We start from the raw sequence: 119,305 nt of genomic DNA on the forward strand, positions 1-119,305 counted from the left end.
ACAACTCGGCCATTTCCGTAACCGACAAATACCGTTATTTGTCGGTTACGGAAATGGCCGAGTTGTTACGATTGCTATTCGTAGGTGAGGTAATGAGACTTCAACGGGGAGTGCTCGCCTGGTTACCGAGGCCTTCTGATATGTGACGTCATATCTATGCAAATATAATATATATATGTAGCCTTAGTACGTAATCACCGCATATTGTAATGTAGTGCAGTAGGCTCTGACGTCATATCTATGCAAGTACATATATTATATGGGGTTTCACACCGGAAGGCCTCGGGAACCAGGCTATGAAACCGCAGGAGTTATATGTTGCGACTCCAAAAAAAAAAGGGGGGGTGGTGGTGTTACAACACAACCTATCAAAGGATTGTATGTAGATCTGCGATGGGGGGGGGGGGGGGATCCAACTTATCTAGGGGTAGTAATCCATTTATTTTTATTTCACTATATCATATCTGAATGTATTTGCCTTTCTATTCACAGATATTTGTCTTTGATAGGTGATATTTGAATATTAACTTTTTAGATGACCGATCAGATTTCATAATCTACAAAGTAAAATTTCATGCAATGCCTATTTTTATAGTCCATTTTGTAGGTAAAACCTTTTTTGAAAGTTCCCTGTCAGGCTCTATAATGCTTGCGTAAAATAAACTACCAAGCAGTACTAGTATCACACTGATAAAGTCGACGCTGCCAGCATAATTTCCACATGGATTTTATAATCAGTTCAATGATTCGTACCATTATAATGCATGGTAATGAGGAAAAGTAACATGCGTGTACATTTCTGGTCAGAGAAAGATATATCATTATAAGTTAGAGGATGAAAATAAGAATGGAGGGGGGGGGGGGTGAAATGTCAACTGTATTATGTAGAACGGACTCGCAAGTCCTGAGTAACTTTTAGTGCCGTGTGACGTCCGATCCACAGGCACCCGAAGTATGGATACCCCCTCCCCTTCTTGATAATTTTTTCATGGCAATAATTTCTCTGAAATGTGTGAATTCCCAGTCGATCTCATTCCTCTTTCGATTCATGTAATTTTTTCACGCTTTTTGTAAGCTTTAAAGATTGACCTTCTACCGGTATAATAAAGTACACGTGTATTTATATAAATGGGGGGGGGGGGGGGGGTAGTAATGTCCGAAGAGATTTTTGCCACCTTAGCAATTCTTGTACATGCAAATAAGCTTCGAAGACGATAGAATTATTTCTTTCACATAAAGTTGAAGCGAAATATTGTAATAAAAATAAGTATATGATGCACCGTTCTGGCGTGGTTTTGCAAAAAGTGAACATTTTAATTTGAATTTCTACAAATATTCTTGCTGCCATGCGGTTTTTGTTCACGTCTTCACATTGGATGCTAGAAATTGATGGACATTTAGTTACTAGTCTTTGTGTATACCTTATCTATCTTATCTGGCGATCGTGGTGTTTAAGACAAGCACATGTCAAATGTTTATATCGATAATGTACAGCATATACTAGTATACTATACCAGGGAGTATTCGGTTTTGGTGTGGACCAATTTTCACATGTTTTTGGCGATTTAAACCTGTATTTGTAGATCTCCTTCTTTTAGCATACTTGATTCTAACGATCCGGCGCACCTGGGTTAATCGGCAATGACCGTCGACACACTTGATTGTGAACCGGAATTGCGCACGCATCCCACCGGGTAAGCCGATTGAGCCGGAAATTTGTGATATGTAGGCGAAGGCGGCTTCAAGTTCAGGTTGGCGTCCTTGGAGACAGTAATATCGAAAGTTGTTTATTCTAAGACAAATTTAAATGTTTTGAATTTTTACTCTGGTGAAATGAATTGTAAATATTTGGTCATTTCTATGCCGAATAATGTTTATGGTGCTGTATTGTATCCGGGTCACTTAATTCTTAGCGCACCGCCGATTATACCCGGCTTTGTTTGATTCGGCCGGGTTTTTCCAGAATCAAGTATGCTATTTAAATTAAGGTTTTCAAGGTATTTATGCTTTTACCTGATCAAGACATGGGACTCACGGCCGGTATAACCGGTCAACAGGGGATGCTTACTCTTCCTGGCCACCTGATCCCACCTCTAGTATGCCCATGGGTCCGTGTATGCCCAACTCTTTATTTTCCTTGTGGGGGTTGTGAGATTGATCACTGTTTGTTATCTTCACCTTTCATGTATGTATGTGTGTGTTCTTCAAACTTGGGGTGTCATACATTTGTGGGAAAAGGGGAAACCCTAAATCAAGGAAAACTGAGTTACCATAAATATCGTTGATTTTACAGTGTATATTGATATGTATACAATACTGTATACATATCACGTGTTAATCGTCTTCACATTTATACCTAGAGTTTCAACACGAAAGAGAGGGGTACAAAGACGTAGCATTGGTTGTTGTTTTTTTAATTAGGTGACAAAATAAATTTCGACAAGCCTACCCCTCAAAGTTTGGGTCTAGTATAGAGCTGCCGTCCAAAGGTATGTGTGGGTGTGTGGGGGTATGTGTGAGTGTGTGGGGGTGGTATGTGTGGGTGTGTGGGGGTGGTATGTGTGGGGGTGGTGTGTGGGGGTGGTATGTGGGGGTGGTGGGTGTGTGGGGGTGGTATGTGTGGGGGTGGTATGTGTGGGTGGGTGGGGGTTGCTTTGTTCCTGGGGGAGCCAGAAACCCAAGATATAATATATAGAGAACTTTTAAGTTTTCAGGACTGCTGACACATTATTTAGAAATGTCATGATAACATGAGTTCGTCTGATTAAATGGCCTAAATTTTTGCAGTTACGCCCCTTACACCGGAAGTTGGGGGCGGGCTTATGATTGCGGTCCTAAGCTTCACATAAACAGTAATATGTTGGACGGTGTGACCGTTGAGACTAGCGACTTGTAGACATTTTCCCGGCTATATACTGTTATCTGCAACGCGTTACGTATACGTTTTGGGGTACTAAAATCCCGAGTACATTACGATACCAAAATATACATCGGGTTCGTATCCTCTATATAAAGGATTAAACTGACAAGAAAAATTTTCTATGAATATCAAGGAAATTGCATAAAATATAGAGAGATTTATGAACAATATCGTATGCTTCATGCGGCTTATTCCGTTATACCATTTCTCTTTGAATTCATTTGTTTCTCTTTCATATGTACATGTCTATATCAACATTTTAACAAAACATGTGCCCTAATTATTATCAATATACTAGTCAGGTGCTCTAGCCCGACACCCCTGTATTACTAGTCCGGTGCTCTAACCCGACACCCCTGTATTACTAGTCAGGTGCTCTAACCCGACACCCCTATATTACTAGTCAGGTGCTCTAACCCGACACCCCTGTATTACTAGCCAGGTGCTCTAACCCGACACCCCTATATTACTAGTCAGGTGCTCTAGCCCGACACCCCTATATAACTAGTCAGGTGCTCTAACCCGACACCCCTATATTACTAGTCAGGTGCTCTAACCCGACACCCCTATATTACTAGTCAGGTGCTCTAACCCGACACCCCTATATTACTAGTCAGGTGCTCTAACCCGACACCCCTATATTACTAGTCAGGTGCTCTAACCCGACACCCCTATATTACATGTACTAGTTAGGTGCTCTAACCCTACACCCCTGTATTACTAGTCAGGTGCTCTAACCCGACACCCCTATATTACTAGTCAGGTGCTCTAACCCGACACCCCTATATTACTAGTCAGGTGCTCTAACAACTGAGCTGCCCAGTCTGATAGTCACGGTACTACTACTACAACATTTACTATTAATTCTGTACTGATATGTTGTAGTTATATTTATAGTAAGAACACGGTACATCTAGCCAAACCACTACTACAACATTTACTATTAATTCTGTACTGATATGTTGTAGTTATATTTATAGTAGGAGAACTTTATTTCTGATTTTGGAAATGTTTATTTTTATTAGCTCAGTTAAACAAAGGCTCAAGTGATGTATTCCAATTGAAATCTGTTGTCATTGATTAACTATATTAATAAGTCATTGTTGTCATTGATTAACTATATTAATAGGCCATTATCCCCAGGAAATGTATATTGACGTTTGTTCAGATTATGGTTCCCGGTGGAAATATGGGGGCCATCATAGGAGATGCCAGTTTTATGTAGGAATTATAGATCTACATATCAATGCATTATTTTTCTAGCGACATCAGCCAATAAACCTGGAATAAGAAATTGTATGAAAGAGTTATCGTCCTTAGATTTGGGTCCTGTCCAACTTTGAAAGAACTCTGATTATCGTAAAAAAAAAATTGAGAGGCCATTTCTCTATTTCAAAATGCCATTTTTAGATTTTGATGTAGCATAGAGGTTGTGTTAGATTTATCGAACACTGAAATATTGCGTACAATTTACCATTTTCACGCTAATATATAGTTGTTTTTTTTTTCATGTTGCTTGAGGTATATATATATATGAACTAAATGAAAAGAGACAATAAACAAACGAGTATCATTGAGTGTCAAAATAATGTTTTAGATAGGCTGATTTAAAAGATGTGGTAGTTGTGCATTTTCTTATAAAATCTGGTAATGAGTTCCATAAAATTGTTGCTGAAATGATAAAAGATCTAAAATATTCTGTTTTGGCTCTTGTAACATAAATAAAATTAGTAGAGCTCTGTCTTGTATTTCTTGTGTTTACCTCATTCACAAATCTAAAAACATGCAAATACTCTGGAGTCATATGATGTAAAACTTTAAACATAAGAATGATTTTTCGATAAATAAAATAGTCAATCAAAGGCATCCATCTCAAAGAGCAAGGTACATTAAGGCCCAAATTTCGCCACAAAATTAGGATAAATTTAAAATGTGGTTTCACTTGGTTTAATCATTATGATTATACACTAGGGCATTGGCCATGATGATACATGTGGAAATTAGTGACGTAATATGTTCTGTGACGTCATTTTCCTTATCTCCGATTGACATTATTTACCGAAATAGCCGAAATTAGCCGTTTTTTATGCCTTTGAATCCATTTTTAAGATCGAGCACATGCAACAACCACAAAGATGTTTTGTGTACAAATTAATCATGTTGAAAGTCAGTAATGAGCAAAATTTCGACTTGGTTGATAAATGAGCAGACTATTAAATTTAACGTTTAACCATTTCCCGCGTTCATCTGTAATACAAATTTCAACGTTGATGGTGTTCATATATACAAATTTGATGAATAGATAACATCCATATGTACAGCATACTAAATTTTATAAGACTCTACGTAGTTTGCATTGAAGAAGATAGTGTGTAATCAGAGAATTGGAATCTTCGACACAGATATTTCCGATTCCAATTTTACTCGTTTTATGTTTGATATAGATACGCAATGATATCAACGCAATTAATGTAACACATGGCAAAGTTCAATCACATATTCTTTTTTATCATAGATAGTTTATGATATGAATTATCCCTCTAAATTGGTGTGCATATACTGTGGCGGCTACAATGCGTATCTAAATACATAGCTGCAATAATGTAGCCCTCTCTGATTCTTTTTTTTTTTTTTTTTTTTTTTTTTAGGGAGAGGGCTACAACTCCTTAGGATCTCCGTAATGGTGCAAATGCGGGAGTGATTCACTCCCGCAACATTTGCGCTCATTCTAAACATTTTCTGACTTTCATTACGTAAATAAAATGATATTCTATGTTTCTTAGTCAATATATAAATTTACAACATGCAACTTAAGATTTGTGAGGCTCTATTCTACCGTTTTCAACAATTTCGATAAATTCCAATTTCTCGATTCATATTTGTGCGCCATGTTGGATGTACTGAAGTTTCAACTTCCGATTGTCAAGTCATTTGCATATGCCATATAAGGTAGTATTTACATCAATGGACAAGTATGGAGGCGAAAGATATTTCGTCGGTATTGAAAAGGTTTGAATTTAATATCAAGTTAAAAACCGAACAGCAGAGTGTAAATTCTTTCTGCAACAATATGATTTTCCTTTCTTTGTCGAAGTAGCTCGAGTAACTACATTTTCGCGCTGATTGTCAATGTTTAGGTTTTTCATTAGATCCACCTACGAGATCTCGCGATAACAAGCATGGCGGAGCAGACGAAGAATTTTGCATGCTGTACATAATATTTAATGAAAAACACCTTTATTAGACATGCCCGAGCACAAAGTTGGTACTCCTTTTGGTGTAAACAACATTTGAGACTAATACACAGAGTTTATTATCGGTTATTCATAAAATTATTTTGCACCATTACGGAGATCCTATGGAATTGTAGCCCTATCCCGAAAAAGTCAGAATAAAAAAAATTGGATAGGGCTACATTATTGCAGGTACTAAATACATGTCTAAATACGCCTTGTCAGTCATAATATTCTAACGTACATGTAGGCTAATTATAACTTATTGGGTATGTTGCATGTGTAATTTCAAATGCTATTCTAATATTGTATTAAGCAATATGTCAGACACATCTAATGATAAATAATCATAAGGGAGGGGGGGGGGATAAATCAAAATTCGCATATAAAATTTATGGGAAAACTACATTCTCAAAACAAAAGAATGTGTGGGCCAAATTTTCCTGTTGCTACGTCGCTTTAATAATTATTTGTTTATAGAACCACCTTACATTTGTCGATAACTGACGCACGTGTTCTGTGACATAGTCTTATTTAAAAATACATGATAGCTAGTCATTGGTTACTATTTTCATCATTAAATCGTGGAACTGGTGTTGAAGTATTAGAACGCGATTTTTATACATAAGGAAAACATTCTTTTCCTGCATTTACACTCTAACCATTCCACTCACCGTCGGTCACTTAGCATTTAGTGACATGTGCACAAAACATGGCTTAATGACTAATCCGGACCTCCACTCTAGATCCGCACATGATTCGGATACCCCCTCCCCTCTGGAATTAAAGTTGCATGTAATGTGTGCGTAAAGCAATGACGACTAAACTAAATCAGATCACAATATTATCATGAAATAATTTGTATAAAACTTCAACGATTGTTTGAAATCCTTTTCCCAATCTACATAATTACCGGTGATCAATTCTTGGCTTTTTTCAATGCAAATGTAAATACAATGTTAAAATTGAATGAATATATATGGGTTGCTCTACAATTCTTAGATACAATTACACTAATCATCCTTCAAATCACAGCACCCGCTGCATCGAATCATCTACAATTGATTAAAACTTTCGGAAAAAATCAATTAGAATTTTCAAATAAAAATCATAGTGCACATATTTTTAATAAAACTTTAAGCATATGGCGACATAAATTGGATTATTTTCATATTGATTTCATGACATAGCTTTCTTGTTCATGACGTCGCATAAAATAACGTCAAAATGGCACAACGTTATCGTAAACTATACTGTATTTACATATGTATTATATATAAGTAAAACTTTTTACGAAGACATCATAAACATTTTATGGAAGTATACACCATATGAAAGAATTTTGAGGAATATCATTTAATTTGGACGCGGGGCCAAATTTGGCCCCAAACGTACCTTATCCTTTGATAGCATGCAAGAAGTTGACACTGAATGAAGTACTTTGATATGTATGCAGCCCTCTTTTGTATTTAAAAAGCCTATCAATATTTGTCTTGTTCTTTGTATCCTGCCATACTGTACAGCAATAATTAAAATGAGGAAAAACAATAGTATTGTAAATTTTGAGTAGTGCCTCCTTTGACATAACAGTACTCAATCTCCTTAAAACACCTAGTTAAAACAACAATTTTGTAATTTAAAAAGCCTATCAATATACCATAAAATAACAATAACGTTAATAATGTTAACTGTGTCTAATTTATTTTCTGGTACACTCTCACTGATTTCTAGTCAACTCGTACCCTGACCGACTCGTACCCAGGTCAACTCGTACCTCATAGGTCAACTCGTACCCAAAAGGCAAAAGTCATCTCGTACCCAAGAATCTGCCCATAATGCAATATATGTATGCGCATATAAGTGACATATCGCTTAGCTACGAGTTGTCATCAATTGAAGAGGAGGAGTCAACTCGTAACCAGATTCTTGGGACTTTTACCTTTTGGGTACGAGTTGACCTATTAGGTACGAGTTGACCTGGGTACGAGTCGGTCAGGGTACGAGTTGACTTGACTCCCTCTCACTGATACGGGCGTTTGGTAAGTTACATCTGAAATGTATGACCGAAACATAGAAAACTGAAAAAGAAAAACAACGAAATTATCCAATATTTTTTATTTGGAGCCGAAATGAGTTCCCACTGAAGCGTCGTGAAATTTTCAATTTCAATTCCAGACATATTTGCATAACACAATATGAGGCATATAACCACAATATAGTAATAGGTATCGCCAATAGCGAGATGTTTTGTACCTGCAACGCAAGGTAATTCGAGACTCACGGGGTTAAATTTAAATTTAAACGAAGTATGATAAAAAAAAAAAAATCAATGCATACGTCTTTAATTTAATTCTATATTTGTTGATGAAAGTATTTCTGATGTATACATGTTGACCTAACTACCCAACATGAACTAGGTCAAACAAACTGCAAACCATTTAAACAGACAATTACACATCAATAGTGTATACAAGCCCACACGTCGCACAGGTATTTAAAGACCCAACTTTAAGTTAACGCCCCCAAATTTTACCTGTGTTGCGATCAATGATAAGCCGCTGGTCAATCAAACTTTTAACAATAGAGCTTAGGTTGATTGACGTTTGCAGAGACCATGGTCTACAGCTACCTGAGAAAGATGTTTTGATAACAATCATGGCTAATGATGACCGGCAGTCTTCAGATCTCGAGGAAAGCCCCAGTATACCTGAGTTTTGATAGCATTGACTCGCACCTAGAATATTTTAATTTCTAACGTCCCCTATACAATGCAATTTATCATCTTATTTTCTCTCTCCATCTTTATACATGTATTATAGATTAAACAATCAGAAATCAAACAATAATAATAAAAAAAGACAAAAAAACAACCAAAACAAACATAAGTTATTGGAATATTTTCTATTAATGATTTATTGTGGCTTTATATTTATAAAAACATGAACAATTCTTTATTGGCGCAGCACATCAACATGTATAATGGTTATATTGCCCATGCGTAAAACTGTTACAGTAGTTAAAAAAAAAATCTTCTGTTTGAGATACCACATGGATTATAAATTACACAATCAGAAATGAAACAATAGTAAAAAAGCATAAATAAGTTATTGAGATATTTCTATTTATAATTTATCACGGCTTTATATTGAGAGAGAGAGTTACTGAGATATTTCTATTCATAATTTATCACGGCTTTATATTTATAGAGAGAGAGAAAGAGAGTTATTGAGATATTTCTATTTATAATTTATCCCGGTTTTCTATTTATAAAGATAAGAGAGAGAGAGAGAGAGAGAGAGTTATTGAGCTCATTTAGTCAATGATTGAGAGTAAGGGAGAGAGAGAGAGAAGGGGGGGGGGGGGTAGACTACCTTCTGTTTGGGATACCATCGTTACACAAACACTACGTCCACAGAAACCCTAAAGAGAGAGAGCGAGGAGGGGGTGTAGACTTTGTGTCAGTTTCTCTTTGGGGTGCCATCGTTACACAAACACTACGTCCACAGAAACCCTAAAGAGAGAGAGAGAGAGGAGGGGGGTAGACTTCGTGTCAGCTTCTGTTTGGGATACCACCATTACGCAAACACTACAGCTACAGAAACCCTACAGACGGCCCATATTGAGGGGTATCTTGATCATTCTTCATTTGGTTGTACATGTACACAGATCTACTTGGATTTATTCATTCTCTCGAAACATGGATATTTTACCTACTACACCCACGACACCGCGAACTCCCAGGACACCAGGAATTGCCCGGAAACGCCGGGTAATATTATATTTAGGAAATTATTTATATACGATATATAACAATTTAATTAGGAGTTTTAAAAAGCAAAGGTTTAGAAATGGGCTAAACCTGTCATTTGCAATACATGAATATGACCAAGTTTGAAGGTTTACGGGAAATAGAAATGCGGTATGCATATAGGTAGAATTTTTTTTTTTTTTTTTTTTTTTGGCACAAATCAAGACACTAAGCATAATTTGTAATAACCTGAGAAATTTCCTGTGTATATCATAAAAATATACACAAGAACCGATCTCTTGGCCAGGTAAATTCCAGGTAAATAACATTGACCATGGATAAGCTCCGCCCACATTCAGTGATCCGTGGAGCAACCGTACGGTGTTTTTTTTGGGTCTTTAATCACAGGACTAGACGGAAGGTCGAAAGAACAGGGAGGCCATGTTGGATTTTCAGGTTAGACAGAATTATATATCGACATATCTGTGATGAATGATTTATATATGATACCTCGATATTGATTTCATATAATTGGGGGGGGGGGGGGGGGGGGGGGGGGACATCGATGCTTTGTGTATATCATTTGAAATATAAAATTAATGACCGGAGTGTTTGATATGTACTATAATTCTAGCTGGTCAATTGTTTTGACAAGTTAAAATCTTTTATTATGATTTTCTTTTTCATTGACAGTAAACTGTTCGAGTGCTCTCCCAGCGCCAGAAATGCATGAAAGCAATACTAAAATCAAACGTCATCTCCTTAAACTTCACCCACTTACAAATCGAGGAATTTCGAATTCAGAGTTACATTACCAAATTTTTCTCCTCAAGAAATAAAAACAGGCCAGCTCCGGAAAATGTCTGGTTCTCTGTCGCCATTATCGATTAACACAGAACATGGCGATCCAATGAAGTCAGCAGAAGCTGTATCGTCTCCTCCAGTCAAACAACTGAGTGATGAACCGCAACTCATCGCCACCATAGACACTGGGTATGGCACACTACTCAGTGTTAGCTGTCTGAGTGAAGATGAAGTCTGGATATGCGGGCACAACACAATCATGAAGCTCCTTAACCTCCAGGGTAAACTACTGACATCAATACAAACCAAATCGGGATACGCAACTGAGGACATAGCCGTGACACGCGACGGGGATCTTGTTTATACTGACTGTGATAATAGAACTGTAAACCTAGTGAAGAATAAACAAATACAAACCATGATCACACTACAAGGGTGGAGACCTCAGAATGTCTGCAGTACCGCCTCTAATGATCTCCTGTATGTACACAAGATCTATAAAAGTTATCCACACTTCAGGTGCCAGTGATATACATTTGTTTATCAAATATACATACCTTCGTTTATTTTTACTCTAATTCACAATCAACAAGATGTGTTTGTGAAACACAAATGTCCCCGATAATGGCCAATAAGATGGCCAAGGTCAAATATCTTGGTACCAGTAGAAAGATCTTGTCACAAGAAATGCTCATGTACAATATGAAAACTCTAATATTTACCATTTAGAAGTTATGACCAATGTAATAAAAATAAAAGTAGGTCAAATGTCAAGGTCAAAGGTTAAGTACCAACGGAAAGGTCTTGTCACAAGGAATACTCATGTGAAATATCAAAGCTCTATCACTTACTGTTCAAAAGTTATTAGCAAGGTTAAAGTTTCAGACAGAATTACAGAATGACAGACAGAAAAAATGATTTTTACAAACTTGAATCCGCACTATGTCAGGAAGCTTTCCTGCAAATGTAAACTTCTTTGGCCTAATGGTTCTTGAGGGGTAAAATTTTAAAGATTTTTTTCAAATTATTAGTAATGTATAACTTTGATCCTCTATTGTGGCCCCAGGGGTCACGAGTTTAACAAACTTGAATCTGCACTATGTCATGTTAATCTCAGCTTTTATGGCTCAATGGTTATATATTTTCCTATATATTGTCACAATTTTACCCCCAGGGGGCATGATTTTAACAAATTTGAATCTGCACTATGTCAGGAAACTTTCATGTAAATTTCATCTCTTCTGGCTTAGTGGTTAATGACCTCACCCTATTTTTTGTGATTATCTCCCCTTTGAAGGGGACATGGCCCTTCATTTGAACAAACTCGAGGAGTGACGACGACAACAGGCAATCAGAAAATCTCACTTTGAAAAAATCAAATCATGCCCTTATAAAATTCATCATCAATAGGGTTAGCTCAGTGGATCAATGTTTGGCAATCCATGGATCAAGAATTCAATATATAGATTTGAATTTTTCACATAATTGGTTTTCCTAGCAAGACACAAAACTTAAGAATGTTTCCATAAAAATGGGTAAATACATCAGCAAGAGCTAACTATTACCCCCAGTACGGAAAATATTTTTAGCTATCTCATCACCCTCCCCAAAATTTCTCATCGCTGAAAATTCTGCTTTGACGATATAATGCACTAGACCTGGAATTTATCGCTGCACTTCGGATCACCTAAGTAACTTTCTTACACAATCCTCTTTTTCATTCATTATCAATTCAATCAAAAGAGGTATGCCTCCTTCAATCAAAATGTCCTGTGTGGGTCCGGATTAGAATAGGTCCTCAGTATCTCATGCTTGTCGTAAGGTGACTAAATGGGGTGGTCCTTTGGATGAGACCCGAGGTCCCGTGTCACGATAAAGATCCCTCCCTGCTCAAAGGCAGCAAGCGCTGACCATATGCCTAAATTTTGCAGCCATTCACCACCGGCAAAAGGTGATGTCTCCATATGAGTGAAATATTCTCGAGAGGGATGTTAAAACAACAAACAACCAACCAATCTTAAGGTAGTACTCTACATCGTCATAATGGCTGACTTCCTTTAAAAACATGGATGAAAAAATTTATATCGGCACATTCGAGTCCAGCAGGGGTTTCAAATTTTTTCCAGATTACCTTCTACTAAAACTGTATTTTTTGACAAAATAAAGTAAATTTGAAAATTTTCAACTTCAAAATATTGTTGTACATATCCTCCACTTTTCATCTACATCAAATTTCTCTGGTGTAACATACCTCCTTAAATCAAAGTTGCTGACAAAAATTCTAACACTTTTTCAGATAGCATATTTAATCTATACATTAACAGTCACTTCCTCAAACTGTACAACAACAAAATCTCCACAAACAACCACATACCTCGAGTCCTCACAAAGACTGAAGCTGTTGGTAAATACAATCCTCGAGTCCTCACACCGGAGACTGAGGACGTTATTTAATACAATCAAACTCAAAATAATCTATCCTACATCTATTAATAAATACACAACAAACTCGACGTGAAATTATAAGAATTATTCCACACACTCCAGCAGATGACAAATGAGTCCAACAACATCTTCACACATCCTCAAATAAAGCAAATTCATGTGGAGGAGGTTTGACAAATTCCCCCCCCCCCCCTCTCTCTCTCTCTCTAAACTTTAAGCATTCTAGATTTAAGTAGGAAAATATTAATGCACATCATCACTGATTTTATAATGATCCCCCCACCCCACCCCTTAACAGTGTTCCTTCTCTTTAGTAACATAGCAATAGAGTTTGTACTGTTCCAGTGACTTCTATCCTGCCTTAACACACTACGCCTGTACAGTACAGAGTAAATGTCAATTACAGCACAGAGGCAAAACCATCTCATAGTTTGTCTTATTGCACATGACAGCAATTTGTAATTGTTCGGCACTCCTTGTGAGTGATTATATTTGGGACTCCTCTAGGTTTAACTCTGGGATTCGGCCATGTAAGCATCCAGTTCTGCATCTAGGTTACTTCTGACTGTGTTTTTGGTTTTCGACATGTAGGCATCTAATTGATTGTCCAGCTCCTCGGCTGTCATGCCCGATTTCATCCCACCACGACCTCTGCCCCCGCGACCCCTGCCCCCACGACCTCTCTGGAACCTGTTGCCTCCTCTGTTGCCACGGTTTCCTCTGCCACCTCTCCTGAAACAGTGAAGAAACAAACATTTCAATTTGAATTTCACACAGCATTGTATTTGTGGTATTCGATTTTAAAATCACAATACCTGAAACAAAAAAACTTAATTACTTGGTTCTCAGTCCAATTTTGTTAAAAATAGATGAGGGAGGTTTTTTGTGGGGGGAGGGTTCTATTTCTCATAAAAAAAAAAATCCAGACAAGGTAATTTTTTATAAAGTTCAAAACTCACAACTTTGAAACAGTAATCATTGAAAAAACACCCACATTGTGTCAAGGCAGGATAACCATTGCAGCTTTTCGTATCAGAGATATCAATGAATTTAGTATACCCACCCCCCTCCCCCTTCGACCATTTAAAGGGACTGGTTCGCGATTTTTGATAAAAATATTTTTCATTTTTGATGTTACACATTAGAAATATAACTCATTTAATGTTCACAGCCAAACTTTTGACCTTCTGAATGCAAGAATGAAAGCAATATTTTAGCCTTAAATATGTGTTATGTAAACAAAGACTCGAGTCTTTTTATGTAAACAAATAAACAAGTGAAATATTGATTTTGTAATATAATGCATCTTAATTTTGCATAGTCTCAAATTTTAACTTTTAGATGACACATTTTACCCCAAAATGTTTGAAATGTTAAAGATATAATAAACTTAGATTGATATCCATTTCTTTTGAAAATTTCGTAAACAATAACATACCGCAATCTTTGTTTACAAAACAAAGAATAAACTCTCTACAATGAGCTTCTGTCATGATGTATAACCTTAATTTTCATGTGAAATCGTTAAAACACATTAGACAGTAGATTTTGATCATTAAAAGTGAAAAACAAAATGTTGGGTAAAATCGTGAATCAGTCCCTTTAACTGTTTATGCAAATATCGGGATGACCCGGGTTTACAGACAGGAGAATCTAAAATGCAGTCTGGGATTCCTAATTTATATATATATTTTTGCATCAGCAGATGCATGAGAAAAATTTCATTTCAGGATAAAAATGATTAATGCTCATCTCCTTATCATAACAGATGCGGACAGGCCTGAGAACCCAGTAATTAATATCTTTAGGCCAGAAATGGACATCAGATTAGGCCTATTTTGATTAGCAGTGTTTGCTCAGCTGCACTAGCACTACAAAGCTTATAGTTTTTTACTACACCAAGCTGTAGGGCTCAATCAGCGTAATAAAAAAGACAGCTCAACAACTAGATGAAATAGGCAGAATTACTGGAAAGATCAGGATTCTTCAGCAGGAGAAAGCTACATATTACATCTAGTGCCCAGCCTGTTACAATTTAAAACATATCTAGTGCCCAGCCTTTTACCATTAAAAAAAACCCCAAACATATCTAGTGCACAGCCTTTACATTAAAAACAACACATATCTTCAAATCTAAACTTCCCAAATAAGGATTACAAACAAGAAAGAGCAATGTTCACACAGGAAAATACAGAGATGTGATAGGTTCAGTAATACAGTCGTGGTCAGCGGTGTGATAGATTCAGTAATACAGTCGTGGTCAGCAGTGTGATAGATTCAGTAATACAGTCGTGGTCAGCGGTGTGATAGATTCAGTAATACAGTCGTGGTCAGCAGTGTGGTAGATTCAGTAATACAGTCGTGGTCAGCGGTGTGATAGATTCAGTAATACAGTGGTGGTCAGCGGTGTGAAAGATTCAGTAATACAGTGGTGGTCAGCGGTGTGAAAGATTCAGTAATACAGTCGTGGTCAGCGGTGTGATAGATTCAGTAATACAGTCGTGGTCAGCGGTGTGATAGATTCAGTAATACAGTCGTGGTCAGCGGTGTGATAGATTCAGTAATACAGTCGTGGTCAGCGGTGTGATAGATTCAGTAATACAGTCGTGATCAGCGGTGTGGACAGAGATTTGGTGAACAGAGTGTGACAAAACCTAACAATAGAAATGCTACATGGCCTGTGTTTTGATTTGAACATATTTCATTTTCCAGATGTTATCACAAAAGAATTGCACACAAGTTCTTAAATTTTTTTCTAAAGAATGCCCTCTCTCAATCAGTGACTGACCATACCCAACAAGAGGAAGTAAGACCAATGTTTCACTAAAACCATGACTAAGTCTGTGTTGTCTGTTGAGCCTGCCCTACATTTACTGTGGTGTAATTCTGTATCAATACAAATCCCAATACTGTGCGAGTCATTCTCCTCAAATGACAGACAGGGAACAACAATCTCTATGACACTTACCCAGTACATCTACACAAGAAAGACAGTAAAAATCAAATTCCATGACACTTGGTCGTACTAGTACATCTACGCATGCTGGTTACGATTCAAATTTTCCCAAATATATCGACAACAAAAAAATCATCCTATGCCCAACATAAAATGAATTTTCAGTCATAAAACAGAAAATAAAATTAAAAAACCATGCAAAATTATTGGGTAAACAAAAATTTCAGCTCTTGCTCAAACCAGGAAATCTTTTTCTTTTTCCAATATCAGACCAAAAAACCTTTATAGAAAATTGAATATTAACAGATGCCCAACACATTGACAATCTCCATGCACAACTTGTAGGTGATGTGGGGCGGGTGCGAAGTTGTTGGGTAAATTTTAAACTCTCGCCTGATGAAACAAAACAAGCCACAACACACAGGAGAGCTCACAAGCCACACTCACTTGTTGTCATGGTAACCCCCTCTCCCACGTCCCCTGTTTCTACAATGTTTTTCAAATACGACAAACATTTGATACTTTTTAAACCTTCCATGTTGCGTGAAATTTGTTTTATGCACAATTTGATAATATTTTTCATTTACTACAAGGCTCCACACAGAGCACCTATCCCTGCCCTCACAAAGCATCAAATCATGATTCAACTCAACAAAATCTGATCAATTGTTTCTGTGGCCCCAACTTAAAAAGTTAAAGAACTCTTAAGCCATTTTCCCCCATACTTTATATTACATTCATAAATCTTGCAAATAAAAATGTGCAGATCAATAGGGATATGTTAACTGCTTTTCAATTTTGTGGGCAGAGACGATATTTACCATTGAAAAAAAAAATACAAAAAATGTTAAAAACTTTGATCATTTTAATATCTTAGTTCATTGTTCCAAAAACTTTACATGATAATTAAAATATGCGGAATTCAAAATAGTATTTCATAAGATATACAAGCAAGTGAAATGGTCAAGTGCAACGTAAAATCTCAAGTGACAATGCACCAAAATAAAAACTCACGAGTTGTCATGGAAACCACCTCTTCCACGACCCCTACAAAATGAGCATGAAATTGACAAGTGTACTGCACAATCCTGTGCAAAGTTTGGAAAGATCAGTATTCTGACATTAAGCCTGGTGTGGTTAACTTACCCTCGATCTCCAAATCCACCTCTGCCACGCCCCCTGAAAAATAATTAATGTTCAGTGATCAGACTATCATAGGACAAATTTCACAACATTTTCATATATAAATCTTAGTAATCCAAGGCTCGCAATTCCCTTTATCAGGGCTCGAAATTAGCATATGCCTGTCAGTCTGTGACTGGTTAAAAGTCTGACGGACTGACTGATATTTGTTTTAGTCAGTCCGATGAGACTGGTTAATTTTCTAAAGCATCATTTTGGAAAATATACTTATGAAATTTTATACACACATTTGGCACGCTTCGATCTGTAGATATCAGACGCATTTGATACGTAAATATAAATCCCACATTTAAGTGTTACAATATTGTCTGAGGTATATTAGTTAAATTTCATCTTAATAACATTAACGAAATATGTTTAATTATTTCTGGAAAACTCTGTTGGACTGGTAAATTTTTCTGCGGACTGGTTGAAATTATACTCCAAGAGTCCGACTGGACTGGTGACATAAAAAGTTAGCTTCAAGCCCTGTTTATATGAGTTAACTATTTTCTTCACTTCCTCTTAAATAGAAATAAACTATCACCGGAATCTCAAGTCGATGAACAAATGGATTAGTGAAAAATTGAAAATGGGGTATGAAGTTCACTAACACAATGATTTGTTTACGGGTCAACCCTTTCTTTTTAATTTGTCAATGAATTTTTATCAGACTTAGATGCCAACTTATCAAACATCAGACAGTCATAGACTAACTGTGTAAGAAGTGAAATTCTTAAATACTGATCAAGGGATGTGTTTCAAGTTTCAATGACAATTGTTGGATCCACTCCTTACCTAAATCCACCCCTCTGATTTCCTCGGAATCCTCCCCCACCAAGTGTTTTGTTCATTTGTCCAAATCCACCACGCCCACGTCCTGAAACAAACAAAGCATCAGAGAATTCTTGTGATACATGTGAACATTCGTAAGCTTATAAATGTTATACATGTACTAAATGAAAGTTATTGATAAGTTACTCATGAATACGTTAGCAATAGCTTAAACATTCCAGGGTTCAGAATTAACATATGTCTGTCAGTCCGTGGCTGGTTAAACAGGGCTCAGAATTAACATATGTCTGTCAGTCCGTGGCTGGTTAAACAGGGCTCAGAATTAACATATGTCTGTCAATCCGTAGCTGGTTAAACAGGGCTCAGAATTAACATATGTCTGTCAGTCCGTGGCTGGTTAAACAGGGTTCAGAATTAACATATGTCTGTCAGTCCTTGACTGGTTAAACAGGGCTCAGAATTAACATATGCCCGTCAGTCTGTCAGTGGTTAAACAGGGCTCAGAATTAACATGTCTGTCAGTCCGTGGCTGGTTAAACAGGGCTCAGAATTAACATATGTCTGTCAGTCTGTGAGTGGTTAAACAGGGCTCAGAATTAACATATGTCTGTCAGTCTGTGAGTGGTTAAACAGGGCTCAGAATTTACATATGCCTGTCAGTCTGTGACTGGTTAAACAGGACTTGAAATTAACATATGTCTGTCAGTCCATGACTGGTTAAAAGTCTGAAAGACTGACTGAGATTTGTTTAAGTCAGTCTGATGGGACTGGTCAATTTTCTAAATTGCATTTTGGTAAACCTACTTATCAAATCTTAACACACGTTTGGCATTCTTCTTTAGATATCAGACAAACCTTATTAGTAAATATAAATCGCACGCAAGTGTTACAATAATGACAGAGGCATATTGAGTTAAATTCCAGTATTTTATTTTAATAACTTTAATGAAGTATGTTTAATTACATCTAGAAAACTCTGGTGGAATGGTAAATTTTTCTGCAGACTAGTTGAAAGTACATCAGTCTGGCTGGACTGGTGACATAAAAAGTCAGTTTCAAGCCCTGATGCATTATGTAAAGCTGTCAATATATATTTTAAAAGGGTCTTCCTTTGATTTAAGGGGGGTTGGGTTCTATCATTTATTTTGGTTTTCAAAAGGGGGTGTGTGTTCAGTGTATGCATGCCTATTTCATGGTTTTCATGTTTGCAATAAATTGATTAACACAATGCAGTGTGACCACTTTGATTTTTCACTTGTTTATCGAACAGAGATTTGTTTAAAGGGCCAAAATTCAGCCCCAGTCCCCTAAGTAAATTTACCTAGATATATGTCCCTACTGTAGTGGAAATTTTCCTTCAGAAAAACTTAAGGAGGGTGAGATCATCACAATCCGTTTCCTTATTGCAGATTTTACAAAGTTCAAGCAGGTCTGTTGAATTTCTTTTCCATTTAGAGAATTCATCCCGCTATCAATGGTAATGAAAAACTTCCTGAATTACTGGTCATTAGAGAATTCATCCCGCTGCCAGTCGTAATGAAAAAACTTTCTGAATTACTGGCCATTAGAGAATTTACTCCTCTATCAGTCCTAATGAAAAACTTCCTGAATTACTGGCCATTAGAGAATTCATCCCCCAATCAGTCCTAATGAAAAACTTCCTGAATTACTGGCCATTTGGGCCTCTGTGCCTTGATTGATTGTTTATAGAAACCTTATTATCTGTTTTGAACTTACATGTAGGAGAGAGAGGGAGTTCAAGATGACATTAGACACTTACAGAGTTTTCATTAGAACCCGTCTAGGTGTGATAGAAACCCTATCTTTAATATTGATTGTTATTAGAATTATTACTCCATATCAATAGATAGCAATATAATTTTAGCAGAAAGGCAGTGATATTGATGAAAAGCACAGACTTGAGGATGCCTTAATGTATGTAATCATTTTTCTAATTTCACAGATGGCCCCTGGATTCAAGGGGTAAAAACATCCCTGGTATTGTTCTTGATATAAGTTATTAGATAGCCAAAACCATCCTTATTCTTGACTTGTTACCAACAATGGTGTTTGTTAAAGTAACACAAATATACAATTATCACTGGGCTTTTCTTAAGACTTCCCAATTCACACTGACATTCCCCACTCTGGAAGCCCCTGATCCAGTCCAAAAGTACAGAAAAAAAAAAAACCACCCCCAAAATCAACAAATTTATAAACCACCCACTACCGAGTGCTAATCCTTCAAAAAAGCTACAAGTATTGTATGGATTCAACCAATTCCAGATTTAGATACCTCTTGGACTCATTGCATCTCCTCCACCCCCTCTGGATCCACCCCTCTGTCCTCGTTGTCCACCACCTCGTCCTCTGTTGAATCCACCTCCGGTTCCCCGTACCCCACGCCCCCGCACAGCATTCATGTTGAGCCTCGCCTTTACATTGGTTGTACCAAGTCGCTGCTTCAGACTAGCCTACAAGTGGTTCTCAACATTTTGGCATTTCACATCAGAACAGGGTTCATTTTTGGGTCACTTACAAAGCATGGCAATCAGACAAGGATGACTTTGTGCGTGCTCTTCTGTCACGTGACCTGGCGAGGTCACACATTTAGAACAAAGCAGTGATTTTTTTTCTACCCACTGGTACCGGTACCCATTAAATTGGGAAAAATAGCGTTAAAATCAAACAAATTGGGAATTTTCTACCAATGTAACAGCAAATGATTTTAACTAAAAGAAAAGAAAAAAGAGAATAAAAGAAGAAGTGAATTGGGAATTTTTAGTCTCAAAATTAGGAATAAAGTGCACCGCCACGGCACATGATACGCCCGTCACATATTGTTAACATGAACATATCACCATGAAGAGATAGGTATGCATGGAACCAAATGTCAACCTTCCTTTAAGAATCTTACCTACTTTATGGCCTCATGTGACATTGCTTCAAATATTGATAATGTAAGCTTAATGATTTTTAAAAGGATATAAAAACATTTTCCCAAATGGTTTCAATGAAATGATTAAAGTGCAAGATAGCCCTTTATCCAAGCAAACAACTTACAATAAATGGGAGTACTCAAAAAGGTTGATTTATTCAACATATCAAAAAATACATATATCAGTATCTGCCTTTGTCAAATCTTCAAGTATAAAAGTAAAATATGCATGGTGATGTCAATATAAATAAATATAGATTAAAAACGGTTATTTCAAATACTGGTGCATCTCCTATGGTGTAGTTATTAATTAGAAAAAAATAATACATCATATATTTCTCAACTGGTTGTGTTAGACTTGAGAAATGCACATCTGCAGCTTTGCTCATTGTATTTTAAGGAATGAAGAACAATGCACAGCGTAATAAAACATCAAACATTAGTCATTATGTTTATTCTTAGACTGTAAAACTGTCATCTTAGTGAGACATGACAATCTGCACCTTGTTGTTGAGATATAAAATAAAAATATATTTTACAATATCATATTAATTCTTAAACTTTATACCAAATTAACTTTCAAAGTAATGGCTACCACTTAGAACTGTTCTAAAATTTGACAGATCAATTAGAAGGCCAGATTCCTCTGCCCAATTCCCGATTGCAAGAGATATAGATAGCACCTCCTTGATCAGATTGCTGTAACAGAAATCTTCTAAACTCATTAATTAATCTGTAATTTGACAGAATGCAATTTTTCTGTTAGCAAAATGCCTCCTGAATTGCTTGATAATTACACCCATGGGACAAGGGAAATTTCTCTTGTTACTGACACAAAAGAAATAATTTGTTTGTTATATACTGCTGTATAGTACAGTGTATATAATGAAGAATGTGTAGTTTCTTGAATTAACATTTTTTAATATGGTTATTGCAATACTATTTCATCTGTTCAGATTTACACAAATGCCCAATCTGCAGCTTTGTTCATTGTATATCTTTTTTCTGAACAATGCCACAGCCATAACAAAACATCAAAATACTAATCATTAAAATAGGCCTTTATACATATTGCAACCATTTGTTGTCTTAGTGAGAAATGATACTCTGCATATAGGTTGCTGAGAAAAAAAATTAAAAATTATATAGTACAATGTCAAATTAATTTTGAAAATAAAGACTAACCACAACAAACAAATTCACTTTCACAAATAATTTCTGGTATATCTGCAATTAAGAGGCTAAGATCTCTCTGCCCAATTCCCTAGAGATAAAGATAACACCTGCTTGATCATGTTGATCAGAGATGCTCTACACAAAACTCATTAATTAGTCTTGTCAAAATGCCCTTTGCATGCTACTCCCATGGGACAAGTGGAATTTCTCATGTTATTGTTAGAAACAAAGGAAACATTACATAGGCTAAAAAGAAGCTGTACAGTATATCATAAAAAAAAATATGTGTTTTCTTGATGTAACATTTTTGAATGAGGTTTTCTACAAAACTCTTATATGAGTAGGGATTGTACCAATTATAACATACTTTTTTCAAAAAATCACTTCAACTAAATGTCACAGTGACCTTAAAGTACAGTGCGACACACCTTCTACCTAAGATGCATAAGATGACCAAGTTTCATGATTCTAGATCAAATAGTTTTCAAGTTATGAGCCGGACAGGGTTTTACCATATTTGGCCATATCTTCTTAATTAAAAGTCACAGCGACCTGGTTTTAATGTGCGACACACCTTCTACCCAAGATGTATCAACTGACAAAGTTTGATTATTCTAGGCCTTATAGTATTTAAGTTATGAGCCGGACACGAAAAAGCTAACAGACGGACGGACAGACGGACGGACATGAAGGCCATAACATAATACGGCCCGTCTTAAGACGGGCGTATAAAAATCAATGGTTTTTGGCATTGGGAATGGTACCGTTTATCTGTACCAGTTATATAAGGAAAAAAATCGCTGAAAGGCCTCTGCAGGCATCGTCGGATCATATCCTTCATTGAAATTCAAATCATGCTTTTAAGAACCTTTAAATTCAGAATCAGTAAAGTCAAGTTCCCTTCAAAAGAATTCCCTTAATGCCAGGACTTACCTTCTTAATTTTGAGTGCCGCTTGTACAGTTGGCCTGTTTGCCATCTGTTGTGCTAGCCTGCGATTGGCTGACGAAGCCTGCTGTGTGGCAGCCATCTTGGCCCGGATGGTCTGTGGAGAAGTGGGCATGGTGACGATGTTGGTGAATCTTCAGGATGATAAGGAGAGGATGCGTTAGTCTTACTAGGGCTGACACCCGTCACTGCAAGACCGACTAGACTTTTTCTCCAAAATTTTACCAGGTTGGCTCATTACTGCAAGGCACTTCTGACTCGCAGCACCCAGTGTCAGATCTATTTTCTCTAGTCTCAATTAAATCACTTTTTTTCCTTGCCCATGACTGCAAGGTGTCCAAATAAATTTGGATTTTTTCCTTACTAGGGCATTGTTGTGGATAACATGCACCGCTGCAGTGTTACCACAGTGACGTGTGCCTTACTAGAGCCAACCAACCTTCGGTTTCTAGAGATTCCTGTCATTACCATACATTTGTAGATCAGTTTATGTCAAGTCCATACTCGCATTTATTATTAAAGTATAGAATGTGTACATCTATTTCTAATTGTTACAGTAAAAACTAATAAATGATCACATAAGATATATGTGGGTCATCACACTTTTACGATGCGAGATAGACAGATCATGTGTCAGTGTCAAAAAAATTACAATTTTCCTTAAACTAACAGCGCTATCAAAACTTCACAAAAACTTACTAACGATATAATAGTATAAAATTTGTAACAAGGTCATGAAACTTTCTTTACAAAAATATACAAAATGTCTGTGAAAAATAAAGGCTAATCTAATGCATAATGGACTTGATAAAGAATTCGATGAAAACATGAGTTATTGCCCTTGGATTCAATATTTTGAAACATACCATTGACTATTCATTTAACTTTCGATTCTTGAAATATTTTACATTTTACAAGATTTTTAACAATGACTATTGAAAAAGTTATGTTTCTATCATGCAAGAATCTAAATAAATCATTGATTTTGAAAAATATCGTGTCACATGAGGGTGAAATTACTTTAAATATCGTGTCACATGAGGGTAAAATTACTTTAAATATCGTGTCACATGAGGGTGAAATTACTTTAAATCTTGTGACACATGAGGGTGAAATTACTTTAAATGTGCATCAACAGTTTAACCTAAGCAAGGAGATTCCCATCACTTCTAAATTTATTTCATTCTTCTACAAATTGAAATGGGAAATTGTGACTACTGAAACTGTGTACTGCACTTAAATACATTTCACTACAACATTTTCTCTTACCATGCCTCACCCATTTCATTCCCGATACTATACTTTCTTCCCATTGTGTTTAGGGGTCATTTACCACCCTCCCTTTAAAAAAATCATAATTTTCTGATCTGTTTTCAGACATTCCAAGGTTTTTTTTTTAAAGCTACACACCCACAGAATAAGGAGTGTGTCTTAATAATGGAGAAAAAGTCAGTGTGTTTTACAACCATTTGTTGAGGTCACTGACAGAGGTCATCTGTCAGTGACATTTTGCAAATCCTCTCCTACGCTACAGAGCACCATCTTAATTAGACGGTCTTTTTCCCCCTGGAAGGGCCTCCGCATGCTGAAGACACTTCTTCCACGAGCTACTCTTGCCCTCACCTGTCATTCAGGGACATCTTAGTCGTGCTTTTCAGCACAATCTTCGCTGGGACTGCCATACTGATGCCTCTTTCAAAATCTGATAAAGATAAAATGAAAATTACTGTGTAACAAGTATTTTCTGTGCATAGGAAAAATCCACAAAAAATTACAATCACAAAATATGTATTGTATACATGTGCGTACATGCAGGTATAATGTAACCGCAGAAATTGGAAACACAGAATATAATTCACCACCATTTACGGATTAAATCAAAACAACTTCCAACTGCAGAAAATACCCATTACACAGGAATACTCCAAAACACTAGACTAATTTCTCTGTGTTGTAACACTAGCAGTAGTTTACTTAGATTCTGTACTACTGCAGATACCTCTTATTTTGTGAGGCCTGTACTAAAAATTGCGAAGATACAAATTTATCTACGAGACCAGGGTTTGACATTTACTTTTTTGAGCACTAGACCAGTCGGGCTACTTCAAATGATATTTAATAGACCTGACCTTACATCCACTAGCCCTGACCAACTTTCCAGAAAAAAAACCTGGGGATTTCTTCATATATAAATACCTAATTTAAATGAAGTTTGAAATAAAAAGCATTTAATAGTCTCTAAAAAAAAAAAAAAAACAAGAGGCTCAGAGGCCTTATAGGTCACCTGAGTATCATGTAACAACCTTCCAATGTTTGAATTAGGTTTGTGTTTAAATATAAGAATTTTACTTTTGGATGGAAGAAACATTGAATAGCTATGTGGTCAGCCCCGCCTTTGCACCAGAACCCCTGACCCAGGGGCCATAAATTTCAGTTTTGAAAGAAGCATCCTTGATCATCATTATCATACTATTAGTTTGTCTACTTGATACCCAGCAGCAGAGGAGAAGATTTTCAAAGAAATAAAATGCATTTTCACTATATGATCAATAGGGCCCCACCCTAACACCAGAACCCCTGACCCAGGGGCCATGAATTTCACAATTTTGAAAGAGGTATCCTTGCTCATCATAACCATGCTATTGGTTTGTCCACTTAATACCCACGGACAGAGAAGATTTTCAAAGAAATAATGCATTTTCACTATATGACTTATAGAGCCCCACCCTAACACCAGAACCCCTGATCCAGGGACCATGAATTTCACAATTTTTAACAAGAGGTACTGTGAGCAATGCTCACTAAGAATACCCCCCGCTTACCCCAATCTCCCAAAGGGTGTTGGTAATAGGTATAAACTACCTCTTTTCTGAGTGTTGCTACTTCGATGTCCAGTGCGCTTGACCTTTGACCCCAAAATCAATAGGGAACATCTTCATTCCATGGGTAGTCCATATATATGATATGGTGACTGTAGGTGGAAAGGATAACGCTTTAGAGCCCGGAAACCATATTGCTACTTCAATGTCCAGTGCGCTTGACCTTTGACCTTTTGACCCAAAAATCAATAGGGAACATCTTCATCCTATGGGTAGTCCATATATATGATATGGTGACGGTAGGTGGAAAGGATAATGCTTTAGAGCCCGGAAACCATTGCGTCTACAGACGGACGGACAACCCAATTCCAGTATACCCCCCCACAACTTGTTGAATTCAGGTGACCTAAAAAAAAGTCTCGTAATTCAATTTGATGATTTTATTTTCAATTAAACGCATTTTCTGTTTCTTTAAATTCTATCCAGCGCAGAAATTCATTAAGTCCATTTGCTAAAATAAAATGACCTCAACCGTTTTATTTTTTTTCTATTTCATAAGCCCTGCTTTGTTTCATCCCAACCTTTTCCTTTTTTTTCTGTTCAACGTGAACCAGTCCCTTTAACATTCAAAGTATTTGAATAAATGTCCTAAAACATCAATTCCGACAGTGACTAATATAGTAGAACTGAAAATAAAGATTATGTCATCAATCGGTTCAAAATTGCTCGCAAACTCTTAACAGGTATTTGGGGGGGGGGGGGGGGGGGGGGGGGGGGGTTAAGAATAAAATATCTTATGGTTTAAAGTAAAGTTTCTTATTCATCTTTTCAACACGACCAGTCGGACTAGTTTATCGACATTTTACCCGACCGGACCTATCATTTAGTAGACTCGGTCGGTCGGACATGCCTTAGTGTCAAACCCTGGAGACCAAACTTTCATGAACTTAAATCTTCTACAGGGCATGAAATTAAAATATGCCAGTCCGTCCGTGATTGGTTATAAGTCTAGTGGACTAATTGATATTTGTTGTCACTTGTCAGTCCGATGGTACTGGTCAATTTTCTAAAACTCCATTTTGAAAACTTGCTTATTGAATCTTAAAACACACCATTGACATTCCTCTGTATCTTTTAGGCATGTTTTATTAGATATTCATATCATGCACCAAACCACAGCAAAAATTTATAATTAAATTCTTCTGTCCTGATAATATGCACATCTACAAATGGCAATGAAGTAGTGATGGGCAATCGGGAAAAAATAATCGATGATCGGATGCACCTTTTCGATTGATTAATCGAAAAATAATTGAATTTTATTCATTTCAAATTTATGGCATAAATATATATTAAATTTACTTTATTTTTTACCCTAAATATTAAGTTAATTGGAATAAAATCATAAGATATTGATTGATAGTATCTTGTTTAACGTCTCTCTTGGGAATTTTTCACTCATATGGAGACGTTTAAACTCATTAGAAATATAAAGTTAATAATTCCATACTTTCGATTTTGTTTTCCCGGGATAGGGATAGATCTATCTCTCGACTTTTTTTGTTGTTCTTATGGGATCCGGTATAGCGGTATAGAATAGAGCCTCAATACCCCTTGCTTGTTGTAAGAGGCAAAATCCGGGCCTCGGGCCGTTTCACAGCAGGTGTGGTTCGATAAAGATCCCTCCCTGCTCAAAGACTGTAAGCGCTAAGTATAGGCCTAAATTTTACAGCCCTTCACTGGCAATGGCGATGTCTCATGAGTGAAAGATTCTCAAGAGGGCCATTAAAACAATATTCAATTTTATCGGATAATTCAGCTTCGTCAGCCATTTTGGATTTTAGTTAAGTCGCGGCAGGAATATTCGTATTGTTAAAAAAAATTACCGATGTCGGCGATTTTCTATCTTCAAAATGGCAATCGATTATTCACATCGTTTCAGTTATAGTGACCGACAATCGAAAGTCGGCGATAATCAGTACATCACTACAACGAAGCACTGTACAAAGTATCCGATAAGCCATATAGGAGGAGAAGGGTTCAAAAGATTTAGTGACAGACAGAAAGTGTAAAAATATGTCCCCCCCCCCTCCAAAAGAGGGGATAGTTATATAATTTGGACTCTAGAGTATCTTATTTGCAAACAAAGTACCCTTTTAATCATTCCGGGATAAATCACAAAAAAATCATTTAAAATACATGTGGGCTTGTATCACTTTAATGTAATATATATCACTAGTAATATAATTTCATCCCTATTTACTTCTTTAGAGACAGACAGGTGTAAGCAGTGTCCAGTTGCTCCAACAGGTCGGACTGTGAAGTAGTAAAATGAGGATGAAAAACAGTTAAAAATTAGACATATATAAAGTCATCATACTTATCTATGCCTTCATACATAGAGGGTAATGGACAGTTAACAACACAAAGAAAATCCTTTATTTCTTAAATTCTTAAAATACCGCAGTGTTGACCTGACCAGTATTGTGGCTAGTTCAAGATGTTAAGGTATTATGTAGATTTAATACATTTTAAACTTTTTAGCTGTCCATTGCATTTCAATAATTCAGTATAATACAGTCTAACTAGCTTAACCAAGTCATTTCAAAAAGCTTCACAAAACTAAAATTGACAACTAAATATAGAGATTGCACTGATTTTGCAGATGACGGCAAATGTTTGTACTTGGAAATCTGAAAATACCGTGGGAAACCCGTGTGTATTGTTTTCCTGACATTAAATGGTGTCTCTGTTTACCTTATATGATCTTACTTTAGCCCGATGATCTTTGAAAACTCTAGTTATCTTGGATTGTTTCGTGCTAGTAACTAAACTATCAACAGAGTCACCGGATGAACTCTTGTTACTTCCGGTTTTACTTCGATGGAATGGGTTTGTCTGTACAAGTTACAAAACTTTTAAAATGACGCTATTATGCCCGCAAATTCTAAATACAATTAAATGAAGTTTACAGTTATATTTCTTACAAAATATCTAATTTGACTACTAGCAATAATGATTTTTAGATAATACAATGAGATATATTTTCGTTTTTATCCGCACAGACAATGGCTTCCGTTTTGAAAATAATAGAACCGTCCAAAAAGGAGAAACAGGTAACTTACTAAGGGATAATATCCCTTTTATACAGCAAATCCGAAATATTTTAAATTATGAATGTTATCATTTTGTAGAAGATAAATATTTTGATTATAATTTTAACTTCCGAATGAATTTATGCGAGAGTAGTATCACGCATCGGAAACCTATTCCAACCTAGCAACAGACGGATTCAAGTGCAAACACAAATACATTGGGAGCTACATCGACCGACCATATCCATAGAATATTCAAATATTTAGCAAAAATGGTGAGTATATTTCGGGTATATTTATCAATCCAAGTTACTGATAAGCTAGAAAATGTAATGCATTATATGAGTAGTTTTGTAAGGTACTCCTAAAACGGCAGCAGGGAATAAAGACCTTATTACAGCTGTATTAGAAAGCAAATCATGTCATTACCAAATGAATGTGTCACCGAGAAAGTAAATTTTATTTAGAGTTGATTCGGCGTTTATATTGAATAGGTGAATAGATACTTTATTTCCGAATGAGAGATATAACGATTTGCACGATTAGAGCTGAAAATACATCAGGGAATTAAACATGGTGTACAATATTATATGTGCTCAGACATTTCTTATTTAGCGTAGAATATTTCACTCAATAACAAAGCTGTCATGTAGATGGTATACTCATAAAATAGGACATGTAATTCTTTTTTTTATAAATTGTGCATCTGTATACACAAAGGTTGATGTGTCTCTGTAGGGCTATAATGGTCAAGTCTCGTAGTGGTTACCTCAGCAAATCTGAGATGCTGAGTAAGAAGTTTGTATATTGAGCTGTTTTAGCTGATGGAACAGATACTGGTGTACCATCCTTTTCTTAGTTTGTGATAGTATTTGTAGTGATGTAGTTATCAAGTTTGTTAGCAGAAATTTGTTTTAAATAGGTCTTTGAAGTTGGATAAATTTGTCAGATGCTATATATTACCAGAATCTGCTGCCCCCTCATCCACTTCATAGCAAAAAAGAAATAGTATTCTGATAAGTAGGTTTAGAATGCATACAGTAACTAGTGTAAATGCATAGATATATTGTCAGACACCCTGTATGGTATTTACTTTAGAACAGATGTTTTTATTCCCGTTCAATAATTACTCTTTAGATATGCCATACATGCATCATTGAATCACATGGTTTTAAATTCTAAATGCACAACTGAATGGTGATTATTTATAAACCTTGTACATTGCAGACAACTGTTCGTCGAGCCCTGACAGGCGGGGCCAGGGAGAGGCAGCTGGAAAATATGAGAAGACAAGAAGATTACCGCGAGGACACAATCCGTCGACTTCACGAAGAAAAACGACTTGAAGCCAATATGAGCAATGAGGAACGAATATCAGAGAAGCGTTTTATTAGACGTACAATGATGGAACAGAAAGAGCGAGAAATGGAGGAGGCCATACTAAAGGTTCATTTATATATCGCTGCGTGTATTCCCGTGTAAACTGCCCATACAATGCATTATTTATATACCACTGTGTGTAAACTGCCCGTACAATGCATTATTTTTATATCACTGCATGAATTCCCGTGTAAACTGTCCATAAAATGCATTATTTATATACCACTGCATGTAAACTGTCCATAAAATACATTATTTATATACCACTGCATGTAAACTGCCCATACAATGCATTATTTATATACCACTGCATGTAAACTGCCCATACAATGCATTATTTATATACCACTGCATGTAAACTGTCCATAAAATACATTATTTATATACCACTGCGTGTAAACTGCCTGTACAATGCATTATTAATATACCACTGCGTGTAAACTGCCTGTACAATACATTATTTATATATCACTGCATGAATTCCCGTGTAAACTGTCCATAAAATGCATTATTTATATACCACTGCATGTAAACTGTCCATAAAATGCATTATTTATATACCACTGCATGTAAACTGTCCACACATTGTATTATTTATATATCACTGTGTGTAAACTGTCCATACATTCTATTATTTATATATTACTGCGTGTAAACTGTCCATACAATGCATTATTTATATATCACTGCGTGTAAACTGTCCATACATTCTATTATTTATATATCACTGTGTGTAAACTGTCCATACATTCTATTATTTATATATTACTGCGTGTAAACTGTCCATACAATGCATTATTTATATATCACTGCGTGTAAACTGTCCATACATTCTATTATTTATATATCACTGCGTGTAAACTGTCCATACATTCTATTATTTATATATCACTGCGTGTAAACTGTCCATACATTCTATTATTTATATATCACTGCGTGTAAACTGTTCGTACATTCTATTATTTATATATCACTGTGTGTAAACTGTTCGTACATTGTATTATTTATGTATCACTGCGTGTAAACTGTCCATCAATTAAGTTGAACTGGCCTAAACTAAGTGACCTGGCTATGATACAGTAAGGCAATGTTGCCCTTCTACCACATCACCATTATTTGGCATAGAAAAGGCCAAAAAAAAATTCAATCAGTTGAGCGAAGTCAAATAAAACTTGAAACAATACATGCATTAAAATCAACATAAACATGATTTCTGTAACGCATGATTTCAAAAATTGTATGCAGTGAAACTATAAACTGCCCTCAATTCTTATCACTACTTATAATCATTGGATGCATTGTCATGCAGGCCCAGAGAGACCGTTTGATCCGAGAGGAACAAATGCTTCAAGAAGAGAGACTAGCTGCAGAATTAGAAAAACGTAAACTGGATGGCATTCGGGACGAGAAAATGCGACAACAAATAAGAGAAACAAGGTAAATTTACATTTTCTGGCACAGATAGAAAACAGTGTGATAGAATTATAGATGTCAGAATGGTTTGATACGAATAAGTTTAACTGTTTAATTAAGGGAAGTAAATATTGTGGAACAGTTTTATGGATTTATACCATTGTTAACATTGAGTTTAAAAAACCAAGGGTTGGTATGACCCTTTGAAATAAATTTGGGGACACCAAAATAATTAAGAGGTTAAAAATTGACATTTAATAACTCTGCATAGTAATATTAAATCAACTTTTGATAGAGAGCCTGACAAAAAAGTGCTGGAATGACTGTTTCATGTAGTTGACTTCTGGTTTTGTTTAGCATTGTGGAGGTTGTTCTGCAATTTTTATAGCAAGACTCAGTGTAGGATTTTTTCATAGGTCATTTTGGGCATGGATATTGGGGGGGGGGGGGGGGGATGTCGGATTATCCGATAAAAATAGTAAATGTCCGACACGAGTTACTTAATTGTCGGTCCTGATGGCCGATATAAGATCGGGATCGAAGTCCGTTTTTTACCGGGGAAAATGGCGGCCATGTGGCCCATAAATTTTCAAACCGATGCTAAATCCAGCAACACATTGAAACATAAACGTGAGGAATCAGTTGTGAGGAACTACGAGGAGAAGAGAACCCGATTGTATCTCCGCCTGGCAATCTGGGAGACAATGGCTTTTGTTTGCAGCGTTTTTACCTACTGTTTGATGACACAATCTGCTCTAAGTCGAAACTGACGAAAGACCAACTACACTCGGGCTTAAGTGAGAGAAAAAGTACTTACAACGATTGCAAAGGAAGATGAGAAAGAAGTTGAGAGGAATATACAGGATAGAGAGAAAAATGGAGGATGAGAGAGAAGTGGAGGGTGAGAGAGAAATAGAGCAAGAAAGTCACTCGGATAGTGAAAGTGAGGAAGATCCATTCAGAGTGTAAGGAAGATGAGAAAGGGTATGAAAAGATAATTTATAAAGATTGAATACAATTACACATGTAGTAAATAAAATATATGAAAACCTCAAAAGCGATGCATTTTTATCTGGACTGACAAAATTTTGTTTGGGCTGACACTATTTCTAACAATGTCAGACCAAATGTCTGACATTTCAAAAAAAATTTCAAGAACTCTGTTAAACCCAGTAATACATTAACATAAACACTAAAAGAAAGACAGCAGGGCGATCTAATAGAACATGCTAGATACACTTAGAAAGTCTCTAAACATCGCAACATCTAATTCTGGCTTATAGTCATTGCGATTTTTGTTGAATTGGAAGGGGAATGATATTACAGAAGTTCTGTGACATCAATGTTATTTTAGTGAGTTATACTATTATCAGTTACGTGTATGTGTGGTTATTTCAGTGAATTATACTATTATCAGTTACGTGTATGTGTGGTTATACTATTATCAGTTACGTGTATGTGTGGTTATTTTAGTGAATTATACTATTATCAGTTACGTGTATGTGTGGTTATTTTAGTGAATTATACTATTATCAGTTACGTGTATGTGTGGTTATTTCAGTGAATTATACTATTATCAGTTACGTGTATGTGTGGTTATACTATTATCAGTTACGTGTATGTGTGGTTATTTTAGTGAATTATACTATTATCAGTTACGTGTATGTGTGGTTATTTTAGTGAATTATACTATTATCAGTTACGTGTATGTGTGGTTATTTTAGTGAATTATACTATTATCAGTTACGTGTATGTGTGGTTATACTATTATCAATTACGTGTATGTGTGGTTATTTTAGTGAGTTATACTATTATCAGTTACGTGTATGTGTGGTTATTTCAGTGAATTATACTATTATCAGTTACGTGTATGTAATACTATGGTTATTTCAGTGAATTATACTATTATCAGTTACGTGTATGTAATACTATGGTTATTTTAGTGAATTATACTATTATCAGTTATGTGTATGTGTGGTTATTTCAGTGAATTATACTATTATCAGTTACATGTATGTATGGTTAGTGCTATTGTGCAGCTTTATCAGGAACAAGACCATGTCGTCATCACTAATTTGTTTCTACATTCTATAGTTTAGAGCTAAGGGAACTGGAAGCAAAGTTACGATCAGCTTACATGAACAAAGAAAGGACCGCACAAATAGCAGAGAAGGAAGCCCTCAAGTTTGACAAAATGGTATGATTTACAGGGTGTTCTCTCTCTCTCTCTTTATCTCTCTCCCTCTCTCTCTCTCTCTCTCTCTCTCTCTCTCTCTCTCTCATTTCAAAACGGTCAAGATGAATGTTTCGCTACTACTGCTTCAGTAATATCAGGGATTTTTTTTGGGGGGGGGGGGTCTGTTGGGGGCTGAAATAAGGCCCCATTCCCAAGGCTAAAGTATTTCTCCCAATTTTTGCTTTATAAATCCCAAACAATGAAAAAAAAATCAAACCAGGTTACACTTAATTGCTCATAAATCATCAAAAGTCCCACATATTACAATTTTTGCTTCAAAATTGTTAAATAAACCTACTTTTTTGGGCCTCTGCTTATTTAAATGAGGTAAGCTTTGACCTAAATGTATGTCCAGTTATTCCTTAATGCACAGGTTTGGTTTTCTCCCCACTTCTCTTATCCATAGAACATATTTTACCATTTCATGCAAATGTCGTTATTTCTCCCAGTTGGAAAGGCCCAGGCCCTTGAAATCAAGACCTTGAAAAAAAACAACTCTGAATGTAAAAGGTGCTTAATCTTGTGGGGAAAAAGGTGCAAAATAAGTTAAGATTGGTCTAAATTTTTCAGAAACGAGATTCAGAGATTGCACACGAGATGAAAGTGGAACACGAGCGGGCGGAGGAAGCTTCACGTCAGCGGGAGATGGAAAAGTACCGGGAACAGATCCGGTATCAACAGGAACTGGAACGTCAACTGGAGGAACAGGAACAGAAGAAACAGCAGGCTTACGAGGAGTTCCTCAAGGAGAAACTCATGATCGACGAAATCGTGCGCAAGATCTACGAGGAGGATCAAAGGTTGGTATGAGGGATGTGGGTGGAGGAACTCAGATCTTTTCAACATGTTCATTGCTCCAGGATGTGACTAAACTAAAGCGGTCATATTTACAACTTTAGAATTGATTTTATGACAAGGAAATGAATGCAAGTTGCATTTTTGAGACTGAGTACATTTTTTATGATCGGGATTAAGGTTTGGTTTATTATTGATGAGACATGTTCAATATCATGTTTGAATGGATAGTTTCCAATTTTTGTGATTAAAGCATCGCAGGGATCTAGATGCCATGATGACAGAAAACAAACATGACATGGACTTTTGCAAAAAATGTTTGGCAAAATCCTTTTAAATTATCTTCAGAATGAACAGGGCTAAGCAATGAAATGTATTTACATCTTCTTTTTTTTTCTTTCTTTTTTTTTTTTTTTTTTTAATTTTCCATAATTCCAATGTTATCTGTTGATAATAATGGTGTTTCTGTTAAAAACGGTAAAATCACTAGTAATTTTACGATACATCCAATCATTGTTTTTAAGGTACAAACATTCGCATGATTAAGAGGAGAAAATTAATTGAGCTGATGATCTAACTGTATCCACAGTCAACATCCTACAAATAAACTGATATGTCTCGCACCATGAAAGCTTGATCTCCTGAAAACAAATGATTCTAATTGTGCTATTTATAAACCAGGGAAAGGGAGCTGACTCTGTCCAAGAAGAAGGCCACACAGCGGTACATCGAAGACTTCAAGCAGGCACGCGAGGAGTGGAAGGTCCTGGAGAAGGAGAGGATGGAGGAAGAAAACCGCAAAATTCTACACTTCTCCAAACTCCAGGAGGAGAGAGAGAATGCTCGAATGGCAAACAAGAAACAAAAGGAGGAAGCCATGGCCCGAGTTCAACATGCTGTGAGTGAATTAATTCTAAGGACGGGGGGGTGGGGGGGGTGTTGAGTCCTGTGTTATGAGGGAGGAAGATGATTCCTATGTTGTAGGATATAAGGAGGAGGGTGATGAGACCTGTGTTGTCAGGGCAGGGGTGGAGGAGTCCTGTGTTGTAGGATTTAAGGGGGGGGGGGGGTAGTGTTGTAGGGTTATGAAGGAAGGGGGAAAAGTCCTTTGCTGTAGAATTCATCTGATATTTAAGTTTTATAAACTTGTGCATGTATCAAAGCTTTTAGAAAAAAATAAAAAACAACATATTTACCGAGAGTAGAACTTGGGGAAGTTGGCACAGGATTTACAACAGTTCATAATGATAAGGAGACATTCAGTTTAATGACCAAAATTTATAGCACTTTGTTTTCATTCAATATATATCTCATGAAATTGATTTGGCAGAAATTTTATATCGGAGAGAAAATCAAGAAATTTTAAGTGTGCTTTGCACTGTAACAGCAGCTATCAGTGTAACCAAAATTCAAATGTGTGCACAATCAAAACGCACGTTTCATTATTCACGAATGAAAGGGAAGCCAGAACATAGTATGTTATAATAATAATAATAAATTCTTTTATTTAGACAGGATAGCACAATTAGTACAAATGACTAGTTTACATTGTGGTCCTGTATAAAACATATTCACAGACAGATAAATGAGAGAATAGAAAAATAGATAACATAATATAAAATATATACATAAAATACACACACGATATCACTGAGGGAAAAAAAATAAACATATACATCATATCTATATATCACTTATTTGAGTAATAATGCTGCAAATATGCAGATTTAAAAGATGTAATAGAACCACAGTTTGTTGTTGGATTAATGCCCTATAGATGTACCACTAGGCAGCCAGATTACATGTTTTCTTCTTTTTCAGCTGGCAGAAGACATCGCGGCTAAAGATGCAGCCCGAGAAGAAATGGAGAGAATTCGTATGGAGCTGTACCTTGAGGAACAGGAGGAGAAAGAACGACAGAAAGAAAGGGTAGGTGGATCTAAGATTTCATAACAAATCCGTTAGAGCCTGTCATGGTGGATCCGGAGTTTGTTTTTAAGGAAGTTGGACACTATGATGATGAATCCAGAATTTGGTTTGCAAGTATGGTACTTTTTGAACAGAGTTTGTTTATTTGAATTTATCAACAACAAAAATTTCAACTTGTTTAAGAGAAAGTAAATGCCTGAAAGCAGTTGTTAATGTGGTATGTTGGTGGTTAATTTTTAACTGGAAAACAAAACCAAAGAAAAAATATATTTTGAGAAGCATGAAAAATATTCTTACAAACTTTACAGCAAGGAATTTGTAGGTGCAGTTTAAATTTGGGTGTGTGGCTGAATAAGCACAAGATGACACAGGACTGAATTTGTTTTGCAGGACGACATGGAGCGGAAGATTCGCCAGCGGCTGGAGCTGCAAAGCCAGCACGCCCAACAGATGCACTTCAAGAATCTCCGCAGGAAGGCAGAGGAAGACGAGGAGGAGGAGTTCAGGCAACAGGTAAAGGGGGATAACTCTGGGAGACGTAGTTCTCGAGAGTTAATGTACAAGGTACAATCAACACATAGTCCACCGCATCAGCTACAGTAGGAGTTACAGACTCATATACAGGAAGATGTCAATTTGGAAATAAGAAAAAAAGAGTAAAAGAATATGAAAGATTTTGTGGTTGTGGTACTTGATTTTGAATGGGGGAAGTTTTTCGGAAAGTTTCATTTCAATGTTAAGATGTGTTCTTGGTTACCTGGATCGTCACACTAAGTATCTGTAATTGTCATACCTCTATATTAGTTATATTATAGGATTAAACATTCTTTTGGAAGAATTTATCGATGTGTAAACTCCGGACATTTTACTCATAAACTGAATAAAAGTGCGAAGCACTTTTATGTTAAGTTTGTGAGTAAAATGTCCGGAGTTTACACATCGATAAATTCTTCAAAAAGAATGTTTGATTCTTATAATTCCATTCACTTTATTAACAATTGCAAAAATTTGAATAGTTTCCCCGCACTATGTTGTTTGTTTTCATGCGGGTATGAATACATCGCGTTTTCGGATTTATTGATGTGTAAACTCTTGTTCAGCTTTATTTTTGTCCAATCAAAACAATTGTAATAAATAAGATTGGAATTATCCAAACATAAAACACTGAGGATTATGATCTGTAATGCAATAGATCTTTGTATGGTTTATAATCTTGAAAGTGAAAATTGTACAAAGAGATAGTTAAGGGGGGGGGGGGGGGGGGGGGGGGTTATTCAAGGATATATAATACTCTTTACTAAATATTGGTAAATTAATTTGGTTGGACTATAATTGCAGATGATGGCCAAATTTGCGGAGGATGACCGTATAGAACAAATGAATGCCAATAAGAGGCGCATGAAGCAGTTAGAACACAAGCGAGCGGTGGAGAAGCTGATCGATGACCGCAAGGTGCAGTTTGCTGCCGACCGTGAAAGAGAGCTGGAGGAGCGCCGTGAGGAGGAGAGGATGGAGGCCTTCAGGAAACAGATCATCGAGGAAGAAAGGCAGAAACTTCTCCAGGAGCATGCCATGAGGCTCTTAGGATATTTACCAAAGGTAATGCCAGGACTCGAAATTAACATATGTCCGTCAGTCCGTGACTGGCAATGCCAGGGCTCAGAATTAACATATGTGTGTCAGTCTGTGACTGGTAAAACAGGGCTCGAAATTAACATATGTCTGTCAGTCCGTGACTGGTTAAACAGGGCTCGAAATTAAGATATGTCCGTCAGTCCATGACTGGTTAAACAGGGCTCAAAATTAACATATGCCCATCAGTCTATGAATGGTAAAACAGGGCTCGAAATTAACATATGTCCGTCAGTCCGTGACTGGTAAAACAGGGCTCGAAATCAACATATGTCTGTCAGTCCGTGACTGGTAAAACAGGACTCGAAATTAACATATGTCCGTCAGTCCGTGACTGGTAAAACAGGGCTCGAAATTAACATATGCCCGTCAGTCTGTGAATAATTAAACACAGCTTGAAATTAACATATGCCCGTCAGTCTGTGACTGGTTAAACAGGACTCAGAATTAACATATGTCTGTCAGTCCGTGACTGGTAAAACAGGGCTCGAAATTAACATGTCTGTCAGTCTGTGACTGGTTAAACAGAGCTCGAAATTAACATATGCCCGTCAGTCTGTGACTGGTTAAACAGGGTTCGAAATTAACATATGTCTGTCAGTCCGTGACTGGTTAAACAGAGCTCGAAATTAACATATGCCCGTCAGTCTGTGACTGGTTAAACAGGGCTCGAAATTAACATATGTCTGTCAGTCCGTGACTGGTTAAACAGGACTCGAAATTAACATATGTTTGTCAGTCCGTGACTGGTTAAACAGGGCTCAGAATTAACATATGTCCGTCAGTCTGTGACTGGTTAAAAGTCTGTCCGTACTGACTGACATTTGTTTTAGTCAGTCTGATGGGACTGTTCAATTTTCTAAAACATCATTTTGGAAATGATACTTAAGGAATCTTGAACACACATTTGGCATTCTTCTGTAGGTATCAGACAAACCTGATGAATAAATATAAATCTCAAATAAGTGTTACAATATTGTCAGAGGCATATCAAGTTAAATTCCATTATTTTATTTTAATAACATGGACGAAATATGTTTAATTATTTCTGAAAAACTCGGGTGGACTGGTAAATTTTTCTGCGGACTGTTTGCAGTCCAGCTGGACTGGTGACGTAGAAAGTTAAGTCCCAAGCGCTGAATACCGCCAGAGTTCATCTTTACACAGCCGCCAGAATTTGAATTATGAACACCATTTCATGTTTGTTATGGAGGACTCTTGATTGGTCTAAATCACAATTTTGTCCATTGGATCTAATGGTCTGATGTCTTTAGTACACTGTATTACAGAATTGGAAGTAGAAGGGGGGGGGGGGGGGGAGCTCATATGGCTGTAGCAAAGCAGGAGGTATAGGGTCATGAGAGTGCTGCTGACTAAGAGTCAATGCTGCTCATGGGAATATTTATTTTGAAGTTTGAAGAATATCAATGTAAATGTTCAATGAAAAATGGTATTTTCTTTTAACAGGGTGTGATTCGAGATTCTGGAGATCTAAGCATGCTAGGCCAAGATTTCAAGGAAGCGTATAGCAAACGACAAATCGATCCTTTCGATGAGGAGGCCTGGGACCAACGGCGATAGGAAATCTACCGGTCAAATTAGGCATCTGTGATAAAGAAAAAAATATCTTAACAAATTCCGTCCATTATCAAAGGGCTGCTGCCTGCATGTTCTCCACTGAAGGTAGAAAGGAAAGAATAAACGGGAATTTTACGAATTTTCAAGTGGTGTGTTTTACATGTGGCAGTAGATGGAATCCAATTTTTTAGTTTCTGTTTTTGAATAGGAATGTTGGAGAGTGATAATGGTTGTGTGTGTGTGTATGAGAGAGAGAGAGAGAGAGAGGAGAGAGAGAGAGAGAGAGAGAGAGAAGTGGTTGGATGTACATCTCAGTCATGTTTTCTGTCTTCAGCCTTTCAACAGGACAACATGATTGCTATTTGAAATAACTGCAGTATAACGATTAGATTTATGTCATCTTATAATGTCCGAGTCGTACATTTATATACATGTATTCTGCTATGCAGGGTTCTTTTTCTTTTTTCTTACTCTGAACTCTTGTGGACATTTTATCATATGTTATGAAGAATTTACCTGCATGGTGAAGTGCTATGATTTTTTTCCCCGTCCATCGATATCTTTTCCCGGAGGGATGTTTCACACTTTTAGATGACAATGTTTAAATTGGTCTGCATTTAATTGTCTGTACAAAATATTGTAGAATCTAAAAGTGTTCTTTATTTCTTGGGTTTTAAATCACAAAGTTTTATATTTTATGAATCATGCCATTTGTATGATATATTTATCTGTGAAAAATAAAAAGGAGAAAAATTGTTATCTGTGCACTTTTAAATAATATGTGGATTTGTCATCCAAACAAAATAGACTGCTTATCTTGGTGATTTCATCGTTTTGTTTAAGGATTATACAGAAATTAGAGAGGTTTCGTAAAGGTATAGGTACTTGTATGTTTGTTGGGGGGAATCCCCCTGTAAGTTTGCATGTTGCATCATTAGAGGGGGAATTCCCCTGTAAGTTTGCATGTTGCATCATTAGAGGGGGAATTCCCCTGTAAGTTTGCATGTTGCATCATTAGAGGGGGAATCCCCCTGTAAGTTTGTATGTTACATCATTAGAGGGGGAATCCCCCTGTAAGTTTGCATGTTACATCATTAGAGGGGGAATCCCCCTGTAAGTTTGTATGTTACATCATTAGAGGGGGAATTCCCCTGTAAGTTTGCATGTTGCATCATTAGAGGGGGAATCCCCCTGTAAGTTTGTATGTTACATCATTAGAGGGGGAATTCCCCTGTAAGTTTGCATGTTACATCATTAGAGGGGGAATCCCCCTGTAAGTTTGTATGTTACATCATTAGAGGGGGAATTCCCCTGTAAGTTTGCATGTTGCATCATTAGAGGGGGAATCCCCCTGTAAGTTTGTATGTTACATCATTAGAGGGGGAATTCCCCTGTAAGTTTGCATGTTGCATCATTAGAGGGGGAATCCCCCTGTAAGTTTGTATGTTACATCATTAGAGGGGGAATTCCCCTGTAAGTTTGCATGTTGCATCATTAGAGGGGGAATCCCCCTGTAAGTTTGTATGTTACATCATTAGAGGGGGAATTCCCCTGTAAGTTTGCATGTTGCATCATTAGAGGGGGAATCCCCCTGTAAGTTTGTATGTTACATCATTAGAGGGGGAATTCCCCTGTAAGTTTGCATGTTGCATCATTAGAGGGGGAATCCCCCTGTAAGTTTGTATGTTACATCATTAGAGGGGGAATTCCCCTGTAAGTTTGCATGTTGCATCATTAGAGGGGGAATCCCCCTGTAAGTTTGCATGTTGCATCATTAGAGGGGGAATCCCCCTATAAGTTTGAATGTTACATCATTAGAGGGGGAATTCCCCTGTAAGTTTGCATGTTGCATCATTAGAGGGGGAATCCCCCTGTAAGTTTGCATGTTCCATCATTAGAGGGGGAATCCCCTGTAAGTTTGTATGTTACATCATTAGAGGGGGAATCCCCCTGTAAGTTTGCATGTTGCATCATTAGAGGGGGAATCCCCCTGTAAGTTTGCATGTTGCATCATTAGAGGGGGAATCCCCCTGTAAGTTTGTATGCTATGTCATCGGTTTTGCTGATTGTGAAATATTTACATCGCAACAAACTTGTAAATCATCAATTACAAGTATCTTCGATTACTTGTAGCGTAGATCTTACAAAATCAAAATTATGAAAGTGATATTTTTGTCCCCCACCGCAACGCGGAAGGGGACATAGAAATACCGGTGTCCGTCCCACTTCACTTTGTGGACGCAACTCCTCAGAAACCGCTCAACGGATTCTGTTCATATTTTGTAGGATTGTTAGTCACCTTGTGTAGTTGATCGTAATGTGCCGGAATTTTGATTCGACAATTTTTACAGAAGTTATGGGACTTTGTTGAATGTGTACATAGTACACTATAGAAACACTTTGTGGATGCAACTCCTCCAAAACCGCTCAACGGATTTCATTCAAATTTTGTAGGATTGTTAGTCACCATATGTAGTTGTAGTTGATCATATTGTGCCGTCATTTTGATTCAAAGAATCTTACAGGAGTTATGGGACTTTTGTGCCTCAACTTTTTTTGCGGCGGTGGGGGACATGGCTACGTGTAGCAATCTTGTGGTATTTATGTTAACACAACATCGATCCATACAGATAGAGAGGATTGTGATTTTGTAGACATGAAGATGCATCGGATGTTTTTATTGGTTATTACAGATAGAGAGGATTGTGATTTTGTAGACATGAAGATGCATCGGATGTTTTTATTGGTTATTAGACATACACAAATATTATATTGTGTGAGGATAACATTGTCTCCGACCTGTACATGAAGCTTGCACGTACACGTCCCTGTGCAGGTTTACTTGTGAAACCTCTCCATTATCCCAAGCTTCCATTGTTTATACAGGGATATCCCCATACAAACCAACATTGAATTATCCCCTCACATTACCAGAAGGGATGTAGGAACGGGACTGTTCATGTGTTGGAGTGATGAATGTCTGTGGATGTAACGGGACTGTTCATGTGTTGGAGTGATGAGTGTCTGTGGATGTAACGGGACTGTTCATGTGTTGGAGTGATGAGTGTCTGTGGATGTAACGGGACTGTTCATGTGTCGGAGTGATGAATGTCTGTGGATGTAACGGGACTGTTCATGTGTCGGAGTGATGAATGTCTGTGGATGTAACGGGACTGTTCATGTGTTGGAGTGATGAATGTCTGTGGATGTAACGGGACTGTTCATGTGTTGGAGTGATGAGTGTCTGTGGATGTAACGGGACTGTTCATGTGTTGGAGTGATGAGTGTCTGTGGATGTAACGGGACTGTTCATGTGTCGGAGTGATGAATGTCTGTGGATGTAACGGGACTGTTCATGTGTTGGAGTGATGAGTGTCTGTGGATGTAACGGGACTGTTCATGTGTCGGAGTGATGAATGTCTGTGGATGTAACGGGACTGTTCATGTGTTGGAGTGATGAGTGTCTGTGGATGTAACGGGACTGTTCATGTGTTGGAGTGATGAGTGTCTGTGGATGTAACGGGACTGTTCATGTGTTGGAGTGATGAGTGTCTGTGGATGTAACGGGACTGTTCATGTGTTGGAGTGATGAGTGTCTGTGGATGTAACGGGACTGTTCATGTGTTGGAGTGGTGAATGTCTGTGGATGTAACGGGACTGTTCATGTGTCGGAGTGATGAGTGTCTGTGGATGTAACGGGACTGTTCATGTGTTGGAGTGATGAGTGTCTGTGGATGTAACGGGACTGTTCATGTGTTGGAGTGATGAGTGTCTGTGGATGTAACGGGACTGTTCATGTGTTGGAGTGGTGAGTGTCTGTGGATGTAACGGGACTGTTCATGTGTCGGAGTGATGAATGTCTGTGGATGTAACGGGACTGTTCATGTGTTGGAGTGGTGAGTGTCTGTGGATGTAACGGGACTGTTCATGTGTCGGAGTGATGAATGTCTGTGGATGTAACGGGACTGTTCATGTGTTGGAGTGGTGAGTGTCTGTGGATGTAACGGGACTGTTCATGTGTTGGAGTGATGAGTGTCTGTGGATGTAACGGGACTGTTCATGTGTTGGAGTGGTAACGCTTTAAGGTTGATCGATCCTCTTGTGATGTCATAGGTTTTTGCAAAAATCTTAATTAAACTTTGCGCATGATAGAAATATATCTTTCTGAGGAATTTCATTCACTGGATATAATAAAAAATCTGGTAAACTATAAATACTGAAAAAGTTTATATTTCCCATTGATAATCAATTAATTATGATTTTAAAAATGTCGTCAAGGGCAATAACTCCTATGCTGGAATTTTCTTTACTGGATGTCTATTATACATTGGTTTCCCTAATATCCACAATCAATCTATACATATTCATGAATTAACAGTTTTTTAAAACTGTTGATATATAGATTTTGTCATTTCAACAAGTTTTTATCAATTTATATTATTCTGTTTAACGAAAATGTGTGATTTTATTATGTTGATGTGTACTTCTGTTTTTGTACATCTGACATCTTTAAAAAGGTGGCAACATATACATTTCATTTGGTTATTAATTAAATCAAACTATATTGAGTGGAAATTAATCAAGTTTTTCCACTTTTAACCATTAGTATTAATAATTCACATGAGGATGGAGCTACCTTAAGTTTGTAGAAACTCTGGCAGCTTTTTTTTTTTTTGCTGGCTTGATTTCATACTTGACAGATACTGGAAGCTTTGTTTTTAAGAAAGGAAGAATCCTATACTGATTTTGGGGTCTTACAGGCACTCTGGGACTGAATAGAAAAAGTTTATATTGCGGGAGGAGGCCCTGTCTTACAGAGCTGGTTTATTCCATACATTTATATTTTGTAAAAATTATTAAAATAGGAAAAGTTTTATTTCTGAAAAACATTTGCAAATATTAAATGATTTACTGTATAGTTGGTAATTTCTGCAGGTGGAATTTTTTGTGATTTGATCCATAAATGGTATCAAATTCTGCATCTCCAGTTTCTATACCCTCTCACAGCCACTGCTGATCACAGGGATCGAACTCAGGTCGCAGTGATGAGAAGGGAGAGCACTCTACCCGGACACTCTAGATAAGGGTTTAAAGCTATGTTGTTTCTTGGCTGTGACGGCTATTTGTTTTACAACTTATGAATGTGGTAATGTTAAATGAATGGCCCTCCTACAAACTTGGGCTACTGGGTTAACCCTTTAACTCGATTGAAAGAGCATTGGACTGTCATCCACAAGTCCTCAGCAATGGCACATGTAGTATACCCTCTGTTACAAATGATCTGGCAGGGTAAAAGCACCCGTTTCACCCTACAGGAGCGCACCTCTTTGAAGGGTGTCAATGTGGTGGTGTTAGATGTTCTATTAGCACTGTCTAATGGATCAACTCTAGTGCGATCACTAGAGCACTGTCCAATGGATCAACTCTAGCTCAATCACTAAAGCACTGTCCAATGGATCAACTTTAGCATGATCACTAAAGCACTGTCTAATGGATCAACTCTAGCGCGATCACTAAAGCACTGTCTAATGGATCAACTCTAGCGCGACCACTAGAGCACTGTCTAATGGATCAACTTTAGCATGATCACTAAAGCACTGTCTAATGGATCAACTCTAGCGCGATCACTAAAGCACTGCCCAATGGATCAACTCTAGCTCGATCACTAAAGCACTGTCTAAAGGATCAACTCTTTAGCTAGAGCACTTGACTACTGTGACAAAGGTCCGAAACAGTCTTTGTGACATAATGAACCAATGATGATCCTTTAAACTCACTTTTCTCTCCTGCCCCCAATCTTCCTCGAAGATATACATGACTGACAGAGTACTTTGTGTTATGCCTCCGACACTACGCCTGACGTGTCCCGACACTACGCCTGACATGCCCCGACACTACGCCCGACGTGCCCCGACACTACGCCTGATGTGTGTGGTGCCCCGACACTACGCCCGACGTGCCCCGACACTACGCCTGATGTGTGTGGTGCCCCGACACTACGCCCGACGTGCCCCGACACTACGCCTGATGTGTGTTGTGTCCTGATGCTACGCCTGATGTACCCCGACACTACGCCTGATGTGCCCTGTATGAATGAGCTAGTTTAACTATAAGTGACTGATATAGTTCTGCTATACTAATAGTGGAGGTTGACCTTCAGAACAAAATAAACTGAGTGTATTTCAGGTTTTTTCATAATTTATTTTTTTTTTCTACAAGAGTATATCGATGGCAACTCGGACAGCATTAATGAATCATTTTCAACACAAAAAAATGGTTCAATCATTTTATTACATGTAATTCAGAGAATTTTTCATTTTTTCCTCTTTATCTTGCATTCATAATATAACAATTTGTCAAAGTTCAAAATGTGCACAAAATTCAAAAGCCTCAATGATCAATAAGGCTATAAAAACTCATGCATATCTAACTCAAAAGATATCTCCAAACTTCTGAAAAAACCCATGTAATGATTATAAAATTTCTTTGAATAATTGAATTACGAAATTATACACAATTATGCATTAATTATAAACTACATGGAAGCCTATGGTAATTTAAGTAAAATTTCTAGTATAACACATGGACTTGTCCAGATAATATTGCTAAATCAGGATAGCGATATATTAATTCAATTAATGGCTGTATATCTACAGGGAATCAAGTCAAATCAGGAAACTGTGCAATCCAAAATTCTGTGTAAACAGTTATAAACATTTAGTGGATTCTAAATTTTTAAATTCTATCATTAAACACCCCCCCTCCTGTAATAGGAATGGTGTGTTATCGTAGTCTTTTTCTGGTGTCCGGAATAGACAGGTTTCACTGTAGAAAATGCACTCACACTTCAGTCAAAAATCGCAAGGTCAATAATCCACATTTAATCAACATCAGCAGTTTGAATAAATTAGCACTTTGTGATCAGAATGCAATATACCAAAAGTTAAAAGCAATTATACATTATACTACAAAGAATCAATTGCCAAAAAATTGTTATATTCAATTAAAAAATGCCCTCTAATGCCCAGATTCAGGATAGTTTGTGGATATCTGCATACCCTCGATTCCTACAGATAAAAAATCTCTGTAATTTAAATATTTCCTCAAAGTGTGCGGGTTGGTTTAAAGGTTAGGATTTGTTGTAAAAATAATACAACCCCCACCCCCTCATTAATTAGTATACAAAGTAGAGAGACCCTTTACATTCTTTTATACAACATCGTGTCAGTCTTTCGTGAATAAGTTCAACAATTAGAAGTAATGAAAATGAAATGCTGATATTCACTTCTTCCATCCACACCAAGCATGCAATGTACAATCATGATTAATACAAATTATCGATATGAATTCTAAAGCTAGGGGAATGAATATAGAGGATGAGAAAAAATACCTGTACTCATTCAATGTGTATAGGTACAGTAAAAACTGCTTAATCTGACACCTGTAGAGAAAAATTACCTGTACTCATTCAATGTGTATAGGTACAGTAAAAACTGTATAATCTGACACCTGTAGAGAAAAATTATCTGTACTCATTCAATGTGTATAGGTACAGTAAAAACTGTATAATCTGACACCTGTAGAGAAAAATTACCTGTACTCATTCAATGTGTATAGGTACTGTAAAAACTGCTTAATCAGACACCTGTGTAATTCATTTCACTGGGCAGTGCGACCCTTACTTTCATTCTGAGTTTCATATTGTCATTGCTTTTGACACTGTACAGTTTATTCCAACACATTGTGTATTCCAACAACAAAATGTCTCTCTTCATGCATGTCGGATTAGACAGGTTTCACTGTAGGAAGTCATCATTAACAAACTCAGTCCTTCATTATACCTACATGTGTCTGCTTGAGAAAAAAATGTGCACCTCAAACTTAATTAACTTAATCATGTTTATAACATGGATAATGATAAACTTCTAGCTAAACATTTTTAAATACATAAAGCCTTTTTATTAAAAATATAAAAAGCAATGTACAATATATGGCACTGTTATATTATTTAAAAAAGAAGAATATTTCATTTAAAAATCATTCAATTCTATCCTTTTTGAAATCTCTTTTTGCGGTTTACAGAGCCGACATTCTAGATTTCCTCAAACAAACTCTGTGTTATTTCATCTCAGAATAAAAGGTCGCAGTCGGTCGTCTTCCTGTACAATTGAATGTGTCACCATCATCATCTTCACAGTGTATGCATTTTTAAAAATACGCGATCTCGGATCATGATGAATGATATAAAGATGCAATATATAATACATTATGAAATAGCACATACTATCAATTCAACAAACTTAAAAACTTCATAATAAAAAAAATAATTCTATTCATTAAACACCAGTCACAACGACCATTCACAAAATGAATAGCGAAAAAAATGACTCAAACATCACACAATCATACATTTATATACATATGGCATTAAAATGACACATCAGTTAATTGTGGCAATTAAAACAAAGGAAAATTACGTCACAACGGAAGAAAAAATGAAGAAGTCAAAAACTACACGGATTCATATCGTACGATTTAAAAAAATACTTCAAATGACAAGACCATAGAACAGATGTTGGACGTAAAAAATTCACATGGAAGATTCATATCACAGATTCCAAATTGGAGTAATTTTCAATGTGAAAAATGGGAACATAATGGAATGTGAAGGTGTGAGTAATGTAACGTAAATGCTGCAAAGTTACTTAAACATTACTTACACATTGAATAACTGCTAAATCATTTATAGTTGGTTATTTCCTGGAATACATTTTCACGCTTGTTTATTCTCTTGACTAGTTCTCCAAATAATATACTATAGCTTTCTGAGACAATAACATATGATATACATATATATGTGTTATAGATCTCTACAGATTTGTGGGATTTTTATACAATAAGAGAATGTCTAACTGGATTACATGCCACTAAGAGCTTTGTTTAATTCCACAATTTTTGTTGAACATTGATTCTATCATGAAATTTTAGGGAATGTCTTTGCATTTCCCGTTATTGACTATTTAGCCAACTAGACCTTCTAATGGAAATTTGGACCTTAATTTGAGCACGAAAGTTGAAAAAAAAACCATCAGGAATTCTATACATCTCTCTGTTCAGTGAAATCGTTTTTCAGATCCCACACTTACATGTATTTTGTGTAAGATTTTTTTATCAGTTAATCATCATCTTACAAGTCACACTACTGATTAAGTCAGTCACAATCACTTTTGATTTTATGTCCAAGAAAAAAGACCAGACAAAAAAAAACCTCCACTCAACATGTATGATTGCCAATCCATACAGGTCAATATGATGTATGATTGCCAATCCATACAGGTCAATATGATGTATGATTGCCAATCCATACAGGTCAACATGATGTATGAATAGCATTCATTTATGCCAGGTCTGTGGACGAAAGCCACCAACACCGAATATGGCGTTATCCAACAAAATAAGATTTTGATCATAAAACAAGATCAGTGAAAAAAAGATAATACAAAATGTATATAATACATAATTATAACAATATTCTGCTATGTACACATTAAAAATTGAATATAAAACACATGTGGATGATGGTTTCCATAGAAACAAAATTATTGTAACAAATCATCTCGCTTTGCTTACAATCCGTGTGAGAAGTAATGTTCCTAAAACTAACCACAGCGTAACTGTCGTGTGACCCACTGACGAAACGTCTCTCGTTAGATCCTCATTTACAAACAACAGCTGGTCAACGATGTGAATGACCCCGTTAGTGGCCCCTTCATCCATGTGTATTACGTTTGCCGAGGCTCCACCGAAATATATCCTGACATCTACAAATGGTAAAAGAAAAATCAAATGCGAGTTTAAATGTGCAGTAAACTATAAAATTTGGTGTCCATAATTATCAATCTAATTGATTTCATCACCCAGGGATTTTTTTTACCCCTTGAACCCAGGGGCCAGGGCCTTCAAGTTTGGGGAAAATAGCGATATTTGATTGAAATTGGGAAATTTGTTTCATACAAATAAATAAGAGAAATAAGCAAAAAGTTAACCATTTGATATTTCATTATCAATGTGGCTTGAACAAGCTTTGGCAGAGAAAAAACTCAAAATTTTTATGCAAGAGTGGCACTGAGGTTTGATGGCCCCTCATGGCATATCTTCATCAAAGCATCCATCATTTGGGAATTTTTAGGCATCATTTGGGGAAAAACACCTGCTTTTTCGCATTGGGAATGGGGCCAAATTTTGGCCCTCTACAGACTCTAAAAAAATCCCTGTCACCTGCAAATTTCAATTCGATTTTCAGTATGCATTTTAAATTAACGTAAAGTGCTAAAAATTAAGTTTTGAAATGTCTCATATTCTCCTTCGTTATAATGCATTAAAATCTAGTACCATTATTTCTGGGTGTAGCTGAATATTACAAACAGATTAAAACAATTATAATTTTAGGGTTGCTCTTTCTTGAATGATGTAGTAAATTTGACAGGCACAAAGCATCTTTGGATAAATGGGATTCAAAGTTCAAATATAGGACCATGCCTCTTTGCAAAGGGAAATAATCATGAAGCAAAACATGTTTGTGAAACACTGATGTCCTCAGATTACAATAAAGTGGAACCAAGTGAAAGGTCAAGGTCACAAGATCAAAGATTTTGGTGTCAATGGAAAGGTCTTGCCACTAAAAATACACATACCAAATATGAAACCTCTTTCTCTTATGGTATAAAAGATATGACCAAAGGAGGGAAAATGGAGGCAGATCAAAGGAGGGAAAGTGGAGGCAGATCAAAGGAGGGAAAGTGGAGGCAGATCAAAGGAGAAAAAGTGGAGGATCAAAGGAGGGGAAGTGAAGGAGGATCAAAGGAGGGAAAGTGGAGGAGGATCAAAGGAGGGAAAGTGAAGGAGGATCAAAAGAAGAAAAGTGAAGGAGGATCAAAGGAGGGGAAGTGAAGGAGGATCAAAGGAGGGAAAGTGAAGGAGGATCAAAGGAGGGAAAGTGGAGGAGGATCAAAGGAAGGAAAGAGAAGGATCAAAGGAGGGAAAGTGGAGGAGGATCAAAGGAGAGAAAGTGGAGAAGGATCAAAGGAGGGAAAGTGAAGGAGGATCAAAGGAGGGAAAGTGAAGGAGGATCAAAGGAGGGAAAGTGGAGGATCAAAGGAGGGAAAGTAATGGATCAAAGGAGGGAAAGTGGAGCAGGATCAAAGGAGGGAAAGTGAAGGAGGATCAAAGGAGAGAATGTAAAAGAGGATCAAAGGAGGGGAAGTGGAGGATCAAAGGAGGGGAAGTGAAGGATCAAAGGAGGGAAAATGGAGGATCAAAGGAGGAAAAGTGAAGGAGGATCAACGGAGGCAAAGGGGAGGAGGATCAAAGGAGGGAAAGTGAAGGATCAATTGAGGGAAAGTGAAGGAGGATCAACGGAGGGAAAGTGGAGGAGGATCAAAGGAGGGAAAGTGAAGGAGGATTAAAGGAGGGAATGCAAAGGAGGATCAAAGGAGGGAAAGGGGAGGAGGATCAAAGGAGGGAAAGTGGAGTAGGATCAAAGGAGTGAAAGGGGAGGAGGATCAAAGGAGGGAAAGGGGAGGATCAATTGAGGGAAAGTGGAGGATCAAAGGAGGGGAAGTGAAGGATCAAAGGAGGGAAAAGGGAGGATCAAAGGAGGGAAAGTGAAGGAGGATCAACGGAGGGAAAGTGGAGGATCAAAGGAGGAAAAGTGGAGGAAAATCAAAGGAGGAAAAGTGGAGGAGGATCAAATGAGGAAAAGCTGGGGAAGTTGAGGAAGATCAAAGCAAGGAAAGAGGATCAAAGGACAGAAAGTGAAGGAGGATGAAAGGAGGGGAGTCTGGAGGAGATGTGTGCATCTGAATAGGTTTGAAAATAATCTCAAAAAAAGTATAAACAATTATCTGAAAGATTTGTAAAATGCCCTTATGACAGTTATTTATTTTGATGTGACTAATTTTAAATATCTGACAGATTTGATATGACAGTTATTTGTTTTGACGTGACTAACGTAAATGATCTGATAGGTTTGCTAAATACCTCTGTCGTTTGTTTTGGTGAGACTGACTAATTATTAAATACCTCTGTCGTTTGTTTTGGTGAGACTGACTAACTCTCCATTCAACATTTTCATCTGGTGGTTCCCGTTGCTGAGTTTTTCTATGTAGATACGGCCTGGAGTGACGAGTCTCTTAAACAGCTGAAATAGAGCCATCATTAATCAAAGTACTGATAGTACTGACATTTATCAACAAATACTGTCCTTAAAAATCTATCATAGACAATCAACAGGTACTTTAATTACCAGACCCTCGCGGTGATAAAAAGTTAGGTAACTCTACTGAAAATTATCTTATCATTAATTCTTACAGTACAGTGGAGCCTCGTTAATCCGGACACTTTGGTTCCCAGCAAAATCGTCCGAATAAATGAAGCGTCCGGATAATTGAATCGCATATTTTCTAGCTTTGCATAAGTAACCGATATGTGCCTACTTTATTGATGCATAGTGAATTAAACACATTCTATCATTGGATTTCACCATTTGCATTAAATTAGTATATAAATTATGATAAATGTTAACATTTACATGTATTTCAAAGCACTAAAATTTAATGTACGTGTTCAGTGTATTTGTCTGTGCTTACATTGTACATACATATGATCCCTACAAATAAATATACAAAACTGTGTACCGTATGCACTAAAACAAATAATGAAGCACTTTATGTAACTATAAGTAGATAAATCATTAGTAACTAACATAATCATTTACACTTCAAACATTTCATCACACTTTTACTTCTTAAAGAGGCCGATAATTTCCATCTGTCACGATTCACGGGTTCGGCGGTCTGTTAAAACAATCTTCATCGTCCAAAGTTGATATAAGAATTTCGTGATTATCATGTCAGTTGACAACAATCTTTAACCAAAATTCAATCTGCCAGAGTTTATATTTCTTATTCTATAATTATCCAAGACAATATCGGTTGAACAAAATCATTTAAGCTCGTAATATCAAGACCTACTACTGCTTTGATCTAGTCACGCGCACCTATTATTTTCATGATGCGATAATAACGGAACAAAACTCGGGTGAAACTAACATTACTGGTACATACAAAATTTATTTGTCATTTTCCTTAAAATGGTAATTTTCTCACTTCTACCCAGAGTTTAAAAATTCGAAAGCAATAAAGCTCTACAACATCGTAAGAAGAATCAATCGTACACAGGTACATTCTACATGCGTGACATTCTAAACATTAAAAACTTACTACATATACATGTGCATGAACATACATGTATATTTCACGCCAATCAACAGTATAAAATCCAGAATCTAGAAGTATAATCTACACTCTTTAGATTTGAATAAGCCGATACCAATTTACGAATCAGTACAATTGATATGTGTAGCAGTTAAAAAAATATTATTACGGCATGATGTTTAATTTATTAATACTATTAGGGTACTGATCAAGTCTTAGACTATAAAATAATATGCTACAGATTTATTTACAAAATTCAACACTACACACAATAAAGATCTTATGTGCGAAAATTGGCAATGCAATGTCTCGATCGGCACGTGCTATCTAACGGACTTATCATCACACACCACCTAATTGGAGGGAGGTGTTGACATGGTACAGGTAATTGCTTCAATTAGACAGTTTGGCTTGTTTTCTTTATAATTTACGCCTTGCTAAAATTGTCCGACACAGACCTTCCCTTTTAAACATAATTACCGTCCGGATTAACGGTACAATTTTCATTGCATTATAACCTTTTGTAGTAAAAAGTGACCGTCCGGATCCAGAACGCGAATTTCCGGATTAATGATGCAAAATAATGTATAAAAATTCTGTTCCCTAGAAAAATCGTCCGGAAGGTGAAGTGTCCAGATTAATGGCGTCCGGATTACCGAGGCTCCACTGTATATTAAAACACGGTTACAGTGAACACACTTATAATGAATTCATATTTAAAGTGAAGTGATTTTCATTTCATGTAGTTCTATTATCTGATGTTTAATTTGAATAAATCTAAAATTAATGATCTAAATACATATATACTAAAAGCTTTCTCCACATTGTAAGCACTATGCTTTCTTCTGATTGGGGTGGGGATTTAATTAACATTAGGCAATGTTTATCATAAACATGAATTTTGTAGACTTACCCACTGAAACCTGGGTGTGTCCCTCATTACTTTGTAGCCATTCAGTGACACAGAAAAATAATCAATGGCGCTGGAATTTGGAACGAAGACCGTGAAGTCACACGCCACCGTTGTAGTGCCACAATACCCGAGGTCGTGGGACGAGCTCTGAGACCCAGTGTTCAAATTATTAAGCATGTTGCACGGGTAGGAATTGCACGGGCTGTTGTTGGAGTTGGCTGGGTTGCTGCAGTAGCTGATGTATTGAGACGGACATTGGTTGGTGGATCCACCATTACAGCTCAAGCATTGTTGGGAGTTAGCATACTGTGCCTGCGAACAATAGGCGGGGCAGTTCACTCCAGACGTGCACACCGCCGAGTTACACGGGTATTGATTGGCATACTGGGAGTTGGTGCAGTACGTGGGACAAGTAGATGTTCCGCCGCCGTTGTTGTTGTTGGAGTTGATACATTGGGCCGTGTTACACGGAGACTGATTTTGGTACTGTGACTGGGAGCAAAAGGCTGGACACTGCATGGAGTTAGACTGACATTGGGCCGAATTACACGGATACTGGTTCTGATATTGGGCCTGTCCACAATATGTGGGGCATGTCGTCCCCTGGTTGGATGTGGCCGCTGATCCGTAATTTGGAGGATATCCATAAATCTCGAAGCTGCACTTCTCGGCTGTGAATCTCCGATCTGTCAAATAGTTCTTCAGTCCAACTCGTCTCATATAGTCATAGGTCCTCCTAAAACATAAGATAAAAAAATAGTATTTGTTTATAGATGAGAGAGGATGTCACCCCTTTCCCCTTTAACACTGCCCTGTCTTAATATCCATTTCATACAAAATATTTCTGTTAGACTTAAGGTATTCAATGTATAATGACCATATTTCATATCTAATAAATGGATGGTGGAATTTTTGTAACCATGGTATCATTTTGAAGGGTTCATCAAATAAAAATAATCCACCATAGGAATTTTCAAAATTTTGTTTACTGCTTGATTTATTTCACCTAGAATTTAACATTGAAGTATATGGGAAAAGCATGTTTTATTACAATATTTTAAAAAGAAATTATATTTCCATACAAATCTTTTGGTAGAAAGTTACATACACTTTCTCTTAATGAAAATATGAAATAAAATTAATCATTGACCACACACATTTTTAGAAAATTAGATTTTTCTAATTTTTACAAATGGCAGACAACTCTTCCAAAAAGTCTTAAGTGCAAAAAGGTCAGCTTCTAATCATTTACCAGTCAAGTGAATTTCATCTGCTTCACTTTCATCATTATTTAACAATAAACATTTATGTAGATTTAAATCCTTCAAAATTGTTCATTATCCTTTCATTATACATGGAATACCTTAAGGCCAATCTGATTTAATAAGGAGCTGAATCTTTGGTTAAAAAAAAACACCCCCGTATATCAAAATGTTAAAGTCCAACGCAGGTACGTTAAGGCAGGTTATGACAATTTTAACTGGGATAAAATCCGTGAAACAATGTGACGTCATAATTGAAATAAGTATATCACTAAGTATATATTGAATTCCGATTTTATTTTTTATTTTATTTTCATTTATGCATAAAATAAACCATGCAGTTACTAAGATCCAACGAAATTCGAAATGTTATACTGATGTCGTGTAATTTCTGTCTGATCAATAATAAAGTAAACTGATGACGTCATGACTATACATCGAGTGACGTTGACACATGCAAGGAATTTGTTTATGTGTACCATGCAAATATCGACAAAATGTGGAGTATTTGAAATATATGACATGGGATATATGGAATATATATGTGAAACGCTGAGAATTTATTGATTAATTAACAATTTTGTTTAACGGAGAAAACATTCCATTTAGCATGTTGATCCGATTTTCCTCTGTCACAGACTGGAATAAAACTGCAAAAGTAGCACATTAGGCTGCATACTTTTAGAGACTTTTTATACACCGTTTGAAAGGTCAATAAACTAATGTACACGGCAATTACTGATAGAATCGTCGGTTAAGAAAACTTTTAAAGAAACCTGCATAGCATCAGTGCAAAATGTAAAACATGGGCTAGGCCTAGATGGTTTCGTGTTTAAATGTTCAATAATTATTTCTTATTGAAAGTGGTAGGATTCTATCAGTAATTCTGATATACTATGGGTATTTTACCGTCATTATCGCCAGTTAGACCAATATTTAAATCTTGGGATCATGTGTTACTTTTACATTTTCTATTAAGGTACCTCCATGATCTATTTATAACAGTCATGCAATGACGTCATACGGAAGCGCATGTTTGTCATGTTGTTATGATACAAAATGTTCTCATATGTAAACAACCAAAATAGTTTTAAAAGTTAGTAGCTCCCTCTCTCTGTGTAAGATAGATTTTAAAAATTATGCAGTTTACGTGCATAAATGAAGCATGACCTGCCTTAACATACCCGCGAAGTCACAGAATGAGGAAATTCCAAAGATTCCTTAACCCAGTAGCCAGACGTTGTGACCTTTTTGTACTTACAGCAGCCAGACGTTGTGACCTTTTTGCACTTACAGCAGCCAGACGTTGTGACCTTTTTGTACTTACAGTAACCAGGCATCGCGACCTCTTTGTACTTACAGTAAACAGACATTGTGACCCCTTTGTACTAACAGTAAACAGATATCGTGACCTCTTTGTACTAACAGTAAACAGACACTGTGACCTCTTTGTACTTACAGTAAACAGACATCGTGACCCCTTTGTATTAACAGTACACAATCGTGACCTCTTTGTACTTACAGTAACCAGACATCGTGACAGATCAGCATGGGAAGATCCAGGTAGGGAATACCCAGCACTGAGTCGATGATATGTACCATGCCATTAACTGTCTTTATGTCCGGCCGGATGACTCGGGCCTTCACGTTCCCTCCCTGTACCCAGGTTTCTAAACAAACACAATCAAACTTATATTTTTGATTTCTCACCCACGTTTCTAAACAAACTCATTATGAATCGTCACTCTCTCGTTATTATGATGTGTTTCTATACACTAGTTATAAATCGTCTCTCTCTCGTTATTATGACGTGTTTCTATACACTAGTTATAAATCATCACTCTCTCTTGTTACTATAATGTGTTTCTATACACTAGTTATAAATCGTCACTCTCTCTCGTTACTATGATGTTTCTATACACTAGTTATAAATCGTCACTCTCTCTCGTTACTATGACGTGTTTCTATACACTAGTTATAAATCGTCACTCTCTCTCGTTACTATGACGTGTTTCTATACACTAGTTATAAATCGTTTCTCTCTCGTTACTATGACGTGTTTCTATACACTAGTTATAAATCGTTTCTCTCTCGTTACTATGACGTGTTTCTATACACTAGAATAGTTATAAATCATCTCTCTCTCGTTACTATGATGTGTTTCTATACACTAGTTATAAATCGTCACTCTCTCGTTATTATGACGTGTTTCTATACACTAGTTATAAATCATCACTCTCTCATTACTATGACGTGTTTCTATACACTAGTTATAAATCGTCTCTCTCTCGTTACTATGATGTATTTCTATACACTAGTATAAATTGTTTCTCTCTCTCTCGTTATTATGACGTGTTTCTATACACTAGTTATAAATCATCACTCTCTCTCGTTATTATGATGTGTTTCTATACACTAGTTATAAATCGTCTCTCTCTCTCGTTATTATGATGTGTTTCTATATACTCACCGTTTCTCTCATTATAAATCGTCACTCTCTCGTTGCTATACATGGTTCGTCTGTATTGCCGACTCTCGTATCCACTCATGCCCGGCAATGATGAAATGATTATCTGATTGTTTGGTTCCAGAATGTGCAGTCTCAAGACCTAAAGTACAAGAACGGTCAAATCTCATTACATAGGCTTAATCTTCACCATTTATAACTCATTACAGAGGCTTAATCCTCACAACGGTCATAGCTCATTACAGAGGCTTAATCTTCACAACGGTCATAACTCATTACAGAGGCTTAATCCTCACAACGGTCATAACTCATTACAGGGGCTTAATCCTCACAACGGTCATAACTCATTACAGAGGCTTAATCCTCACAACATTCATAACTCATTACAGAGGCTTAATCTTCACAACATTCATAACTCATTACATAGGCTTAATCTTCACCATTTATAACTCATTACAGGGGCTTAATCCTCACAACGGTCATAACTCATTACAGAGGCTTAATCCTCACAACATTCATAACTCATTACAGAGGCTTAATCCTCACAACATTCATAACTCATTACAGAGGCTTAATCCTCACAACATTCATAACTCATTACAGAGGCTTAATCCTCACAACGGTCATAGCTCATTACAGAGGCTTAATCTTCACAATACCTTACATCAAATGTGTAGCTGCAACAAATCTGAATTTGGTGTATGCGATAGGGAATAGAAATTCAAGGTCATCTGAATGATTTGCATAAACTTTTTATGACAATTATTACAGTCAGTACCGAGTTTCCAAAAAACAAAAAAGGCTTTTGCAAATTGTGACGGATGGACAGATTGAAGGACAGATATATGACAATCACTAAATGTCCTGGCCATATTCATGGCCGGGCATAAAAAACAGAATTTTCACTAAGGGTTTTATCTTGTAGTTACTCCCCTCGACAAGCGCCTGTTAATACTTCTGATAATGATGAAATACTGTTACACGATTTACAAAGTGAAACTACATATACAGTAAAACACCATTTGAGTGAACAAGCTTATTATGAATTCAGGCTTGCAGTGAAGTGATTTTCATTATTGACCAGTCGGCTTTGAATTTCTTCAGTAAACATATTTTCACATTACATTGCATAAATCATGGAAAATCTGCGTTAACTCTTGTGAGGAATCAATGAGTCGCACATTTCCACAAACACAATATCCAACACCAAACAACCTCAGCAGCAACGTTTACCAATCTAAGTCTCATGGGGATCCACACAGGATAAGGGTTGGAAGAGGTCCTCAGTACCGCTTGCTTGTCGTAAGAGTCAACTAAATGGGGCAGTCCTTTGGATGAGACCGCAAAAAACTGAGGCCCCTTGTCACATCAGGTGTGGCTTGATAAATAGAGGATATCTATACTGCGTATTTTGATATGGTGTATTTATTTGCGAGGCTTGCCAAAATATCAAAATACGTAATTATAGGTGTTCTATTTATCTCATACGTATGTCTTCTTTCCGCTTAATTTGAAGATGATCTTCAATATGGTAGAAACAGCTAATTAAATTTGTTTTGAATCTGTGGCTCGGGCGTCGTGCTTATTAATCTTCCTTACGCGGGAAAAACAGTGTGCATATAATCGATTCATGTAATTACAAAGGACATTTTTATAAAAGAAAGCATGGATGAAAATTGTTTTAGAAGGGATATCCTTTATAATTAATAACGATTTTGTCATTCCAACAAAATAACAAATATTAACAGAGTATTTGGTGGGTTTTTTTTTTTTACATTAATGCCTGACCTTCTGGTAAAAGTTTGATGTCACCGTCTTTTTGAAATAAAGATGTGTAACAACGATCATTGAAAATATAATTTTAATGCAGCATTATTAAAATGTTCAACAGTTTACAATGAAAAGTAGAGGTGTTTGTGTAAATTGGATTTTTTTCAAGTAGTTTCTTTGAATCTGAGGGTGAGAGGAAATCCTGAGACACTTTTAAAATTAGTAAGTTAGTACTAAGTAAAGCTGTTGAGATTTATTACATTCAATATATATGGCTCCAAAGAAAAGAGACGTACTGTGCTTGTGAATGCTTAGTACTGCAGCATGTTGAGGTACTTTTGATTAGGCCTGTCTTGTAGGCGGTTGATTCCTTATTGATAATAGTGTGGACATCTCATTCTTTTCTTATCATAATTTTTTTGTAGTTATTGATCGAGTTGACATTTTTATGGCCGGTAACTTGCATTATATGTCAATGGGGGCAATGCAATGTTTTAATTTTGCAATAAAAGTAATTCTAAATAAATACAGAATAACAAGTTATACACTTTATTTCATGCATCAATATGCATCAACACAGAAAATATGTCATCCATAGTCGGTTAAAAAGCTATACAGAGCTTGTGTTGGTTTGTTGAATGTCTTTATAGTGTCGACTTTAAATATTAAAATTTACTTTACTTTCAAAGCGGGGACAGTGTCCAAAGTAGTTCGGACCGGAAGTGCTTTATCAAACGGGCGTGTGATAAAGCTAATGCTTTATCTCACTTGCAATATACACCACACGTATGAGATAAATATATCCCTCCCCACTCAGAGCTAGTTGTAAGCGCCGACCATAGGCCTAAATTTTACAGTCCTTCACCAACAAAAACGACATCTTCATTTGAGTGAAAAATTCTTGAGCGGGACGTTAAACGATTTACTGTACATACAACCAACCAAAGACTCACCATGTCCACCAGAGTCTGGTTACTGTTGAGATTAGCCCAGCGGATGTTCGCGACTTTCTGGAAGGCAGTGTCCAGCGGAACAAATACGGTCACTCCGGACGGCTGGACCAGGGAATTCTTCACGGTCTCCGTACCCAGATTTATCAACTGTTCAAATTTTCTGAAAAACATCAGCGCAGCAAAATCAGAATTAACATACTGAATTTTGGGAAATATTCGCCCTCGTTTTATATTTGTCCTTTTTGCCCTCATTATCAGTGGAGCACATGCACCCTGCAGTTGGTTTAACTAAGACTGGGCTAAAACCACTTTTTCCTTTTATCTCTCTTTCAACACAACTGTGTCTGGGCAAATACATGTATACTTGGAAATACAGAAAGGCAGAAAACACAGGGCAAAGATAACCCAGTCAAATGTTTATTTGTAGCATAAACATGATTGAATTAAAACAATCAAAATCTAGCTGTATGAAGATGTCATGAAATTTGACATCCAAACCAATTAAACTAACTCCATGGTGTGTTTACCTTCAGGTGGTGTCTGGTGCCACCAAAAAAATAAAAAATACAAAATGAATCTTCATCAATCCCATATTGATTCAAAAGAGAGGGTGATTTGAAAAATTTTACTGGACACAAGGCAGACCAATAGACAATAGATCAATCACTATATAGGTACTGGGCCCTGGTAAACAAACCACATGCCCCTTCCACCCCCTCTCCTAGACACATGCACTCCCCTTCCGGCCAATCAGAATTTTAACAACATACATTCCCTCCTGTTGGATCTGTTCCCGGATGTTGTTGTAAACAAATCCGAGCAGCTGATCCACCACGCCCCTCCCACCCCCTCTCCCTGACACACCCCCTCCCTGCCAATCAGAATTTTAACAACATACGATCCCTCCTGTTGGATCTGTTCCCGGATGTTGTTGTAAACGAATCCGAGCAGCTGATCCACCACGTGCACCACTCCGTTCGACACCGTGATGTTACCTTCAATGATGGCCGCACTCACTCCGTCACTGTTGACGTACACTGCAATCAGAGGTCAAAGGTCAGGAGTGTATCAACTGTAAGTTTACCGTTAAGTCACTCGTATCTTTATGAAATTGGAATTTTCAAACATTTTCACTTAAATTCATGATTCATACAGAGAATGACAATTTTTAAAGCCATTTTCAAGCACCGATTCAGGCCATTTTCAAGAATTCTTCAAGACCTTCAAAAGTTTTTGGGTATTTTTCAGCTTCTACTTGAAAAATCCACTAGCATTATTTTTTCAGAAACGTCATCTAACAGTACTGTTGCATGTTAAAAGAATACAGTAAAAGTGATTATTTACGCTGGGGGTTAAGTTTGCGTTTTCCCACGTCGATCAATATGCATGGGGGAAAAATACATTTCATATCAAAAATCTATAACTATACATGTGGGGAAAATTTACGCACTTATTACATGACCACGTAATTAGTGTGAATTTCCCCCACGCATACATTACCACTTTAACAGTAAAAAATAAATTGTATAAGATACAATTATAAAACAAAAGTATTTTCAAGAAGTAAGTTAAATTACATCAACACTGCATGCCCATTTTAAATTCATCTATTGGTCTGGACAACCAAACAATATCAACATGAAGTTTGACTAAGCAGTAATATAGCGCAGCAAACACACCCATTCTCAACCAGTTCAAACTCAAGCGATCTTGACCTACCATTGTATCCAGAAGGTTTCCTGAAGGTCACGGGTTGACCTTTAGCATTCTGGGCTCCCTCGTTATGGGAGACACAGTTGGTGAACATGGCTCGGCTAGGAATGTAATGAGCTTGTAGAATCTGTCAAATGAAAGATAGGTTTTTTTTCTCAAAAAATTGTCCATCTAAATATAAACATATAGTTGGAATATGCAAGGCCAAAAAACTTGATTGCTTGCTTCTCAGGCCAATTTTGTCAAAAATATATGAGGAAGGGAAGTGGTTTTTATTTTATTTTCATCTGATAAAGATGATGGTATTGTTTTTCCTTAATTCTAAACTCATGGCTTTTAAACAGATCCAGCATAGAGCAAATATCAGAAAAACATCTCCCACAATGTGTTATGGCAGCTGGAATAATCATGGTGTCTTTTCGTATCTACAGAATTATTAACACCATTACAACGACATATTTGGAATTGTATAATCTTGCAGGCCATTTGCAAAATTTTTAACTGTTTATGCAAACATCAGGATGACCGAGACTTAGGTAAAACATTTCAATGATGGGAGTCTCTAAAATGCAGTCAGGATTCCAAATTTTATCCATCTATTATAATTCTTTTTTTTTTTGGCATTGAAAGAGCACAAGAAAGAAATTATATCTTCTTTTTTTAAGCAGAAGGCCCGGGGTTCGAATCCCGGCCGCGACACACCTAAGTCGGTAAAACAGGTAGTGACAGTTCCATCGCCAAACGTTCGGCATCAGATGTAAATGTCACGGGTCCTCGGAGATGACCTTAAAAACGGATGACCCGTGTCACAGTAGGTGTGGCACGCTAAAGAGCCCTCACTGCTCAATGGCCGTAAGCGCCGAGCATAGGCCTACATTTGAAGCTCTTCACCGGTCTTGGTGACGTCTCCATATTGAGTGAAAAATTCTCGAGTGAGACGTTAAGCAAGATACAATCAATCAATCAATCTTTTTTTAAGAGATAAAATGATTAATATTTATTCTTTCAACAGATGTGATGGGCCTGAGAACCAAGTAATTATTTTTTTATAGGCCTAAGTTCTCTGTGTACGTAGTTTAAGGGAATGAAAATGACGACCACTCTCTGTAGTTCCAGAGTTTACATGGGAAAAGGGTTTATCCTGCATGGGAAAAAGTGTTATTTCTGAATGGGAAAATGTGTTTATTCTGAATGGGAAAATGTGTTTATTCTGAATGGGAAAATGTGTTTATTCTCAATGGGAAAATGTGTTTATCCTGCATGAACTGATATCAAAATGTGAAGAATGATTACCCTCTGTAGCTCCACTGGGTCGTTCCGGAGTTTATTGAGCTGTTGTAAGGGGATCTTCTGCATGGCGTTGTCGTTGGGAACAAAGAAGGTGGTGATTTTGTCTGGGGACGATAAGTCGTTAATGTTGTCCAATACGTATAAGTAACTCATCAGGTCCGTGAACTGCCTGCAAAATCAGTCATGTGTAACTGAGTTATGAACGTGTTTCAAGGAACTTACATAGATCATTTATTGCATTATAGTGCGATTCCACTTGATGAACCACTGAGATACAATGAATTGAAACAATCTTTTGTTCCAAAACACTTACTGTCTGGCCAAAACTTAATAGCTTTAAATTTCTCATGCCAAACATTTCAACAATTAATGAGGAAGGTAGGTTACAGTGAACAATCTTATAATGAATTTACACTTACAGCAAAACACAGTTACAGTGAACACACTTATAATGAATTCATGCTTACAGTAAAACACAGTTACAGTGAACAATCTTATAGTGAATTCACACTTACAGCAACACACAGATACAGTGAACACACTAATAATGAATTCACACTTACAGTAAAACGTGGATACAGTGTACACACTAATAATGAATTCACACTTACAGTAAAACATGGTTACAGCTTATACACCTATAATGAATTAACACTTGCAGTAAAACACAGTAACTGTTACAGTGAACACACTTATAATTAATTCACGCTTACAGTAAAAAATGGTTACAGTGAACATGCTTACAATGAATTCACACTTAAAGTAAAATACGCTTATAGTGAACATATACTTCACTATAAGCGTGTTTTACTGTAATTGTTCATCACCAGCACTTCACTATAAGCGTGTTTTACTGTAATTGTTCATCACAAGCACTTCACTATAAATGTGTTTTACTGTAATTATTCCTCCCCAGCACTTCACTATAAGTGTGTTTTACTGTAATTGTTCATCACCAGTACTTCACTATAAGTGTGTTTTACTGTATTTGTTTGTCACCAGCACTTCACTATAAGTGTGTTTTACTGTAATTGTTCATCACCAGTACTTCACTATAAGTGTGTTTTACTGTAATTGTTCATCACCAGCACTTCACTATAAGTGTGTTTTACTGTATTTGTTTGTCCCCAGCACTTCACTATAAGTGTGTTTTACTGTAATTGTTTGTCCCCAGCACGTTACTATAAGCGTGTTTTACTGTAATTGTTCATCACCAGCACTTCACTATAAATGTGTTTTACTGTAATTATTCCTCCCCAGCACTTCACTATAAGTGTGTTTTACTGTATTTGTTTGTCCCCAGCACTTCACTATAAGTGTGCTTTACTGTATTTGTTTGTCCCCAGCACTTCACTATAAGCGTGTTTTACTGTAATTGTTTGTCCCCAGCACTTCACTATAAATGTGTTTTACAGTATTTGTTTGTCCCCAGCACTTCACTATAAGTGTGTTTTACTGTAATTGTTCATCACCAGCACTTCATTATAAGCGTGTTTTACTGTAATTGTTTGTCCCCAGCACTTCACTATAAGTGTGTTTTACTGTAATTGTTTGTCCCCAGCACTTCACTATAAGCGTGTTTTACTGTAATTGTTTGTCCCCAACACTTCACTATAAGTGTGTTTTACTGTAATTGTTCATCACCAGCACTTCACTATAAGCGTGTTTTACTGTAATTGTTTGTCCCCAGCACTTCACTATAAGTGTGTTTTACTGTAATTGTTTCTCCCCAGCACTTCACTATAAGCATGTTTTACTGTAATTGTTTGTCTGCAACACTTCACTATAAGTGTGTTTTACTGTAATTGTTTGTCCCCAGCACTTCACTATAAGTGTGTTTTACTGTAATTGTTTCTCCCCAGCACTTCACTATAAGTGTGTTTTACTGTAATTGTTTCTCCCCAGCACTTCACTATAAGCGTGTTTTACTGTAATTGTTCATCACCAGCACTTCACTATAAGCGTGTTTTACTGTAATTGTTCATCACAAGCACTTCACTATAAATGTGTTTTACTGTAATTATTCCTCCCCAGCACTTCACTATAAGTGTGTTTTACTGTAATTGTTCATCACCAGTACTTCACTATAAGTGTGTTTTACTGTAATTGTTCATCACCAGCACTTCACTATAAGTGTGTTTTACTGTATTTGTTTGTCCCCAGCACTTCACTATAAGTGTGTTTTACTGTAATTGTTTGTCCCCAGCACGTTACTATAAGCGTGTTTTACTGTAATTGTTCATCACCAGCACTTCACTATAAATGTGTTTTACTGTAATTATTCCTCCCCAGCACTTCACTATAAGTGTGTTTTACTGTATTTGTTTGTCCCCAGCACTTCACTATAAGTGTGCTTTACTGTATTTGTTTGTCCCCAGCACTTCACTATAAGCGTGTTTTACTGTAATTGTTTGTCCCCAGCACTTCACTATAAATGTGTTTTACTGTATTTGTTTGTCCCCAGCACTTCACTATAAGTGTGTTTTACTGTAATTGTTCATCACCAGCACTTCACTATAAGCGTGTTTTACTATAATTGTTTGTCCCCAGCACTTCACTATAAGTGTGTTTTACTGTAATTGTTTGTCCCCAGCACTTCACTATAAGCGTGTTTTACTGTAATTGTTTGTCCCCAACACTTCACTATAAGTGTGTTTTACTGTAATTGTTCATCACCAGCACTTCACTATAAGCGTGTTTTACTGTAATTGTTTGTCCCCAGCACTTCACTATAAGTGTGTTTTACTGTAATTGTTTCTCCCCAGCACTTCACTATAAGCATGTTTTACTGTAATTGTTTGTCTGCAACACTTCACTATAAGTGTGTTTTACTGTAATTGTTTGTCCCCAGCACTTCACTATAAGTGTGTTTTACTGTAATTGTTTCTCCCCAGCACTTCACTATAAGTGTGTTTTACTGTAATTGTTTCTCCCCAGCACTTCACTATAAGTGTGTTTTACTGTAATTGTTTTTCCCCAGCACTTCACTATAAGTGTGTTTTACTGTAATTGTTTCTCCCCAGCACTTCACTATAAGTGTGTTTTACTGTAATTGTTCATCACCAGCACTTCACTATAAGTGTGTTTTACTGTAATTGTTTGTCTGCAACACTTCACTATAAGTGTGTTTTACTGTAATTGTTCATCACCAGCACTTCACTATATGTGTGTATTTTACTGTAATTGTTTGTCCCCAACACTTCACTATAAGCATGTTTTACTGTAATTGTTTGTCACCAGCACTTCACTATAAGTGTGTTTTACTGTAATTGTTTCTCCCCAGCACTTCACTATAAGTGTGTTTTACTGTAATTGTTTCTCCCCAGCACTTCACTATAAGTGTGTTTTACTGTAATTGTTCATCACCAGCACTTCACTATAAGTGTGTTTTATTGTAATTGTTCATCACCAGCACTTCACTATAAGTGTGTTTTACTGTAATTGTTTGTCTGCAACACTTCACTATAAGTGTGTTTTACTGTAATTGTTCATCACCAGCACTTCACTATAAGCGTGTTTTACTGTAATTGTTTGTCCCCAGCACTTCACTATAAGTGTGTTTTACTGTAATTGTTCATCATCAGCACTTCACTATAAGTGTGTTTTACTGTAATTATTCCTCCCCAGCACTTCACTATAAGTGTGTTTTACTGTAATTGTTCATCACCAGCACTTCACTATATGTGCGTTTTACTGTATTTGTTTGTCCCCAACACTTCACTATAAGTGTGTTTTACTGTAATTGTTCATCACCAGCACTTCACTATAAATGTGTTTTACTGTAATTGTTTGTCCCCAGCACTTCACTATAAGTGTGTTTTACTGTAATTGTTCATCACCAGCACTTCACTATATGTGTGTTTTACTGTATTTGTTTGTCCCCAACACTTCACTATAAGTGTGTTTTACTGTAATTGTTCATCACCAGCACTTCACTATAAATGTGTTTTACTGTAATTGTTTGTCCCCAGCACTTCACTATAAGTGTGTTTTACTGTAATTTTCATCACCAGCACTTCACTATAAGTGTGTTTTACTGTAATTATTCCTCCCCAGTACTTCACTATAAGTGTGTTTTACTGTAATTGTTTGTCCCCAGCACTTCACTATAAGTGTGTTTTACTGTAATTGTTCATCACCAGCACTTCACTATAAGTGTGTTTTACTGTAATTGTTTGTCCCCAGCACTTCACTATAAGTGTGTTTTACTGTAATTGTTCATCACCAGCACTTCACTATAAGTGTGTTTTACTGTAATTGTTTGTCCCCAGCACTTCACTATAAGTGTGTTTTACTGTAATTGTTTGACTCCAGCACTTCACTATAAGTGTGTTTTACTGTATTTGTTTGTCCCCAACACTTCACTATAAGTGTGTTTTACTGTAATTGTTTGTCCCCCAACACTTCACTATAAGTGTGTTTTACTGTATTTGTTTGTCCCCAACACTTCACTATAAGTGTGTTTTACTGTAATTGTTTGTCCCCAGCACTTCACTATAAGTGTGTTTTACTGTAATTGTTCATCACCAGCACTTCACTATAAGTGTGTTTTATTGTAATTGTTCATCACCAGCACTTCACTATAAGTGTGTTTTACTGTAATTGTTTGTCTGCAACACTTCACTATAAGTGTGTTTTACTGTAATTGTTCATCACCAGCACTTCACTATAAGCGTGTTTTACTGTAATTGTTTGTCCCCAGCACTTCACTATAAGTGTGTTTTACTGTAATTGTTCATCACCAGCACTTCACTATAAGTGTGTTTTACTGTAATTATTCATCACCAGCACTTCACTATAAGCGTGTTTTACTGTAATTGTTCATCACCAGCACTTCACTATAAGCGTGTTTTACTGTAATTGTTTGTCCCCAGCACTTCACTATAAGTGTGTTTTATTGTAATTGTTCATCACCAGCACTTCACTATAAGTGTGTTTTACTGTAATTGTTTGTCTGCAACACTTCACTATAAGTGTGTTTTACTGTAATTGTTCATCACCAGCACTTCACTATATGTGTGTTTTACTGTATTTGTTTGTCCCCAACACTTCACTATAAGTGTGTTTTACTGTAATTGTTCATCACCAGCACTTCACTATAAATGTGTTTTACTGTAATTGTTTGTCCCCAGCACTTCACTATAAGTGTGTTTTACTGTAATTTTCATCACCAGCACTTCACTATAAGTGTGTTTTACTGTAATTATTCCTCCCCAGCACTTCACTATAAGTGTGTTTTACTGTAATTGTTTGTCCCCAGCACTTCACTATAAGTGTGTTTTACTGTAATTGTTCATCACCAGCACTTCACTATAAGCGTGTTTTACTGTAATTGTTTGTCCCCAGCACTTCACTATAAGTGTGTTTTACTGTAATTGTTCATCACCAGCACTTCACTATAAGTGTGTTTTACTGTAATTATTCCTCCCCAGCACTTCACTATAAGTGTGTTTTACTGTAATTGTTCATCACCAGCACTTCACTATATGTGTGTTTTACTGTATTTGTTTGTCCCCAACACTTCACTATAAGTGTGTTTTACTGTAATTGTTCATCACCAGCACTTCACTATATGTGTGTTTTACTGTAATTGTTCATCACCAGCACTTCACTATAAGTGTGTTTTACTGTAATTGTTCATCACCAGCACTTCACTATAAGTGTGTTTTACTGTAATTGTTCATCACCAGCACTTCACTATAAGTGTGTTTTACTGTAATTGTTTGTCCCCAGCACTTCACTATAAGTGTGTTTTACTGTAATTGTTTCTCCCCAGCACTTCACTATAAGTGTGTTTTACTGTAATTGTTCGTCCCCAACACTTCACTATAAGTGTGTTTTACTGTAATTGTTTCTCCCCAGCACTTCACTATAAATGTGTTTTACTGTAATTGTTTGTCACCAGCACTTCACTATAAGCGTGTTTTACTGTAATTGTTTGTCACCAGCACTTCACTATAAGTGTGTTTTACTGTAATTGTTCATCACCAGCACTTCACTATAAGTGTGTTTTACTGTAATTGTTCATCACCAGCACTTCACTATAAGTGTGTTTTACTGTAATTGTTCATCACCAGCACTTCACTATAAGTGTGTTTTACTGTAATTATTCCTCCCCAGCACTTCACTATAAGTGTGTTTTACTGTAATTGTTCATCACCAGCACTTCACTATAAGTGTGTTTTACTGTAATTGTTTGTCACCAACACTTCACTATAAGCATGTTTTACTGTAATTGTTCATCTCCAGCACTTCATTATAAGTGTGTTTTACTGTATTTGTTTGTCACCAGCACTTCACTATAAGAGTGTTTTACTGTAATTGTTTGTCCCCAGCACTTCACTATAAGTGTGTTTTACTGTAATTGATTTGATAGATATACAGTACATTTGTATATAGCATTACTATCTTTGTGACGTTGGTGTTTCTGTACTTTAATCTCGGTTGTGTATTTAGAACTTACTGAAACCGCTGTGTAGAGTCCTGCGGGACCTGGATCCACCCATACGCCGTTTTTTGACTCGTCTTTCTCATGACCCCATTCAGACCGTGAACAACCCCATTAGTGGCTGCAATATCACGATTTGTTCCCTCAGAAATTTCGATGCCATTAACATAAAACTTGACAGGACCAAAGCTTCCCGAGGGATTCTAAAAAGACAAAACCACCATCTTAAAATGATTAAAGTAATCGAGATATATTTATTTCATTAAAGTCATAATTATGTTTACTCATTTTTAATTATTCATAGACAGTTACTCTTCACTATTCTTACAGTTAATAAAATAGTCATTTACAAACATCCGTAGACAGTCACTAATCACTATAATCATTTACAAATGTTGTATTTCTATGCAGTTTCACTCATAAGGTACATATATATACTAATTCCGACCCCTAACCCCAAGTAGAAGCTCTGACTTCCTCCTCCTCTCCTGAAAACATATTTAAATCAGCTTGCACGGAAAAAACATGTGATCTCACAAAACTCCCAAAGCAGTGTGTGCAAATGCATAGTCATCAAAAACCCAGTTCAAATCAATAACCAAAAGTATATTTACAGGCATGGAGACCAACTCTGAAAAGCTGAGCTTGAGGCTAAATAATGATAAAAATCCACCTATGATGTCATTCTTTTGTTCGAACACTCCATTATTTTTCAGGAATGGAGTGTTCGGAAAGTAGGTCAACCTTTATGCAAGTTAAGATATAAATGCATGCAACAAAAGAATGAAAAACGTAAGACATGATTAAAATGCACAAAATTTAGTAGCAAGGGGCCCAGAAAAGGTGGATTTTAAGTGGGTCAATGTACTCGTATCACTCCATTCCTTAAAAGCAATGGACCTCGGCCCCTTCGGGGCCTCGGTCCATTACTTTTAAGGAAATTGGAGCGATACTCGTACATTAACCCTTACGTAATGAATCATAGTGGTGCATTATATAAGTTAGTACAGAGTCAATGGTGGAAATACTAGTGTCTTGTAGAACAGATAAAATATAGACTTAATATGATTTCATGCATCTTTATGCATTGTCGGATACCCGTCTAGTGAGTGGCTATTTCTCTATCTCGTACAGTGACTGATCTTGTGTCTTCCGAATTCCATTAAGATTATAAAAGTGATAGAATTATTTGGAATCAATGGATTAAAATTCTGGGGGTGAAAACCCCTCATGGGGAAATAATAAATCACTGGCCCAATATTGTATGGTTATTTCTAGAATTCAATCAAAAAAATCAAATTTTTTTTACACACAGATCAATCTATTGGAGCCCAGGGATTTTTCCTGACTGGAGAATATTCATGTACGTGTATGATATCGAGAATAATTATATATGCAAATGTAAATTATCAATGAATATGTATATGTAAATTATCACTGAATATGTATATGTAAATTATCACTGAATATGTATAAATCATCACTGAATATGTATATTTCGGATATCACTGAATATGTATATGTAGGATATCACTGAATATGTATGTCCAATATCACCGAATCTATATGTCGGATATCACTGAATATTGTATTTGTCAGATATCACTGAATATTGTATTTGTCGGATATCACTGAATATTGTATTTGTCAGATATCACTGAATATTGTATATGTCGGATATCACTGAATATTGTATTTGTCAGATATCACTGAATATTGTATTTGTCGGATATCACTGAATATTGTATTTGTCAGATATCACTGAATATTGTATATGTCAGATATCAGGAACATGTACGTTAAGATATACTGGACAAATAAATGTTAAGATATCAATAAACAATGTTTTGAAATTACATGCTCGATGTTTTTGCATTTGATATCTCTACAAATTATAATGATCAGACCGCCATTTCCTCATGAATGCACTGCAATTGTAAACAATGCATGCACAAATCTTGAAAAAAATTTAATGACTGAATTTCCGAAAGAAATTAAAGCAGAATATTGAAATATTTTTCAGTTTTGAAAATACATGAAGGTACGTATCAACTGCGATGCTTCATACCGACCTATTTTTCTTGAAGCTGTGTGAAGCATCGCAATTCATAATTTTATATATTTTTAAAACTGAAAATTATTTCTTAAATACCCATTCCATAAATAGTTTGTTCACTGCAGTTACCATTTCACTGCTTTCTATGGACATTGAAAATTACAACAACTAAACTTGACTGTAAACAATACGCAAACACTAATCAAATCAATTTACGGAAATTAATCTCGCCCTCGGGTATCCGACAATGGCAGTGTTAGCTAAAAACTACATTCAGTTAAAACCAGGAGTACAACATCCACACACTTACTGAGTACACGTTTCGTTTACGATTAATAAATAACTTGTCACCGTTGGAATCCATACTTCGCATTTGTAAATTGTCCCTCATCTCGCTCGACGTGAGCCGGGAACCATAGACTGAAAAATTCAAATTAAACACTCTGCCCACTATGTTGTTCCGAGTACAAGTAATATATCGTAACTTACACTGTCCAATCGCTGAATGCGATTAAAAAAGAGGCGGTCCCCATTCGCATCGCTGCTTCTCACATACTGGTTGTCTTTGATCGAACTGGTTTGGACTCGATTTCCGGGGACTGAAAACGACGAGGCAAGAATTCCAGACATTGTCCAAAGGAGATGTTTTCTGATTTTTATCTATTATGTTCATAAATACATGCAGGGGGAATGTGTCATGTGATCTAAATATAACAATCACATGACTACTATAACAATCACATGACTACTTTCTTGAGGGGTTGCTAATTGCTTGCATGTATTATTAACTGAGACAACATCGAGAAAATAACCTTGATCATTTAAATAAAATTTTACGAGAGGAGCAAATTTAAAATTCTGATTTTACGGAATTAACAGTTAATATATATTGTGACAGGAAAAATAAAATTGAGATACTGAAGTTCAACTGTGTATGTATACTAATTAATGTATGTATACTAATTAATGTACGTATACTAATTAATGTACGTATACTAATTAATGTACGCATACTATAATTAATGTATGCATATACATAATAAATCACGTATTATAGGACTCTATAGCTATATGACATATTAATTTTGGGACTGCAGGGACCAGTACCTGATTGCATCATTATAGGGAAAAATATTGAAATTTTGTTCCCAACTGAAATTTGTAGTTATATAACAGTAAATAATTCAATAAAAACAAATATTCAGCATTGTCAAAGGGAAGTAAATCTTGTCATTTGTTTATTAATTGTTTATCATACCCGATATAAAGACATCTACAGAAGATATTTTGAGCATTTCAATATTCAACAAGAATCACTTATACAAGACATAATTTTGCAATCCATCGGAAATCAAATCACTCTACAATAGGGCAGTAGGGGTGGGGGGGAGATGGTGGTGGACATTCTCCTTTCTCAGCGGATCGAGAGCTCTGTAAACTAGTTGAGGAAAATAGTGATTTTTACGTATACTTACTGGTACAGAACTTGAGGTAATCTGCGAGATCTTTCTCTGTGTAACTGTCTATGACACTTCGTTCTTTGTACGGCAGACTATTGAAGGCGGTGTCGTTAAACGCAAACAACGTCATCGACGTGGGCGATTCATACAGACGGGTGAGTTTGGCCCGCACAACCAGCTGCGCAAACTGCAAAATTGAAATCAATAAAAATAAACTCTGAATACTAAACACTGTGTTAGCTTTGAAAAATAAACTCTGAATACTACTGTGTTAGCATTGAAAAATTATTAAAGTTTGTTTGTAAATTTAGATGTTGTAAGAGTTTGTAAGCATATACGATAAGAAACTTTTAGTACTAGAATTTGTTAACGTTACAGTGCTATAAAGATTGCGTATAAATTTATAATGTTAAACGGATTTAGTATAAAAATTTAAACGATGAAAGGCCTAGGACTCTTTTGTTATGGTGGTAAACATTAGTTGAATTAATAGTGCTAAATTAATATTTGGTGAATGTATATTTTAGCTATAACTAATAAAAGATTGCGTATAAATTTCAATAATGTTAAACAGATTTAGTATATAATTTAAGCAATGAAAGGACCTTTTCTTTATGGGGGTAAACATTAGTTGAATTAAAAGTGCTAAATTAATATTTGGTGAACATATATTTTAGCTATAACTAATAAAGATTTATGGTAAAAGATTAAGTTATTGCCGACGACGATGCACATAGGTAATTGACTGTAAAGATTGCAAAAAATGTTTAAAAGAATTAATGTTGTAGACAATAATAACGTTAGTTATAATATATTTAAATGGTTTTACTTACCAAATGGAAAGAACTTAGTGAAAACCCAACTGAACTAAAGGATTCGAAATGGAAATGACGAGATTGGTTACGTATGTTAACGTTATGACATGATTGATTGCGTATGTTAATGATTTTTATCCGCGAAAACTGCGATATTGTATCCTGTACGTTATATAAATAACAATATAGAAGCTAGCATTTAAAGTTTATGAATTTATTGAATCAGTACAAATAATATACTAATAATATAAATCAGTATAAATAATGAATTAATCTACGTAAAATAAATATAAAAAATTAAGTAAAATTAGCATGGGGAATAATAATTTATAATAGATAATAGAGGAAGGAATAATAATTGATAATGGAATTAAATGAAAAAACCATGGGTTTTAATATTAACATGAATATGTTGAATAGGTTGATTTGAGATGGAAATAAGAAATTGTGATTATATATGTGATTATATACATGAATAATTTGAATAATTTTAGTGATTTAATGGAGATTGAGGAAATTGTAATATTTTTTTATCATACTACATATACTGTGTTATAATGTATACACATAAAATTCAATACATATTGTCATGACTATACCTCATACTGTATTGTCATGACTTATAAAAATAATTATAATGCGATGTATTAACATTGCTAATACAATAATTAGTACATTTGTGTAATTATATGAATTGTTATAACACAAGTAGTGTGTCTATAGTCCATCCACACTAACAAAGTCTATATATATAAATTGTACTAATATATGTAGTGTGTTTATATTCTGTATACAATTACAGTATATAATTTTAATGACATACATATAGTGTTTATTTTTCGTACACATTGACAAAGTTCATGTATGTAAATCTATACACCTGGAGCTATACTTTATGAAATACTGTAATATAACTATTACAAGATATCCAGAGTAGACCGTATATAACTATTACAATATTACTTAGCCCTCCCAGAGAGTCTAACATCTACATAAATAATTATTATACCACTGACATTTAGTTCTCCACCTGACAAATTAATTATAAATCTTTTATGACCTTTAGCTATGCCCCCAGCAGACCCATTATACATTATCCATCACTCCTATCACTAAATCCTTGTACATTATCCAGCATCACTCCAATCACTAAATACTTGTACATTATCCACCACTCCTATCACTAAATCCTTGTACATTATCCAGCATCACTCCAATCACTAAATCCTTGTACATTATCCACCACTCCTATCACTAAATCCTTGTACATTATCCAGCATCACTTCAATCACTAAATCCTTGTACATTATCCACCACTCCTATCACTAAATACTTGTACATTATCCATCACTCCTACTAAATCCTTGTACATTATCCATCAGTCCTATCACTAAATCCTTGTACATTATCCACCACTCCTATAACTAAATCATTGTACATTATCCAGCACCACTCCTACCACTAAATACTTGTACATTATTAACCACTCCTATCACTAAATCCTTGTACATTATCCAGCATCACTCCAATCACTAAATCTTTGTACATTATCCACCACTCCTATCACTAAATACTTGTACATTATCCACCACTCCTATCACTAAATCCTTGTACATTATCCAGCACCACTCCTATCAATAAATCATTGTACATTATCCAGCACCACTCCTATCAATAAATCATTGTACATTATCCAGCACCACTCCTATCACTAAATACTTGTACATTATCCATCACTCCTACTAAATCCTTGTACATTATCCATCAGTCCTATCACTAAATCCTTGTACATTATCCACCACTCCTATAACTAAATCATTGTACATTATCCAGCACCACTCATACCACTAAATACGTGTACATTATCCAACACTCCTATCACTAAATCCTTGTACATTATCCAGCATCACTCCAATCACTAAATCCTTATACATTATCCACCACTCCTATCACTAGATCCTTGTACATTATCCACCACTCCTATAACTAAATCATTGTACATTATCCAGCACCACTCCTACCACTAAATACTTGTACATTATCCACCACTCCTATCACTAAATCCTTGTACATTATCCATCACTCCTATCACTATATTCTTGTACATTATCCACCACTCCTATAACTAAATCATTGTACATTATCCAGCACCACTCCTACCACTAAATACTTGTACATTATTAACCACTCCTATCACTAAATCCTTGTACATTATCCAGCATCACTCCAATCACTAAATCCTTGTACATTATCCACCACTCCTATCACTAAATCCTTGTACATTATCCAGCACCACTTCTATCACTAAATCCTTGTACATTATCCATCACTCCTATAACTAAATCCTTGTACATTATCCACCACTCCTATAACTAAATCATTGTACATTATCCAACATCACTCCAATCACTAAATCCTTGTACATTATCCAGCACCACTCCTATCACTAAATCCTTGTACATTATCCACCACTCCTATCACTAAATCCTTGTACATTATCCAGCATCACTCCAATCACTAAATCCTTGTACATTATCCAGCACCACTCCTATCACTAAATCCTTGTACATTATCCACCACTCCTATCACTAAATCCTTGTACATTATCCATCACTTCTATCACTAAATCCTTGTACATTATCCAGCATCACTCAAATCACTAAATCCTTGTACATTATCCATCACTCCAATCACTAAATCCTTGTACATTATCCAGCATCACTCCAATCACTAAATCCTTGTACATTATCCAGCACCACTCCTATCACTAAATACTTGTACATTATCCACCACTCCTATCACTAAATACTTGTACATTATCCAGCACCACTCCTATCACTAAATCCTTGTACATTATCCACCACTCCTATCACTAAATCCTTGTACATTATCCACCACTCCTATCACTAAATCCTTGTACATTATCCAGCATCACTCCAATCACTAAATCCTTGTACATTATCCAGCACCACTCTTATCACTAAATCCTTGTACATTATCCACCACTCCTATCACTAAATACTTGTACATTATCCAGCACCACTCCTATCACTAAATACTTGTACATTATCCACCACTCCTATCACTAAATCCTTGTACATTATCCTCCACTCCTTTTACTAAATACTTGTACATTATCCATCACTCCTATAACTAAATCATTGTACATTATCCAGCACCACTCCTATCACTAAATACTTGTACATTATCCACCACTCCTATCACTAAATCCTTTTACATTATCCATCACTCCTATCACTAAATACTTGTACATTATCCACCACTCCTATCACTAGATCCTTGTACATTATCCAGCACCACTCCTATCACTAAATACTTGTACATTATCCAGCACCACTCCTATCAATAAATCATTGTACATTATCCAGCACCACTCCTATCAATAAATCATTGTACATTATCCTCCACTCCTTTTACTAAATACTTGTACATTATCCAGCACCACTCCTATAACTAAATCATTGTACATTATCCAGCACCACTCCTATCACTAAATCATTGTACATTATCCAGCACCACTCCTATCACTAAATCCTTGTACATTATCCAGCACCACTCCTATCACTAAATCCTTGTACATTATCCACCACTCCTATCAATAAATCATTGTACATTATCCATCACTCCTGTCACTAAATACTTGTACATTATCCACCACTCCAATCACTAAATACTTGTACATTATCCACCACTCCTATCACTAAATCCTTGTACATTATCCTCCACTCCTATCACTAAATCATTGTACATTATCCATCACTCCTACTAAATCCTTGTACATTATCCATCCTCCTATCACTAAATCATTGTACATTATCCAGCATCACTCCAATCACTAAATCCTTGTACATTATCCTCCACTCCTATCACTAAATCCTTGTACATTATCCAGCACCACTCCAATCACTAAATCCTTGTACATTATCCAGCACCACTCCAATCACTAAATCCTTGTACATTATCCACCACTCCTATGACTAAATCGTTGTACATTATCCACCACTCCAATCACTAAATCATTGTACATTATCCACCACTCCTATCACTAAATCCTTGTACATTATCCTCCACTCCTATCACTAAATCATTGTACATTATCCATCACTCCTACTAAATCCTTGTACATTATCCATCACTCCTATCACTAAATCCTTGTACATTATCCAGCATCACTCCAATCACTAAATCCTTGTACATTATCCTCCACTCCTATCACTAAATACTTGTACATTATCCACCACTCCTATCACTAAATCCTTGTACATTATCCTCCACTCCTATCACTAAATCATTGTACATTATCCAGCACCACTCCAATCACTAAATCCTTGTACATTATCCACCACTCCTATCACTAAATCCTTGTACATTATCCACCACTCCAATCACTAAATCATTGTACATTATCCACCACTCCTATCACTAAATCCTTGTACATTATCCAGCATCACTCCAATCACTAAATCCTTGTACATTATCCATCACTCCTATCACTAAATACTTGTACATTATCCACCACTCCTATCACTAAATCCTTGTACATTATCCACCACTCCAATCACTAAATCATTGTACATTATCCAGCATCACTCCAATCACTAAATCCTTGTACATTATCTACCACTCTTTTTACTAAATACTTGTACATTATCCAGCACCACTCCTATCACTAAATCCTGGAAATTATCTTTTATCATACTGACAGGGATATTATTTTTTTTTTACCAAGAACTTTTTTATTATAATAATTATATACATGTACTGAAAGAAAAATTACCAAGAAGAATGAAAAGAAATAATTGATTAATTGCATGTACTAGTATAGAATGTCCATTGTCTGTACGTACATATAGGGAGATCGAGGGGGTAAGTGTCTAGTATAGAATGTCCATTGTGTGTATGTACATATGTATAGGGAGATCGAGGGGGTAAGTGTCTGCAGAGTTCGAAATTAACCATAGACTGAAAACCCGAGTCTATGTCAAATGACACCGGTCTATGCCAATTGTAATTGAGATAGACCAAATTGTCTATGCCGATTTTCCAGATTTAAAGCAATAAAGTTATCCCAAAGGACCCTACATCTTCAGTCGACGTCTGATAAATGTTATGGGGAAAGGAGGATATTGTTATGAAAATGGTTAGAAAATATGCTTTCGAAGTTCATTCTATTCTTCTTAAGTAAATGAAAATGTTTTTTTATATTTCTTTTCAAGGTTGCAGTCTATGCCAATTCAATGAGGTCTATGTAATCTTGTTTTGGCATAGACCCATGGTCTCTACCAAGTTTAAAACCAATTTCGAACACTGAGTCTGCATGAATTCATGATGTGTCGTCTCTTTCAAACGAGGAGCAATTTCTGTGTCCAGGTTTTACGACTGAAAATAATCACACATCTCTCCCAGTGTGTGCACATGCACAACATGAGTATGCATAAAATCTTACATCTCATGTTTTACCTCCTCAACGACGTGTGTTGGTTTCAGGAAGTCAGACAGCCTAAACAACAATCAACAATAGCTGGAGTTTAAGTAGACAGTTTGTTTATTATATTTACAAGACCCTCAGGGACTAAATGGCCCTGTATCTGAAACAAACATCACTCTCCTGTTTCATAACAGACTGTTTGAATATCATGATGTTTTTGTTTGTACAATTTTGTTATTTTACCTCCATTTGAGAACCTTTCAATTACCGATGTCATGTGAAGATAAGTACCAAAAATTCTGACTTAAAATTGAAGGCCACTTGCGGTCTGATGATACATTCCATTAATATTAACACAGTGCGTGTCACTGCTTGATTGAGCATGTGAATTTCACTCACTGATTGGCCGTACGGTTTCAATTAAATACATACTATATCATTGTTTCCATGTGATTGGTCATTGAGAACAAAAAATAAAAATCGTATCATTGAAATCTTAGAGAATCCTTGCCCATAATTTGTCGGATGACAGAAACTTACAGGATATTTCATCCCCCACCTGCTAACTATTTGAATTCAGATTTCTATCCGCCATCGATCTTTTTATCTCGCCCGTAAGTCTTATTTCCCTGCACTTGAACAATTCAAGGGAGTTTTTAGAGGATTAGAGCAAGTTAATTATACAACAGTAGAGATCTGAACACATGACTTGCTGATTTAGTCCGGCAGTTTCAGCGATGTATACCAACAACAATATTCAACATAATACTATCACTCCACATTCAGTGTTACTTAAATTCTGCTAAAGACATTCAGTCTTCTTAATACCCATGCACTCCCTATAACAGAGATGACAGTGCGATTGAAATTGACATGTTCACTGCAAATCGGCATTCGATCATTAAATAATTTGCTGCAGATGTATAAACACATTAACAATGTTCATGTGCTGCAAACTATCACAAATGTTAATGAGAGAGAGCAAATGTATAATGCTTTAAATCCGGACAGGCGCATGTACCTGTTTATATAGATAAGGACATTTAAGGCTTCTTAATGTTTAGACAACTCTGTGTATATATGCCCTATCACATGTTGTTGACAGCCATAAAGAAACATCAACCCGGTGTTCTAAATGAGGAGTTTATGATAGTTTTATGTGTCCATGCATTCAACAGGCAATCATTTCCCACACTCCGTAATACACAAATTTAATTCTGTAGGCTTGGGTACATGTATATTACTTGTACAGGAATTAGCCATTAAATCATAAAACTTATATCTATAAATAAACATTATGTACAAGGGAGAGCATTTCTCACATGACTCATTTGATGACTCTTAAAGAGCAGTAATTTTAGTTATCAATCTACTAGTTCTGAATACTGCGACGTTCACAGGACACTGACTGTTGATATATTATCTCTATCAATATCATATTTATATAGACTAGATCTTGATTTCATAATGACAGCTGCGTACATCTCCAGCAGCAGAGTTTGATTTGATGATTATGACTCAGATGTCAATCGAACTACTTCATATAATGGATGCACAGGTTTGAATAGGTCCTCCGTACCCCTTACTTATCATAAGAGGCCACTAAATGAGAAGGTCCTTCGGATGAGACCACAAATTCCAAGGCCCCATGTCACAGCAGGTGTGGCACAATAAAGATCCCTCCCTGCTTAATGGCCATAAGCTCCAAGCAACAAAGGCACACATTTTACAGCTTTTCATTGGCAATGGTGATGTCTCCAAATGAGTCAATGATTCAAGAGTGGGACAATTTAAACAATATACTGAGTGACTCAAAGTGAGTGAACCAACCAACATTATTGTTTAAGTTTGAAAGGAAGGGATGGCAAATACTAAAGAAGCCGAGCCTGATCCAGCCCAGAATATTTCGCTCATATTGAGACGGATGTCACCAGCTGTAGGTGGAGTATCACAAATTTAGACCAGGCCGATGTTTAGAGTTCAGGGCCGTAGTAGTGAGGATTCTTTAACGTGGCAACAACACCATACCTCCGTTGTTAAGGTCATATCCAAAAGACCCACGATTCTCCCTTTTCAATGTCGAGTGTTTGGTGAACGAGCAATATCCCAACTTATGTTTCTTAGGTTGGACAGTCAGCCTCAAAATAGATATGTCAGCAATTCAAAATAAACTGATTTTTAAAACAAGAGGCTCATGAGCCACATTCCTCACCTGAGTCACCTTGGCCCACATGTAAAGATTCTCCATATATATTTTCAAGTAAAACTTTGATCCCTAGTGTGTCATCAACCTGATTTTAACCAATTTGAATCTGCACTATATCAGAAAGCTTTCTTGTAAATTTGAACTTTCCTGGCCCAGTGGTTCTTGAGAAGAAGATTTTAAAAGATTTTTCCCTATATGTATGTAAAATTTTGATCCCATATTGTGGCCCCATCCTAGCACCCCCCCCTACCCCCCCCCCCCCCCCCCCCCCCCAGGAGCTATGATTTTAACAACCATGAATCTGCACTAGCTATGTCAGGAAGCTTTCATGTGAATTTCTACTTTCCTAGCCCAGTAATGAGTGGTTCTTAAGAAGAAGATTTTTAAAGATTTTCCTTATATATATTTGTATGTAAAATTTTGATCCCCTATTATGGCTCCATCCTACCCCCGGGGGTCATGGTTTTAACAAACATGAATCTGCACTATGTCAGGAAGCTTTCATATAAACAGCTCTTCTGACCCAGTGGTTCTTAAGAAGATTCATAAACGACCCAACCCTATAGTATTTTTGTAATTATCTCCCTTTTGAAGGGGGCATGACCCTTCAGTTGAACAAACTTGAAAGCCCTTCACCCAAGGATGCTTTTGGTCACGTTTGGTTAAAATTGGTCCAGTGGTTCTGGAGAAGAAGTTGAAACTGTGAAAAGTTTACAGACGGACAATGGGTGATCAGAAAAGCTCACTTGAGCTTTCAGCTCGGGTGAGCTAAAAATTACAAGAAATTCCTTTCATGTCTAAATACTAAACTATCATGTGAGCACACTTGTGACCACTTAAGTCCCCCCCCCCTTTTGTCTCGCATCAGTTCATTGCTGGGTGGATAACACGAGAGAATATGTTACCTATAAACCCTTTATATTTAACACATCGAATTGGTTATCAAATGAATTCAAGTACTGGACAATATCACTGTACAATTATCATCTGATAGAAATATTTATGTCATATTGATAACGCGGTATTTATAGCTAGAGAACTAATCTATACTGAGCTAGAAACATATCTATTCTCGAGAGAGATGTTAAACAATATTCAATATGTCACATTGATAAAGCAGTATTTATAAATATCTAGTTTGCATATTTATGATGCAATGAAAACACCGTGAATTTCCAGTAATGATTTTGTTAAAGAATTTTATCTTTCAGTTGTGTGTTTCCTAATTCTCCACCTCAATTTCAGATTTATTTTGTTAAATGATTAAAACATCAACAACAACAAAAATATTTTCAACTTCTGATTCCTGTACATCGACTCGACACAAACATCATCAGAAAATAGCACACTGTCTGAGCGAGACAGAATTTTTACCCATAATGCAACTGTTGATTCCCACAGTTACAGCTCACTTATTTAACTCTGAATGAATTGTCACACTGTCTTTAACATATAAACAGCACTATATAACTCGTGTTTAACTGTCCAGACCATTACAAATCATTGTATCAAAAATTGGGACAATATTTACGACCTGACTGTGTGCTGCCCCCTGGGTGTCGACAAACACACATGTTCACTCAAGTCGTTTAGCAGTAACGTGACCATATCGGCAACATCAGCTTCAACAAAATTTTACATTGTGGCTTATATTGCTCAAAACGACTCAACTGACAGAGCGAGTTTTTTCTGCATGATGTAGTGAATTATGACTTGTAGGTTTAGCATTATATGGCCTTTAGATAGATCATACATGCAAAATTGTATAAGTTTATGATTGGTTGATTATTAAATTGACAAGCAGATATGATAAATGCTTACAACTTTTTTTTATTGATAATCAGATACGAACACATTAATAACCTGTTTTAGATGTTTCCATGAAAATATTATTTATATACAAGATTGCTTATAATTTGATGAAAAAATTGAATTACAATTTTGGCTCATTTCAAATTATATGAATAATCACTTTATTATCAAATTGCTTTATGAGAAGCATATATACCATAAACTGTCCTAATTTGTAGACAATGATACCTAATATAATTGTATAAAAGGAATAAAAATTACTTTGTTCACCAGGGGCGGATCCAGGAGTTGCAGAACTTACAGGTGGTACCACTTTTTGAGGCAGGGGGTCTGCAGATCCGCCTTTAGGCCCCCTGGTGGAGGCCCATGGGTTGAAACCCCGGAAGTTCCTGGACTTTACAGATTTTATAGTGCTTAATTGAAATATGTCTCCTATATAGTCATTCAATGTACTATCTTCTATAATTTTTAAAAGGTGAAATTGATAAATGACACAAATATTAAGTTATCCCAACAAAGTAATTCAAGAAATCAAAAGATTTTGTCATTTATTTCTCCGGGAGTGAAAGAAATTATTGCTTCTTATATCATTTAATACATTTTTCTAAACAAGATACCATGATTTACCTTAAATTTGAAAATTTTAGGGGGTGGGTGGGGGGGGGGGGGGGGGGGGGGTGGCAGCCACTGTTCCCTAATCATGCTAATGATTTAATTTTTCAAACTGCATGCAATAAAATTTGACGAATAATTTTAAAGACATATGTCCATTGATGTATAATTAATTGCCATAGCAACAGAATGTCATCTAGAGAGAGACAAACTCACCCTTTCCAGTGACATCACATATCATATGGTGTACACCAATTTAAAGTGAAACCAATACTTAAACATTCTATAAGTAGAATGTTAATAATTAAAAGAACCAATCAAATTATGTTTTACAATGAATTACAAAAATATATGAATATATAGGAACAGCTTTTTTTCATCAGTGTGCACTTGCAGTTGCAAGCATTAATCTTAGAGGGGTACTTAAACTGGTCATTCTCAATGGAGGAAAACACGCTTGTGTGGACCAGGCCTGTTTTACAAAAGTACTGAGGATTAAGTCCGAAAATGTTACATAGTTCTAAAAACTCATCAACGTAATTAATTTTGCGAGATTATATACTCATATAAATTTACATAAACTCAATTCTTATTTTAACTTTAAAATTACTATTCAATCAATGAATAAAATAAAATAAATTGTTGCAGAGCAAGATTATGGTCTTTGAGTCTCAGTCAGAAGTTCTTTACTAAAATGTGACCCGGCCTGGTCAAGCAATGTACTCTAGTATAAGTGAACAAGCACAGATCTTACTGCCATCACTGTGTCAATCACATAAATAAAATTCCACTAGTGATAGCCAAGAGAAGAGAAAGTATTACCCACTTCTCCCTAGACAGTGTGGTCACAAGTTATAGTACTTTTCTGCATAAGGGGGAGTGGGTCCTAAATAGCTATCTTCATTCATAAAAACAGCATCTTTACAAAACCAAAAGCCTTAAACAAATGCACTTGATTCAGGCATTTCAAAATATTCCATATTCATAACATCATCAGATTACACACTATATACTGTTACAGATCTATACTAGCTAGATATTGTAATCTCTGATCCGGGGTGGTGGTGGTGGTGTTGGGGGGAGGGGGGGGGTGTCTAATTTACCTGTATCGCATGTGACTTGTCTGGCAATCTGCCCCCACCCCCATGGGGAGGACTCTCCCCAAATAATTCTTTTTTCGTACCAAAAACAAACTTTATAGAAATTCACTTTGATAAAATGTGCATATATTCAATAAAGTTCCAGTAATAAAGGTGACATCTTGATGATTAACAAGTTAATTAAGTTACGTAATAACAAATTCATCATTGATCTGGCGACAGTCTTCCACACTGGAGTACCTGGGTTAATGTGGATAGATATAGGTAGACAAGTAAATAATTAATACAAGTGATAAGTCAACCCAGGGGCGGATCCAGAAAATTTGCATACAAGGAGGTGTGCTTTTATCACCCAAATTAGTATAGGAGGGGGAGGGGTCAATCAAAGAGACAAAAATTGACCATTCTCGTTTAAACTGTTTAGACAAGGAAAGGGGAGCAGTGTACCCCCTCCTAAATCTGTCACTGCAACAAGTTTTCACAGAACTGATTAAAAATCAAAATGAGATTTGAGTACAATTGTACCCTGCACAAATCAGAGAAAGATATCTCACTAGGGTTTATAATCATGTTAGATTACATTTAAAGAAAGTGATGGCATATCTATATTTTAGTCAGACATGTCCGGGGTTTTCTTTTTTTTTTTTTTTTTTTTACCTTAGTGTTGTACAAGATATAGCTACAGAAATCTCTACATGTTGTACAGTATTTACTTATGTTTTCAATTTTTTTTTTTCAAATTAGGTAAGTTAATAATTAGGACATACTAAGATACACGTACATGTACATCCAGTAGGTTTCACCCACATGACGGGTTTAGTCTACAACGCGGAGTCCAGATTTATATTTATCATATTGTTATCATATGGTTTCTATATACATGTATATACAGGCGCCTAATATGCGTACATGTAGATATTCAATGCGTCTCAATCTGTCTACACAGTGTAGGATTTTTAATTTAAATATCCATTAAGCAATTATGAATGACATTTAACAGATTAATCTCTCTTCACTCTTCAATATTATGTAACTTTTATTTACAAATTTTTGAACAATCGCCATTTCCTTGTTTGAAAAATCCACACCTTGACCTATTTATTTTCACCCTCACCTGTGGGATTACAGCTAGTTTTACCTTTGAAAATCCCGTGGTCCGTTGTAGAATCTGAAGAATATTGCCAGAAATTAACTGTCCGTGCACATAATTAAGCAGATAAAGCGAAACCAGTAATCCTAAAACCACTTTCAGCTCCATGACTTCGCATTTGAAAATGTTTACCTTTACTAAGGGACGCTAACTCCTGGTCGCTTCCGGGCAGGTGAGAACCGCGAATGTTGACGTAATTAATCACCATGTACACCGGTCTAAAAGGTGACATGATAGTGGGGGAAATATGCCACAAGTTGCATATTTTGATGGCGCGAAATTACACTAAATGTCAGTACCAATCAATGGTAATATATACAGGCCTGCTTTTAAGAGGATAGTTTGTTCAATTTTACTTGTAAGAATTAAAATTCATGTAAATCTTTTATCTAATAACAATTTTATGCATTTATTTGCATTTTTTCCAAGTTTAAAACAAACATAATCTACAGATTACGTCCCCTGAATTTTGGCGTCCTTGACTTTAGGTGAACACGCAAACATTTCAAAGACATTAAATATCATTCATCTTTTTATAATATATTATTAGAAAGGTAAAAACAATGCTTTGTAATGTGAAAAAATAAAATCACCAAAAGTAATATAGACCTAACACCAGGCCCGTAGGCAGGATTTTTCAAGGGGGGATTACACACAGATGCTTGTGGACAGGACTTCCGGTACCCCCCTTCTTGTATTTTTAAATGTTCAATTCCTTGGGTATTTCGGACGTATTTTTGATAAAATATGTAACTTCAGAGTTTATATATTTCAATGGAATACACAAATCTCGCATAGAAACCGTTTTTTAAAATGTCATATCACCGATCATAATATATGACATTTTAAAAAACGGTTTCTATGCGAGATTTGCCGACTTTAATAGTGCTTAGTAGTTTTCAAGCGGGGGTTCGTACGAGGTGCCACTACGGCAGGGGGTCTGGGGTATTTGGTGCAAAATCCTGCAATCTAGCAATTTCCTGGCACTTAATTTGAATTTTGGAATCATGCCTTTTTTACTATGAATTTTCATGATTTTCATGACTTTAATAGTCACAATTCAAACAAAATGCCGACTTTAATAGTGCTTAGTAGTTTTCAAGCGGGGGTTCGTACGTACCCCACGAACCCTCCCTCCCTCCCCCCCCCCCCCCCCCCCCGGCTACGGGTGTGAACACTACAGGTCCCTCTCCTATTCTCTTTAGAGAAGTCGAGAGGCATAGCCTTCATCGATGACTTCTCTAAAGAGAATAGTCCCTCTCCGTAACTTATGTTAATTGGGAAATGCTAGGATGGGTAATTAATTAATACAATGCTGTACTCATTAATTAATATGTTGTGTGCGTTACAATATTCCTAAAAATACACTGGATTATCATACAAATTACTTACCCACATTCAATTACAATTTTCAAATGGTCATATAAAAAAAGCTTGCAGAAAATAGAGATTATTCAGAGTACTTATGAAAATGACCGGCGCGCGCAGGTGCTTCAGTTCATCCTCTCTCTCTCTCTCTCTCTCTCTCTCTCTCTCTCTCTCTCTCTCTCGGCACTTGAAGTGTGGCTAACTTGTATAGATCTGATGTACATATACACTCTACAACCCCATCTAGAATTAAATTATATTTATACAGAACCAAAAAATTATCAAAAATATGTTATTTCCCCACCGATCACCCTCAACAGTCGTTCTGAATAGTCAGTTTCTACCTTCTGTAAGTTTGTATTATGATCACCTTTGAGATACTAATATATGTACATGTACATTAATATCTCACAAGTGATCTTCTCAAAAGCTTACAGAAGGTAGAAACTGATTCTTCGGATCTAGAACGAGATGTGAGAATGGTTTATGGGGAAATAACATATTTTGGATACATTTTTGGTTCTGTATAAAAATAATTTCATTCTAGAAGGGGGGTATGTACATAAGGTCCTGAGCCAAGGCACCTTTGGATCGGCAGAAGAATCACATATTGTATCTCGGAGAATCTATGATCAGTACAGAATTAAGAGGGTATTCTACATCGCCATTAATGGCTGACTTTTTTCTAAAACATAAATGAAAATATAAGTATCAGTAATATCTGTCTATTCATTTCTAGCTGAGTAGCTCAGTAGGTTAGCACGTTGACTGCTGAACTGTAGATCGCGGGTTCAAATCTTGCAGGGATTTTAAACTTTTTACAGATTGTTTTCTACTAGAACTACATGTTTTGACTAAATAAAGTAAATTTGAAAGTTTTCAATTTCAACATATTGTTGTACATACCCTCAACATTTCACCCAGATTAAATTTCTCTGGTGTAGCATTCCTCCTTCAGATCCATATTAAATTTCTCTGGTGTGGCATTCCTCCTTAAGATCTACATTAAATTTCTCTGGTGTAGCATTCCTCCTTAAGGTCTATATTAAATTTCTCTGGTGTAACATTCTTCCTTAAGATCTACATTAAATTTCTCTGCTTGCAGTCTTGTATCGGAAAAAACCATGTAATAAAAAAGCACCCTTCGTGACCCGCCACCTCTGACATGCTCAGAAACCAACATCCGGTATCATCTATTCTTTGACATAAAACAAAAAATTAGAAGGGGGATGAAGGGGAGGTGGGTTGGGACCTCTGATTTATAAAGGTAAGTATTTATTTAACAAATACAAATTTTAATACTAAAAATTTAGAATTTATCACAATAAATACGTTACCTTTATAAATCATTATTAAATTTCTCTGGTGTAGCATTCCTCCTTAAGATCTACATTAAATTTCTCTGGTGTAGCATTCCTCCTTTAGGTCTACATTAAATTTCTCTGGTGTAGCATTCCTCCTTAAGATCTACATTAAATTTCTCTGGTGTAGCATTCTTCCTTAAGATCTACATTAAATTTCTCTGGTGTAGCATTCCTCCTTAAGATCTACATTAAATTTCTCTGGTGTAGCATTCCTCCTTAAGGTCTATATTAAATTTCTCTGGTGTAGCATTCCTCCTTAAGATCTACATTAAATTTCTCTGGTGTGGCATTCCTCCTTAAGATCCACATTAAATTTCTCTGGTGTAGCATTCCTCCGTAAGATCTACATAATTTTCTCTGGTGTAGCATTCCTCCTTAAGGTCTACATTACGTAGTTCCACACTCCTGTGACGTCATAGGATTTTGCAAAGTCAATGATTTAATGACAGGAACATAAATTTTGTTGGAATCTTTTTCAATATTTATTGTAAAAAATCTTGTTAGCCATAAAATATTTCAAAAGTGTTAATTATATTTGAATAGTCAATGATATGTTTCAAAATATTGAATCCGAGGACAATAACTCTGTTTTCATTAAATTATTCATCAAGTCCATAGTGCGATAGATTTCCTTTATTTTAAAAAAAAAACAACAACATTTTACCATGGTGATAAGGAATCATTATCTGTGTCTTTTCATGAAATTACATAAATTTTTAATCCCGAGTGATTTTAAATAGCTCAGCTGTATGGTGCCTGACTTGAGTTCTTTTATGGGGGTATACATAATCTGGAAGCTATAGATTTGAAATAATTAAAAAAAAAGATGTGAATTTTCCCCTATAAATAACTATAACAGATGTAACTCTACTAATATAAACAGAAAAAAAATGATATGTAAACCATGCTATAAGGAAAATGCGTCCACATTTATTTGTTTTGTTTTTTTAACAATTTTGGAGAATAACGCTAATTCAATAATTTTGTACATATTATTCTAAAACTTGATGAACATATTGAAAATGACACGTGTTTTAATTATTGACATGTTTCCCGATAAAAAAAAAATGCAATTCAAAAAAATATTTTGTTGTTTTTATATTAGAATAACAACAAAAAACTGTTTCCAATGAATTTCATAAAAATCTACATCAGGGTACATGACTTTAGTGGTATATGTAATGAAAATTGATATGGAAATCCTTAACTGTTTTGCCTTTTTTCATTACTCTGAATGTTAATTTATTGATTCCAAACAAAACAATGCTACCTAAACCCGAAAAAATCCAGGACTAAGGACCCACCTTAAGAGCTACATTAAATTTCTCTAGTGTAGCATTCCTCCTTAAGGTCTATATCAAATTTCTCTGGTGTAGCATTCCTCCTTAAGGTCTATATCAAATTTCTCTGGTGTAGCATTCCTCCGTAAGATCTACATTAAATTTCTCTGGTGTAACATTCCTCCTTAAGATCGACATTAAATTTCTCTGGTGTAGCATCCTCCTTAAGATCCACATTAAATTTCTCTGGTGTAGCATCCTCCTTAAGATCCACATTAAATTTCTCTGGTGTAACATTCCTCCTTAAGATCCACATTAAATTTCTCTGGTGTAGCATTCCTCCGTAAGATCTATCTATATTCGTTATTCACACTTCAGCCTTTCGTGATTACTCAGCTGTAAGGCAATAGTCCTAAGAATTGGATCGCAATACTATTTTATTTTCAATTGTGGTACGTTGGTTAAATAATCAACTCTTTGAATATTAAGCATATATACATGTACTTTGTGTGTTTTGACCTGACAATTTTTTTTATCATCTTTAGTTCAAATAAAATGATTGTTCGATATAAAAAGAAATACTTTTCAAACTTATTCTGTTGCACTACAATTCAAAATATCGCGATGTACAGGTCTGCAGTACCCCTTGCTTGTCGTAAGAGTCGACTAAATGGGACCGTTCTTCGGATGAGACCACAAAAACCGAGGTCTCGTGTCACAGCAGGCGTGGCACGATAAAGATCCCTCCCTGCTCAATGGCCATATAAGCGTTGAACATAGGCCTAAATTTTGCAGCCCTTCACCGGACTCCTGGATATACCAGAGGTGGGATCAGGTGCCTAAGAAGAGTAAGCATCCCCTTTTCACCGGTCACAATCACAGTGGGCAATATATCATGATCAGGTAAACGGAGTTATCCGTAGTCAAAATCAATGTAGCACCAAAACCAGTAAACAACTCACAATGTATTCACCAGATTCTTACAACTATACACACTCCCTACTGACTCTCTCTGCCAATCGGCGTCTACACCAAGTATTTCCAACAAATATACTTCTACTAGTACATCCAAACTTTTTAATTATAATCAAACTTTGCAGTACCTAGATATAGACCATTCTATACTTAAACCACCAACATGTTCTTGTTCTTCATCTTCTTCCAACTATAGCCAAGCTGGACTTGTCATTACCGGTGTCCATCTGGATATAGTTGAAAATGAGGACCTCAAATTACCTATTCTAAAAGGTCATAAATATAGAGAACCTCGGTCTTTTAATTGGCGACAGAACTTCATCTCTTTTATGAATTCTGTCGAATATTATGCCAGACGATGGGCTAAATATGAAAAGAGTTGATACATTGTCAGAATGGATTGAAAGTATAAGAGGAATATAAAAATCCCTCATTTTGACAAATTAAAACAAAAGTACGCACCATCTGTACTTCTGTGTTTAGTAAAGCAGAAGTGATTAAAAAAATGATAGGTTACATGAGAAATATGTTTGATTCCAGCTGATAAAGCTGATAACAATATTGTCTTTGCAAGGCTTTTTATTACAACTGCCTTTTAAAAAAACTTGGCATTAATTCCATCTTTATACTTCAATTGCCCTTTCAAAAGAAATTCAAAGTCATGCCTCAGTTTTAGACACATTTGATATCCCGGTCAGTGGGATGGGTGAATATGAATTACCGTACCTATACTGGATTCCTGAACTTCACAAAAACCCTTACAAAGAAAGATCTATTGCTGGATCGAGTTTTACCAAGCCCCTATCTTTACTCCTCACGAAAATATTAACAAATGTGAAGGAGAACTTCTAACATATGCCAGAAGTGGATTCTAAAAAAATTCTAAAGAACGTTTAGTAAATTTGAAATTGCAAAACCTTTTCCAAATCAACAACATCAAACCGTATGACTTTTCAACATTTTACTCGACCATTTCTCACGATGAATTGAAAAAATTACCTGTTGACATCATAGACAGTTCCTTCTTTAATAAAAAAAAATGCAAATATCTAGTGATCACTTATCCAAAAACTTACTTTGTTAAACACCACCCTGATCCCACACACAAGTACGTTACTGTGAAGAAGAAACAAACATATGTTTGTGTTCCTCGTTGATGTCACAATATCATCGTAATCTGTGGTGACCAAGTTTTCCAACAGTCTGTTTGAATTTCGATGGGCACTAATTGTGCTCATTTGTTAGCTGGCCCGTTTTTATATTCTTATGAAGCTGAGTTTATTGAAAAACTTCTAGGTGAGAAAAAAAAATTCTTGTTGCCTTCAATTCGACATTTAGATATGTCGACGTTGTGTTATATATAAACAATAATGATTTCCATTCATATGTCGATTTGATATATCCCCGTGAACTTGAGATAAAGGACACCACGGAGTCCTCCACATCTGCTTCATACTTAGATATTCTTTTGAAAATGGATATTAATGGCAAACTAGCAACTCAATTTTTTGACAAACGGTAACTTACCATATTTATGTAGCAATATTCCATTATCACATGTATATGATGTTTATATCTCTCAACGGATTCGGAACACAAGAGCTTGTTCTATGTATGATCAGTTTTTAAATCGAGGCAGGCCACTGACAAACAATATTGATGTTTAAGGTGTTTCAACAATCTCGTTTAAAGTCAGCATTTCACAAACTTTATGATCGTTATAATGGTCTAGTTTGCTTCTATAGCCTATCTTAGGATCAAACGCTGTCTGACGTGTTTCAAACCAATAGTTAGATTGTTTGTGGTACCCTGAGTTTGACTACGGATTACTCCGTTTACCAGATCAAGATATAGGGCTCACGGTGGGTGTGGCCGGTCGACAGGGGATGCATACTCCTCCTAGGCACCCGATCCCACCCCTGGTGTGTCCAGGGGTCAGTGTTTACCCAACACTCTATCTTGTATTGCTTATAAGAGTTATCTTTTATCCCCAGTAGTGTAGGTCCGTTGTGGAGATATGAAAGGTTCGAATGATTATTTAGTGGCGATGTCGATCCACGCAAGTCGAACCCCTCTTTGATTTGATTCCCCCCTTATATACGGAAGAGAAGAATTTAGAACATACACCTTTTCATGCAATGTATTTAATATCCATGCTGTCTAGTAAAAATCGACGCGTGTAAATATCTGTCTTCCATCAAATTCTCGAAGAAAGGAAACTGCCCATTTATCCAAATGGAATGAGACCTGCTGACGAAACGTCTCTCGTTAGATCCTCGTTTACAAACAACAGCTGGTCAACGATGTGAATTACCCCGTTAGTGGCCCCTTCATCCATGTGTATCACGTTTGCCGAGGCTCCACCGAAATATATCCTGACATCTACAAATGGTAAAACAAAGATCAAATGCTTACCCTTAGTAACCCACTAATCTTGGTGTCCCTGTCAATCTGATTTCACCGTTAATAGCCTGCACATTTCAAATGCATTTTAGTGTGATTTTTTTTATAACGTAAAATGCAAAAAAAAAAAAAAAAGTTTTGAAATGTATCATATTCTCCTCCGTTATAATGCATTAAAATCTAGCTCCATTATTTATGAGTGTAGCTGAATATCGCGAAGAGATTAAAAGAAATATACGTTATGGTTGCTCTTCCTTGCACGATGTAGTAAATTTAGCGGTAAAGGATCCCCTTCCAGAGGGAAACAACCTTGAAACAAAATGTCATTATAATGAAGCAGTTGATCGATCCTCATGTGACGTCATAGGATTTTGCAAAAATCTTGATAAATTAAACTTTGCGCATGATAGAAATATATTTTTTGAGGAATTTTATTTACTGGATATAATAAAAAATCTGATAAACTATCACTACTGAAAAAGTTTATATTTTCCATAAATAATGAATTATTTATGATTTTAAAAATGTTGTCAAGGGCAATAACTCCTACGCTGGAATGTCCTCTACTGGATGTCTATTATACATTGGTTTCCCTAATATCCACAATTAATCTATACATATTTATGAATTAGCAGTTTTTCAAAAAACTGTTGATCTTTAAATTTTGTCATTTCAACAAGTTTTTATCAATTTATATTATTCTGTTTAACGCAAATGTCTGAAATCTTTAAAAAAGGTGGCAGCATATACATTTTCTTTGGTTATTTATTAAATTAAACTATATTGAGTTAAAATTAATAACGTTTTTCCCCTTTTAACCATACATATTGATAAGTCGCATGAAGATGGAGCTATCTTAAGTTCGTAAGATCAAAGATTTTGGAATCAATAGAAAGGTCGTGCCACAAGGATCGATTGATTGTTTGATGTTTTCCGCCAGACTCAACAGTTTTTCAGTTATCTGGTGGCGCCCAGTTTTTATTGGTGGAAGAGAGAACCCAGATACAATGTACCTGGGAAGAGACCACCGACCTTCCGAAAGTAAACTGGGAAACATTCTCATATACCGGCTCGAGCGGGATTCGAACCCGCACCGACAGAGGTGAGAGGACGTGTGATTTTGAGCGCGATGTCCTAACCACTCGACCACGGAGGCCCCCCGTGCCATAAGGAATACACATGTATACCAAATATATGAAAGATTTACCTCTTATGGTGTAAACGATATGACCAAGGTTATAGTCTTTAGCCACAGACGAACATGACAGGCCAAAAATCAAATGCAAACGAATCTTTTAAAATATGTACATTTTTTAAAATGAATTTTTTTTCAAAAGTATCAAGACCACACTTAGTTATGCAAACATTTTCATTTCTTTCTACTTATGGCTGTAGGATTAGGTTGGGGTTAAATTGGGGATCAACGATTAAAGGAGGGAAAGTGGAGGAGGATTCAAGGAGGAAAAGTGGAGGAGGATCAAAGGTGGGAAAGTGGAGGATCAAAGATTCCCATTTTTTTTTACTTATGGACCCTGGGGTAAACTTAGGCTTAAAATTAACTAATTAAACTAATCAATTGAAATTAACGAGGAGGAAGCTGAAAGGAGATGTTTGCATCTGATAGATTTGTTGATAATCTAAAAAAAAACAAACTACAAATCAACAGCGTACAAACATTTTATCTGGAAGGTTTGTAAAATTCCTTGGTGACAGTTCTTTGTTTTAACATGACTTACGTAAACGATATGATAAATACCTCTGTTTTGATGAGATTGACTAACGTGAATGATAAACACCTCTGTCGTTTGTTTTGGTGAGACTGACTAATTATTAAATACCTCTGTCGTTTGTTTTGGTGAGACTGACTAATTATTAAATACCTCTGTTGTTTGTTTTGGTGAGACTGACTAATTAGTAAATACCTCTGTCGTTTGTTTTGGTGAGACTGACTAACTCTCCATTCAACATTTTCATCTGGTGGTTCCCGTTGCTGAGTTTTTCTATGTAGATACGGCCTGGAGTGACGAGTCTCTTAAACAGCTGAAAAAGAGTCATCATTAATCAAAGTACTGATAGTACTGACATTTATCAACAAATACTGTCCTTAAAAATCTATTATAGACAATCAACAGGTACTTTAATTACCAGAGCTACAAGTATACATTAAAACACAATTACACATTTGTGATGCATTCACTCTAACCTGTACAGAGAAGTAGTTTTACCATCTGATCTTTTGAATAAATGTAAATGATCTAAATGCATATACGAAAAGCTTTCTTCCTTGTGGTTTGGAGGACTTGATTAACATTATGCCACGTTTATCAAAAAACATAAATTTTGCTAGACTTACCCACTGAAACCTGAGTGTCTCCCTCATCACTTTGTTGCCATTTAGTGACACAGAAAAATAATCAATGGCGCTGGAATTCGGAACGAAGACCGTGAAGTCGCACGCCACCGTTGGAGTGCCACAATACCCGAGGTCGTGGGACGAACTCTGTGACCCAGTGTTCGAATTATTAAGCATGTTGCACGGGTAGGAATTGCACGGGCTGTTGTTGGAGTTGGCTGGGTTGCTGCAGTAGCTGATGTACTGAGACGGACATTGGTTGGTGGATCCACCATTACAGATCAAGCATTGTTGGGAGTTACCATACTGTGCCTGCGAACAATAGGAGGGACAGTTCACCCCAGACGTGCACACCGCCGAGTTACACGGGTATTGATTGGCATACTGGGAATTGGCGCAGTACGTAGGACAAGTGGACGTCCCACCACCGCCGTTGTTGTTGGAGTTAACACATTGGGCCGTGTTACACGGAGACTGATTTTGGTACTGTGGTTGGGAGCAATAGGATGGACACTGCATGGAGTTAGACTGACATTGGGTCGAATTACACGGATACTGGTTCTGATATTGGGTCTGTGCACAATACGTGGGACACGTCGTCCCCTGGTTGGAGGTGGCCGCTGATCCGTAATTTGGAGGATATCCATAAATCTCGAAACTGCACTTTTCGGCTGTGAATCTCCGATCTGTCAAATAGTTCTTCAGTCCAACTCGTCTCATATAGTCATAGGTCCTCCTAGAATGTACAGTGAAAATTAATCATGGGAGTCATTATTATTTACCTAGTTCATTGTCTTTCTTGAAAAACCTTTTATCAATCAGGTTTTTTCTTCTTTCCAGTCTCCACCATTAACCTATTGGCTTTCACATAGAACAATATGTCCTTTTTTTGGGGGGGGGGATAGATGTGTCACATCTTTCAGTTCACGTAGAGGGCAACCTATGTGACCTATCTGTATTCATAGTGGATAAAGTTTGCGACCTTTCTGTACTAATACAAGCCACCATTGTGTACTAACAGAAGCCACATGTCATGATATATTTGTACATACGAATGTTGTGACCTATTTGAACGTTTAGAAATGTACCGAAATTGTTTGCTTTACATGTCCGTTCCCTTGAGAATTTTCCACTTATATTGAGACTCATAAGCTGTTGCACCGCAAATTTAGACCATGGATGGTGCTCAGGACCATAGAGTTAAGTGTTTTTATCATGCCAACGTCTGCCGCACATGGGACACACAAAGGCCATTATCGAAAAACCCGAGATTATCACGTCCAATGCCGGTGGATGCCAAAGGAGCAATGCCTAAACATGTTTACGTCCTAGGTTTGATGCGGCCACGTTCCAGTTATGAAACGGACTGAACCACAATAACCGATAGTTGTACAGAGAATAGTGAGATACCGTTGTACTTATTGCTGTGGAATCATTAGAATCCAAGGTGGCTTAATGTTTGTGGAATTCGTGGGTACCCCTCACCCACGAATTTACATCCTCAACGGATAAAGACAACTATTTACATTCTAGAGTTATCTTTCTTACAAATCTATAAATCAACGAAATTACGTCCCCACGAAGCCGTAAAGTTCATCAATCCACGAAAATTGGTACCAACGAATTTAAATGATTCTACAGTATATCCTTCTTATTCTGTCAACAACTAAAAGACGTGTCCAAACGTCCTAGCTTCCTTGTAACCACTTTGTATTTACAATAGCCAGATGACATGACCTTTTATTACTTGAAAATCATTCTCATTCTGTCAACAGCGAGACGACGCGACGACTCGGTAATCTATTTGTCAAACGTCATAGCTTTCTTCTAAAGATATCGTAACCATTTTGTACTGAAAACCCCCCAGACATCTTGACCTTTCTGAACTTGTACTAGCCATATATCATGACCTCTTTGTACTTACAGTCACTAGACATTATGACCTTTTAGTACTTGCAGTTTATCCCGGGGCATCCGGATTAGAATAGGTCTTCAGTACCCCTTACTTGTCGTAAGAGACGACTGAATGGGGCGGTTCCTCGGATGATCCCACAAAAACTATATCCCCTTGTCACAGAAGGTGTGGCACGAAACAGCCTCCCTACTCAAAGGCGGTAAGTGACTAGTATTGATCTAAATTTTGCAGCCCTTCGCCGGCAATGGTGACGTTTTCATATGAGCGAAATATTCTTGAGCAATTAATTAATCAGTAACCAGATATCGTAACCTTTTTGTACTTACAGTAACGCGATATCGTGACCTCTTTGTACAATGTACTTACAGTAGTTATACATCGTGACCTCTTTGTACTTACAGTAACCAGACATCGTGACAGATCAGCATGGGGAGATCCAGGTAGGGAATACCCAGCACTGAGTCGATGATATGTACCATGCCATTAACGGTCTTTATGTCCGGCCGGATGACTCGGGCCTTCACGTTCCCTCCCTGTACCCAGGTTTCTAAACAAACACAACCAAGTTATATATCTGATTTCTCACCCAGGTTTCTAAACAAACACAACCAAACTATATACATGTATCTGATTTCTCACCCAGGTTTCTAAACAAACACAATCAAACTATATATCTGATTTCTCACCCAGGTTTCTAAACAAACACAACCAAACTATATATCTGATTTCTCACCCAGGTTTCTAAACAAACACAACCAAACTATATATCTGATTTCTCACCCAGGTTTCTAAACAAACACAACCAAACTATATATCTGATTTCTCACCCAGGTTTCTAAACAAACACAACCAAACTATATATCTGATTTCTCACCCAGGTTTCTAAACAAACACAACCAAACTATATATCTGATTTCTCACCCAGGTTTCTAAACAAACACAACCAAACTATATATCTGATTTCTCACCCAGGTTTCTAAACAAACACAACCAAACTATATATCTGATTTCTCACCCAGGTTTCTAAACAAACACAACCAAACTATATATCTGATTTCTCACCCAGGTTTCTAAACAAACACAACCAAACTATATATCTGATTTCTCACCCAAGTTTCTAAACAAACAAAACAAAAACTATATATATATCTGATCTCTCACCCAGGTTTCTAAACAAATACAGCAAAAACTATGTATTTGATCTCTCATCCAGGTTTCTAAACAAACAAAATAAAAACTAAAACTGACAAACAGTACCGGGTTTTATATGAATTTTGTTACCTATTAACCAATAGCAATTAACGAGTTGCATAAAGTGATGGATTTTGCCAGTCCACAACTTAAAGCTTATCAGAATAAGATATTAAACTATACCACCCCGGTCTTTAAAGATCGTGATCGTCTCGTTCCTGAACATGGTTCGCCTGTACTGACGATTTTCGTATCCACCCATTGTAGGAAGTGACGATATCATTATCTGATTGTTTGGTTCCAGAATATGCAGTCTCAACACCTGTACGACAATGGTCTGGATCATCCCGATGTTTGAGTATGCGATACAAATGTAGGGAGTCGGTTTATACACAAACATCCGCATGATCGAGACTACAACGACAAGAATTAATCAGCCATTTGTTTTCTTCGCACTAAATAAAAAAATGGCAAATTTTGAAAGCAAGAAATGATTACTGATGAGTAACATTGTATAATGTTGGCATTTCTCTAATGCATTGCTTGTTACATGCATCATGATCCTATTTGGAAGAACAACCTGTCATTGGGTCGAATGCTCTCTGGCATGAAATGCGAAGATATCGAATAGTTATCGATCTCATACATGTAACTCCTACAAGGAATACAAAATAGAGAGTTGGGTAAACACGCTACAATGCAGTTAAAACGTTCCGTGTGAACAACTTAGAGAGTTGGCAAACACGCTACACTGTAGTTAAAACGTTCCGTGTGAACTACTTGGAGAGTTGGGCAAACACGCTACACTGTAGTTAAAACGTTCCGTGTGAACTACTTGGAGAGTTGGGCAAACACGCTACACTGTAGTTAAAATGTTCCGTGTGGATAACTACAGTCTGTACAATGCATTCTATTTAAAAAGTAAATTTCATTTTTGAAAAACAACAAGGGCATGAACTGCGACGATTCAAGCAAACTTCATCATGTTAGCGCTTCATGACAAGTATGTCAACTTAAAGTGTTGCTGTTCACACCTTCATGTGATTTCATTTCATTTAATTTGCATTCTACTCACACTTCTGTCGGAATTCTCAGTTGTTAAGATAAACGTATTACATTTATAAAGTAGTTCTGTATTGATACGCGCATTGTTTACCACTATAGCATCTTCATGGGGAAATGGCCATCATTATAATTGGTAAAATAGCAAAGGCAAAACGAAATGGAAATGTGAATATTTACTCGGTACCCCCATTAAAACATGTGGACTCGGACGATGGACATGATAGGAAGTCGTCTCACCAGCAAAGTTTACCAAACTACATCCAGTCTATGACCTCTCCTAGACTTACCATGTCCACCAGAGTCTGGTTATTGTTGAGATTAGCCCAGCGGATGTTAGCGACTTTCTGGAAGGCAGTGTCCAGCGGAACAAACACGGTCACTCCGGACGGTTGTACCAGGGAATTCTTCACGGTCTCTGTACCCAGATTTATCAACTGTTCAAATTTCCTTTAGAAAACAATCCTTGTGGTTAAACAGCGAGTGAAGTAGCACCATGCATCATGCACTCAGATAGACACTATAACCGCAGCCTCTGATCATACACAACATGAGATTTTTCAATATAACAATCATACATTTCACATCAGATTTATACATGTATTATAATCCCGCCCCTTAATCATACATTTCACGATAACTACACCTTTTGATCATTTTTTCACATCAGATATACACTATAACCACGCCCCTTAATTATTCATTTCATATCAGATATACACTATAACCACGCCCCTTAATTATTCATTTCATATCAGATATACACTATAACCACGTCCCTTAATTATTCATTTCATATCAGATATACACTATAACCACGTCCCTTAATTATTCATTTCATATCAGATATACACTATAACCACACCCCTTAATTATTCATTTCATATCAGATATACACTATAAGCACGTACTTTAAGTATTTAGTTCACATAGGATATACATTGTAACCTCACCCCCTCAATGATAATTTCACATCAGATATAAACTATAACAATGCCCCTTAATTATTTTTTTCACATCAGATATACACTGTAACCCCCTTACTTATTCACCTCGCATCAGATGTAGACTGTAACCACCCCCTTAATTGTTAATGTAACATCAGATATACACAGTGACGAGTGACCACACCCCTTTATGATAATTTCCCATAAGATATACACAGCATCCCTACCCACTCTACAAAGAAATTCAACAAACAACAGCTGTGCAGTGAAACCATGCCTGCCAATCACATGACCATCCCTCTCCCTGCCAATCAGAGCTTTAACATACGTTCCCTCCTGTTTGATCTGTTCCCGGACGTTGTTGTAAACGAATCCGAGCAGCTGATCCACCACGTGCACCACACCATTAGATACCGTGATGTTACCTTCTATGATGGCTGTACTGGTTCCGTCACTACTTACATAAACTGTAATCAGAGGTCAAAGGTTAGGATTATATCAATAAAGAGTGTATGAATTCTCAGTTTCGTTTACACTATCTTACAATACATGCAAGGTGAAGATAACGAACAGTGACCAATCTCATAACTCCCATAAGCAATACAAAATAGATAGTTGGGCAAACACGGACCCCTGGACACACCAGAGGTGGGATCCATCTAAATTATCGCTTTAACTCGGAGTAAATCATAAAGATCATTCAACTGGTTAATTAACTATCAGTATCAGACACGTGATCCCACTGTTGGATGTGGCCGGTCGACAGGGGATGCTACTCCTCCTAGGCACCTGATCCCACCTCTGATGTGTCCAGGGGTCTACGTTTATTCCACTCTTAAATCTGTATCTTGTGTAGGAATTATGAGATTAATCATTGTTCGTTATCTTCACTTGTTTGATGTTTTAACACCAACCTTTGTTTCCAAATGGTTTTCGGAAGGTCACGGGTTGACCTTTGGCATTCTGTACCCCTTCGTTGTCGGATACACAGTTGGTGAAGATGACTCGATTAGGAATGTAATGAGCTTGAAGAATCTGAAATAAACCAAAAAAATGTTAAGGAAATCATTTTAAATATTTAGTGAAATCTTACTCCATTATGAATGAAATAGGCTTGGATAAACTGTAAAATACAACTTCGCGGGTAGGTTAAGGATTCCCTTATAAAATATCACAGTGTACCATATGCCTTTACTTCTCCGAACTACCAATATATGACGTCATAATGGAAAATGACGTCAAATCACTGCAAACTTGAGCTGTTTTGACAGGGAGAGTGTCAAAAACTTTCGACCTTATTTCAAACTGCCTATAATATGTCAAAACGTTTTTGCAAAATTCACGTGTCTGGATTGTATTTTAATATCTTATATGTCCGAATATCTTAAAATAGTTTGTTTAATTACCCTTGATTGAAATTCAACGTGTTTAAACTGCTTTCGAAAAATGTGCTTTTGAAATGTATTCTGTTTTATACCAGTGGTTAGAGGTAGAATTTATGATGTGTTTATAAAAGAGTCTAGCGCAGACAATTTATGAGGATTCATTTGAGATATTTTACGGAAATCGTAAGAGGAGTTTGTTCTCTACCCGAATCTTGCTTGGGAAAATGTGTGATGGCTTTGTTTGAATACAGATTACCCTCAAATGTGTAGGCAAGTGTGTCGGTAGGTTGAACTCTTCATGAAATACGTGTATTTTGTACGCAAGTAATACTACCATTTCACCCAAGCACATTTCGGGTAGACAAGGATACGGTGAGTTCATTTATCAAACAAAAAGTTAAAAATAATTGTTAAATTAGCTGCGATGAAGCGATGTATGTGAAACACTTCAAACAACTATAGATGACCGTCACGTGATCAACGAAGTCATGTGATATCATAACAGATATGCTAATATATAGCCGAGAAAACCTTCTACATATATAAATTACCTGTACTTAAGTGTATAAATTACAAGTGAAAACCCAAACCTCGCAATCCAATTTATGTTTTGAACGCATTTCAAACTCCGGGAAGCCTTAACATAGCTGCGTACGGCACACTGGTTTTGACTACGGATAACTCCGTTTACCTGATCGGGAAGCCTTAACATAGCTGCGTTGAGTAGGACAATAAGGTGTTCAAGAATTATGAAAAATGTCTCAATATAGAATAGATGCATTAGGGGCTTAAAGAAATAGTAGAATGTGGCTCTTTGTAAATGGATATGTTTCTATTAAGATTGGTGTGGGGATTCATGAGTCCGTAAACCATGTATTGATTTTAAATATCCAAGTTTGAAGAATCTGTAAAATATCACTGAATAAAGAATTATCTGAGTTTCATAAATCTGTAAAATATGCATCGATTATGAATGGTATTGACCGTAGGAATGTGTAAAATGAAGTGATATTGTCAATGAAATTTTGATCGACTATAATGAACTCCATGCTCTACATTAAATATTGTATCATTCAATTTCCAAATCGACACTGTATTATTCATTTTACCTTCACGCACGTTTTAACTATTGGCTGACATTCATAGAACAGGCATGAATCTACAGTGCGCAAACATGACGGAATGTTACTAAAAAATAGAGAGCTGGAACCTTGGATATAGCAGAGGTGGGATCAATCTCATAAATCCTCTAAAATATAGAAAAGGACAAGCATGGACCCTTGGAAACACTAGGCATAGGATCAGGTGGGATCAGGGGTGGGATCAGGTGTCTAGGAGGAGTAAGCATCCCCTGTTCACACCGCCGTGAGTCTTATATCCTGATCAGTTAAACAGAGTTATCCGTAGTAAAAATCAGTGTACCGTACTATAAATCAGTATGTAAGGACGGTCTAACAATTGATGTGAAACATGTTAGATAGCATTACAGCTGATGATAAATTGTAAATGATAGCGTCATTACGACCATAGAAAATGCAAAATGCAGACGTTAAAGGAGACGGATGAACAACTTATATGCCAGTAGCTTTCATCGTGGTATATTGCAATATAAATATGAAAATCTGCATGAAGTCATCCTGTTTGTCATAAAGTTGAGTGGTTAGATTACTGCTAACATTTCTGTTCAGTAAATTATCTAAATATGAAGCAATTGCGGAAGACTCTATGGTTGTGTGTTGAGTCCACAACGACATATCAAATCGACATATGAGTCAGAATGAGTATTGCTGATACTCATATATAAAACGTCGTTGACATGTCTAAATGTCAAGGTAAAAGCAAGTTATTTTTTCTACTCATGTAGCAGTTTTTGAATACATTCTCTCTTGTAAGAATATAAAAAAGATATTTACTCTGCTATTCATTATTCTGTGTGTAGAAGACATTTACTCTGTACGGAAAAAGTATTCATTTTCGATGGGAGAATATCTACTAATTACCCTGCGCGGTTAAACATACGTAGGAAATGTATTTTCCAAGCATATAAAAGGTATTTGTCCTACATGGGAAAAGTGTTTATCCTGCATGGGAAAAGTATTTATTCTGAATAGGAAAATGTGTTTATCCTGCATGGGAAAAAGTGTTTATCCTGCATGGGAAAAAGTGTTTATTCTGAATGGGAAAATGTGTTTATCCTGCATGGGAAAATGTATTTACTCTGCATGCGGAAATATGTTTATTCTGTATGGGAAAAGATGTTTATCCTGCATGAGAAATCATCTATTCATTATTCTACAATATCTAGCCCATGTAATTATACTGAATTACATAAACTGATATCAAAACGTGAAGAATGATTACCCTCTGTAGCTCCACTGGGTCGTTCCGGAGTTTATTGAGCTGTTGTATGGGGATCTTCTGCATGGCGTTGTCGTTGGGAACAAAGAAGGTGGTGATTTTGTCCGGAGACGATAAGTCGTTAATGTTGTCCAATACGTATAAGTAGCTCATCAGCTCCGTGAACCGCCTGCAAAATCAGCCATGTGTAACGTGAGTGGGTTTCAAGGAACTTACAGATGTAGGTACTTTATTGTAGTAGTTCAATACACAATTTCCGAGTTGCCATATAGTTGTTCCCCTTTGTTGAACTCTTACGTACGGTGAGACGCAAAATATACTTTCGTCCACACGCGGTGGGTAGAAATGTTTATCGTTGGGTACATCTATTTCTGAGAGGATAATTATCAGCTGCTTTGCAGACACCTGAACTGCAATGAAACCTTGATTTAGTAATTCAATGTATAACACCGGCTTACATAAACAAAATACACGCTTTCATAAAACTTATCGTCATCTACTTAACCAGTCTATATAATATACGTATATACCCCGAACCCTCCCAAGCATTTAATAGAATACTGAATGTAGCTCCGTCATAGAAGAGCTGATATCTCGGAAATCGTGTATTTCATCTGATGAGACACAGAGACGGTACAAAGTCGTCAGTGTCTCATTTACAAGTATGCATTGTCAGAATTGGTTACTCACAGCATACTTTGATTTCTGTTTATTTAGAACTTACTGGAACCGTTGTGTGGAGTCCTGCGGTTCCTGGATCCATCTGTACGCCGTTTTCTGACTCCCCTTTCTCATGACCCCATTCAGACCGTGAATGACCCCATTAGTGGCTGCGATGTCACGATTCGGTCCCTCAGAAATTTCTATACCATTGACATAATATTTGACTGGATCAAAGCTTCCTAAAGGATTCTGAAATAAGAGGTCTACATGACTTATTGGTCAACTGAGTATCAGTTAAAGGTATAAATAGCCCCAAGGGTTATGAACTCTATAACAATTTTCCTGTTTTGCATATCCAAGCTTAATACTCATATTCTGCTCCAGTATAAGCCATAAAGTACTTATACTGATTAAATGTTTTACATGATATGATATGTCATGTTAACATTATTTGACTTTTTTGGACCCACCCTCTTACACTCTTGCTAAATACTCAGAGGATTTACTGCATCATATAATAAAGCATTCAGATGCTCCTCATAGATCGTCATTTCTCTGTTATCTAGTGTCAGTAAAATTATAGGGACGTACATGAAAGGTGAAAATAACGAACAGCGATCAATCTCACAATTCCTATAAGCACTATAAAATAGAGAGTTGGGTAAACACGCACCCCTGGATATACCAGAGGTAGGATCAGGTGCCTAGGAGGAATAAGCATCTCCTGTCGACCAGTTACATCCGCCGTGAGCCCTACATCTTGGTCAGGTAAACAGAGTTATGCGTAGTCAAAATCAGTGCACCAAGAACGGCCTAACAATCGGTATGAAACACTTCAGACAGCATTTGACCCAATTCATAGGTTTTCATGGTTTTATTTCACTTTTCAGTGTACACAGTTTCTTTGTTCCAGTAGTAGAGATTGATCGCTCAGCAGTTATATGGGTTATTGTCAGGTATATGGCCTCACGTAGACTAACGGCTCGGGAGAATATATATTTTGACAGGGAATTTGAGTTCATATAGCCTGCCAAGTATCCATATAACTAATAATAATGATATATGTAAATAATTTACATTCAGTTGCAGTCCTTACATAACACTGCTGTTCTCAAGAACATTATGTATGTAAAACGTATACTTATACATATGTTATATGTTCATGTTCAGACGCAGTATTCCTTAATAGTGGTTTTGTGTTACATGAATATGGGAAGTTAAGGATGGAGAAGCTTAAATCGTCCTGTTTGTCATAACGTTGAGTTGTCAGTTTGCCGTTAATATCTACGTTCAATAAAATAGCTCAGTATGAAGCAGAGGTAGACGACTCTGTGGTGTCTTTTATTTCTATGTGGTGTCTTTTATTTCTATGTGGTGTCTTTTATTTCGAGTTCACTAGGATATATCGAATCGACATATCTAAAGAATGAAAATTATTATTGTTAATAGATAACACGTCGTCGATATATCTAAATGTCGAATTGAAGACCACAGGAAGATACGTTTTCTTCTCACGTGGAATTTTTTTGAATAAATTCTGCTTCATAGGAATATGACAATACGTCAGCTAACAAAGGAGCACAGTTCATGCCCATGGGAATTCTAATAGACTGCTGGAAGATCCTCGAAGATATTGTCAATGAGTAACTCCAGCATATTTTCTATTTCAACTTCAGAGTACTTGTGCGTGGAATCAGAGTGGCGTTTAACAAAGGAAGTTTTTGGATGACTGATCACTTGAGAGGAATATTTGCGTTTTCCATTTTTGTTGAAGAAGCAACTGTCTATGATGTCAAAAAGTCTAGTCTTTAATCAACCATGACATCATTTACACTTGGTGACTGCATGTATGTATCTATGTATCTGATTGCATCAGTTTCAGACACATCTTAACGTTATCATAAGGTATGCTAGTATCATAGGATACGATAGTTTTTTGAAACAGCTAAACATTAATATGGTGTAATCTCAATATTCTTTTCAGTCTTAAGACATGTTTTAGTTTTTGTCTGTGTTAACTAAAAACTCAAGAGTGCAGTAGCCACACACGTATTGGGTATAAGTTTACGATTAATAAATTACTCTCTTCCGTGGGGATCCGGGTTAGAATAGGTCCTCAGTACCAATTGCTTGTCGTAAGAGGCGACTAAATTGGGCGGTCCTTCGGATGAGACCGCAAAAACGGAGGCAAAGTGTCGCAGCAAGTGGAACACAATAAAGATACCTCAAAAACTGCACATGTCGAGCATAGGCTTTACCGGAAATGATGACGTCTCCATATGAGTGAAAAATTCTCGAGGGGACGATAAAAAATATACAACCACCCATTGGAATCTGTAAATTGTCCTTCATCTCGTTCAGCGTGAACCGGGAAGCATAGACTGAAAAATTCAAATTCAATACTCTGCCCACTATGTTGTTCCGAATACAAGTAATGTATCGTAACTTACACTGTCCAATCGCTGAATTCGATTAAAAAAGAGGCGGTCCCCATTTGCATCGCTGCTTCTCACATACTGGTTGTCTTGGATCGAACTGGTTTGGACTCTATTTCCGAGGACTGAAAATGACGAGGAAAGAATTCCAGACATTGTCCAATGTTTCTGATTTTTTATTAGCAGTAGTGGTACTATGCTAAAACTAATAGTTTAAAAATTAACAGTAGTATTTGTACTATTATAGGACTAATACTTTGAAACTGACAAAGTTTTGCGACTATAACGGTATAGTACACAGTTATTTTTAAAAGCACTTCTGTGGAGAAGAATGCCATAAGTGATTACTGGTACAGAACTTGAGGTAATTAGTGATATTTGCGTACTTACTGGTACAGACCTTGAAGTAATTAATGATTTGTGCATACACTTGCTGGTACAAAATTGACGTAATTAATGATTTTTGCATATACTTACTGGTACAGGACTTGATGTAATTAGTGCTTTTAACGTACTTACTGGTACATAAATTGAGGTAATCTGTGATTTTTACGTACTTAATGGTACATAACTTGAGATAATTAGTGATTTTTACGTATACTTACTAGTACAGAACTTGAGATAATTAGTGATGTTTTCGTAGTTACTGGTACAGAACTTGAGGTAATTAGTAATGTTTACGTGCTTGCTGGTACAGAACTTGAGATAATTAGTGATGTTTTTGTACTTACTGGTACAGAACTTGAGATAATTAGTGATTTTTACGTATACTTCCTGGTACAGAACTTGAGATAATTAGTGATTTTACGTATAATTACTGGTACCGAACTTGGGATAATTAGGGATTTTTACGTATACTTACTGGTACAGAACTTGAGATAATTAGTGATTTTACGTATACTTACTGATACAGAACTTGAGATAATTAGTGATTTTTACGTATACTTACTGGTGCAGAACTTGAGATAATCTGCGAGATCTTTCTCTGTGTAACTGTCTATGACACTTCTTTCGTTATATGGCAGACTATTGTAGGCGGTGTCGTTAAACGCAAACAACGTCATCGACGTGGGCGTTTCATACAGACGGGTAAGTTTGGCCCGCACAACCAGCTGCGCAAACTGCAAAATTGAAATCAATAAAAATAAATACTAAATACCGTTTTAGCATTGAATTAAAAAACTCCATTGTAGATCATGTTTAATTTCTAGATAAGATTTTTCAGATACATATTATGTATACATAGAGATACTGGGTAATTTGAATATTGTACATATCGATATACAGGAATATTGTACATATCGATATACAGGAATATTGTACATATCAATATACAGGAATGTTGTACAGATCGATATACAGGAATGTTGTACATATCGATATACAGGAATATTGTACATATCGATATACAGGAATATTGTACATATCGATATACAGGAATATTGTACATATCGATATACAGGAATATTGTACATATCGATATACAGGAATGTTGTACATATCGATATACAGGAGTATTGTACATATCGATATACAGGAATATTGTACATATCGATATACAGGAGTATTGTACATATCGATATACAGGAATATTGTACATATCCATATACAGGAATATTGTACATATCGATATACAGGAGTATTGTGCATATCCATATACAGGAATATTGTTAAGTATTCTAGTAACTACATCGGGAAGAGCTTTTAAACAGACAGTTCTCTCTCCTTTAAATGTGTGTCATGATATTGCCAATAACAACAGTTCTTGCCCTCCTCCACAAGATTTAGCACCTCCATTACTAGAGATTTGTTTTTATATTTTATCGTCGCATTCTGTCATGGTTTATCAATTGCATCTGAATCAATGTCCTATGATTGGTTAAGCGTAATTTGAATCTGAATCTATGTCCTATGATTGGTTGAGCGTAATTTGAATCTGAATCTATATCCTATGATTGGTTCAGCGTAATTTGAATCTGAATTTATATCCTATGATTGGTTAAGCGTAATGAATTGACAGGACAGCAAACATGAAATAGATTTTAGTCCGTGTTACAATCCATGTATAGTATGTTACTGTTAAACATAACGTAAGCGGAATGTACTAGACACCATTAAAGGGGAGTAATGCTTCCGAACATACACATGTAACAATACAAAATGTTCTGAACATGACCACATCAACACTATCAAGGGAAATACCGCAAATAAACATGATCATATAAACACTATCAAGGGAAATACCGCAAATAAACATGATCATATAAACACTATCAAGGGAAATACCGCAAATAAACATGATCATATAAACACTATCAAGGGAAATACCGCAAATAAACATGATCATATAAACACTATCAAGGGAAATACCGCAAATAAACATGATCATATAAACACTATCAAGGGAATACCGCAAATAAACATGACCACATAAACACTATCAAGGGAAATACCGCAAATAAACATGATCATATAAACACTATGAAGGGAAATACCGCAAATAAACATGACCACATAAACACTATCAAGGGATTATCTCTTCTGAACATGAACATATGAACACTAATAAGGAATTATTGTATATGAACATGAACATATAAACACTAATAAGGGAATACTGCGTCTGAACATGAACAGAATATTCTTCAGAATAGCAGTAAGTAATGCACCTCAATGTAAATTATTGACATATATCATTATTATTAGTTATATGGATTCTTGGCAGGGTATATGGACTCAAATTCTCTGTCAAAGTTTATATTCTCCCGAATCTCTGAATGTGAGTCCATATTATACCTGTCAAACATCCATATAACTAATGTCTCTTACTGCCGAGCGATCAAAATTGGAACAAAGAAAGAAGATAAGTCAGCGTATATATACAGAAATATTATGTTAATCTACTCAGCGTATGTGTACAGCCGTGACTTTTTGAAACACCTATATACGGTACAAATCGGATGACTTTCTCACCGTTTTAGTGACTTTGATGTTAATATGGTAACCTGACATTCTCTACTTTTGACCCAGTAGATAACCGCCGATAAGAAAGCTTCCAAGGAGGACATAATTGTATTGTGTAGATGGAGGAGAAATCTAAGACAGAGGATTCAAATCATATGTAAATTTAATTCAAGTAATTACACAAGGACGCCGCCCACTCTGAAATTGCGCAATGTATTATTGTTAAATGTGAATAAACAACTGTTAACGGTTTGAAACAATTCACACCTTGACCGAATTAAGAGATATTTTCTCGGGGAATTAGAACTTAAGTTTTACCTTTGAAAACTCTGTTGTCCGTTGTAGAATCTGGAGAATGTTGCCAGAAATTAACTGTCCGTGCACATAATTAAGCAGATAAAGCGAAACCAGTAATCCTAAAATCACTCTCCGATCCATTGTTGCGTATTTGAAATCACTTATAAATGCCAAAGGGTGCTAACTCGTTGCAACTTCCGGGTAATATGTAAACCTTAGATCCGAGCAAATATAATACATGTACGAATGTTTATTATTAGGCCGTTCTGGGCACACTGATTTCGACTACGCAGTTTACCTGATCAGGATATAAGGCCCACGGCGGGTGTGGCCGGTTAACAGGGGATGTTTACTCCTCCTAGGCACCGGATCCCACATCTAGTATATCCAGGGACCCGCGTATTTCCAACTCTTAACTTTGTAGTCATTATAAGAGTTAGGAGATTGATCGTTGTCCGTTATCTTCACCTTTTCATCACACATTGAACATTAAAAGAATATTTTGTTTTATTTATACTCATTTTTATTTTTATTTTCACACGAATGATAGGTGAACTAATAAAAAATCTAGTGCGAACAAAGTTGAATTTTCAAAGTAAATCCCTTTGGTTTCCGACTTGGCAATCAACATTGATGACGTAATGAATCCCTGCAAACGTAATACAACACAATATGTCGGATATAAACAAGCCAATAACAATTCTTTAATGTTTATCCTCAGGACTACAAATATGAAAAAATGGGTCAAAGACTCAATTGGCCGGGTTGCAATATTTAGAGTAAATAATTTGGGTAGGGATTTATTTGGTGGTAGTTATCTGTTGCCCCGCTCGACTTACTGCTAATAATGCAGTCACGGACAACGACATGTCTCTTACTGTTACCGTGAATAGTCACATTTCCACGTTTGAAAGATGTACACCCGGTCGTGGCGAAATAGGACAATGGATGTCTAGAAATTGTGGACGTTGCTGGCTTATTGGCCTCACAAATTCTGCAAAACATTTTGCCATCACGAAAATTTCCTCCGCCATTTCAGGTCTGGGGTTCTTCCTTTACTTTTGCATTTCTCTTTAGACATTGCTACGCCATCTTTTGATGCAGAACTTTCCCCGTGTGATTCTTGAATTTCTTTGTTACATGTACAAGGCTGAGGCTTCTGTTTTTTACTATTGATAAATCCAAAGTGCTCTAAACCTCGTTTTCCCGCCATCTTGATTGTTTTGACCGAGACTAAAAATATTTATTCAGACTTCCGATCCCGATTCTAAAATTTTACTGGTTGCCCAAATTTTCTTCACTCGCGAAAATGCGACTTAATTATAATCTCTAGTGGCAAAATTGATTTTCTGGTCGCAAATGCGACTGTTTTACTCGCAACTTGGAGCACTGCTGATATATGTAATATTAAGTAATAATAACTAAAATGAACAATAACTTCAGGTGCTTGAATTGTATATGATTATATGATAAAGAAACAGAATTTCTCTATTTATATTGCAAATTTACAACTCATGCCAAGAAAATTTGACATTCATATATAATTGAATTTTTCCTCAGAGGTAGTGCAACTAAATTTAACCACAAAAGATAATCTCATTTACCTTTTTCAAGTTGAACTCTATTTTTAGTAACAACTATTTGCTGTAGCGCCCATATTCAACAAAGGTCAGACTTCAAAAAACCTAGTGCATAGCTTCAATATATATATACTTACTTTCTGCAAAGTTTCAAGGTTGTACATAAAAAACTGTAGGAGGGGTTGATTTCACAAAATTTCCCCAACCACCCCCCGCCCGCACTTCACCATACTATAGACCGGATTTGCACTTCGTGCAACCCGGCCAAAAACCACCCGTAATTCTTTAATGTTTATCCCCAGGACTACAAATATTAAAAAGCACTCGTAATTCTTTAATGCTTATCCCCAGGACTATAAATATTAAAAAGAACCCGTATTTCTTTAACCCCTTCTCTACCGTACCGGTCAATTTGACCGGTGGCGCGTAAAAACAGGGCAACGCAAAAGGAGTGCCTCTAAATCTTTGAAACTACGGTCATAAGATATATGATCTATATATCATATTTTTGGAAATTTTCTCTATTTTTTTACTATGTAAAAATCAGTAAAGTAAGTAAAGCCATTAGATTAAAAAAAAAGCATTTAAAGTGAAGGATGGCTTCGTATAAATATGACGCAACGCTTTGTCGCAAGTTCATTTTCCCCCTCGATATGATTTTTTTTTATTTTCCTTATGAATTCAATATTTTTTATATTTTTGAAAAGCATATATTCCCTGCTTTCAGAAGATATAAAAATTATTTTTAATGCCTGGCAAAGTTATAAGAAAATAGCAATTGTTTGCACATGTACGTTTTCTTACGATTTTATTTCTCAATGTTTAAACATGTCGGCGTTTTACCTATATTTATATATGGAAATAGGGAAAAGTAAATACAGCCTGTAAAAGTAGAGGAAATTTCCTTTTTGATGGGCCCTTATTCGTGATACAATTCTCGGTAGTTTTTATATTATGATAAAATGAAATTGGGACATGCTGCGCGGTTTTCTTTAAAATTAGCGACAAAACGTCGTCGCTAAAAGCGATCGACGCGCATCGCACAATAAAGTGGTGAAAACTATAAAATTTGTATTGTCCTTTTAGTAAATTCAGCACCTTTTGATACACTAAAGCAATATACACATATGTATGAAATAATCAGCCAGGTATTCTTTGCTTTTTAAAAAAAAGCATAAAACCAATATTGGTATATATAACAGTTACACAACCTACAACACCTATTGAAAATGTTACATCGGAAAAGTAAATTTAAAAAAAAAGATATATAAAATACTTCAAATTCAGATATAAACGTTATATTTGTTCGGAATAGTAATATTTTTTCTCCTGCCAAACAAAGAAAACTAAAAAGAAGTTCGCATATAGCCTATAGGCCTATACTTTTATTTTTCCGTGATCGGGATCGCGGGCCCCGTGGGGTTTTCTGAAAGTGTGCACGGGGAACACACGTGTTTCCGTTTCAACGAAAACAACACAGCTTCACTGTGATTGTCACAGCGAAGGCTTGTATTTTACATCTTTAAAACGACCTGATGTCAGTAGAAGATGCCCTGGATCTCCTGTTGCAGGATGACCCAAACGATCATGCATTCAGTATAAACATGTACATGTAAGTTGATGTAGCCACATAGGCTGACTAGAAAAAAATTGGCAGTTTTGTCATGTTATGAAAAATTCGCGATTTGATGCCATAATTTTTCGTTTCATTAAAGAAAATATTTATATTTTATGATTTCTAAACCAAGTGAATAACACCCAATTGTTTAGTAAGAACTGACATCATTTAATCTGTCCTAGTCCGGCATTAATCCGTCTGATTAACACCCCCCTTTATCCAGAATTTTCTCCTTACCTTACGTGCGAGTGTAAGAAATGGGTGGATTTAGTGTGCAATGAGAAGGAGGATGGGGTGGTTTTAATCAGACTATTCATGACCGCTGGTGAGAAGGCTATTTTCCAGGATTTTTCCATGTTTATAAAAAATTATCTTTCTATGAAAAGAAAACACAATCTGTTAGGAAAACACATATTACGTCATTGTAATGATAGAATTTATTATCATAATTTGAATTATTTTCTTCATATTGTAACAGAAATATAAACGAAATGTGTGTATGGGCCGAAGTGGGGGAGGGGGGGGGGTACGTAACATCAATCAAAGTCTGATTATGACAGGCTAATGAAAAATCATATAGATTTCTCTTTTATCCGAATGCATGTATTTTATATACACTTAGTAGCCTTATGACCATAAATTACATGTGATCCATACATGCTGGTACTGGTATGCTATGAGCTATGATCTTGCCTAGATTTTCTCTAATTTCAACTAAATCCACACCCCATCAGAATACCATGCAAGGGGATTTAGACACTGTGTACCATGAAGAACCAATTCAATTCTACTTTTATATCTGGGGTAATATACTTTCCCTCAGAGTTGCAGTATTTTCGCAGGACCAGAATTTCTTCAGTACTCCCCCCCCCCCCCTTGTATATGATAGGCATAATGCTGACACCTACATGATGCATATCTTTTTTTTCATTACGCACTCTGCTACACTCGCAATGTATAATAAAATATTCCATTCATTTCTAACTCATCCCCTACCAAATGTCACTTCAAATACAGGGCATCTGTATCTTTAAATTTGAGCTGCACTTAAGTGCGAAACTGTCCCTTGCTACCATGAAACATCAGGGGCGGATCCAGGAATTACGGTTACGGGGCGCGCCACTTTATGAGGCAGGGGGTCTGGGGACCACCTTGAGGTGGGGGCCCAGGGGACAAGGCCCCCGGAAGCTCTTAGATTTTGCAGATTTTATAGGGCTTGAAATGTCTCCTATTTAAGTCATTTGTACTATTTTTTATCATTTTTAATATGGCGAAATTAGTAAAATGACGTAAATTTTAAAGGTTTTTGGAAAAAATTAAGTTCTCCCAATTAAAAAATTCAATAAATCAAAAGATTTTGTCATTTATTTCCTCGGGAGTGGAAGAAAGCATTGCTTTTATTATCGTTTAGTACATTTTTCTAAACAAGATAGGCCAATACCACGATTTACCTTAAATTTGAAAATTTTAGGGGGGGGGGGGGGAGGGGGGCTGCGCCCCCCTCCCACCCACCCACCCCCCCTTAAATCCGCCACTGAACATATTTTGCTTTAAAACATAAACCAACAATCCTTAATTGTAATTTCTTTTTATCTTTAAAAAGGGTATTGACATCACAATATCTAGTGGAAAGTTCCCAGGTATCGTCCGCTAGTGACAGTCTACCTGCAAAGCCAGACATGCATTGGAAGGATGCTGATATGAAGGACACAGGGACACCTGATCCAAGAACTGCGGCTTTTCATTCGGAGCGACAGCCTGACATTCAGTTGGTATGACTCTTTGAGGTTGAATATAGGGTTAAATCTCTATACATTTGGTTAACATTCAAATAAATCCAGATAATACATTCACAAATGGAATCATGGCGTCATGATACACGGATATGTGTGTACCATTTTACTGTTTTTACTGCATTACTAGGTATCACATACATACAAAAAGAGACCAAAAAAAACACCGGAAAATCATTATTCTTTTTCTAATTATAAGGTATGACAAGTTTTCTAAATGCTGACAAATAAGGTATGGTGGCCAATACTGATTTTATTTGCAATTTCCTTTCAGATATTGGACCCGATTATTCAGAGAACTGCAGATTTTATGAAGCTGTTTTTGACAGAAGATTTGGTTTTCTCCATCTGTGTTGCCACCAACCATTATGCTGAGATGGTCATATCTAGGGGGAAGGATTGTCATTATGCTTCCCAAGGAAGTTCGCAGCCTTTCACTGAAGAGGAATTGTACAGGTATTACTAGTTTTAAAGTACCGATATTGTGACAGTGATTTTCAGTTTAAAACGAATAATAAAATGCATAATAAAACGATTATCTTTACCAAAATTAATCTTGCTGTGCGTCTAACACATTTATTAGATGTGTACTACAATTACCTCTGATAAAATATCATAAGTAATTAAATGTATACTTGCAATTTTCAGAGGGCCTTGACTATAAAAAATATTTACAGAGCCAATTGAGCATTCAAAAGCTCTGATGATACATTAGTATTTAGGGCTAAGTATTAAGAAATTCTTTTTTTTCCAGATTTTTGGACAGATATTGGTCAATGCATGCCCCTATCGGAACAACCCAGTACAGTGTATCAAGAATGATGTCTAGAAATAGATTTTAAGAGGTTGAATATAAGAACATTTTTGTTAAATATGATGCAAGTACATTTAAATCTAGTGATTGAAAGTAAGTACTCGTTGAACTTGGAGAGGAAAATCGGGTAGGTTTTTTTTTATAACATTTGATAAGGTGCTGTTGCTTAGCAACCAAATATATTTGAATGCAAAAAATTAAATTATTTTAGATTAATAATAAAGATCTTTGTTTTAATGTTGCAATATTTATTCTAATTAGTGGAACATAATGGCAAAACGCCATATTATTAGAAAATGATGGATATGTACAATGTATATAAAGTACAAAGTTTCCATTTTATGACCTTTGACCTTAATTCTCATCATCATATTTTTTTGTTAAAAACATTCTAAAATGATTAAGATTTATTTAAAGATTATATTTTTAAAATGATGTGACATTTACTAATCATCATTCAATGTAATTATGTTTAAATTGTGTCGAATATATGCAGAAAGGCAAATTATGGTCAAAATTGTACTATGGGTGTTGTTACTTAGCAACCAAAATATTCGTTTGTCAATAAAATTGATTAATTTGATTGTGATGTGTTTGTAGTATTGTCAAAGGCACATCAACTCATGCATTTAGAATTTCCTATTTTTAACTCTAATCTAGTGAGAGGGGTCGTAATATATATATTTCAGAGAGAAAAAAAAAATGCAAAAATGTGCACTTATATGACCTTTGACCCCGTATACCTCTTTGAGGTCATGGGATACCTTGACAAACTTTATACGAAATTATTCCCTGTTTAATTCCTAACAAAATTATATGTCATATGCCTATCCCAAATCGTGATACATGCAGATTTAAGTCGATGTAAAAATATTGTCATTTAGTCTTTAAAAACCTCTAAAATGTGCCGGTAGAGAAAGGGTTAATGTTTATCCCCAGGACTATAAATATTAAAAAGAACCCGTAATTCTTTAATGTTTATCCCCAGGACTATAAATATTAAAAAGAACCCGTAATTCTTTAATGTTTATCCCCAGGACTACAAATATTAAAAAGAACCCGTAATTCTTTAATGTTTATCCCCAGGACTATAAATATTAAAAAGAACCCGTAATTCTTTAATGTTTATCGCCAGGACTACAAAAATAGAATTGTAACACTGAGTTGTGTCGCTGCTTTTGAACGTTACCTTTTTGAAAAAAAAAACACGAAAAAGTTGCAGGCATGATGTGCCTATAGGTAAGTCATATAAAATTATCTTACAGAGAGGAAATCATTTGTTTTACGTCTTTCGAGAATCATTTACCAATATCAAGATGTCTCCGGGTATAGGTGAAACGTCGATATATCAAACCAAGGTCAAAGCGGTAAATGCGGTTCTTTTGATCGTGACAGCGACTTTCATGACAACTGACCTCGAGTTCTAAAATTTTCAGACAAAAGACTCGCACTTCTCACTCCCAATACCTGCACCTCTCACCCTACAAGACTCTCACTTCTCACTCCCAATACCTTCACCTCTCACCCTACAAGACTTTCACTTCTCACTCCCAATACCTGCACCTCTCACCCTACAAGACTCTTACTTCTCACTCCTACAATACCTGCACCTCTCACCCTACAAGACTCTCACTTCTCACTCCCAATACCTGCACCTCTCACCCTACAAGGCTCTCACTTCTCACTCCTACAATACCTGCACCTCTCACCCTACAAGACTCTTACTTCTCACTCCTACAATACCTGCACCTCTCACCCTACAAGACTCT

At 36.3% G+C, this 119,305-nt stretch overlaps 4 protein-coding genes across 10 annotated transcripts; 1 reads left to right on the plus strand and 3 right to left on the minus strand.

Moving 5' to 3' along the window:
* Positions 1–12,993: 12,993 nt before the first annotated feature.
* Positions 12,994–28,843, minus strand: LOC125661330 (chromatin target of PRMT1 protein-like). Of its 5 annotated transcripts, none has more exons than XM_048893299.2 (9): positions 28,721–28,843; positions 24,768–24,846; positions 23,131–23,278; positions 20,380–20,557; positions 18,087–18,168; positions 17,253–17,285; positions 17,121–17,153; positions 16,554–16,592; positions 12,994–13,882 (listed from the first exon to the last, which is right to left on the minus strand). In XM_048893299.2, exons 2-9 carry the CDS (start codon positions 24,824–24,826, stop codon positions 13,660–13,662), a joined length of 795 nt encoding a protein of 264 aa, XP_048749256.2. In that variant the 5' UTR covers positions 24,827–24,846; positions 28,721–28,843; the 3' UTR covers positions 12,994–13,659. The 5 variants fall into 5 exon arrangements, with proteins under 5 accessions (XP_048749256.2, XP_048749257.2, XP_056004123.1 ...); XM_048893300.2 differs by having other exon boundaries at positions 28,736–28,831; XM_056148148.1 differs by lacking the exon at positions 16,554–16,592 and having other exon boundaries at positions 28,736–28,831.
* Positions 28,844–28,952: 109 nt separating this feature from the next.
* On the plus strand, positions 28,953–40,778 carry LOC125661329 (meiosis-specific nuclear structural protein 1-like). 2 transcript variants are annotated; one of them, XM_056148146.1, is made up of 11 exons: positions 28,953–29,079; positions 29,213–29,333; positions 30,286–30,504; positions 31,748–31,875; positions 33,946–34,048; positions 34,658–34,887; positions 35,564–35,780; positions 36,704–36,811; positions 37,202–37,324; positions 38,150–38,410; positions 39,911–40,778. In XM_056148146.1, the coding sequence occupies exons 2-11, from the start codon at positions 29,331–29,333 to the stop codon at positions 40,022–40,024; spliced, it is 1,506 nt and encodes a 501-aa protein (XP_056004121.1). In that variant the 5' UTR covers positions 28,953–29,079; positions 29,213–29,330; the 3' UTR covers positions 40,025–40,778. The 2 variants fall into 2 exon arrangements, with proteins under 2 accessions (XP_056004121.1, XP_048749255.1); XM_048893298.2 differs by lacking the exon at positions 28,953–29,079 and having other exon boundaries at positions 29,201–29,333.
* A 5,423-nt stretch (positions 40,779–46,201) lies between these two features.
* LOC125661046 (uncharacterized) lies at positions 46,202–86,911 on the minus strand. Of its 2 annotated transcripts, none has more exons than XM_048892916.2 (13): positions 86,760–86,911; positions 73,643–73,814; positions 72,478–72,587; positions 70,127–70,314; positions 63,667–63,832; positions 62,380–62,500; positions 61,559–61,697; positions 60,661–60,820; positions 57,941–58,079; positions 56,993–57,140; positions 54,209–54,944; positions 52,103–52,220; positions 46,202–49,842 (listed from the first exon to the last, which is right to left on the minus strand). In XM_048892916.2, exons 1-13 carry the CDS (start codon positions 86,877–86,879, stop codon positions 49,634–49,636), a joined length of 2,526 nt encoding a protein of 841 aa, XP_048748873.2. In that variant the 5' UTR covers positions 86,880–86,911; the 3' UTR covers positions 46,202–49,633. The 2 variants fall into 2 exon arrangements, with proteins under 2 accessions (XP_048748873.2, XP_048748872.2); XM_048892915.2 differs by lacking the exon at positions 72,478–72,587 and adding an exon at positions 72,657–72,766.
* A 6,971-nt stretch (positions 86,912–93,882) lies between these two features.
* Positions 93,883–112,005, minus strand: LOC125661047 (uncharacterized). The gene is made up of 13 exons (XM_048892918.2): positions 111,753–112,005; positions 109,420–109,591; positions 108,486–108,595; positions 106,097–106,284; positions 105,376–105,541; positions 102,544–102,664; positions 101,958–102,096; positions 100,973–101,132; positions 99,804–99,942; positions 98,829–98,976; positions 96,515–97,250; positions 96,084–96,201; positions 93,883–94,140 (listed from the first exon to the last, which is right to left on the minus strand). The coding sequence occupies exons 1-13, from the start codon at positions 111,870–111,872 to the stop codon at positions 93,986–93,988; spliced, it is 2,472 nt and encodes an 823-aa protein (XP_048748875.2). The 5' UTR covers positions 111,873–112,005; the 3' UTR covers positions 93,883–93,985.
* Between the last annotated feature and the right edge of the window lie 7,300 nt (positions 112,006–119,305).

The sequence above is a fragment of the Ostrea edulis genome, chromosome 8 (assembly GCF_947568905.1).
Source record: "Ostrea edulis chromosome 8, xbOstEdul1.1, whole genome shotgun sequence".
NCBI classification, from domain to species: Eukaryota; Metazoa; Mollusca; class Bivalvia; order Ostreida; family Ostreidae; genus Ostrea; species Ostrea edulis.

Excerpts from the sequence above, each read along its gene's own strand:
- LOC125661330 (XM_048893299.2), bottom strand. The coding sequence starts at position 24,826 with ATGGCAGTCCCAGCGAAGATTGTGCTGAAAAGCACGACTAAGATGTCC. Across the intron at positions 17,286-18,086 it reads AATCAGAGGGGTGGATTTAG|GGGGCGTGGCAGAGGTGGAT; the intron begins GTAAGGAGTGGA and ends ATTATTTTTCAG. Across the intron at positions 16,593-17,120 it reads GGTGGTTTCCATGACAACTC|AAACAGGGGACGTGGGAGAG; the intron begins GTGAGTTTTTAT and ends AAAACATTGTAG.
- LOC125661329 (XM_056148146.1), top strand. Across the intron at positions 30,505-31,747 it reads TGGAGGAGGCCATACTAAAG|GCCCAGAGAGACCGTTTGAT; the intron begins GTTCATTTATAT and ends ATTGTCATGCAG. Across the intron at positions 35,781-36,703 it reads TGGCCCGAGTTCAACATGCT|CTGGCAGAAGACATCGCGGC; the intron begins GTGAGTGAATTA and ends CTTCTTTTTCAG.
- LOC125661046 (XM_048892916.2), bottom strand. The coding sequence starts at position 86,879 with ATGGAGCTGAAAGTGGTTTTAGGATTACTGGTTTCGCTTTATCTGCTT. Across the intron at positions 73,815-86,759 it reads GGACCACGGGATTTTCAAAG|TTTGCGCAGCTGGTTGTGCG; the intron begins GTAAAACTAGCT and ends TCAATTTTGCAG. Across the intron at positions 57,141-57,940 it reads GATTTATAATGAGAGAAACG|AAACCTGGGTACAGGGAGGG; the intron begins GTGAGTATATAG and ends GTGTTTGTTTAG.
- LOC125661047 (XM_048892918.2), bottom strand. The coding sequence starts at position 111,872 with ATGGATCGGAGAGTGATTTTAGGATTACTGGTTTCGCTTTATCTGCTT. Across the intron at positions 108,596-109,419 it reads TTATCTCAAGTTCTGCACCA|TCCTCGGAAATAGAGTCCAA; the intron begins GTAAGTATACGT and ends CGTCATTTTCAG. Across the intron at positions 94,141-96,083 it reads CACCAAAACAAACGACAGAG|ATGTCAGGATATATTTCGGT; the intron begins GTATTTACTAAT and ends TACCATTTGTAG.